Source organism: Cryptomeria japonica, chromosome 3 (assembly GCF_030272615.1).
Source record: "Cryptomeria japonica chromosome 3, Sugi_1.0, whole genome shotgun sequence".
Classification (NCBI taxonomy): domain Eukaryota; kingdom Viridiplantae; phylum Streptophyta; class Pinopsida; order Cupressales; family Cupressaceae; genus Cryptomeria; species Cryptomeria japonica.
Window position 1 is genome coordinate 477137154 of NC_081407.1, and position 144179 is coordinate 477281332.

Here is a 144179-nt window from a genome sequence, read left to right on the forward strand (position 1 = left end):
GATTTTTCTGAGGTCTGTGATTGGATATTTGTAGGCTTTCCATATGACTTAGGTGAAAGTGGAAAATTATGCAAATAATATTTTCCTATTCCTTCATCATTTAATTTGAGCTTTTTCTCAAAGGTTTTCCATAACTTTTCTTGAATCTCTTTGGTAGGATATACTGATTCTCTGTTATGTGGAACTCTTGTATCTTGTGTTGGCTTCAGATTATTGCAATATTGGCTAGAGTCTGCAATTATAGTGACCTCTTGTCCTTCATGAGGAAATTTTACACATTGATGATATGTAGAAGGAACTACTTGTATGTTGTGAATCCACGACCTACCCAAAAGAATGTTATAAGAGAGGTTCAAATCTAAAACCTGACATAATGTATTCCTTTCCACATGTCCTATTTTGATTGGTAACACCATAGTTCCTTTAGAAGAATGCTCTGCTTCATCATAAGCCTTAATATTTATTTTCTTCTTTGGATCTACTACATTTTCTAAATATCCCAAAGCTTTTATTAAACTTAATGCATAAATGTTTAAGCCTGCTCCACCATCTATGAGTACGCGTTTGACACGAGTTTTATTAATGGTGACTTCAACATGTAAGGGAGCATTGTGAGGATGTTGCAAGGACGAGTCATCATTTTCAGAAAATGATAAGCAATTAGGGGCTATAAGGTGTCCCACCATGTTTTGGAACTGATCCACATCCAAGTCTTTTGAAACTGTTGTTTCTACTAAAGCTTTTTCCAAAATTTCCTTATGCATAGGTGAAACTTTGAGAAGTTCCAAAATTGATATTTGAGCGGGTATTCTCTGTAATTGCTCTACCAAATTGTATTGTTGTGAAGTGGATGTTGAGTCTTTTGTTATACCCAGAAAGGTGACCTTCGCTTTGCTTCTCATAATGACATTGATTGTCTCTGAAGGTGTGTTGTCTTTAACAATGATGACATTTACCACATCATCATATGTATAAGTGTAGTTCACTTTGGCTTTTCCTTTGTCATCTTTTAATTATGATTGTTCACCTTTGTCATAATTCAGAAGTGGAGTTTTGAAAACTATGTGTGATTCGTTTGTCATATGGCTATCCACTGTGATAGTTCCATTATCGATTAGATCTTCGATAAGGTGTTTCAATCTCTGACAATCTTTTGTTTGGTGTCCTTTATTCTGATGGTAATTACAAAAATGATCGTCATTCCACCAATTAGGCTTGACTTGTGGTTCATAACTTCTTGCTTCTGGTAAAACAATCAGTTTGTTTGCAAGAAGAGTTTTCAAAGCTGATTCCAATGGTTCTCCAATGTTTGTGAATTTCCCGCGAGGATTGGAGAAGAAAGACTTGGATTTATTGCTTTCTTGATTGTTATTGTTTGGGATTTGACTTGATAGATTAAAGATTGCTTGTTGTTTTGTAGCACTATTGTCATCATTTCCTCCATTGATGGCATTCCTATTCTTTGACCAGAACTTGGGTTTGTCATTGTTGCCATTGTTGTTGTTTTTGTTGTTGTAAGAATTATTTTAAAGTTTTAGCTCTCCTTTCTTTACCATCGCGCTTTCTATTTTCAGACCATTCTCAATCATCTTGGCGAAGGAGGGAGGACATTGCATTTTTAGTCGATAACTCAATTCACTGAAAAAGATTATCAAAGAATATGTCCATCTTTTCTTGATCAGGTACATCTCTTGAATACCTATTAAACATCCATTTCCATCGTTGCAAGAAGATCATAAAAGTTTCACCATTCTTTTGTTTAACATTGCATAAATCCGACATTGTTATCTCGTTCCTTACATTGTAGGAGTATTGTGAAATAAATCTATTCACGAGTTCTTCAAAAGATTTGATTCTAGATGGTAATCTTGAAAACCATTCCATTGATTGTCCATTTAAACTCCTAGGAAAAAGACGCATTAGGTAAGTTTTGTCGTGTGCAAATTCCATACTCATAGTACAAAACTCCCTAATGTGATCCTGAGGATCTGATTTTCCATAGTATTTGTCATATTTAGGGATCTCGCAATGTTGTGGAGATGGTATCATATTCAAATTTTTATCGCAAGGATATGGGCAAATATCTTCCAATGAATACTTTTTGGAGCTTGTTCCATTTTGCATATCTTGTATCTATTGTTGTAGAGTTTGCATCTGTTGAGTGAGGTTTAACAATAAATTATCCATATAGTTTCTCCTTATTTATTCGTAAGTTCTTTTATCACTACGCTCTCTTCTAGTGTCATAATGTTCTTTTCTTGTCTCTTCATGAATTTCTTTGCTTACATCTTCGTTATTTGGATCATCTGTGTTTTGGGTGTTACTTGCCTCCGCATCTTGTTTCAAGTTTTCCATGTTAAAGACTTGTGGCAATTTAGCTCCTGATTTTGCCAACATCAAAAGATATTTCTCTTTTTTCTTTGCCAATTTTTTTTCCATTAGTCTATCAAATTTGAAATATTGCTCAAGGTCTCTAATGGTGTTATTGACCGCTTCTTCATCAACAACGATATACCCAAAAATTTGTAACATCGGATTATCTTCTTCCTCCGTTTGTTTTTGTTGTTTTCTAAGTTGTTCGTATTGAGCTCTAGTCCAAACCGGCATGTGATTGTTTCAAAAAAATTTAAGTTTCCAAATGACAAGTCAATAGGTGATTATTGGTTTAGGAAGATATGCTTTGTTGATTTTACCACTATTGTTTGTTCGTTGTGATAAAGTGTCTCTTTGTTGAAAAGCACGTCCTTGCAAAATTTCTCCATCAAACTCTATCCTGCAGCCACATAAATAGTGACGAAAACGGTGTAGGAATGTCCCGTGTTTTAATAAGATCTTGCAATTGATATACAACAATCTTATTCTTTTCTAAGTAGCTTTATAACTGGGTTTTCTTTTCTTAAGGCAATACTTAAAAGTCATATAAGCATCTAATAGTTTACAACTTTGCTTGATTCCAAAGTTTGTGCAATTCTTATTTTGATATGACCTAGGTTCAAAATAGGAAAGATGTATCCAAGATAATGAACACAAGAGGAATTGATCAAGCTTCGTGATAAAGGATTCGATATATCCTGATGAGAAGCTTGACAATGATGTTGATTTTTTTGCACTTAAAATGTTTGAATCAATAGCTTGTTGAATGTTTGTGCTTATGGAAACCTTTCAGAAATAACTTGTTGGGTTACTGACCCCGTTATTGAACTAGTTTGAAAATGTGTGATAGTTTAGAGACAAATCTACTCAAGAGGTGTTTTGATACTGATGTTGAAATTTTGGTTTGATATGCTTTTTAGATGTGAAAAAGCCTTTGTGCTAACTCTTGTGGTAAAGAATGTGAACTTATGGGATAAAAGCACTATTTTGTTGCTTGAAAGCGCTATTCTGATTATGTTTCAAGGATTTTTCTCAAATCTTTCAGCAAGTTGTTGGATTTTTGTTCATTTTTAGATGATGATTTTCTTCAATTTTTGACCATTTTGAACATGTCATAGACATAGAAGACACAATGTTTTTGAAAAATAAAATGCATAAGCAAGTACAAATCCCATGATAGGCTGAGACAATAATTGTTGAATCTCACGTGGGGTTTCCCCCGAGGCTACGCTATTCAAAGCAGATATTTAGATGCTTGACCCCACTGGCTCCACCCTCGAAACTCACTTCTCTGGGGCAGCCAAGCACCAATTTCCATGAAAACTCTCCATGGAAAAATTTATATCTCTACTAAGAACCATACGTGTGTGACCCTCTTCAGAGGTTCGACCTCCTGCGCCAACAATTAGAAGGATTTTGGCAACTAGTACATGTGGTTTTTAATAAAGGCTTTCAATCATGTGACCATACATGTGGCACTTTCAGCTCTATAAATATAGAAGGTAGGTGTTGTCAGAACTCACACAGGCGTGAATCTGTATTACAAATACGTTAAATTTATTTTTTGCGAGAATTAGACAGGATATTAGAAAGAATATGCAAAGCTCTGAGCCCCATAGTGGGCGCCAAAATGTGTCGACTTGAATTTCATCATCAGAATACTACCTGCAACATGTTAGTTTCACAAAATACAAAGGAAATGCTACAGGAAATCCAAACTCAACCAATGAAACTACATGAAATTGATATTAAAATAAAAACACAATTTTTACCTTCATGATTTAAGTCTCATTGTGTCCTAACTCCACTGTTCTTGGTTGCAGATGGTGTGCTCTCAAACAAGCACTAGTAGCTTCCAAGATGGCATATGAAGAATGGATTTATAACTGATAGTTAACCGATACTATGATATGCAATGCTAAATGATTATGCTATTTGCTTCAAGATTAAAACTCACAGATGCATAAGTTTTCACAAATGATTAGCTTGAAAAATCACTTGAAGACTAACTATTTCTCAACTCAAACTCTTGATTTTATAGACTTTGAGAGGATAAGATGATGTGGCCTGGATCAACGGTCATGATCAGATCTGCAGATTTGGATGGCTATGAGAAAAGGTGAAGGTTGAGAGAAAGGGGGAAGAAGAAGACAAGTGTCACTCATCTCACCTTGATTGGGTTGCTGACTGAGGGAATCTAGGGATGGTTGGAGAAGATTTAGGCATGGGAGGACAAGTGGACTCAAGTCCTTCTTAAGATGTAGGGATGTTGGAGAGAACATAGAAGAAAATTTAAGAAATATGTGTACGTACATAATATTTCATTAAATTTAGAGGTTGGAGATAAATGATGAATTAATATTTAAGAAATATTAATATCTTTAGCCACGTGATTGATGAGTTGGCAAAGGAAAGATGAAGTGGAGATAGAAGAATGAGTTGGAAAAGAGTTTAAATAATTAAGAATTATTTAATATTTGAGACTATAGGATAGAAGAATAATCATTAAATATTAAATATTCGAATGATTGGAGGAAATAATTAAATATTTTGATATTTAATTAATTGATCAGAAGAATAATTAAATATTAGATATTTAATTAATTAGAGGAATAGGATAGATGAATTAATTAATAAAATATTTCAATTAAATTAATTAATAGAAAGACACAAAATGAATTAAATAAATTAATCTTTTTATAATAGAAGAATAAATATTAAATAAATATAAAATATTTATTTAATCGCACATAGCCATTTTTATGTGTAAGCACTAACCATTGTGGCATCCTCCACTTTACCACCTGCACTCTTGATCTCACCAACTATGTCTTTTATCCTCTGACCATATTGTTGGATATTCTCACCTTCAGCCATCCGCATGTCATCAAACTTTCCTCTTAGACTCTCTTCCTTGGCAATCTTCACATGTTCATCACCGCTATAAATCTCTTCAAGTTTCTTCCATACCTCATATGCAGTCTCCAGACCATGGACATCTACGTACTCTGCATCAGACAAAGAACTGATAATAGCCTCCAGTGCTTGATTTTTTCTTGTTGCTCTTTCTTCTGATCCTTAGTCATAATCCCACTAGGTGCAACGTATTGAGTACCAACATGATCCCAGTAGTTATTTCCAATACTCTTGATATAAATTTTCATTCTATCATTCCATATCCTATAGTTCTCTCTATTAAACTTCAAACCTTCCTTCTTCACCATGTTCCACGAGATCTTTACCTCAAGCTGTTAGGCTTAGACCTTAGAGGACTTGAGATTCTCTGATACTAATTGATGGTATGATGAAAGAACAAGGATCCGGTCAACTACTGAGGGGGGGTGAATCAGTAGATAGAAAAATTGATAATAACTTCACCAATCTCAAAATCAACCTCTCAAAGTAAACTGAGAACTATCAATGCAATATCACTGTCAAGATTAAAACTATCAAGTTAAACTGGTTGACTGTTACAACAGATTAACAGTAAACAACTTGAAACTCACAAACATCCAAATACTTTTACTGACATAAGTAAAACTTCATTTCATATTGTTGTTGGTTATCATAACTTATCAAAGTGGGTTAAATAGTTAAGCAAATCAACCATAGAAAACATAACCACAAAAATATTCACCGCTTGACAAATAATTTTTGACGTGGACACCCAAATGGGAAAAACCACGACGAGATGAGACTCACAAGATAACTATCTGAACTTTTCTAAAGTTCGCCTTGTTAGGAGCCAAGCCTGTTAAAGCTTTTACAAAAAGTCTCGTTAAGAACAAATCCTATTAGGAACCACCTGGTTAGGGGATTTACTATAATGCCTTGTTAGAAGCAATACCCTGTGAGGAGTAACCTTTGTAAAGGATTTAGAATCCAAGCTAATGGATCACCTTGTTAGAGGATTTGAATAACACCAAGCCTGTTAGAGCTTACCCGGTTAGGGGATTTTACTCCTGTAATTGTTAAAAAATAACAGGAGTTTGCTGAAATGTTTGAATAACACTACACTTGCTTGTTCAGATCCTTTTCATGCTCTTATCTGCCTTTACTCAAACTGTAGATACATCATTTGGTTCGGCAACCACACACTCAACAAAAACTTTTCCAACTCTAAAACTAAACAACTCATCGACCTTATAAAAAAATCAACTAGGTCGGTAACACAACAAAAACCAAATCCACATAGAGATTACAAACAAGTCGGTTCAAGTATGATTGTTGGATTACATAACAATCTCTACACATCATTCAAGAAATCCTTGACTGCTCCTTGATCACCGCTTCATTGAGCTCAGTAACTCATCACGTGCTTTGCATTACATGCAATATACTTTCTCATTCCCAAGACAAAAAATGTTACCTCAACGCGCCAAAAACACTTTGAAACTCTCTTCATACGATATGCATAGGTGTCATAATCATTACCGCTCATCATCATATCATAAACCAATATAACCAATTCACCAAACTTAATCAATTAGGGTTTATCAAATCAACAGGTAGGGTTTACTGGTTCACTCCACAAATTTACCTACCGGTTACAGTTTCTTTTCACTAGCTCTTCTTACCGGTTATAGAACAACATTATAACAATATCATTACCAGTTAATTGACATCAATGACAACATAACATTTCATTAATGCAATCTTCATGCAAATTCCAACATAGGTATGAAAATATATTTATACATGATCTTGATAGTGTGATATGTGATGAGCGAATTGTGTATTTCTGATAGTGCGAAGATTAGAGAAGTTGAGAGATGAAGTCTTTGTAATGTTGTGATGTTCTGAAGTGGATCTTATCAGACACATAAGGTGATATACTGAGATCATTTGTACTTGTTAACTCTCTAACAGTTGCAGCAAGAAAATCCTCTTACAAGGTCACTCCTAATAGGGTGCAGTCAGATGCTAACAGTTCTGATCATTAAATCCTCTTACCAGGTGACACATTAACTTGTGTTTGCAAATCCCAATAACTTGGGTAGCTCCTAGCAGGGCTGGTCCTAACAGGCCTTATTGTATAACTCTTAACCGGGCTTAAACACTTTTAAGAGGGTATGCCCCTAACTGAGTGTTGTAGACCTTAACCGATCAGATCTCTATACTATAGATAGTGGATCTTGTGGGTACTAACTCCCACCGTGGTTTTTCCCATTTGGGTTTTCCACGTATAAACTCTTGTGTCATGTGGTTTATGCTTTGTGTGGTGATTGCATATTTGGTGTTATTTCTTACATGTCTATTGAATTTTAAATTAGCGAAATTGATATTCAATTTTTTATTGTTTTTACTATCACTAATTCACCCCCCCCCCCCCTCTCAGTGCCTTATAAGTTCATCATATGTATGAATAGTGATGCATGTAGTCACACACAGACACATATATACGTAAATACTCACACACACACAAACACACATATAGTCACAGACATGTATATACGCAAATATATTTCAATATATAAATGTATGCATATGTATTTGACTTATATGTAATCACATGTGTGTGTGTGTGTGTGTGTGTGTGTGCGTGCGTGCGTATACATATAAATATGTGTGTGTGTGTTTGTAAAGGTATTAATACATAATTGAAGCCCATTAGATATGTGGACCCCATATAAAGGTATTCATACATATACAACCCATATATATGTGGACCCCATATGTTGATAGGAGGAGCCAACTCAATTGTATACATGGCGAAGGGTGAAAGATGACAACCACCTCGTATACAATTGTGCATGTATTAATTGTATATGCATGGCAATTGCGAAGGGTGAAAGCTAGCAACCACCTCCTATAAAATTGTGCATGTATTAATTGTATACGCATGACAATTAGGAAGAGTGAAAGCTGACAGCTACCACCTATAAAATTGTGCATGTATTAATTGTACACACATGACAATTGAGAAAGGGTGAAAGGTGGCAACCATCTCCTATACAATTTTGCATGCATTAATTGTATATGCATGACAATTGTGAAGGGACACAATTAGTAATTGGTCAATAAATGAAACAAGACAACGAGAGAGAATTAAAAAACAATGAAGTTTCTATTTAATGTATTGGTGTGATATAGTTTCAGTTATTTAAAAAAAACATTCCCTGCATATATCCAGAAGGTTTGTATACGTGTGTAGTGTTTGCAGAAGACATGGAAGCCACCTTCACCCTTTACACAACGAAACAACAACTGGCCTTTAGGGGCAAGATCATCGATAGAAGGTTGAAGGCCGTATTCAAGTTTGGGGATGGAAAATTTCTTCGGTACTTGAAATTGTTTCTGGGAGACTATTTCATGAACAAAGATCACCATTACAATACAAATACGGACATCGTGGTAGCTTGGGCTATGCAGGTTGGGAAAAGTTCACAGAAAGTTAAATGGTTGTTGAAAGAAATTGTGGACGATGAATGGCTGCTCAATCTCGATGAACTTGTCATAATGGCTATTCCAGGGCTAGGGTTTGAAGTTCCTAAGAAAGAACCGAGTCATGGGGTTCCTAAAATTTTCCTTTTCATTCGATGGGAAGTGGGGGCGGACCGCAAGGCAGGTGTTGAAACCACACTCAGATGGACGATGCTGGAGATGTGGCTCATTGACAGGAAGAAGGCAGATGAAGGAACGTCGGGTGTACAGGTGAGGCGGGAGGTGAGGGAACGTTAGGAGGTGCAGGTGAGGTGAGAGGTGAGGGAACGTTGAGAGGTGTAGGTGAGATGACAAGAGAGGGAACGTAGGGAGGTGCAGGTGAGGCAAGAGTTGTAGATGACATTGGTTATTGGTACGAAGTACCAAAGGTTCCTGTGAACTTCGACAACGACGAAGACTACGTCCCCTCGCCCAAGCAAAAGAAGCGAATGCGAGACTCAATGAATATGTGTGCATGTGTGACACATTTTTGGTAAGTGACGAGTTGAGACATTATCTCCTTTTATTCCTACAACTCATAAGTTTTTGTCATGTTTTAATTTATATAATGGGATGGTAATGATGTATTAAAGTTTGACTATATGCATTTCAGATGTTAACTGAACCCATTAAATCATGTTTTGTCTTTGCTAGTCATTCTTGTTGCCATGCCAGTTATTCCTGTAGCCATGTGATTTGTTCCTTTTACTATTGGGATTTTCATAGGTGATATCATATGTGAAATGAATAAGTGTTATGATTAATTAAAATAGATATGTATATGCTTGTATGTTCTCTCTTTTCAATTGCAAGAATAAATGAGATGCTGCAAAGAGGGTTGTCCTATCATGTCGAGAAGGCAGTTTGAGATATTTAAGGGGCGACTAAAAGTTCAAATCAACAAAGAGGATAATGGACGTTAGGAATGACAAAGGAGTAGCAGGGCACACAAGACTCATTTATGTCTGACTTTAGCGAGCATCAATCTTGTAATACCGCCATGCTATATTCTTGGTTGTGGCTTGGTGTAGATCCACATTTTTAGTGGCTTAACTCTGACTGTTCTCCTCCATGAATGTTATCCACCTCTTCTCATTGGTGTGATCTTAATTGTAGGAAGTTGTTGTAATTTTCTTTTAAATAAGTGTCTCTGCCTCTTCTCCGAGGTTAGAAGGAAAGAGAGGGACAAAGAGTAGAAGTTTTAGAAATAAAAGTTGCAGAGTGTTTTAGTCTTCTTTCATTCTGAATGATGTATGGACTTTTGAAAAGCAATGAATAAAGTTATGTTATTCTGAGCACTTAGAGTTATTTTGGAAGCTTGGATACAATCATCTAAGGGGGGCCACTTGGTAAGTGTTCTTGTGCCTTTCTTAAATTTAGCTTTCCTTTTCTGTTGCAGTAGACATCCAGGCATTGACTATTCCTGCAGCCACTGGAAACATATCCATTGACTATTCCTGCAGCCAAAGCAAACAAAGTAATTCCTGTTTGATAGCTCTGGGCTTAGTTAGAATTTCTTTAAGTGAGTTTTATCTTAATACAGAGTTTTCTAGTAGCTATTCAGTTGTTTTAATTCTTGCTTGCTTATCCCAAATAGGTTTTAGTTGCTGTAGTAATGCAGGATAGCTATCACAAGAACTTAGTGCATATATAATGTAGACCCATTTCAAGTAATACGTCCCTGGGTTGACAATCAAATGAACTTCAGTTATGGAGATAGTAACTTCACAGAGTGAATGTCCAAACTTCGGGTTAAGACTTTAACTATAGTTATTATTCCTATTGGTGGAACAAACATTTTTGGCGCCGTTGTCGGGGATGGTGTCAAACTAAGAACCTGTTATGGTTATTATCTTTTCAGTTTTCAGTTTAGTTGTTTTTGATAGTCCAATTTGTCTAAAGTAATTCTTATGAATCTGCATGCATAGGCGAAGAAGAGATTCTCAAGGTAGATTCCTTCCCAACCGTCCTAATCATATAATACTCAATCCATATGACCCCCCAGATGTAAATGCTTTTGCTGCAATATATCAAATTCCCAAAAAATTGAACCTTTGTGAATTTGAACTTCCTGAGAATAGCCTCCATTTTCTCTTTGGACCTCCTCAAGAGGAACTTCATTTAGTGAATTCTCCCCAAAGCCCAATGTAAGGAAATCCACCCCCTGGTGGGAATAACTCACCTCCACTCGTGGCACCAACATTTGAGTTCCCTATTTCTGATCAACATGATAATGCTAATCTCAAGAACATTCTAGCTTCTTCCCTCCCTATATTCTATGGATTAGTAACACAGGACCTAGACACATTTTTTGTTTGAGTTTGATGTCCTCTGTAGGAGTTTTGATTATACTATAGATGCCCATAGATTCAAAATATTCCCTGCCACTTTGAAATAATCATCTTTAAGATGGTTTATGAGTCTAGGGAGTAGCACAATCACTACATGGGATGAGATGAAACGATTGTTTCTCACAAAATACAAGGATTACTATAGAAGCACTGACCACCATGGGGATGATGTTTTTAGAATGACATAGAAAGAAGATGAGATTCTAGAAGATTATCTGGAGAGGTTTCTATTCAGTGTCAAAAAGTCCAAGCATAACACTCTAAATGAAGAGTCTCTTAAGCTGATATTCTTGAGAGGAATCAGTGATGAATGCACAGATGCGTTGGATCTTATGGGAGGAGGTGATATAACACAATCAACATGGAATGACATTGGACAAATTTGTCAGAAGTATTTCGGATTTGCTTCTAAAAAGAGTAGGCGTTTCAAGCCAGGAGTTTCTTCATCTACATCTGGTAATGGAGTTTCTAGAATGGAACTTAGCTATTTGTTGAAGGATTTTAAGGAGGATATCATAAACAATATGGCTACTCAAGTGGACACACTTTCAGCTAAAAAGAAGCACGAGGAAGCTGATACAGTTCTTGCAGAATTTAGCCCCTATTGTAGACAAAGGAAAAGAGACTGAAGATGTAAAATGGTTGCAAATATTGAAGCTCTTGATTTCAAGACAATACAAGGTGATGATGAACAAGTTTTCTATGTTTCTCAAAAGGCCAAATTTTCCAAAACAAGGTATGCCTCCCGATCCACTTTCTTTTTCTGGTTATAGTGGAAATCCCTATGCACCAAATAATCAATGGTAATCTCCATATGCTCAAAATTTTGGTAGTTATCCAAATTGGTATGGTCCTCAAGGCCAAGGGTAGCATTTTTCCAATCAGACTCCACAGTGGCAACAACCACAAGGAAACTGGTCTCCACCTTAGGGACCATGGCAGCAATTTCAAGGAAATTGGCAACCTGCTCCTCGATGGAGGGGGAGTCAGCCATGGAAACATCAGTCGTCTGGATATCAACAACCTATGCAGTAGCTACAAGTACCTGCAATAATGCCTCCTCTTGCAACCACTACTATCCCACCTAAACCCACATACTTGCCCACTCAACCAATGCCGAATCCTAATAGCAAATCTCAGCAACAACGAGAAGTTTATTCAGCTAATCCTAATCAATACCCAACCTATTCTCTATCTATAAGTGATAATCACCTCAGATCTAGGACAACTTTGCCTAACCTGTCCCCACCAGTTATAACTGAGATACCAAAAGAATAAAAAATCTCTAGTCCAACAATTTTAATACCTCAAAATCAACAAATACCTCCATTTACTCAGAGGTTGCAAGCAAAAGAGATTATTCTAGAATAGGAACAAAGTTTTGATATTATAGATCAGTTGAAGCATGTATGTGTTAAAATTCCATTGTTACAAGCTATTAAGGATGTCCTTGTGTATAGTAAGGCACTTAGGGAAGCATGTCTAAAGAAACCTGGTAGAAAGAAAAAAGATCCACAAATAGTGCATGTAATGGGTCATTTGGCTAATATCATGTTAGGAAAAGTTTCAATTCTTAGGTATGATGTTCCCAGTAGCCCTGCTGTGAATATAGTCATCAATAACACTCAGATAAAGAATGCTTTGATAGATTTGCGAGCAGCCATTAATGTCATGACAAGAGATGTTATGCAACGACTTGAAATAACTAGTCTCAGACCTACACCTACAGTTCTACAACTTGTTGACAGTTCCACAGTTTGACCTGATGGTATGATTGAAGATATAGTTGTTGCTTTAGATTCTTGGGAATACCCTGCAAACTTTATGATCCTGTCTCCTAAAGCCCCATTGGGAGGATATCCAGTGATTTTGGGAAGACCTTGGCTTTCTACAACTGATGCATATATTGGATGTCGGTCAGGGGATATGACTATCTCAGATGGAACTACTACCAAAACTCTAGCTCTGTATTCTCCTGCTCAGCCCCAATTTGATTAGCAACAAGTTGTTTGGCCTAACTTGGGAGAATAATTTGAAGAAAGAGTTGACTCTGTCAATCACCTTGCGATGATTAATAGAGGATCATTCATCCGACTTCATGATGATGACTCAGTTCTCTATAAAATTCTGACAAATGAGTTAAGACAAGAGCAACAGTCACAAGAGTTAGTATCAAATATTTCAGAATCAGATTTTCCTGCAACCACTGACATACTGCATACTCTGTTGTTGCAGGCAGTCTACACTTCTCATTTTAGATTGATCTTACTATCAAAGTGGAAGTCGATTCAAACAAATATGTGAATATCAATAGCAAACCCACAAAAACCCAAAGTGTAGCACTTGTGGACTTGCTCAAATGTCATCAACATGCTTTTACATGGGATTACAAGTAAATGCATGGAATTGATCCTACAGTTTGTACCCATCGTATCTACATAAAAGAGGACTGTAGACCACTTAGACAACCACAAAGAAGAATCAATCTTGCATTAAGAGAAATAGTTAAAGAATAATTGCAAAAAATATTAAATGCTGGATTTATCTATCCTATTTTGGATAGTCAATGAGTGTCACCTTTAGTGATAGTTCCCAAGAAATGATGAAAATGGCGAGCATGTGTGGATTATAGAGCTTTGTACTTGGAAACCATAAAATATCATTTTCCATTACCATTTGTGGATCAGGTATTAGATTCCTTGCCAGGGAAACAATACTTCTCATTTCTTGATGGGTTCAGTGGCTACAACCAGATTCAAATTGCCCCAAAGGATCAAGAAAAGACTACATTTACTTGTCCTTGGGGAACATATGCATATTTTGTTCTTCCTTTTGGATTATGTAATGCTCCAGCTACATTTCCAAGAGTAGTGATAAACATATTTTCAGATATTTCCTAAGACAACATGGAAATCCATTTTGCCATTTTTTCACATCTATTTAGAAATCTGTCTTTTCATATTTTATGCCATTTTCAAAACATATGAAAAATTCTATCTATTAGTATTCTTTGGTAAATTGTGCAATTTTCCCTCAATTTACATTTTTGCCAATTTTACACAATGAGTTTTTTACTATTCCTATATATCATCATGGTATTCACACTCTGTTGGCACTTTTGCCATTTTTATGACTTAACAAAACTTTGGTTCCATAATGGTCTATTGTGCGAATTGCATCTAATTGGCACTTGTGCCAAATTTAACTTATGAAAAAATTGCCTCTCTTATTGTTAGTGGTGTCAAGCATGCCCATTTGGAAACTTGCCAAAATTTAGGTGAATTTCTTTAGGCATCTCAATGGTTAGTCGTGAGAGTCATGTTATTATTAGAGTATTTAATTTTATTTTATTTTGATCGATAACCAGGATATTATATTGCTTAAAAAAGGAAAGATTACATCCAAAAAACTGTTAAACAACCTACCACTACATGGGGTCTCGCCCCTACAAAACCAACAGAACCCGAAATAGACACCGGACCTACAAGTCCTACCACTACAAAAAACCAACCATACATTCGCACATCCCCCAAAAAACTCGACAGACCCAAGGGACCTGTCTAACGAAACCATCCCAAGGCCTCTTCCCTTGAGAAATTCGGAATACCCTGGCAGGGGCCTGCTACATGCGTCTCCCTCCGTCCACCTGGCATTGTTCCCCGGCCTGCCACCACGAAGTGAACTGCGCTCCAACACCTTCACCTGCTTCTAAGGAATCTGATGGTGAATCAGTGGTCGCCCATCCTCGCCCAAAGGAGCTTCTGACCTAATTGGGGTCTTCTTCCCAGGAATCTTCGCTCTCTCAGCCGGTCCCAATTCTCGCACAAAATGTACTACATCCCTCCACCCCTTCCTTGCGTCCTCGAGCTGAATTTCTACAGGTCGAGAAGTCAACCAAATCACGAACGGCTGCAGCCCCCCCTTTTCCACGCCAATCCTCCGCCATGGTTCTTGCAGCATCTTCAACCCTTCTCCAACAATTGCTCGAGCCACCACATCATCCAAACCGCCCGACCATTTTGGTCTAAGCACCAAGGTCTAAGCATAAATGATTGATCAATCAAGCATAAATGATTTTACAACCTATGGTTCAGAATTTGACGAGGCATTGAAGAACCTGAAGAAAGTTTTGCAGCGGTGTGAAGGCTACAATTTATCATTGAATAGTGAAAAGTGCTTCATGATGATGCAGGAAGGTATAGTTCTCGGTCATCATTTCTCTATAAATGGAATACAAGTTGACCCAATAAAAATAGAAGTCATTCAAAATATCCCTACACCGATAAAGCAAAAAGATGTCGGGAGTTTTCTTGGTCATGCTAGATATTATAGGAGGTTTATCAAAGATTTCAGCAAAATTGCAGGTCCTTTATATTCTCTTTTGACCAAGGATATGGAATTTAATTGGACCTTCTCATGCAATGAAGCTTTATTGAAGCTCAAACAAGCATTGACCCAAGCACCAGTTCTTAAGGGTCCAAATTGGTCCTTACCATTTCATATTCATACAGATGCATCAGATTATGCCATAGGAGCAGTTTTGGGACAAAAGATTGACAATTTGGAGAGTGCAATTTATTATATCAGCAAGAACATGCAGGGGCCTGAGTTTAATTACACTGTCACTGAAAAAGAAATTTTAGCAGTTATATATGCACTCAACAAATTCAGGCATTATATAACATGATATCTGATATTTGTGCATATTGATCATACCGCAATCAGATATCTCATGAATAAACCTTCAATTACAAGAAGTTTGGCTCGCTGGTTACTATTGATGCAGGAATTTGATATTACAGTTGTTGATAAACCAGGAAAGTCCAATGTGGTTGCAGATTATCTTTCTAGGCTTCAATTGCAGGATGATCATGCAGCCATAGATGATGCTTTTCTAGATGAACATTTGTTCCTTATAAAAGCACACACTCCCTGGTATGTTGATATTGCCAATTATTTAGCTGCTAATAAAATGTCAATTCATTTCTCTCATAGAGAAAGAAAATTGTTAGTTGATAAAAGCTTTAACTTCTCATGGATTGCTGATTGTTTATTTTATACTGGACCTGACTAAGCCATGAGAAGATGTGTTAGAGAGGATGAAACATATGATATCTTTCATGCATGCCATGATGAGCCACGTGGAGGACATTTTGCTACTAAAAAAAATCACTTAAAATATTGGACACAATATATTATTGGCCAAAATTATATAAGGATGCAACACAATACACCATGAAATGTGATAGATGCCAGCGCATGGATAGGCCTACTAGATCTGATGAAATGCCATTATATCCACATATATTAGTTGCACCGTTTAATAAATGGGGATTAGATTTTGTTGGACCAGTTGATCCTCCTTCCAATGGAAAATCTTATATTCTGGTATGTACTGATTATGTCACCAAATTGGTGGAAGCACTAGCTATGACACATGCAAGAGATAATAAAGTGGTTGAATTTCTCTATAAAGAAATATTTACCAGGTATGGAGTTCCAAGAGAGATTGTTTCAGACCAAGGACCACAGTTTACTTCCATATTGATTGCAACATTGGTTAATGAATACAATATCAGGCACATAAAGTCTACCTCGTATCATCCACAAGAAAATGGTCAAGTAGAAGTCACAAATAGGGATCTAGAAGCCATTCTTACTAAAACAATAGCTGTCCATAAAAAAGATTAGTCTCAAAGACTTCCTGAAGCCATTTGGGCATACAGAAAAACATGGAAAACACTAATTGGTTTTACACCTTTTGAAATGGTATATGGAAAAACAACAATGATACCTATTGAGTTTGAACACAAAACTCTGAGAACAACTCTACAATTGAATATGACACTTTTTGAAGCATAAAGAGACTGTATTCATCAATTAAATGCTTTGGATGAGCTGTGAAAGATGGTTGTCCAACAAACACAACTTATTCAAAATCAGAGAGCTAAGTGGCATGATAAGTACATAAAGGAGAAGAAATTTCAAGCAGGTGACTGGGCGTTGTTGTATGATTCTAGATATAAGGATACCATGGGAAAGTTGTAGACAAGATGGTTAGGTTGATATGAGATAGAAGAAATTTTAAAAAATGGAGCAGTTTGCTTGACCACTATTAATCCAGTCCAATTCAAGCTTTTAGTAAATGGTCATCGACTACGCCTGTATCATAAGCCTGCAACCAAAGAACAGTTCTTGCAGCAATTCACTGGTCAAGATCAAATATCAGTTCCTGCAGCAACTGGTGAAGTTCCTACAGCAAATGGAGAAGTTCCTTCAGCAACCGAAGAAGTTCCTACAACAACTGAAGGAAACATTAAGGGCGCGGTTCCTACAGCTTCTACAGGGAACGTTCCTAACACTCAATAAATTCTTCAAGCATCATTTCATAAAGATATTTTCATGTCTTATGGAAATATTATTCTCCAGTAATAATTTTTCCATCCACGTCATCCCACTTCATTTCTTTGTCTATCATTTCATTCATGTCACATCATTTCATTTCATCCTTCTTTTTATCTAACCGTTTCATGCAACATTTATTGGCACGACTGCATGTATGTACATAGCTTATTTTTTATTAATTATGCATTTATTATTTTACTATGATTATTGCCTATTTCAGATCTGTGTACACTTCCCTTTGTCCTTTCCACATGTGTGGACACGTGTCATAATAAGTTGGGGGGGTGTTTTATGGTCCGGTTTCCAAGTTATGTAATTATCTATCCTTGTCAATAACTTTATTTGATTTGCCTACTATCATTCTTTTTAATGAGACGTTCTTTGGTACGAGTGAGCAATGCATTCTGCCGCCGAAACTGAAAGCAAGTAAGGAATTTTCAAGCAAATATTTTCAATTCTGCAGATTACTTCAAGCCCTCATTCTTTGCTGCAGAAATTATTTTGTGAGCTGAAATAGTCATTGGGTGGAGATCCTATCCACCATGAACCTGTAATCCATGACACATTGCTGCAGGATACCCTATGTGAACATTATTTCCGTATGCATGGGTGGATTGATTATTTTCTGAAAATAATTGATTTCAATGAGGAAATTTCTTTTGAGTTCATGCATACATTCAATGAAGGAGAACCCTTTGTCAAAGGATTGAGAGTTATTGCTACAGAACAACGAATAATTGAAGTTACTGGGTTGCTACAGGAAAGAGAGTTGTTTCCTGAATCTAAGGATGCAAGAAGTGCTAGGGCAAAATTTACACACCCGCAAATGGACCTCTGACGGTGGACAAACAGGGAACCAAACGGGTATCTCTTCCAGCAGAATGGCCCCAGGTGGCATTATATATAATGAAATACATTACCTGCGATGGAAGGTATTCAAATTTACATTCGGTCTATTTCAAATTGCTTAGTCATTTACGACATGGTCGAAGGGTAAATGTTCCAAATTTTCTATACCACCTTATTTCCATAAGTGCCAAAGAAACACGAAAGGGTGGAAATTGTTCTTTCAGTCATCATGGTTTGATAAAATTGTTAGTAGAACGTTCTCTTAGGGATTTTTCTCAAATGGCATGGGGGGTATTTGAAGATATATTGTAATTTAGGGTTGAAGATGCTCATGTTGTAGAGGAATTAGCAGTGCAAGAGGAAGACATAGGATAGCCCTCGTCTCCTAGAATTTTTGTAGGAAATGAACCTCTTGTTGCCAAAGAAGCTTTGACTGTTGCAAAGGATGTGGTGGTTGAAACAAACATTGAGCAACCCTCCACTCATTTCCAAAAAGGAGCGACATCTTTTAAAAGGAAAGGGAAAGAAGTAGAGACAATTGATGCAGAAGGAGAAAATATGGTGTAGCCTCAAGCAACGCAAGTTTCTCCTGCAGCCAAAAGGCGAAAGTCGAAGGGAAATTCTCCTGCAGCAACGCCTCTAGTAGAAACCGTTCCTGTAGCTACTCCAAAAGTTTATGCAAGAAGGACTCGATAAAGTACACAGAAAGTTCGACCAAAAGGGGATGTAGTGGAGGTCATTTCAATACAAACATCAGAAGAATAACATGGGAGTCCAACAAAGGTTAAATTCCAAGAAGAACATGGCGCCGACAGACTTTCAAATCTAGCATATGTGGTAGAACAATTTGAAGAACTTGTTGAATAAATTCCACGCCCTAAGGTAACAACTAATAGACCTCCATCATCTCTCACTGTTTTGTCTATTGCATTAACATTTTATAGGCAGTGGGAGATAGAGAGGGCTAGGTTACATGGAATTATTGATAAGAAACAAAGGGAAATTGAAAAGAGGGATAATCATATTGCATAATTGGAAGCTAAAGTTGACACAATTACGAGTATGGTCCCTAAATTAATACAATGTAGGGCTCCTCCATGGGTTTATGCTTTGCATCTAAAAGAGCGGTATTTAAGTTTTAAGCTAAACCACATTAGTAGAGATCTTAGTCCTTCTTTAGACACCCCAAAAGAATTTTATGATGCTTATCGGACCTCTCCAATAACTGTTAAAAATTTATTGTGTGAATTCTATTTGCATAACTATGTTGTGACTTCTGATAACGAGTGGAATCCCTTGTTATACATTGGTGACATCCACATAAAAACATTAATATCATGGGTGCAAAATGAAATTAGGATGGGGACTCAGGCCAAAGCATATAAAAATCTGGAATTTGATTGTCCATTGCCACTCAGGGTTGAAGCCAAGGACCCGCGACTTCTTTATTATGATTGGCATACATTATTAGCAAGGCCTGATGTAAGAAACCAAGTGTTACCAATGAGGGAGGAAATATTCCAGGCATATGAACACTTGATTGAAAATGAAAGTGCAACTGCAGTTGATTGTCTGATTCAGTGTTGGAATAATCTGCCAGAGGACTTAAAATAGGGTGAACCTCATTCATTGCAGAATTTTCATGCAACTATACATAGAGCCCCTAAATACATCCATTTGGGTAGGGTGAAAAGCAATGACTGGCTACCCTTGATCTTCCAGCCCCTATCCTTATGTGGCCATTGATGGGATGCAAGGTTACAGGCAAATCCTATGAGGCAGCCACAAAAGAAGCCAGATGGGCCAGGCTAGAAAAGATGAAGGGATTTTATTGGAATTTGGCTATAGAAAGGATAGGACAGGGAACTATTGGCGACTTGCGAATTAGTGCCCGAATCAGAAACTTTCCTCTTGCTGGAGGATCAACAAGACACTAAGTTGGGGGGCATGATGAGCTGAGATATTAGCTCCTTTTATTCCTAGAACTCATAAGTTTTTGTCATGTTTTAATTTGTATAATGGGATGGTAATGATGTATTAGAGTTTGACTATATGCACTTCAGATGTTAACTGAACCCATTAAATCATGTTTTGCCTTTGCCAGTTATTCTTGTTGCCATGCCAGTTATTCTTGTAACCATGTCATTTGTTCTTGTTGCCATACGGATTGTCATAGGTGATATCATATGTGAAATGAATAAATGTTGTGATTAATTAATATATATATATATATATATATATATATATATATATATATATATATATATATATATATATATATATATATATATATATATATATATGCTTGTATGTTCTCTTTTTTTAATTGTAGGAATAAAGGAGATGCTGTGGAGAGGGTTGTCCTGCATGTCGAGAAGGCAGTTTGAGATATTCAAGGGGCGACTAAAAGTTCAAATCAGCGAAAAGGATAATGGGCGCGAAGAACGAAAAAAGAGTAGCAGGGCACACAAGACTCATTTATGTCTGACTTTAGTGAGCATCAATCTTGTAATACTGCCACGCTATATTTTTGCCTGTGGTTTGGTGTAGATCCACGTTTTTAGTGGCTTAACTCCGACTGTTCTCCTTCATGAATGTTATTTGCCTCTTCTCATCGGCCTGATCTTAATTGTAGGAAGTTGCTGTAATTTTCTTTTAAATAAGTGTCTCTACCTCTTCTCCGAGGTTAGAAGGAAAGAGAGGGACAAAGACTAGAAGATTTAGAAATAAAAGTTGCAGAGTGTTTTAGTCTTCTTTCATTCTGAATGATGTATCGACTTTTGAAAAGCAATGAATAAAAAGTTGTGTTATTCTGAGCACTTAGAGTTATTTTGGAAGCTTGGATACACTCATCTAAGGGGGCCCACTTGGTGAGTGTTCCCGTGCCTTTGTTAAATTTAGCTTTCCTTTTCTGCTGCAGTAGATGTCCAGGCATTGACTGTTCCTACAACCACTGGAAACAGATCCATTGACTGTTCCTGCAGCTAAAGCAAACAGAGTAATTCCTGTTTGACAACTCTGGGCTTAGTTAGCATTTCTTTAAGTGAGTTTTATGTTAATGCAGAGTTTTCCTGTAGCTATTCAGTTGTTTTAATTCTTGTTTGCTTATCCTAAATAGATTTTAGTTGTTGTAGTAATGCAGTATAGCTATCGCAGGAACTTAGTGCATATATAATGCAGACCCATTTCAAGTAATACGTCCTTGGGTTGACAATCAAATGAACTTCAGTTATGGAGATAGTAACTTCACAAAGTGAATGTCCAAACTTTGGGTTGAGATTTTAACTATAGTTATTATTCCTATTGGTGGAGCAAACAGTAAGCATTATATTTGTCAATGTTTTTTAATTTAAAAGTAATACAATACGTAAATTTTAGTGAGAATGGTTGTTGGGAATGCCTATCAATACTTGGGAATGGTTTGTGGGAATGCTTGGGAATGGTTTATGGAAATGCTTCGAAATGTGTCGGATTAAACGTTATAGCATATACAGTTCTTAAAGGAGAAAATGTTAAATTACAGTGTGATGTAGAAAAATATGTATGGTAACAAGAACAATACCCGTGTGTTTTTGATGAATCTGGTCGACTGTTGTGCGTGTTTGCTACTCCGTGTTTTTTTCTTTATGTTTTTCTCTTGCACTGTATTTCTTTCAAATTCGGCTCTTGTAATGAGATGAGAATTTATGTTTTATACATGGATTGCGTGGTTTCCCCCTTTTTAATGTGTTGTTTCGAATTTGAAATTTGAATTTGCATTGTTTGTCCATTGAATTTGCAGAAGTAATTCATTTAAGCTTGATTTGATTGTTTTTGGCTGGAATTTGGCGGCCTTACACGGTTTTTGCCGTGGTTGCAGGTGGGAGTTGGTGTGAAGAGACGTGAAGGAGACGGGACGGGCTGTACATAGGTGACAGAGTGTTGGGTACTATGCCAGGGGAAGGAGGTGTCACAGAGTAGACGTGGACCCAAACCAGCCAAAATGTGCTGTGTGAGGGGTTGCGGTTGGGTCCACGCGTGCCGTGTTGGCCATATTAATATTTATGTTATGCTTGTTTTATTGGTGGCTGAGGCCGCATTATAGAAACTTGTTCATGTTTAAAAGTTTGACAATGACATATTTTTTTGTTAGAGGGGCCCACCCTTTGGCATGGTGGCACGTGAAAGTGCCCACGTTGACATGTGTTTAATTCAAAAGACTATGTTTTAATATTTTTAAATGTTATGCAATGTTTGATGTTTTTTTGGTAATGGATACATGTATGGCCCAAAAGATGTTATATTTAAGTTGAATATTTATGCAGTTTTTGTGGTAATGCTTTTGGTGTGCAATTACGCAAGTTTTACGGGGTAAGACGGTCATGTGTGGGACCCATGGTGCACATGTAATATATCACCTTTTAGACCCCGGGGACGCATTGGCTACTCTCCCCTATGTTTTAAAGAACATTGTGACCCGCGACTAAAAGCAGAGTTGTAGTACAATCGCTGTAGTCTTTTTCAGCCATTCGTTCGCTAAGACACAGTCCAAACAAGAGAAAAGGAAAGAGCAGAGAGAGGGAGAGAAGAAAAAAAAAGAAGCGCCATGAAAAGGATTTATATCTATGGTGATTATTAGAGCGTGAAGGAGAATTTGGCATGGCTGAGCTGGAGCAGCCAATAAAGAAGCGCAAGCGCTACGATGTCAACGATGTCGCGGTATCAGTCGCCAGCGGGAAAGTGCAGACTCAGGAGGCAAGTGCTTTGCCTTCGGAGGAGGACAAGGCCAGAAAGAGGAAAAACAGAGATGAAATAGGCCACTTATACAATTCTTACAGAAGGATTAAGTACTGCGTCTCGCAGAAGGATGCGCGCCTCAAGCCTGACCTAGAACAGGCGTTTTTAGCCATGCTCACTGCTTCAACTGGTAACTACCCGTGGAGCTGCTTTTTCAATTTTATTTTTGTGTTGAATGTTTAATTTGCAAAATTATCCATGCCCAGTAACCTTGGGCTCAGATCAGGCGACCTAGATGTATTTGTTTTTGGTGAAAGCTACCGAAGGCTGGACTAGCATCCAACTTGGTCTTGTTGCCTGCGCTGCGCCGACTGAGTTCGATAAGGAATCATACACAACTATCTATTATCTCTACTTCAAATTTCAGCGTAGGGCTCTGCTAGGCGTTGCCCATTTTGACGTGCCATGCCAAGCCAGTTGAATGTGCTAATTTCCCTTATTTCTACTCTCTATCATTTCTCATAGGAATTCAAACATGAGGTTACGCTATAAAACCCCTTAGATATGCTTTATCAAAACTACATGAGTTCATTCCTCAACTGAGTTTGAAGCGTTATTTTAATGAATTTCAACAATTAAATATTTCTCCGAGGTTTTGAACGTGGTGATGTTTAATGAAGCTCTCGTAATTTACGACATGAACTTATTCCTCATTCTCCAGTCATGTGTTTGTGATGCGCCTCACTATGCAAGTTTGATACCATATTTAACTCAATTCCAACACTTAATCTTATCTAGGAATTCCACAGTCATGTAATTGCTGAGCTTACACGCCAACCAAGTTGGAAGTGTTATTCTATCTTCTTTTAACATTGTATCACGTCTCCTAGTTTTGAACCCGGTGATGTGCTGCGAAATCCCAAGAGTTGGCCACATGAGCTCATTCCGTAATCTCATGCATTCTGATACATTACACTGTGCGAGTTAGATGGATTGTTTTACTCGATCTCAACACTTTATCACATCTTGTAGAGATGTCAGCCTTGGGCTCTATCATAAAATCCTCGATGCATCATCCATTGTCTTGTTAATGTAGCAACTAATTGGTTGGCTTCAATCTTTGGTTTTTCTTTAACAAAATAGACTATATCTTCTTGCAAGTAGTATATTTCATACAACATATCCTTTTGCTGTTGAAGAATAACATCTTCATAATGTTTGTCATCAACAGGTACAACATCAGGAGAAATGTTAGCAAATCACTATAATCACAAGTGCACTTGCTCAACTGGCTTGGGCTTGTTAGTTTCATTTTCCAGATTTGAAATCTCTTTTCAATATTCAACTAATTGTTTTTGTGCAAAGTCTTTATACTCCTCCATATTGCACAATGCATTTGATATAGACACACCGTTGGATACATAAAAAAATGGATTCCACTGTCATGATCCTTTATGCTGACAAGAAGTATCCTGAGATTATGAAGAAGCACAAGATGACTTTTGTGTGCAAGACCTGTTGATTTGATGATTTTTGTCTTTAGTGTCTTTCTCATTTCCATGGATGTCTTTTGAGTCCTACAAAGGCTTAGAGTTGTCCCAAGATTAGTAAAAGATGAGAACAATTGAAGGAAGACTAATAGCGACCCTTAGGCACCTACTCAAGGAGTGTGTATAAAATTACAACACAACTTTTGACCTCAAAAGTGTGTCCAACACAGGGAGTAAACCTAAAAAATGAGTGGCTATACTCAAAATTTGGACAGGATGGCCAAGATACAATATTTTGACATTTCCAGGGAATCAATGGTGTATAAAGCCTGATGAGAATCGCAATTCTAAAGAGAGCAAAGAAAATTATACAATATTTAACAGTAAAAGTCAACAGAAATCTCTTTGAGTCTAGTTTTGTATGAAGCAGAAATTATAAAAAATATACCAGTATGAAAAAGTTAGAGAAGGAACTGTTCATAGAGTTATTATCTGACCTAACCCTGTCTTTGGAAATGACCAAAATCATCTAATATGAAAGAACAAGCAGAGCCTTAAGAATGCAGACATGGTCCATAAAGCTTGGAATAACAGCAAAAAGCTTCATTAACGTTCTTTGATGAATAGAAACACCAAAAGAATTGATTTTGACTATTGATGAACAATCATTTACTCAAGACTCAAAATCTGTTCTATACTTTGCTGCAACAAGCTCCAGGCTGAGTTGCTCCATTAAAGCCCACGTTGTTTCCTGCATGTATGAGTTTAGATCTGTTTGCACCAAATCAAATCCAAGCCATCAAATAATACATTCAATCACTCTATATTACATCTAATTTTAAAATAATAAAACCAAGGAATTTTTTAGTGGACATAAGTTACTATATAGCTATTTTTTCATTTCTACAACCCAAATTTCTCTACATTGAGATCTTTTAATAGTGTCCAATTTCCTCATATTTAATAGATTTTTTCCTAATCTCGAAACAAAATCACCTCAAGTTAGAATTTTTAATTCTTTAAGATGGACACATATCAGACTATTTGTATATAAAAGTTTGGGCATCAATCTCCCTAGTTTATTAGAAGCTTCCTTTTTTAATACTTGCCGTGTTTCAACATCTATGTTTAACAATTAGGTATTGATAGGAAATTTGGTTTTTGAATCACCATGAAAGTTAAATATTAATAAAAAATTAGTCACTAAATTACAAAAAAAATTCGTACAAGGATAAAATCTTACCATCCACTTAAAAATTTGGTTTACAATATAAAAAAAATTGCCTAGGATATCATGCTTTTTTGTAGTGGATTCACCAGGGTTTATATAAAAATTTCAAGTGGTCATTTCTTAAAGTATACCCTGAACTAAACCTCACTAAATCTTGTGCATTTCACACAATTGGCAGCAATAATCAAGCATTGCTAAAATTACATGTGCAACAACATATTGAGCACTTGAGGCTAAATGTAGAGGAACTCCGAGCGCCACAGTCACTTGGGGCCATGAGGTGTCAAGTCAAGTCGGAATTCAATGTGCTGGAAGATTTCATTTTTATGTTGCTCTTGTACAAAGTATGGAGCTGCAAGTCTAACCGGATCTGAAAATGGCAAGTGAGGTATTGACTATTTGAGGCCACTATTACCTGCTCGAATTCAATAAAGCAAATGGCTTCTAGTAAACAACACATGCAAGGGAGTACATTTTGGCAAAAGGAAGAACATTTCCCAATGTTATCAGTTTCTGAAGATATGTCCATCGTGGGCTCCCTAGTTAAAAAATGTAAAGATAATAAGGCTAGACATTTTGCAAAAGTAGCTCTTTGCTTATCATGTTGTCTGAGTCCACACTAAATTATTTGTAATGCTTTTGCAAGTTCATGGCCTCGGTTAGCCCCCATAGATTCACAGTCAAGCAATTTATCATATATTTATTATTTGTACAAAGAACTGCAGAACATCTACATTTAATGTATCAAAAATGCTTCAAACTATCTTGAGGCTATGATGGGGCATCTAAGACATTGAGGAATTGCCAAATCCAGTTGATGAGAAATCCCTGATCCATTTACAGCCACAAGCATTTCAGCTTTCGTGACTTGCATTGTTATTCAATAATTTTTGTTGTTATCAGTTATGGCATAATTGGAACATGAACAATTTGGTCAAAACATGAAGGTGATTGTTTCCGCTCCTTATCACCTTATCACCAGCAAATGAAAGGTGTAAATGAATTAAAGATCCACTGAAGCTCTTATACCATGTAGGATTTTATAATCTTTTCAAACGAGTAACTGATCTCACCGTCAATATAACTTACATCCAACTCTTGTTCAATGCAGGTAACACAATGAAGTTTTTGATGCTTTACCAATTCACTCCATAGTCTTATTCATTTAGTTATGTCTAGTGACTATTTGAGTGTAGGACTTAGTTATAAAACCCCTGATGCTTCACCATGTGAACTCATTTACAAAGTGAGTGGGATGTGGTATTTTATTTAATTTCAACAATTTATCACATATCTTTGGTTTTAAACCCAGGGCCATGTTGTGAACCCCCAAACGCTTTACCATATGAATTCTTTCCATGGCCTCATGCATTTTGGTACCTACTTGTAAACACTTAATCATTTCTAGTGTGGATTGGAACCAAGTTATTCGCACAGAAATTCTCTATGCTTTACCAGTTGAAATCATCCCATGGTCTTGTTTATTCCCAATGCTTTACTGCATGAACTCATACCATGGTCTCCAACATTGTGTCATGCTGCATCGGCAAGTTGGATACACATTTTACTGTATTTCAAACACTTAATCATGCCTGCTGTGGATTTGAATCTAGGGTTCTACAATGAAAGCTTTCTTGCTTTAACAGTCGAGTTCATCCCACATTACTATTCATTAAGTCCAGCGAATAATTGAACGTAGGGCTTTAGCTATGAAGTCCCTAATGCTTTACCATATTAGCTCATCCACAATGTGTTGAATGTGGTATGTACACCAAAGTAACCTACAGTGACAGCAAGGGGTGGATTATAATTGCATGAGCATGCTCACAAAAACCCAAAACATCAAAACCCTTGGCAGCCAACATAAATTTAAATTAAGATGTAAATATAAAAAGGATTACCTTTACTATATTTTGAAACGATCCCAAATGGATGGATGCTATCAGAAGAGCAGATGCACAGCAGTAACATTGGAGCCCACTGTAATGATTTTGCTCATTTTCACTTATTTATTATTTAAAGCAGCTTCTCTGAAAAACATATTAATTTTCTTTCAAATATCTTTCAACAGACTGCAGCGCAATGACCTTTTCTCCTGAGTTTTTTTCACACTGAGATAGTGATGCCAGTGTATGCTTTTAGCAGACCTTGTTGAATAACAATGTTTACTCATGAAAATGTATTAGAGATAGAGAGAGAGAGAGAGAGCTGTCAGTGATTATGAGCCCTAAATCTGCCGTGAGATAGTTAATCTGTAAGGGAAAATGATTTTTTGGGTCTCTTCTGTTAATGGCTTCTATTCCTTCCGCATCTGTTTAAACCAAAGAAACATTAATCGTTTGGGGAATTAATCGGCAAAACAAAAGTATAAGATTTTTTGAAAAAATCGGGAAAAAATCGGGAAAAAATCGGATTTACAAAAAAACATAAAAAATTGCAAAAAAGCAATCGAAAACTATTTTTTTATATGTTTAAGGGCATCTCCATAGCATAGAGATATTGTAGGCAAATAAAATAGACACTTCAACACATGAATTGTAGAAAATAGATTTTCATTTTTTATATTCATATCGCGTATTACATTGCACAAAACATAACACAACATAAATAATATCTAGATGGTGATAGATGTCAAAATGTTGATTACAATATAGTTTGTGTCTTTGTACAAAGTCAACCTATAAACTAAGTACAAAATTTCAAAAAAATCAACACAAGCTGCCATAGATCTCGGGAGGATAAACAAAACATTTTTTGTTGTTTTTAGAGGTTGAGGCATATGAATATGTAGTCTTCCAATGTTTCATCTAAAATGAGATTTGTACACCTTTTTATTTGTTCAAGTTGAAGATACTTTAAGCTCTATGTTGCATATTTGAATCCCATTGAGCATTTTTGGTTCTCTGTGAACATTTCTTTCTTTCTTTTTTTCTTGATTAAGAAAAGATCACTTTGTGTAGTATGAAGCAAGGGGACGCTTATCTATGATTCTATGTAACAATTACAATGATGATGGTTTTGCCTATATTCAACTATTAAGATACAAGGACTTAATTTTTGTTGTCCTCAATAATAAAAGGAAGTAATAATGTGCTATTGCTTACTTGTATTGAAATATATATAGGATGAACATTAGATGGATAGGCATAGTTCCTTTTTAGTATGATAAGGGTCTCAATGAATGGGTTCTCCATTTAATAAGCAACGTTATGTATTATTCCTCGTAAGCATTTATTCATAACAACAAATTTTAATACACTAAATTTTGATAGAAAAAAATATAAAAAACTGAATAATACTTCTGTGAAATGTATTTGGTGAAAAAATAAGCAACCAACCGAATGTCAACACCCCCCCACCCAATGTCACAAAGTTCGAGTTTGAGTTTGTGTTAGGCAACCATTAAATTCGAACGAAATTCAACAAAGGGAAAAAGTTTGAAAGAAAATTCATGATTAAATTCACCTTTATAAATTTGATTTTTTTAAATATAAGTAATAAATCAATAAAAATAAAAGACCATTATATTAAATTTGAATACAATATAATATAATATATTTAAAAATTTAATTCAATTATTATTAATAGATATACTAAATTTTAAATGTTAAATAATGAATATATTATAATTAAAATCTAATTTAAATATTTTAAAATATTTAATTTTAATACATTATAATAAATTTATAAAAGTTATAACATGATATATTTAAAAATTTAATTAAATTATTATTAATAGATATATTAAATTTTAAATGTTAAATAATAAATATATTATAATTAAAATCTAATTTAAATATATGTTATAATAAATTTTTAAAAGATATAATATAGTATATTTAAAAATTTAATTCGATTATTATTAATAGATATATTAAATTTTAAACGTTAAACAATAAATATATTATAATTGAAATCTATTTAAATATTTAAAAATATTAAGTTTTAATACATTATAAGAAATTTTAAAATTAAATAACAAATAGACATGTTTTAAATATAAAATATGAAAATATAAATTTTATTAGAAAAAGCAAAAATTTAAACTAAAAATAAAAAATCGAAATATTAAAACTATAGCAGCATGACATACAAACCCTAAAATTTAAGATCGAAATATTAAAATTTCAATATGGGCATTACCCTTCTTTGACCCGAGGCATATCACGAGTTCGAGATTCAGCAGACCAACTCACGATTTCTTCTCGACGGGGCTATCCGCTGTGCGTGTGTTTTCTTCTCCTCGAACTTGGAAGAAACCAAAGAAAATACCAATACTTTCCGTCGTTTTCGCTTTGTTTAGGGTTATGCTTTTTTCTGCGTTTTTTCCGCGTTTAAATCGGGTTTTTTTTGCGTTTTTCTGGCGATTTTTTTTTGGAAAAATCGTTGACCTAGGGTTGACTGATTATATCCGATTTTTTGGGGGAAAAAATCGGCAAACTCCCCGACTCCCGATTAATCGGGTATAATCACGATTTTTTGCAGATGTTTGTTTCACTGGTTTAAACCATCTGGTGTCCCTGAGGGTTCACCAGTGGGTGATCTATTGTATGCTACACTGTTCAATTTATGTTCATTACAGGAAATTGTGAGCACAACATGTAAAACATTTTTTCTCATCATCTGCCAACATGGAATGGAATGGCATTGACAAAGAAGAATATGTCAACATCTGCCTCATTCTTCAATTGCACATTGAATCAATCTGTTAGCAGCTTTGGAGTATCACTAGTCATCCTACATTTTCCCTTAGACTCTGCTGCCCTTGAACTAGAAGAAACTGGAATATGGGCATGTGGCCTTTGCAACGTAGTAGAACTCTTGTGACCCCTCGCCTTTAGCGGCAAAGAAGCACATGTAGGTTCATTTTTTTCAATACCACCCCATAATTTAGTTATCTCAGCCCTATATCTGAGGTTTTATGTCAAATTTTCACATACTTCTGTTTGCCTCATATATGAAGGAGCTGGGCATTAACTCTACTAATGCTGCCCTGAAATTCAAGCTTACAGAAGTGTCACTTTCACAACCTAGTGGACCCAAATGCATCAGACTTTGTTTGTAACTTAGCTGCAATTTGTTTTAAAGGGGACTTAGGATTGAAGGGACCCTTAGCATATTTTTGTAGTTTTTTGGAAGGGCAACTAACATTTTCACTCCCAATGGATCTAGTGGCTTCACCCCTATCTGTTTTTGTACTTTCATCAGATGCATACGGATTTAGTTTCAACTTCTTCAACCTTTCGAGGTTTGACCTCATCCTCATTCATGTTGTGAGAACTCATAGTGACACTGCAATAAACAATATAAAATATTATAATTCTATATTTTGAAAATCAAAATCCAAATCATGCATATTGCAAGGGATTAGGACACGAGGATTTGTTTTTTGTTTACTTAAAGTTGCATGAAGCACAAGAGTAGAGGATGCACAAACATGAATCCTTGTTCTTAACCTTTATCAAATAAGATTTCACTTTCGTTTTTCTTATTTCAGGTCGCACAAAGCGTAGAAGCAGAGGATACACAAAGTTAAAATCCTAATTTGACAAAAAATGAACATGACAAATAAAATATTGCTGTTATAAAATTCAATAAATTAAAATTGAATAATTGTTCATTTGTAGAACAAAAATAATGAATTTAAAGTGAAATTTGCAACAATGTACATTGTAAACCACTAAGTTAATCTTTACATTTATCAACTAAAATTAGTAATAACTAATTAGTTATTAAATTGAACAATGACAAACAAAATTTAACAAAAACAGTCATGAAGGAAACCTACCTTGAGACTTGCATAATGCTTTGAATCCGTTGATTCAATGGTGAATTGATGTCAATCTTCCTCTCACTATTCCTCAATCCTAATGCCTTCATTTGCATTTTTTTTTCACTTTCACAACTTCTCGTTGCAACTTTCAACTTTATCGTTAAAATTTTAGTGCGAGTTGCAATGAGACTTAGGTGCCTATTTGTAAGATTTTTGTGAGTGTTTACGGCTTGGGTGTGAGGGCCTATGACACATTTCAATTTTTTTTGATTAAGAAAAAATAATGTTTTGTGGCTTTCCATTGTGGGTGATGCATGGGTGTCTTTGGGATGTTTGGGAGACTCCTAGGAGTCCCCTAGACGTCTCGGGTTTGTTAGATGTCTTTAACAAAGGAGGACATTCCAAAAATGCCCTAAAAACTTGGACGACGATGGTGGGACAGTGGGGGGACATCCCCTCCACAAGTCCTCATGCCTTGGGGTCATCCCCATCTCATAAACATGGGGATTTGGGAGTGATGCATCCCCATGGAACACTATAAATATCACTATATGAAGCTTGCAATAATTACAAATTTGTATTCAATTCACTAAATTCCTTACACACCCTCAAGTAGTGTGAACAATAATTTCAGCAACAAGCTGGCAATCTAAGTGCTAGTAGCACTTATTTATAAGTGTTCACAGAACTTTGCATATTCATGCAGTGAATTGTTTCTCATATTTTGCTTGACAATGAAATTTATTGAAAATAAATTAAAAAATAATTCAACTAAAGTTTTTGTTAGAATTTTATTGAATGCAAGCCAAGCAATCTCTGAATACCAAATCATCCAAAATTGCTTATCACAAAAGCTGGAAATCTATGAACGACATTAAGCTAATAATAAATTATGATATTGCTATTATTGAAAATAAATACAAAAATAACTCAACTAAAGTTTTTGTTGGAATTAAATTGGTTGCAAGCCAAGCAATATCATAATTTGACTTGTCGTGGAATATATCTCCTACTTAATAATAAATTCTTTAAAATAAAACATTTTAGGAGTGGGCCTATCAATAGCATACTTCTATGAATATTTGTAGCAAAAAATAGCTAGTCAGAGAACTCCATTGGCCTCTTTGGTATTGTTGCCTTTTGATATTCTTGAAACAATAAAATTGCCTTCTTGGCTTCTATTTCCTACATCCATTTTGCTACCTTTTGCCTTCTAGTTAGAAATTACCAGTGTTCCACGGAAACGCGTTTCCCCCTCCCCAAGCCCAAGCCCCCCTCGTCTCTGAAACCCGTCCTTGCAACTTTTTCCCTTTGCCCCCCCGCCTCCCCGTCCCCAACGACCGTGGAACACTGGAAATTACAGTTTCTCACCCTCCATGCCATTTTGCCATTTTTTCACATCTATTTAGAAATCTGTCTTTTCATATTTTATGCCATTTTCAAAACATATGAAAAATTCTGTCTATTAGTATTCTTTGGTAAATTGTGCAATTTTCCCTCAATTTAAATTTTTGCCAATTTTACACAATGAGTTTTTTACTATTCCTATATATCATCATGGTATTCACACTCTGTTGGCACTTTTGCCATTTTTATGACTTAACAAAACTTTGGTTCCATAATGGTCTATTGTGCGAATTGCATCTAATTGGCATTTGTGCTAAATTTAACTTATGAAAAAATTGCCTCTCTTATTGTTAGTGGTGTCAAGCATGCCCATTTGGAAACTTGCCAAAATTTAGGTGAATTTCTTTAGGCATCTCAATGGTTAGTCGTGAGAGTCATGTTATTATTAGAGTATTTAATTTTTTTTTTTTTTGATCGATAACCAGGATATTATATTGCTTAAAAAAGGAAAGATTACATCCAAAAAACTGTTAAACAGCCTACCACTACATGGGGTCTCGCCCCTACAAAACCAACAGAACCCGAAATAGACACCGGACCTACAAGTCCTACCACTACAAAAAACCAACCATACATTCGCACATCCCCCACAACACCTGACAGACCCAAGGGACCTGTCTAATGAAACCATCCCAAGGCCTCTTCCCTTGAGAAATTCGGAATACCCTGGCAGGGGCCTGCTACATGCGTCTCCCTCCGTCCACCTGGCATTGTTCTCGGCCTGCCACCACGAAGTGAACTGCGCTCCAACACCTTCACCTGCTTCTAAGGAATCTGATGGCGAATCAGTGGTCGCCCATCCTCGCCCAAAGGAGCTTCCGACCTAATTGGGGTCTTCTTCCCAGGAATCTTCGCTCTCTCAGCCTGTCCCAATTCTCGCACAAAATGTACTACATCCCTCCACCCCTTCCTTGCGTCCTCGAGCTGAATTTCTACAGGTCGAGAAGTCAACCAAATCACGAACGGCTGCAGCCCCCCCTTTTCCACGCCAATCCTCCGCCATGGTTCTTGCAGCATCTTCAACCCTTCTCCAACAATTGCTCAAGCCACCACATCATCCAAACCCCCCGACCATTTTGGTCTAAGCACCAAGGTCGCCACCTGCTGAACCTCCTTCGTTGACCTTCCCACCGACAAGGCCAACGCAACGAACAACGACGAGATGTCTAGGTTAGTTTGTGGATGGCAATCAGGCTCCACAAATTTCTCCCAACCATCAACCGCACTGCCCTCCAAAACACCTCCCCATCCACCTTGAAGACATTCGACACTCTGTTACTCGAAATCGGGCCGCGGAATGCTGGCATCTGACCGTTAGTCGACAGGGAAAAATTGGCCTCCATTCTGCCTCGCCTCCTCACCAATACTTGCACACACTATCAAAGCCAAAACTAGCAACTTCGAAATACCAGGGAACCAAAAACCAAGGCCTTAAAAAAGCTAGCGTCATCACAAGACATAATTACTCCACACGTAGCGCATCAAACCACGCATCATCACCAGATCCGCTCACCGATTGTCTCCATCATCACTCCATCGCTGCCATAGCCACTTGCAACAAAATCGTAGATCACAATCCACAAGGGACATTACTTCCCACAAATCCAGTGTCAAAATCAAACCACACTAGTCTCAAAAACCACTCGGGTTCTCTTCCCACATTTTAAGCAATTCAACCAAATTCATGAGAACATACATTTCGTAAGTCCTCAAATAAACTAAAGTTGTTATCCAATGGACCATTTGCTCCCACATTCGAAAGCTTGCCAGCCTCTATGTTTGCTTCCCTGAGAACATGAGACACCTTAAAATCTTCGAACCCACAAAGAAGAAGTTTCATTCTTCTAATGTGTTTATCCAGATGCCACGCCTCCATGCGACCTCTAGCTATCCCGTTCACCACAATCTGAGAGTCCCCCTCCAGATGGAGTTTCTTCACTCCCAATTTCTTCGCCATAAGAATGGCTTCTAAAGCCGCTTGACACTCAGCTTCATTGTTCGAACCATCCACCAATCTTTTAGCCCCAATGGCTAGAATGTTGCCACAATTGCCCCGGGCTATGACCCCAGCACTAGAGACCCCTGGATTTCCCCTTGAAGCGCCATCAAAATTGACCTTAGTCCAACCCTTATCCGGCGGATCCCACTCCTGCCTTACTTCACCCATCCTCTGAGGATTAGCCCTCAAAAGCCCATTAGCAGGCCTAGAGTATTTAATTATTATTTAATGGTTATTTAGTTGTATTTAGTTTAGTTTGCTTGTATTAGGTAGTTTCTAATTCAGTCCTTTGTTTATGATTGTTTCTTTTAGAAACATTGTCTAGTAATTTCCTATTTTTAGCTTCGTCTTCATTAATCTATCATGCAATTACCATTTCATGGTATCATAGTGGGATTAGTTTTAAAAATTTTTCTTTAAATTTTTTTTTTTGAACAAAATCTTTCAAATGTTCTTTTTCAGTCTGTGAAAAATGAAAATTCTGGAAAAATCGTGGAATTTCAGTTGCAAATCTGCAGGGTTTATTTCTGGAGATTGTTTTTTGAAAGTTTTTTAGAAATGCGATCTGCCTGGTTTTTTTTTCGTTTGTGTGTGATCTGGGTTTTGCCGCCCACATCGTGTCTGTTCCGTGCTGAAGATCGTGTCAGATTTACAGCCCGTGACTGGTTTTTTCTTCAGCTCCGCAATGGAAAGTTTTCTCTACACACCGTGAGTGTAAAATGCACTGCGACAGATCACATTTCTGTGCGACCTGGACGTTATTTTTGTGCGCTTTCTCTTCCACCTGACGTTTTCTTAGCAGCCGCATTTCAGTTATTTGGGCACTTTTGCCTTTTTTTTTTCCATTTTTCCCTTGCTGCAAAATTGCACATTCAAACCCTTTGCCACTTTTCTTCTTCTAGGTGTAACTTTCTTGTTTGAGCTTCAATTTTACATTGTGGCCTTCATTGTTGGTTACAAGATAAACTTGGTTATAATTTGAAATAAACAAAATTGAACACGAGACATGAGAGTTTCACAAGGCTAAATAGGGGGAAATAAACAAAAGTGAGCAACGACTTAGTAGGGAAAATTTAGTTCAATGATGCCTCGAGTGTTGTTCTCTATGTTGTGTTTAATTTTTGATTTGCTTGTCTCCTCTCCAACTTAACTAATCCATTCTCAATGCTCGCCTTGGCTAATAGCAAACTACAATTTTGACCTAAGTTACTTCAATTTGGCATCGTACTCCTCAACACTTTCTCTTGCCTATTGCTTAACTTTTCTTGTACCCAAAATATTTAGCTTGTTAATTTTTGGAAATTGAAAATCATTGAAAGAACCTTGCTACAACTACTTGTAGCTATTGCAACTCTAGCTTGGGTCAAACTTGTAGTGCTTTTAAATTGTTCTTGATATGGAGGTTTAGGGATTCACCTCTCCATTATGTCATTAGGAGTAGGTCTATATAAAAAAGACAATTATCATTGTAAGGGATGTGAAGAGTATGTAATGTATTTGGGATCTCTTGGAGATAGAGCATAGAGTGGCATCTTCTATAAGAAGTATTATATGGTGTTACCATACCTTAGGGTTTATTCTATTTCTGTATATATTGGATATTAGGGGATATTGACCTCAATACACTTATGTTATGTGTGGTCTCTCATCTGCATTATCTTATTGCCATTATTATATGTGTGGACCTTATCATTTGTGTCTCTCTTATCCTTTACAAGGCCTCATGATTCTAATTGTCAACCTAACACCCTTTAAAATTAACTTAGGCTCAGTTGTCCTTAGTTTCTCTCATTCATCATGAATCGTTAGTGGTCAATGATTGCTCACATGAAATGATAGAGTTAGACCCTTGTCTAGTTGCATGGCTAGAGCTATTTAGATATAAATGTACTTCTACCCTAGGTGTGCAAGCTCCATCAATGGAGTCATTCCTGGCATCATAGCAAAGGGAATGCATACACAAAAAAATCACACAAAACACATAGGAAACTTCTCTATTCATGCTGATCTACATCGTCACATCAACTCTCCCTTGCTTGAATAGGCCCAAACCCATTTGTACAAAGGAGCGTTTATGTATGTTTGTTTTCATCAAAACTTCATATTCCACTAACTTATGTTAAGCCCAACCTACACATACAATCAATATCCCTTAACTTTTAACAATGAAACCAATGCCTCTACATATAGGTTCACTCCCAATCGATGATACATTCTTCGAGTGACGAGTTGAGGAGAAGAAATAGATCAGTTAGCTTTAGACTGAAGAGCTGGCTGAGGAGTGTTGATTGACCTGAACTCCTTAAAAGGAAAGTGTACCGCCATATGGAGTAGAGCGCCACATGGAGTAGAGGGAAGAAATGTTTTGTTAGGCTTCCAGAGCAGAGGATTTATGGTTGCTAGGCTAAGATTAGGAAATGGAGGAAAGGTACAACCGCTTGGGGCTGCATTTAATAGTTGGTTCATCCTTATCGTTGGCGAATAGTCTATGTACTCCCCCATAATAGTGCTGTAGGCAATTGCCAATGATAGTGCCGGGAGAACCTTAGTCCCCCACTGCCTACTTAATCAGTAAACTAATCTGTGAATTAATAAGCCTGCTAGAATAATTAATTTAATTCAATATCCCTTAACTTTTAACAATGAAATCAATGCCTCTATATATAGGTCCACTCCCAAGTGATGATACATTCTTCAAGTGACGTGTCTCCTCATATCACCACATGTTCATTTTGTCTCTTAGTGACACCCATCCTAGTCCTATATGTATTAGTATATTACATCAACTTACATTTTATATTACCCATTTTAATAGTTGTGATTTCTTGTAAAATCCCTTACTGAGATCTAACTGTAATGGAATGTTTACGACCAGAATGTGCAGAAAGGTGCTAATTAATTTAACCAGTGGGTTGTTGAAGTGCCTATGAATTAGTATAACACATAAAGCAAATTAACCTTCATACTCTGTAATTCAACATTGTTTAGATTGGACAGTAATAATACACTTTCAAGATTTAGAATTGCATTGATTGAACCGTCACTATATTTAATATTATTTGGTTTAAGCATTTCTGGGTGCACCTGTTAATTCGCAGTAACTCTCACGGAGCAAACAATCAATAGTGAGTTGCACCCCCCCCTTCGTCACGGTAACTGCGGATGGTTCACTCTTATCACACGAACAGTATTATATTCTCAGAATGTGCCTCATGTCCATGGCGCGCAAGGTGGAAGTTTTGGCTCCCCTGCAATCTGATGCAATCATACCCCGTCACGGTATTGGCATGTGCTGACTGGGTCTGCTGCCGTGTGACACTTCAAATGTTTGCTTAACCCGACGGAACTTTACAATGTATGTTAACCCGACTTCCGTCTCCACTTTACTGCTTACGCCGCCTCCTTCTTCCGACCTGATCACACGGTGCTCTGTAAATGATTGGCACTTACAATTTCTGCGGCAACGGGGTTCGTATTCTGTAGAGTCTCAGATACGACACACGGGGATGATGGGTAGCCTGTACGTGGTATTGCTCGTATCTAACACCAATGCCTCAGCCTTTCCTTTGATCAATGTGTAGAATATACACGTCTCGGCAATCTCATTCGAATGTTCATGCTAATATTCCACCCCTCGTTTCAACGTTTCAATTCCAGTAGGCCAGTATTTGTCTGGCGAAAGGAATTCTTTCTTCATGTGTTGATATCACGCAGATAGTCAACTGTCACCTTCTCCAAGTCTGGCTTTTATCAAAACTCCTATATATCTTGGGTCATCCTTTTATTATCAACAATCGGTTAAGAATCCCGTAATAGTTAGGATCAATTACGGTGTTTAAACAAATACATGTAATTAAAATACATTCTTGAAAATATTAATTATTTATATAAATGAATGGGAAGACTTATATAAAATAATTAATATATTTTTATACTCTTGTTAATTATTTATTAGGGGACATGACATTTCTAACCCATCAGACCTCCCTATATGTTACATTTATTGGTACATTTTTTGTGCCAACAAAGAGGCTTGATTTATATACCTTGTGACATTGATGGGTGATACATTTGCCATAACTTGTGCTGAACCCTCCAATGGTGTATGGTTGTGGATGAGGCATCAGTGGTAGGTTTAAGATTTAACTTCTTTACGAGAAATCATGTTCCTCTCTCTCCTTTTATGAACATTAAAGTGTATAGGTTGTTCAATAACCCACATTTGGGAATGTTACAATCTTCTTACTTATTTTGGACCTGAATCAGGAAAAGAGAATGGCACTTGATTCACAATTTGTGATCTATCACCTTTGTGTCTGCCATTGCTTTGTTAGAACTGATTCACTGAATTTTTCTAGTTGTACAAGTAGGGCCTTTTGAGTATGGCATTTCCTGGTAAAGTAATCAGCAGAATTGTGTATGTTGTGCTATATGCTAGTCATAGATTGCTTATGTTTCTCTGTAGTTGGCACATCTTTCATTTGGGAATGACCCAAAATACTTTTTTATTGTTACTTTGTGTTGGACTTGCTCCTTCCATTAATTCCCTATCATGTAACTTGTCAGAGGACTTGGAATGGTTATTCACAGTTTTATGTTTGGCTTTTGATTTATATTTGCAAGCATGCTTATATGCTTTTGATTAGAAAGAGATATGGAGGAAATTTGTGATAGTTTCAAGCCTGACCCATACCTCAAATTGAGATTTCACTTTGTTTTGTACATGAGTTGTCTAAAAACATTCCAGGTATCTACAAAGGTAAATATTATGCATGCAGTTTGTTGGGTCTCAAATCAACAGATTGGATAGGTTCTAAGGAAATGCCAACTCCTATGCTCAAACCCTCCAATTGACTTGGCCAACTTATAGAGTGAACCTATTTGGTTACTAACTCTCTCACTTTAGGCTCTGCAGGACCTAGGCGGTTATACCTACTCACTAGTTGTTCCTTCAACTAATGCTTTTTATAGCAGATTTAGTGTCTTGATCTGACTTCCTCCTATCTAAGAATGGCATAAGCTCCTAGGATGGAGATATAGCAGATGAGTTCAAGATTGTTGTTGTAGAAGCTATTTGATCTTTGTGCTTGAAATATATATATATATACACTATTGCTAATTTATTCTAGAATTCCTACTCAGCTACTCCTATTACTTTTAATGTGAAAGTATGAATTGATGAGTTGTATTTTATAGATGACCAGTGCCTTTCTTTGCTGTTTGGGCTACAGAGTCTTTATATCTCTTTAGGACTTATTGTGTAAACTTATGAGACAGTTTTTAAACCCACCCCCTCTCGATGAGTCTGTCAGTTACTGTTTCTTATGAGCTCTACTTCAATGTCTATATTGTAAACCGCCTGAATGAATTTAACTCTAACCTTAAGAGACCATCCAAGGAAGAAATACAAGGAACAATTACAATTCGCAAGTAAATCTTTTTGATCCAAATCTACAATATGAAACACAAAATTTTACTGGAAGAACACAAATAACCTTATCTCCTTTAGATAATATCATAAGCAACTGCCTGCAGAAAAATGCAGTAATCTGCAACACATATGCAAAGGAAAAACAATTGATTGTATTATATATATTCGCCAAAATAGTACAGTGGTAAGCATGAGGCTATAATCTACTTCTTTCTCTAATTCCCCTCCATATTACAAAAGTTTCCTTATTTATATGAGGCTATACATTGTCACCAAGCGTCGTGGATTTTCAGCATATAACTATTAATTAGCACCCTTGTTAACAAACTGGTAGATAAACAAGTTCAACACTCCTATGTGCTCGATATGCTTATCATCTTTATACATCACAATATCATTGTTTAATATCCTCATGTCATTTTCTGTCTTTTAGGCTTTTCTTTTGCGGCGATAAGTTCCTTTCCCTTTCTGGTCTTACTAGCCTTAGATGATGATTCCATTCGAATTTAAGAAAGAGGTCTGTGTGTAAACAACTTACTTGAAATCATTGAGTTTTATCTGTGAATTCGCCCAATTTCTACTTCTAGTTCGTCGCCTATGAATTCCTCAATGCTGTGTCTTTTGATGTTGATCTATTACTTATGGCGCATTTAATCAGTTAGAAGTGGCGGTCTGGACAACGGTCACTTGGGCACACGTTTGAATTTAATGGCGATGTGACCTTGCCTGAGATTCGTTTCTGATTTTCGCGGCAATCAATAACCATTTCGATGAGAATATATCTTTCGATCATTAATTTCTTTAGTCCATCGATCTCTTTGTTTCTATCGACAACACTTTTATTTCGAATATCACTTCGATCAAGTATTTCCTTCGTTCATCGAAATATTGTATTCGGTCACTATGGCTGTCTCCTCACCGATACCTATCTGATATCCATCGAGTTTTTATGTCGAAGAAACCTTGGGCTTCGGTGACCTCCTTTATTTTTCCACCGAAATACCTCTTCCATCGATATCACTATGCCCCGTCGATGAATGGATCTATTGTCTCACCGAAGCCTTTCTTTATCCTCTCTTGTCGTCTTCCACCAATAAAGTTGTATCGGCGAAACAACGCATATTGGAGACATGCCTTTTAGCCTCCTCGAAACCTATTTCCTCATCGATTTCTTTTGTCGATGGGATTACTGTCTTCGATGAGCCCTTTCTGAAGTTCATCTGCGTTGCCCTTCTTCAATGGCCCTTCTATATCGATGAGACATCATTGGGTCTCATCGATAATGAGAGTATACATTATCACCAAGCGTTGTGGCTTTTCAACATATAACCGTTAACTAACACTTTTGTTTCGAACATTACTTCGACTAAGTATTTTCTCCCTTCATCGAAATGCTGCATTCGGTCATTATTGCCGCCTCCTCATTGATATATATCTGATGTCCATCGGGTTTCATGTCGAAGAAACCTTGGGCTTCGGTAACTTCCTTTATCCTTCCATCGAAACACTTTTTCTGTCGACATTACTACATTCCTTCGATGAATGGGTCTATTGTTTCATCGAGGCCATCTTTCTTTTGATTTGCTTCCACTACCATCTTTCATCGATGAACTCATTAGTTATCTTCCTCGATAAAGTTGCATCGGTAAAACCACACATATCGATAACATGCCTTTTAGCCTCCTCGAAACTCATATTCTTATTGATATCTTTTATCGATGTAGCTTCCTTTTGTTTGATCGATATCATTCTTTCGATAAGAACGCTTCTTTCGGTAAGTTTCCTTCATGTTGCGCCGATGGTATTATTTCCTCAGAAGCCTTTTCCCGTCGATGAAAACCGTCTCTGCTTTCTTCGATATCCTCTTTCGGTGGAATCATTGCTTTCGATGAGTCCTTTTTAGAGTTCATCGGTGTTCCCTTTGCTTCGATACCCTTTTTATATCGATGAGACATCGCTGGGTCTCATCGATACTATTTGAATTTTGGATATTTCAATAGAATGCTATTAGACTTGTTTGATAACTTATGGGTTATTACGGTATCAATGAAATGATGATTTCTTCCAAAGATAGATGGCTTCTATGATTTAATTTCTCAAATCAAGATATTTTACTTAATTCAGATTTGATGCTCAACACAGTTATTGCACTATTACTTTATACATATGGAAGCTTTTAGAAGGGCTAACATGATTTTTTCTGAGTCAGAAAATGAATTCATTTTCAACTAAAAGCATATTAGGTTTAACTAGCTATTTAGAGCATTATCAGCTAATTTGCCTTCAAATATAGCAATATCTAAATTTATCTTTATCTCATACAATGTTTGGCCTTAAAACCACTTACTGGCTGATGGGTCAAAAGCTGTACTCATGGTAGAAGTTGATAAAAGAATCAATTATCTTGCTTTTTTCTTGTGCATACTGCTGCTCTGTTTCATCTCTGTCATTGCAATGCATTTTCGATCATATTTTGAAACATATATGAAGTTGGCTTCTTTGGAATGGATTTGTTTACCATCTGCTAGGGACGTGGAGTGTGATTGGGAAGGTGAGATATAGAGTTATGTGTTTCAAAACCAAGCTTTTTATAGTCAGATCTCATGTGAGTGGGCATACAAATTTAGAGAAGGATTCAAATAAGAAACTCTAATACCAGAATTATGTTAGTGGAGATATGCTTTGATATCATTGATCCAGGGCCTATTAGACCTAGGGGACAGCATTATAAAACAGGTATCATGGATCTAGGGCCTATTAGACCCAGGGGACGACAAGCTAAAACAGAGTCCAAAGTGTTTTTTTTTGATAGCTAAACATTAATTTTATTAATAATAAAAGATAGTTACATTGATAATTACAATACGGAATAGGGCTTAGCCTTGGAATCCGACCACCCAAAAATACCAGCAAAAATAGGAACCAGTACAGCTCCCGTCCCAGAAGAGCCCTAAAATATATTCGATTCATTCAAACAACAAACCACTGCATCAACAGAGTTACTATATCAAAATCCAGCCATTACAGCAAATGATCAATCATATTGAGCACACGGCTGACCAAAAACCTACCAACGAATAGAATCAAGTGTGCCAAAAACCGCCACCAACCTCGATCATGTCATGCCATCACACCAGAGCTGCCACCCACTCCGCCACCTTCAGCTACACTGGAACCCGAAACCCCGGCCACACCGCCATCTGATGCGCCATTTCTCGTCAATATCTTGTTCTCTTTAGCCTTAGTCGACCGGGAGGACGACCACGGCATGACTTGGGAGCTTGAACCAGCTTGATCCTCCACCATTTGCACCTCCCTCCTCTTTCAATTCTCCATGGTGTGGACGAAATTTTTCAATTCTGCCCCCCCAATCAATGCAGCTGCTCTCCGCACCTCTCGGTCCTGATTTGCGCTCCATAAAAAGAACAGATGCAACAGAGGAATGAAATCTCCATCATTAATTCAGTCTCCTCCCGGTGCAACAAACCCTTCACCAGCGCAATAGACACCAGAGACACCAACCCCAGACACCACTTAGCTTCAACACAAATTGCTACCAGCCATAACACCTCATCCTTCAGGCAAAGTTAAAGACATCAGGCTGCAAACATGGAAGCAACAATATCGAGTCTCAAGTGTTATGTGTGGAATGTGGAAATGATTAGGAAGTGATGGAATGCAACAATATCGAGTCCCATGAATCTGAGACAAGAAAATTTTCAAAGTCAATAGAGCAGCATGTAAGAATTGTCATGCAAGATTGTATCATACAAACACCCTGTTCTGTGCAATGATAGGAGAGATTGTTGTGCTGATCAAACACCCTTTTTGTTAATGCATATTCCAAAAATAGCTATGTTACATTAATATACAAGAAAAGCAAATGAAGTGGCATCTTGACAGTCACAAGAAATGCCATTGCTTGCGTTTAGTCAGGTCATTTTCTCTGTTATTTTATTTTCTGTATGTGCTGCAAAACAGATGTGCTGAAAAGGGTTAACACTGCTGGAGCTGTGTGCTATTGAATATGGAGAGTTAGGACTTAAAAGTATGATTATGTGTGTTCTTGAATTTGTTGGTGAAGATGGCATTTGGTACAGAGCACCATTGTCTTATTGTTACTAGATCACTGGATGAAACAAAAGAGCTGGTTGTAAAGATGGCCAGTGGCACAGAGCACTCCCATCATGCTGTTACTACGTCACTGGACAAAATAAAAGTTTTCAACACACTGCTGTAATGAATACACACTAGTCATCAGTTTCAATATGCTTATTTTATGAGATTAAGTTGAGCTTGGCATCATTTTATAATTTATATTGCTGGACATTTTGCATGGCTCTAGCCTCTAATCATCTAGTTTTGGTTTGAATTGTGATTGGTTTATGTGTTCATTAATGGTACAGTTTGACAACAGTTTTTATTTTATTTCTAGCCATGCATATAAAGCAAACAGATGTGTTTTAATTTATGAAATTCATTGCATCTTGCAGGGTGTGCAAGTGTTCAACGGCTTGCTGCTGAGTTTATTCCTAGATATGCTTTACATTGCCCAACTGCTCTTGAAGCTGCTTGCAGAGTAACAATGCAAATTGGTGACTGGAGTTCCTCTGTAGCACTGCATGGAGAAGATGCTGAAGGTATAGCATTTGAAACAGCAAAAGCCTGCTTTTGTGGGCTGGTAGATATTTCATGTGCTGCTAAATCTGTGGCTTCAAACACATCACTGGTTGGTGGTATCTGTTCAGTGGTTTTCCAAAGTATACTATCTTATTTAATTCGTTGGCTTGATGGCAAGGGGATCTACAAATTTGAAAATGTTGAAATTGAAAAGCTACTGGGGTCTAATGAATGCTTTTCTGACATAAAACAGAAATTAATTCAGGGAAACAATCAACTGGGGGAGAAAATATCGAAAATTGTTTCTTTGAGTCTTGTTAGGATTTTTGTTTGTTGTCCAGAAACAATGCTAGCGGCCTGTTTTGAACTGTTAGAGTCAAAAGATATGGAGAAACGCAAAGAGGGGCATTGTTTTTTGAGGCAAATTATGTGTGGAAATAGTGCAAAAGATACTAATATTCAATCACTGAGGCAATCTGAGGTGGTGTCTCCGTCCTCAAATTCTGTAGAAGATGGATTGAATTCAATGGAGAATGTTGAAAAGAAGCAAGTTTCAGATAATAGCTCTGAATGCGACAGTCTTGCAAAGAACCCAAGTGTTATTTCAGATGTGAGTTTGATTGCAAAGGTAAGCGGTCCTAATTACAATATATTATCTATATAGATAGAGATTCATAGCATGCATATTAGGCTCTTTTAATATTACTACTCTCATAAATGGATGATGTGCCAGTATCCAAAAACCAGATTGATGAATAATTGGATGATTGTGAAGACGTAAAACGTTCTAAATTCAATTATAAAACGAAATACTCTTTATTCTTAAATAAACTCATAATTCCTTTAATAAGTCTATTTTCTTCCATAATTCCATTCTTAGCTCTAAATGATCATTCTTTTGATATCATAACATGCACGAGATTTCTATAAAGAGATAAAGATTCTTTATTCAATAGGAAATGTAAGTAGTATTTCACTCATATCTACATACATTACTTAGGACTTTCCAATGCCTTAAGTTCCTATAACAAGAAAAAAAAAACATAAAGTAAAGGATGAGATGCATCCATTGATCTTCAATCCAAAATCATCATCAATGCAATCTTTAGCATGAAGAAGAGGACAAGATTTAGGTGCTTTTTCCACCCAACCTTGAGGCTTACACTTCCCCGAAATTCTTGGTCCTTCAAGAATACCCGACCCTGCACGAATTGCTTAGCAAAAAGAATTCGATAGACAAGATGGAACTGGTGCGTGCCTAGAATGATACATCCATTTTCAATTTTCTAATTCCATTAAGAAACAAGCAAGATCAATCAAGGACATGGTAGAGAGCATAAATAAATCCATCTATTTCAATGGTCAATAAGCTACTCGAGTAAAATGCCATGCATAGCAATAAAAGATAGTTTGGAAAAGCAAACTATTCTCTCTATGATTCCATATTCGGCACCCGTGCCAGAAGGTAATCTTTCCAACACACAAGCATATCTAGCTTTTCTATATTTATATGAAATCAGAACAAAGTACGTGGAAGACAATCTTTCTTTTCTCAATTCTAGCTTCCTATTCTTCACATGATAAAATTATAATATTTAAAGAAAACAATCTTTCGTTAAATAGATATATAAGAAACAATCTTTCGTTTACAACCAATTTCATCTAATAAGAAAACAATTTTTTGCTTCTATCTCTTCTTTTAAATCAAGAATTAAAAACACGAAGGTGTAACACATGTATCTTTACATAAAAATTGAATAAACAATGAGTACACATTCTTTTATTCATTTATCATAACATTTAAATAGCGTAATCATTGACTTGCATTCTATTTCTTATGGTTTCGAATTTCCACGTTTAGATTGCCTAAGTTCCCTATCTTTCCACGTGTTTTGGTTTGTCTACCTCTTTCCTCGAATAACATATTAGTTTGATACTATCATGTGGTTTTTTCATGATTTATGAATTCAACTAACTGATTTTAGTAATTTGCCATAAGAGCATTTAACATATTGGATCCGGCTCCTTGTATTGTTATTGTTGTTTCGTCCTCCCCATCGGTTGTCTCTGTAGCCTCTCGATGTTGCATTGTCGTTCACCTGGGAGCTGCCGGTACCGGCCAATGTAGTTGGTTGTTCCTACGTAAGCAATACTTGTTGGTTTCGTGTTTTCATGTTGTAGGGGCATTCCCTGGTGGGATGCCCCATCAACTAGCATATATCACAATAGGCCTTCTTTGGGCAGGAGCCTTTCGTGTGGCCGTCTGTCTTACATTCCGTGCACCAAAGCTCCCCTTCGTCGGTCTTGCTCGGACCTCCCTTCATAACCTTCAGCTCTTTCATCATCCTTAGCATGTCCTTCTGCATGGCTTGCACCTTTTTGCCGGACTCGCCATCGTTGCTGCTTCCCTCAGAAGAGTCATCATCCTCAGACGAGCTATCCTTCTTCTTTTTCTTCTTGGATGTTTTGGTCTCGCTCTTGAGATCCATCGCTCTATTATATGCATCTTCGTACGAGGTTGGTGGAACAATTTTCATCTTCTTCCGGAGGGAGTGTTTCAGTCCCTCCACGAACCATCTCTTTTTCAACCCATCCACTGTTCGACTTTTTATTTTCCCCAACAGTTCCTTGAGCCGCCAACTATAGGCTCGGACCGTCTCGTTCTTGTTCTGCTTTGTGCCATAGATTTCGGCTACTATTTCATTGTCTCTAAGGAGGCAGAACTCTATCTCGAACTCCTTCAGGTTGGGCCATGTGCCGACTTTGGTCTTATCCATATCGGAGTACCAGTCGATGGCCACTCCCCTTAAGGTTGTTGGAAATTGTGTTAACCCATTCGTCTTGGTCAATAACACCGTTCGCTGACCATATAGTTTCGCAAGTGCGGCAATGGCTGACGGGATCTTCCTTCCCGTCGCCGTTGAACTTCGGCAACTTCTGCTTACTTGCCATCCCACCGCTGGGTCTCGCTCCTCTGGTGCCTTGTGTGCTTGTACCTGGCGATCCTTCGCCTCCGCCTCCTGCGCCTGACCCTACACTCGTGGGTCCTCCAGAGAAGGTTGCTGACCCCGAACCAAACAAATTGCCTTCCGTACGGTACCCTTGTGCTCCCTCGACACCTTCGGTCATACCGTCACCTTCGGTCGTCTACGTCCGGTTGGTTGTCTCCCTTCGGTTGTCCTCCGAAATGGACAAGTTCTTTAGTAGGTCTTTGGTAGCGTCGATCAGGTCTAGACTTCGGCTTGTTTGTTCCACCAACTCTTCGTGACTTCTTACCCTATGGTGGTATTCTGGCTAACTGTAGAGTTCTCCTTCGGCACCCTCCGTGACTCCTAGGTTCCCTTCGGGCAACCCTATGATAGTGTAGAGAGTATAATTCTCTCCGTCTATCTCTGCCTCTGCAACCTCCGTGACACCTCTTGGGTTCTCTTTGAGCAACCCCTCGGTCGATTGTCCCTCGGCAAGCTGCCTTAGCCTACGCCTTCATTCTATCTGTTGTCTGAGATTCAACGCTCTTTGTGCCACTTCCCATTTGTCACTTTGTATCTTTTTATTTTTGTCCTTATTTAGTATATTGGGCATAAATCACTTCCGTACATAGCAAGCACACACCATGTACACACAAAAAAAAAACTTTTTTTTATTTTCCCTTTCGGCCACAATTTATGTCAACATTGTGCTAGGATTATTACAAGGTCAATTTCCCCTTCGCCTCTTGCCATCATGCTCTGCGTCCCAACGACGATTGTTTTCTTCGTACTGTCGGAGGACCTGTTGGCGTTGCTCCTCACGGGCAATCTCCTCTAGGCGGGTTCGCTGTGCTAGTGATGCCTGTGCAAGCAACCGGGGGAGGTGGTTCATCAACCGATTCACAGTGCGGTCCACACGACACTTGTTGGGACATCAGCCTCAGTGGCCTCTTTTCGGACGTAGGTCTCGATGGCCACCTGAGCAGGATTGAGAATTCCCTCGTTGCAGTGTCCTCTCTGTCATAGAGTTCCGTTTGTGCGTGGTTGGCCTCTGGGTGAATCTCACCGACGGTTAGGCCCATCGTGTCCGTACGCCATTCGCTCCTTCCTTTCCCGAGTATGTCTAGGCAACGGCGCCAGATGTTTGCCTCCTACGGGTAAACAATTAAACGCAGAAAGTAAATGCACATAACATAATGGAAATATATTAAAGGACCAATTTCTGTATTAATTCAACAGTCCATGTACATCAAGTGCTTATAACATCGCACCTAGATACGACCATCATGATGCTACTTCGAAGGAAAGGTATGCAATATATAATACCCGAAGGGGTGCGACCAACAATCGCATCCAACTGCCCTTCGGGAAGACTAAATGACTGCCGTAACCCATAATTACCGACGACAACATAACATAATACGACAACATAACATAATGATTATTCCCAACAACACATTTAGCACTAAGGTAAGTTAAGGGATTGCATTGCTTGACGATAAATGCTTTTATTGATACTTAAATATGATAGAATGAAAAAAGAATAAAAGCGTTATGTGGGATCATTCTTCTTGGTTGCTATATGTGCTTTATTTTTTCGATCATGGAATCCATGCCTTCATATATTTCTTTCAAACACGGTCAGTACATATCAATGAACTTGATCATACTCATGTTGGGCTCGGTGAAATTCAATATGTAATTCGCACAAGCTTACCAATCATCATCCAAAACCAATAATATGACCTTTTGGGCCATCTCTGGATTTGCCTACCTCCATACACTCCAAAGATTGGTAATGACTATGATGCTCAATGCCTCTTGCACTTTCACAAATTGTCTCAAGATGATTATGTGTGATGCGAATCAAATCTAAGTAACCTAATGTAGTGTAAAAAAAAGTAATGAAAATTTTATTGTAAACTTAAGGTAAATTTAAAAATTATTAATGTTTCATAAACTTATTTCCAACAGCTTCAACTTGGAGGACTTGAAGATGGCTTGTGATGTATGATGGTTTGTTAGGAACATTTGAATGTCCTCACCCTCAGTATACATTTCTTTCACCCACTCTCTCTTTGTTCCAATCTTCTATATCACCAAGTTGAGGGAGTGGACAATACATGGTGTCCAAAGAATGTGTCTATATGTTGGCTCAACCAATAAAATTGTTGCCTTCTTAAATTTAGCTTTGTCTTTTATGACTTTGACAATGTTTTCAACACCCACCATCTTTATCAAGTCTATGAAGATCCTGGCAATGAAGTTTGAATCTTTCACTTGCTCCTCACTATTAGATGTCTTAAAAAATGTTGCCCCTTTAGGGCAGGTTGCAGTGACATTAACTAAAATCCCTTTTTTGCAGTCTTTCCATCCATAAAAAATGATTGACATTCTTGTTTCGGCCCATGAATTATTGATCGGCTACAACAATTTCACCACAAAATGTTTCTTTTTTCCTACGTTCTACTAAGTTTTCAAGGGAGGGGGATGCGTTTTGGGGATGGGATCTATGTAAATTTTAAAAATATAGGGAAATTTCAAACATTCATATGATAACATTGATAAAGCATTCATCATATTGACTTATACATTATAGTATCCTTAAAACATAACAATAGAATTCACATGAGAGTTGAACAAATTACATACAAATGAGAAATCGTGTGACTAACAGATCTTCCTACCATGTTAGCAAAAATATTTTGTGGTATTGACTTAGTAAACCAAAAGATAGAGATTTTTTCAATTAATCATGAAACTAAAAAGCATTGAAGTTTTTAGAAAAATGGAGTACAAATGCCATTTTCTAAATTGTTGCAAAAGAAATGAAAAAAAACATTGCATTGCTTTTTTTTAGACACCTCCAATGCATCTCGGGACAACCGATCGTCCCCACTTTGCCCCCTGCCATCTCATTGTTTCAGAAACATTTCCAAGGCGAATTTTGGGATGGCTGGGAAATGTCCCCGAGCTGTCCCCCGTCCTCGAGACATCCCTGGTGCAGGGACATGAGCAAAAAATCCTAGGGATGTGTTCTTGTGTACCCCTGCTTTTTTGCCAATAAGCTGGTCCACACTTTTCATGCCTAGGACTTGTGAACTTTTAGTGTATATTAATTATAGTGACTATGTTCTTCCAAGATGGTGATCTCATTAGGTTGAAAGAAAACCCATTAGCATAAATGCAATCTTCAATGTGCTCATCTATTGTGTTGCTCATTCATTCTGAAATGCACTATCTAATGGGCATATTTTATGGGAAAGTGGGGATTTTGTATTCTTGGGAAGATTGTGTTGCAATGAATGGATTTGGGGCAGCTGCTATTGGAGAAGTAAAAAAGATGGCCTTATAGGTGGTTTGCATGATCGGTATACATTTCTCTCTGTCAAAATATTCACTTCTTTTTGTTCCCTTATATATGGGAGAATTTGTTCCTTGGCAACCTCTATTTATTTGGACAAAAGCCAAAACCTTGGGTGGCCATAACACATAGGTGAGTTTTCATTTGACTGTATGAGCCCTTGTACTCATTATTGCACAAACTGCATTGCCAAAGAAATCTCCACCTCCTAAAAATTGTGCAATCATTGTCACATGTCTTCAAAGAAAGACCTCTCTGTCATTTGGCACACTGAAATTGAATAGAAGCATCTATTATGAACAGTAATAAAGCCTATACATATATGTTTTGAAAAAAGATGATGAAAATCAGAAAAATGTTAACATAGAAAAGTTGAAAAAAGAAATGAAAAATCCTACAATATAATTGAAAAATTAATTGCTCAAATAATCAATGTATTAACAAAGGAGAGGAAGGCTCCTTAAATTGAGATTACAAGATGGTGTTCTAAAAAGTACAAACCGTTTAACTAAAGCTAAAAAGCTAACTATGCCTTTTAATAAAAGAAGCAATAGTTAAGCTAAATATTAAACGAACTTAATTGACCATTAATAGAACAACTGAACATAGTTGAATTAATATAATTAAGTATTCTAATACCCTTCCTTAATGGTCATTGTATCAATTAACTACCCTATGAAGAAACTGCAGGTCTTTTGATCACAAATGCAAAGAACACTCTGCTGTTGCGGAGACCCTCCTAGGATCTGCCAAGTGTTAATGATCAAGATTACTAGAATCCATCCAACTTGATGTGGGGTAACCAAATTGAAACCTGAAACCACGATTTCGAGGAAAAATTGACAAATCCTCCCAAAATTGAAGTTATAAATCATCATTTTTTGTGGAAAAAAATGGTAAAGACCCTAAACAGGTTCAAAACCTTGAGAGGTCATGGCAAAACCCCAGACATCATGCGGTAAAACATTACTCCTTGATTTTTGAGGAAAAACAATCAAGCAAAACCCAATTGAATAATTTTTGTGGAAAAAATTAATAAAACCCATAAATAATTTTTTTTAAGGAAAAAAAATTATATATAAAAAAACCTTGATACCCTAGCCGTGGGTATATAACACAAAAAATCCTAGCCGCCGCTGGAATACAAAAGCTGCAGGTCGAAAAAAACGTGAAGGGTTGTCGCACAAACCCCAACAAACCCACTATTTTTTGAAAATTGCAAAAAAAATTGTGCAAATAGAAAGTATTGCGGCTACAAAAAATGCAAGAAACTCGAAAAGGAAGAGTGGTGTCTTAAGAAAACGTGGACCATTGTGAAATCCAGAAAAAATCGCGAAACACAGAGACCACGAGCCAGAATACGAGGAAAAAAGAAACCCTTCTTGGTAGAACAAAAATATGCCGCTAGAAACCCGCGCCGCCACGTCCTCAAAACACAAACAGACACGCGAAGAATGGATGCCCATGAACTTCGCAGAAATATTTTCCTCAAAAAAACCCTCAAAAATCAGAACCAAGCGATGCTGATTTTTTTTTTCTAGAAACCTTAAATGTCATGGGAAAAAAAACAGAAGACCTACGAAAACGCCTCAGAATGAACAACACTCCTCACGAAAAGCACTAATGATTTTTTTAATCTCGAAAAAATTTCTGGAAAGAATTCCAGGTAGGAGGCTCAAAATTTTATTAAAAAATTTGCCAAATCCTAAAAAAGTCCATCGATTTGCTTTGATACCATGAAAAATTAATTGCTCAAGTAATCGATGTATTAACAAAGGAGATGAAGGCTCCTTAAATAGAGATTACAAGATGGTATTCTAAAAAGAACAAACTATTTAACTGAAGCTAAAAAGCTAAAAAGCAAAAACACTGAAAAGCTAACTATGCCTTCTAATAAGAAAAGCAATAATTAAGCTAAATATTGAACGAATTAAACAAACTTAAATGACCATTGATAGAACAACTAAACATAGTTGATTAAATATAATTAAATATTCTAATAATAACCCTATTATACAATTAAACAAAGTTAAGCTAAATATTAAACGAATTAAACTAACTTAAATGACCATTGATAGAACAACTAAACATAGTTGACTAAATATAATTAAATATTCTAATAATAACCCTATTATACAATTTACATTAAAAATGAAGAACAAATAAAAAATAATTATTTGTTTTAAAAGTTACAAATAATTATTGCTTAAAATATACTTACCTTTGACGGGTGAATCTCCTTGCTGCAAGCTACCTGATCTATTGACACTTATGAAATGTTCTTCACACCTTTGCAATCCTTGACCACTCAAAAGTCCAGCATCCTTTGCTCTTGATAAAAGTAAATTTAGGTAAGTTAGAATGAAAGGTAAGTTATATTTATGTTTAAGACTTTGATTTTACTTTTTAAGGTTTAAGTTTTGTGTTCTAGGGTTTTTAATTAAAAAATGTTTTTGTCTTCAAAGGCCATTTGCCCTGTGTGCCAACCTGGCTTCACCCACACCCAGCTGGTACCTGTGGTGATCCCTTAGGAACTGAGTCTTGGACCTGGACCTGTTCAAGATAGGTACAGGTACAGGGGCTGAGACAGGCATACCCAGAAACTTGGGGCATAAATAAAAATCAGATGATGAATAATAGGCTATTCAAGATTACATTGTCTTGCTTATTTAAAGAGCGTCTATACTTGATATATAACTATTATAAATGGCTCTTCCATTATCAGGAATTGAGGACAAATGCTTCCTTCTGTTACATAATGTATATCTAGGATGAAATAATGGTGAGTTACAAAGACATCAAACAACCATTTCTCCATCTCAAAAATCTAGCTTCCTTGCATTTATTTTCAGCTTGTGACATATAGTGCTTGATGTTATATCATCCGTTAAATGCGCTTAATCTGTTAAAAATGATTTTATGATGCTTGATATATTCAGGTGAGTAATTTCAAAATAAAAATTGTCAATAACTACTTTCCTGAAACTTCTTCTCCTAGCCATAAGAGATTGCAGAAGCTTGAAACCTTTAAGTGCTAATTTCATTTTGGAAATATCTAGGAGGAAATAATAGCCAGTAACAAAGACATCAAACAACCATTTCTCCATCTCAAAAATCTAGCTTCCTTTCATTTATTTTAAGCTTGTGACATATAGTGCTTAATGCTATATCATCTGTTAAATGACTCTTAATCCGTAAAAAATAATTTAATAATGCTTGATATATTCAGGTGAGTAATTTCAAGATAAAAATCGTCAATATCTACTTTACTGAAACTTTTTCTCCTAGCCATTATAGATTGCAGAAGCCTGAAACCTCTAAGAGCTGATTTCCTGTTTAAATTCATATTGGAAATATTCAATTCCTAAGTTGCTTTTTTTTGCCACGTACATGGGTCATCTATTTAAAGTCCCCATCCCAAAATTTAAAAGATTTTACATGTTGTTTAGATTTGATATGCAATGAGAAAAGAAACCTTACAGATCAAAGAATGTTTGATTTTTTAGATCACAAAATAGATTTAAATCACAAGTAACGCAAAAACTTTAACAACAAAAAGGGATGTCTAGACACAAATAAAACTTACAGTCAGGGACCTGACAGAGTGTCAAAAAGATCCCTGCCTATGTTGCAGGTCTTTGAGGAACAAATCATGAGTACAGAGTTTAGTTTAAATCTCCACATTTATTTCAGTACTCGAGCAGCCGGTAGGACTAGAGACCTTTAAGGAAGGATTTGAGACAAAGTATGAACACCTAAGCAATCTCTTGTAGCTCTCCAAGTCTTGTATGAAGCTCTCAGCCTTTAGCTGAATGGATTGCATCTTCTCCCCGCTTTATCTCAGCCATGTTTTAATCGATTCTGTTACTCATGATTTTTTGGATTTTTAGCTTTACTCTTTGATTTCAACTGGATTCCTTTTTAGTCCATATTCTTTCCAATTGGGCCCAGATTTAGGTCACTTTGTTTACTTGTTGCCTTTGGGGGTGCTGTCAAAAGGTTTAAAATTTCCATATAGCTAGAATTGGAAGCAATTCTTTAATTCTTATTCTTCAGGTGACTTCCCCTCCCAACATTGATATGAGCATTCTACTATATTGTTTGAACTTTGAAGGTTGAAGATGACTTTACATATTTTGAGGGATGGTTTTGAAAAAGTATTGCATTTTCATCAACAGTTCAGAATACAACTTTCAAATTATAAGGTTTAGAATGATAATGAGATTTGTCAGTTTTTTGGCAACCCTGACTGTTTCAGCAGAGCACAAGATGCCAACTGGACTAACAACTATATTTCAGATGAAAATGCCATCTTCAGACCAGAATTCCTGTGAGAGTCAAGGACAAATGGGCGAGGGCTGAAAATAAATCAACAACCACAGGAAGGGGAATGGTAGCACAAAAAGACATTAAAACTTGGAGGGATATTACCTAAAGTTGAGATGGATTCAAAGTTCTATGATGGGAACTCTAATCACCTAAGTTACCGGTTCTCCTGAAAATGCACCAGGTCCGGGTCCTGGTTCGTGCTCGGTCTTGGTTCGGCCCGGGTTCGACCTGGGTTCCACCCGGGTCCTTCCCAAGTGGCCGGGTTCCCTGTGAACCCGGACCCACAGGGAACCCGGCCACTTGGGAAGGACCCGGGTGGATCCAAGGTCGAACCCGGGAGGACTCGGGTGAACCTAGGAGGACCCGCGTGAACCAAGGCCCGTGGGTTCCCAAAAACGGGACCCACGGGTCAAAAAAAAATAAAAAAAGACTCTTTAAATGTTTTATAATAATAAAACCCTAATTCGCCCCTTTATGACTTTTTAAAAAAGACTTGAAACTTGAATATTATCTTTTTTGCAAATTATGAATATGATATTAGACTTTAGTTATTAGTTTACTGATTACATTTGCGATATATGAATATTTATTGGCATTGGCAATTATGGATTTATGATTTATGATTTATGATTTATGTATGGAAAGTCACATTGTATATTTTATTTTTGTATGGATTGTATATATTGAACATATATATAATATATGTGTATATATATATATATATACGGACGAACCCGTACCCAAGAATTTTTTTTTTGCCGAATCCGCGAATCCGAACCCGAATCGGTAACTTAGCTTATCACTGATCTAGCCTTTTATTGAGAATCCCTATGGAGATTAAGGAAACACCTTGTATGTTCATCTCAAAATGGAAACCCTAATTGGGCATTAATTCCCAAAGGCCAGCTACGTAAAATGCATTCCAGAAAACTCAACTGAAGCTGAAAAACTTGGTCAGCAGCAACAAGATCCTAGGGACTCAAAGGTGTTAGCCAATTCCATCATACAACTTTTAACTAAACCATAGTTTTGGCACTTTGGAATCCGCCATTTCAGAGGATATAGGAATGTCAACACTCAAAGCATATTTGGCATGTATACATATTCACTTACATGAATATATCATAACTCTTAACACTCTGATTTATCATCGTATAAATGTAGGGGAAAAACACTATTGTCCATGGAAATAAAAAAACGTATTACTAAAGGATATTAAGGCCATTCAGTACTTTACAAGCAAATCTGCCAACATATTTGACTCCCTATATAAGTACTTGACGGATATATTCGTAAAAGAGGTTGAAAAAGTGAATGTCCTAAATGACTTGTTTTATCATCCATACTGGGCATCTGCCTTCAACAATAGTGTTTATAACCAATTTGGAGTCACCTTATTCTCTTCCAAAATCAATCCAGTTGACTTGAAATATATCTTCAGCTTTGATCAAGTTATTTTTCAGTTTCCTTATCCCTTTGCAAAAGAAGAGTATCTATGTCCTGACTTCCAGCTGGCCTGGGTTCCCTTTGGTAGTGATGCAATGAAAACGGAGATTAGTGGAAAATCAATATGAGATCATCTAAATAACACGCTCAACCATAAACATAATGAACTCGAACCCTTTCAAAACACATCAAGAAAGATTAACAACGCAAGGGGTGGGTTAGGAAATAAACAAAATGAAACATGAATATTACTTCCCCATGATGCTCCCTATGCCATGGCTCTTCCTTGTCCTCCTCCTCTCCAAGATCCTGCTGCTATTTGAGTATGCTCTCAGTTTGAGCACTAGCACAATGGGATGCCAAATGGAGGATGGAATATGGCCGATTATGTCAACTGTTGAATGAGGATGCAAATGAAGTATTAGAGGCTAAATAGCAATTCCAACAAGTGGAAAAACTAAAGCATAATACAAAGGGCTTCCTACAAAACATTCAAATTCTAATTAGAGTAATAATAGCATGTATTGTGTTTGTGTCAACAATGAAGGAATGAGCCCTATTTATAGAGGAAATGGGCAATTGAAGGGTTGAGATTCAATTGATTGAGGAAGGGTTAGGATTGCTTGAGGAAGTGGTGATCCTCAATCCATGTGCTGCCCTTCAAGCCAAATCACATGTTGACAAGTGTCAACAAGGGAAGGCTTGAGAAGAGAGGGACAAAGCATTAAATGCTTGAGGAGACATGATGGTTACAATGGGTGGTTAGATTAAGGTTAGGTTAATGGATAAAGCTTTTATTCAAGGGGTAAAGGAATGTGCAAGGGTTAATGGGTTAGATTGGTCAAAGCCTTTAAGGCTTGAGGGGACTTGAGGGTTAACATGGATGGTTGGGTTAATGGATAAGTCTCTAACCAAGGGTTGGGGGAATGTGCAAGGGTTAAAGGTGAGTTAGGTTTGTCAAAGCATTAAATGATTGAAGAGACTTTAGGGTTACCATGGATGGTTGGGTTAATGGATAAGTCTCTAACCAAGGGTCAAAGGTGGGTTAGTTTGGTCAAAGACCCATGTGGGTTAACTTGTTGAAGGGAGAAGGCATTTAAGGCTTTGTAAGAGCCTTAAATGTTTTGAGAAGTGACTCGTCTCTAATCCCTTAGTTTAGTAATGTGCAAACACTTAGAGGGTTATTAGGCTAATAATAGGGGTTTAGACATGACTAGGAGAAGGGTTAGTGTGCAACTTGCATTTTCTAGAAAGTGCAAGTGGGTGAGGGATTTGGCTTGAAGGTTCAACAAGGGAAGGCTTGAGAAGAGATGATCGTTCTGTTCTTTTAGTGCTTATCTGTTACATAGCAAATTTTTTCTAATTTCAAAAGTAGTGTTGCTTCTCATGAGTCATAAACTTGAACCTGCAGTCCTAGGACAGTTAGCGTTTAAAATGGAACCCTGTTTAGAGATCAGTAGAAGAAATTTTCATGCTCAATTTGATGAATTTGATTCAGATGCTTGCAGTACTTAAGTGGATGTTGATGCTCCGGTGGAAATTGAACCATTTCTATTAGTTGGCCCACATTTTAAGTGGATCTTGATAAACTTTTTAGGGTCTTATGAATAGTTTGATGAGCTTGATTGATCATTCTGAAATGGCAGCTATTTTTTTCCATTCTATAAATGGTGATGTCCAATTCCTAATTTATTGATTTTTAAAATTATCTTGTGAAAGCAACCAATTTTGTATGAAAGGCAAATTGAACCATTTCAAATAGTTGGCCTGCATATAAAGTGGATCTTGATAAACTTAGTAGGGTCATTTTTTGTGAATAGTTTGATGAGCTCGGGTAATCTTTCTGAAACAGAAGCAATTTTCTCCATAATTTTTTTGCATTGTTTAAATGGTGATGTCTTTTCCCTAAATATTGGTTCTTTAAAATTAATCTTGTGAAAGCAACCAGCCATCCCATTGAATAGTAGGGAGAGAAAGGCAATGTTAATTTTTAACAACAATCTGATAAATCTGTATTCTTGAAGCATTAACATTTTCTGTGTGTATATCTATCATTCCAGGTAATCCATAAAAATCCTTCTTTAAGAAGTTGGTTGGCATCTAGGTTTAACAGGTTTTGTAAATCTGCAAATCCAGAAGCTGTATCTGAGGCCTTACCAAGACTTAAAGAGCTCCTTGAGTCTTTCCCAGTAATAATAAACAGGAATACACAAGAGGATAGCGAGGCTGGTGAGTCTGATGAGGAAACAAGACATGTTGAATATAAAACAAAACATATGTCTATTGGCTTTAGCAGGCTCAGTGACTCCTCAGGTATATCTAGTTGGTGCAGTGGCAAAGCTGTGAATGCTGGAATAAGTAACACACACATGGATAGCCAGCCATCTGATGAAGATAGAGATTCTGTAAATAGAGATATGGAGAAGAATATAAAGATAAGCCGCTCGGTTAGCTCTCAAATGAGTGATTGTAAAGTTGTGAAGGATAACTCATCTCATGAATATCGAAGTTCTCTGGCTCGTGGAGATGATAATCGAAGCCGAAACCAAGAAGGAGATTATCGTAGTCGACACCAAGAAATGGATTTTAACACTGGGAGTGTTGGCAGGGGGTTTACTGTAGAAGATCCACCAAATCAAAGAATGGCTTTTAGCAATAGTTCTAGGGTAATTGAACTGAAGGAAAATGGTACAAGGAACATGGGAAGACATATGGTTCCAGATGATAAACATCACTGCTTAAGTAACGAGTATGTCGGTGCTGTGTCTAGAAAAGACACTAATGGAACTGTTACTTTAGCATCACTGCCTAAGCAACCCACAGTTTCAAAATCCCATTCTCCTCCCATCCGTGGAAAAATTGCCTGGTATTCGGATGGTGACCCTGCTGCAATGGATGTCTTTGCTGCTTCAAAGCAACTATGGGTTGGCTCACTTGGGAAAGATGTCACAGATTCATTGCTTAAACTGCAGTTTGAAAAGTTTGGCCTTGTGGAGCAGGTTTCATTATTTTGTGCATTGGATTTTGGATTGGTAGAGTATAGAAATATCAGGGATGCAATTAAAGCTCGGGAAGGCTTGCAGGGAACTTCACCTTGGGGGTCTCCTCTTCGTGTAAAATTTTTAGATGTAGGATTGGGCAGTCGAGGGGCTATTGGTGGAGTTGCTGTGGGTGCCAGCTGTCATGTCTATATAGGGAAAGTACCAAATCAGAGGGTCAAAGATGAGCTTTTGAAAGAAGTGAATTCTACAGGAGTTTCACACAGTGTTACAGATCTTGTTAGTGCTAGTGCCCTCCTAATGGAATTTGATGCTCCTGAGGAAGCAGCTGCTGTGATGGCCCATATCAGACATTGCCGCAGAGAAGGTGGAATGTCTGTTACATCATCTAAATCTTTTCCGGCTAGCTCAAGTACAAAGGAAGGACACAGCATTGGCACTCGTCATCTTTGGGTTGGTCGCTTAGATGCATCAGTCTCAGAAGAAGAATTCATTAATGCTTTTTCACAGGTTGGTGAGCTCACAGGATGGAAGTTTGTTTGGTCAAGTTCTATATGTTTTATTGATTTTTTGTCATCAGAAGCCGCTGCAATTGCCAAGTCTCGTTTACATGGTATGAGATTTGGAAGCCAAAATATAATTGTCGATTTCAAACACAATAATAGTAGAACTGGGTCAAGTAGTCAGTTAGGATCACCTCCTGCCAAGGTTAACACAACTCCATCATTATCATCATTGCTTTCATCATTGTGTAAGAAGTACAACATAAATTCAAGCTCAGTTTGTTTGACCAATTCAAGATCAAGAATTGGGCGAGCTAATGTTAGCAGAGAAGGAGCAGAGAGAGTACCTACAAATACTCTTTGGATAGGGTTACCTGATGCTGCATTTAACTTTATGAATGAAACTGAGCTGAGGACACTTTTCAATTTGGCAGCTGGAAGTGCAGGCATAGTAACCAAAGTTAAAAGTGCGAGAACAACTAGGGGGCCATGTCGGTTTGTTGAATTTGATAGCATAGAGGCTGCAGCTGCAGCTCTTAAAAGTATATCTGGGCGACTGGGCTCAGGCATTCAGATAGAATTCAGGTTTTTAACCGATCCAATTTTGCTCAGAAGCATATATATGTTGAAGTTAATTCTGGTCTATAGACATTATCTGATGCTTGGAGCTTTTAGAGAATGCATTTAAAAATATTTTACTCTGTTAGAATGATGGCTGCTGTCAATTAGGAATTTAGGACTCACATTTCACAAATAAAAAGAAATTGCTTGGTTAGTTTTGTTTGTATGTGGTATGGAAAACAGAATCTGATGTGAATGTATGTATTCTTTTGCTATTCATAATTGTTTTATTCTTCATTACTTTTATACAGAATATGGTTATAACATGTAACAGATTTTCGAGACATTTGCACCTTTTTAAACTGGTAGACTATATCAAGGTACAGTTTGATCTTCTTCCTTTAAGTAAATGGTGGGGTCTTTCTGAAAATTGCACTGGATGAGATTCTCTGTCTCTATCTATCTATTTGTTTCTCTCTGTCAATTTTTGTCTGCCTGTCTTTGTCTCTGTCTCTGTCTATTCATCTCTTTGTCTCTCTCTGTCTCTATCTCTGTCTCCATCTAATTCTGTCTATATCTATTAATGTACCTATCTATCTGTCTTTTTGTTTCTGTTTGTCTGTCTCTCCATCTGTTTGTCTGTTTTACTCCACTGCCAAAAAAATGCAAAATATAAATTTTAAAACTACAATCAATAATTTGTGTGCCAATCTTTTGCATGACCAAGTTGAGGGATTAGATGGCGCATGGTTTCCAAACATATATGTCTGTATGTGCCCTCCCCTATTAAACTATCTGCCTGCAATTTTTAGGCTGTAATTATGACTTGGACAACTTTTTTAGGGTCCACCATCTCAATGGAGTCCATGAGGATCTTGGTAATGAAGTTTCTGTCCTTCACTTGCACCTCACGAGTAGTTACAAAAACATCTCCCCTTTAGGGCACATTACAATGACATCAATTAGTGGTCTATTTTTTCAATCCTTCTATCCATTAGAAATGACGGATGCTCTTATTTTGGGCCATGCACCTTTGATTGCCCTCAATGCTACCTCTATGGAGGATTTTTCTTTGGCCGATAAGGTGTTACATACCTTTTCATACCTAAAACTAGTGTGATCAGCAAGTATATTAGCAATTGCCGTCAACATTTCCGGGCAATATGGTGATTTGATAAGGTTGAAAGGAAGCCCATTGTTATAAATGTAACGAGCAATGCTTTAGTTTGCAACCTCCCTTGACTTATTTTTGAAGATCTTCTCCAATGGGCCTCTTTTATGGGAAACAAAGGGATATTGTCTTCTTGCGAAGACAATAATGTCATCAAAGGATGTGAGCCAGCCAATGTTGTAAAGTCAGTAGAGGCTTGTGTGATCCTTTTTAAGATAAAGTATGTGTTTTTCTAGTGTTTCTGAGGGCCTACACTGGCCTTTTAAGATCAGTCATCATGAGATACCCTTTTTACAGTCAATGCATTTACCATTGTGAAGTTATCTCAATTGGAAATTCACCCAATGGCATCCAACCAAAAGCAAAAGGAAAGAGCAGTTTATGGTGCTCCAGGAATTTCCCTCCTGTTGGTTGGGATGTTGAGATCTCGGGCCCTTGTTTATATTTCAGCTTACAAGTTTTAGTTATAGATACTTTATTTTGATAAACATTTATGACTTGTAATTTTGAGTTCCATTCTGACGCTTTTCTGTCAGTCATGTACATTGGCATAATTTCTCTGTTTCTTTTTCTCTAATTGATAATCCCATAAGCAGAAGAAATTTTATTGTTTGCATCATAAATAACAGTTTGGAATGTAATGTGAGTTTTTCATATGGTGTGTTTGGTGGGCTGCACACTTTAAAGTCAAGATTTTTCAAGTTTTTGCAAGGAGGATGCCCAAGTATTCTCTCTTTCTTTGATTATTCTTCCCTCATTTTTCCTATTATTGTAATGTTCTTCAGCTAGTCATGCTAGTGATGGTAAGCTAAGTCACAGGATACGGCGATTTTCATGGATGAGGTTCGAATTTAATCGAATTTCAAACTTCTATAAAAAAAAATCGAATTTAATCGAATTTCCTCTATAAAGCACTGCTATCTGCCTCTAAACACAACTCAGCTGGTCGTGGGTATTCTTTGTATATGCTTTGCATCTATTGGGTCATGGGTGTCTGCAACTGCTGGGTTGCCCTCGGATTTTCTCCAACAAGGGTTGCTATTCTGATAATTTATTAGAAGTATACATATATTTAAAAATAAACAAAATTATAGAAGGCGAATTTTATCTGAATTTTTTTTCGAATTTTTCCCTTGTCGAATTTCATCCGAATTACATGGCTGTCGAATTTGAATTCGAATTCGAACCTTGTGACTTAGATGGTAAGGGTCACCTGGAGAGAGGTGTTTGCCATGGGGAAGCTTGCAAAGTGATCTATAATTGCACAACTTAGAGCTACTGAAAGCTTGACAAAGATGCTTGAATATAACTGTTGCTGATTCAACATATATTCAATTGAAACACAACATTCATTGCCCAAAAAATGTTTTAAAATGTGCTGTTTGGAAAAATATCTCTCTGTTGCTGTATGAAAACAAAAATCAGATGCAAAGGAAACAGAGCACACTGGTATTTATGTGGCAAAAACCTTTTGTGGGAAAAAATACCATGGGAAAAACATGCAATTTTATTTCTTCAAAAGAAATAAAAAATGCATGATGAGCTACAAAGTCTCTTTCTTCTTTTGAGCATATAATCACTTCTCCACTCTTCACTAAATAGTGTTTCTTCAAGTTTCGAGGACATCAAAACTTTTCTGAGTTTTTGGGATGGCTATTAAAGTAATTTAATTTATAAAAATTAATATTTGTACTTTTTTTAATACAAAGAAAGAAAAAATAACTAAAAATAATTCAAACAAAATAATGAAGCTGAAATTTGAAAAGGAAGTATTAGGGGTCAGAAGTCAAAAGTTTGTGGGCATCTCATTTTACTTTGAAGCCTATTCAAAAATTAAGTAATCCTACCTTAAATTTTTAAAATATTAAAAATTACGAAGAACTTATATTCTTAGAAGTTTCCTATTTGCCTTACGTAGGCACCTAAAGGTGCTACAGCTAATTTATTTTTGCCACTCATCTTTCATATATATTTGTGTTTAGATTGTTTACCAAACCTCACTCCTTTGCACTTTTAATGTCTCTTATGTGTTTGAAAATGTTTCTCTTACAACCTTCATCCCATATGTTACGAACTTAAAAAAGAAAGAAAGAGCAAAACGTTAATGACAAAATTTCCTATAAACATTTAGGTAGGCAGTGCATGGGTATGTTGTAGATGTTGAAAGAATCGTCAGGTGGAGCAAATTTTGATATCTTGCACAACTGATATGCAAAAAAATATCTCATTAAATAGAAAAGTAGGTGTATCCCTTTTTAGTAAAGAGACTGGTATTTTAACAACTCTGAAGTACTAAACAAGTATAAACAGCCTATAATGTGCTATTTTAAAGATCTTTTGCATGTTAAAGGTAAAATTTCAAACTGTTGCATGGCAATTTAAGAACAATAGTTACTTATGTTGGGCTGATAAGTTTAGTTTCACTCCGAAAAACTTGACACAGGTAAGTTGATGGAATATTTTTGAAATCTCCACTGTCAATTGCATTGATATCCCTTTGTCATACCCTACCACAGAGATTAGGAACACATACTTTTTATTGTGAAGTAACATACTACAGAGAGAGTTTTAAAGCAATTTGCACGCCATCAAATCTTCTTGAACTAAATCTTTTGTTCCAGTCCCTTGGTGTTGAATTCTTTGAGTAGCTTCGATGCCTTTTGTATCCAAAGAAGTTTCTTTGAAATAGACTTTCACTTCAAGGTAAATTTGAAGCAGCAGTACAAATTGTATGGTTTCCATCTTTCTGTTCCATTCATGTTGCACTGTATTGAGCCCGTGTTGCGGGAAATGTTTATCATAGCCACAGAATATCCCAAATTATACTTTGAGAGCTGTAGACATGGGAGACACCTTTTTGGTGGGGATGCCCTACAATATATGATATTAAATGGGGTTGGGGGGACGTCCTTTCTCTGCCTTTCTATATTCAAAATGTCCTGGACATATGCCTAGGCCTTGAGAACATGTCCTTGGGAACATTGGTATTAAAAATTTAAATCCTTGTTCTCAGCTTCAACTTCTAGGAGTATCCAATACATCCTCAGTTGTAGAAGAATGCTTGTTTATCAACATCATAATATCGATTTACTTCTTCCTATTTGTTTTCATGGCTGTTTTAGATTCCTGTGTTCACTTTCTCATTGTGTTGGGTGCCATTTGCCTCTTCAGCTTCCTGTTTTTTTGAAGAAAAATGCCATGAGGATATCTCTGCAACTTGGGGACGAATTTCCACTGGCTGCAGGTCTGTTTCTGTTGGTTATTAGGCAGATTCTTCTGGTCAAGGTGTAGGAGTAATTTGAATTTTCAAATGGATGTCTGCCAGTGGAGAAGGAGAACATGGGCTGCCTAGTTGCTCTTTATCAAACTTCAAGTTATTCCAGCATCAACTGGAGCAGTTATTGCCTTAACACTAGGATGGCCTGCTTTATGAGGGATATTTGTGTCATTCCTTATCCTTTCTCACTGCAAGTGAATAAAAAATCATCATGACATCTCTGACTTTAAGGAGCGCTTCTTGCCATGCAGTACATATTTGTATCAAGTTTTATGTTCCCATTTTGCCATTTGGGCATGGAAATTGTAGCGAATGGTCTATCGCCATTAGCAATCCGCTAGTTGTTCAACACCATTCTAGCCAATCTTTATTTTAACTTACTCGGATGACATGTTGGCCTCATGAATGAGAATGCCAGTCCATCGTAGATGGTGCCTCCACATTTTGGGAGGGTTTTGGACCCTCAAAAGTTGATGTATTGAGAAGATGAGAACTTTTGTGTCCCATGTCACATTGCTTAGTGAAGGCAATCACTTCGCTGTTCCTTTCTAATGAATATGGTAGCTTTAGTGCACTTAATTTGAATATGCAAGTCTATCAAGCATAGTTTGAAATCTCAGACTCGGACTCAACTTGGCAGCCCAAAATTTTGACTTGGACTTGGGACTCGGCACAGACTTCATGGAAAACGCGGCCCAAAAAAAAAACTATTAATTACACACAAAAAAAAAGAAATCAATGCATTTAGAGAACATAAAGTCTAATTTGACTATCAATTTGTAATAATTAAAACATTATTCTTGTCATATGACACTCAAACTCTCAAAATTTGAAATTTTGGTTGCTACATTTATTATGTGCAGGTGGTAGAAGAGTCCAGGATCAAGACTCTGGAGTCTTGGAGCACTCCACCAGACTCAGCTCGCGAGTCCTGGTCGACTCGCCTTGGCTGCCCTGAGGACCCATGACTTGGGCGAGTGCTGCTGTGAACTCAGCAAGTCTTGAAACTATGCTATCAAGTACCCACTTCGGTAGTTTGTGAGGGACAATTGTGGTTCCAAGGACCTGCATAACAAATACAGTTATCCTGTAGAAACCAGTCCTCTTAATTGTGGCCAATCTTTGTGCCTTCTTTTAGTGCTTGGGGCTTGAGGAATTCCTAGAACACCTTAGACAATGCTAGTCTTATGTGCCCTAACCTCTTCAATATGGGAGTAACATAGATGTACTAATAATACAGTCATTGGAGTAGGGGGAGTTTTTATCAGGGTTGATAGCCCACGATTGAACAGGGCTCACAAATCTTGGTGGCACTTCGTTTGATTTAATCTTTACCCAATAGCATCTTCCATTCCCCTGAAAACATGTGCAGTACGATGTGGCATAATAAAGAGTACTGTCTGAAGGTTATAACTTATAATAGACCCATGTTTAGTAATTAGTAATTACACATATATCATGCTATCTATTTGCTAGAAGCTGGCTTCAATCCAATAGCCTTGTTGAGTTGGGGATGTTGAATATTAGAGGCCAACATGATTACCCCTTTTTGCATCTTCTGTTGTATTTCAAATTCTAAGATCCTGATTTAATCCTTTATAGCTGCCCTTGTAAATAACCTTCAAATATCATAATATGTTTGTGCCAAAATATTCAAGCTTATTGTCTGAAATGGGCTCTAACTTCTTAAATGGTATGGCAACTGCTTGATCCTATGGATTTATCTGTCCTTGTAAAATTCAGTGGCTAGGGTTTGCAGACTTTTTTTTGATGCATTTGGGTTCAAATGGAATATGTTTTGGATCAAATAAAAATCCCTATTCGTAATGGACAATTTGTTTCCGTCAACATTTGTGACACTTCTTGGTATGAGGTCATACATTTTGCATACCCACTTCACCATCTCAGGACTTACAAGGCAATTTGGTACAGTTAGCTTTCCCAAGTAATATTTCCATGCATTGCAGAGAGAGATACCTTTAGAAGGTTTCTTGAAGAACCTAAACAGATCCTAGCCATTTTTGAAAGTCATGGTGTCCCTCATGCGTGCCTTTGAATCTTCAAGGTGATCAGGCAGGATTTTTTTCCTAGATGGTTTCTTAAATTTTTTGTTCACTTATGTAAGTAAATTAGTTAGGTCTTGAGTAGAGCTATGCTTGGAAGATATTGTGATAGGTAGGGAACAACTGCGAAGAACTAAGTTCTTTTGATTTATAAGGTATTGGGACGCTAATGGGATTTTAAACACAAGGCTTTGGAAAGTGAACATAGGAATTCCCTGAGAATAATTTTTCCTCAATATTTTACAGTTCAAAACCTTAACTGATTTAATGGAGAAACTAAACATGAAAAAGGCATACAAGTAGGGTATAGGGACCTAGAAAATGCACTCTCCGTGGGAATAGGTGCTCCAAGAGTTTCTTCAAAATTGATGATTTCTGGAAGTTGGCTCGAAAACACCTTAGCATGAGTGCCTTTTGAATGTGGCAGACTCAATTTTGCAATAGCTTGGTTGTGGCCTGATCTCTTTGAACAAATTTGCAACTACTGCTTTTCTATGAATTCTATGGTTTTAAAACAAACAACTGAAGGTTAGGGCACATTGAAAATGCTGAGCAATATCTCTATGGCTTGCAATGTGATTTTTACGATGATTTAAACTCTTAGACATATACAGGGTTTATTAATGGAGTCACTTGTGTACATAGAGTGAGCCATGGCGGCTAAATATTTTAAAGGTAGGTTATAACATAGTCGTTGATTGCCAAATTATTAGAAAGATCAACAGTGTGTTGCATTCACTGAGTGCATAGCTGAGTGACATCACCACTCGACAATGTGAAAGAATGATGGATTGCTATTTGGAGTTGCCACATAGCTTAGTTCGTAAGTGGAAAAAAAGCGCAAGCTTTTACTTCTAGACTGAGAGCACTTCTAATAGTGATATATAGCCAATGACTTGGTGAGTGTGGAATTGGATATAGCTTAGGGTTATAGAACAGACATTTGACTTTGGATTCTAGAATGAACAACAAATGCCATGTGGCTCAATATTGTATAGCGGTGACTGTAAAGGCAATGATTAAGTTGACCTGCCAATGTAAAGGAGTGTTGTGCTACAATCAGAGGCTACCACATGTCTGGGATTAAAAAAATGGCTTAGACTTGGCCTTGACTTAATTATAGACAACATAGGCTTGCAAAGACATATTGAGGTTTTAAAAGATTTTAAAGGATGCCACATGGTCCTTTCTTTTAGTGGATAAACATTTTGGGTGCTAACTCAAAAGTAGTTTGGACCAACATGGGCAGGACACATAATTCAATGTAGTGACATTGAATGTCAATAGTGATGGCAACACATAGCAGCAAGTGGGGCTATTACTGGGATTGCCCCCTTTGTGATATATCATATAAAGCAAGCATAACAACGACCAGTTTTGTTGGTTACTTGTTATATAGAAAAGGTATGACATTACTATTGAATACCAACACCAAATGATAGTGAATGCGCATAGATGGAGTTTAATCAAGACTAATTGCGTTAACAAGACATAACACAGGCTTAGTGCACATTGGCAAGTGAAGGGGCATCTGGATGGCACGACTTTGCAATATGGAGGAGTGTTTGTGATGGCTGGTTGTTGGAGGAGAAATACACACAAGGAATTTCACTTGAGAATGGATAACCAGGAGTAATAAGTCAATGACAAATCATAACAAAAGTGCAATGAAATTAATATCCAAGCAAGATTTTAGAAGGGTTTACAAGCAGTGGAAACATGACACCAAACTTGATAATCCCAACAAATAGCACAAAAAAAATCCATTAGTGTTACTTGTAAAGGCCAACGCTTTGCGCCCTGTTCCCTCATCCCACACCCAACGCTTGATACTTAGCAATTTAGCATTAAACACAAAGGCAAATTATTAAGTTAAAATCTCAAAGTGAAGGTAATTGGTGAGAACAAGGGTCAAAACAAAGGCAAAAAAGGAACCTTTAGATGGGTGTCTTAGATTTCTTTTTTCAAATTAAAAATATATATTAATAGTTATATTTTAAATAATTATTTGTATTAATATATTTATGATTTTAATTTTATTATATTTATAATATAAAATATTTTTTTCAACTTTTATAATTTTTATTTTAAATTTAATTAATACATATATAAATAAATAAAATGTACAGATTTATACTATCCAAATTTAATTAGCCGATAGGCATATTGCGTGAGGTTTTCACTAAAACCTGTCTCACGCCTGAAATCCATCTGGTATCCAGTAAAGTAGATCGGAAATCCATGTTAAAGTCTTTTTCTCCTGAAAATACTCTTCAACCATCCGCACACAGTCTTCCGTGGGACACGCCATCAGCCGGAAATGTTCACGCCATCAAATCTTATCCTCCAAAATCAAATCGTATCGTACAAAATCAAATCATATCCTTCGAAATCAAATCGTGTCTATAAAATCTTGCCCTTAAATGGGTATCCCCTGTAGCCTGCTTCTTTGTGTCTGTCATCAAAATATCTTCAGTCTATTTTTTTTATCCACCGCCATTGAATGATTGGAAACATATCATAGCTTCTGATATTCATTTCCTACACCATGTCCATTGTATCCAACCTGTTCCATTGTATTTCTGCTGCAAAGTCCCCTCACTTCTTTCTTCTATGTACAGCTATTCTCAAACGATTTCTGCAGACCATCTTCCATGGAAGACTGTGTTCTCATCCCTAGCTTGTTGGAAGAGGAATCAAGCCAACTTTTCATAGTATTTTCAATAATTCCATACTTCATCCTTGAATATCCCAAAACAGAATAACCAGCATTTTTGACAGAATCCCTTCTCCAAATCACAGCTACTTTTTTAACAATATCAGCAGTAGAATCATAAAACTCTGCCTCTAGACAATACACTGTTGTGCAAAGAAGGTGGCAAGAGACCAGGACTACCTGAGCTCAATAGAACGACTGAAGCAACGAGCAAAACAAATCCAAATAACAGAGAAGTTCTCAACCACCAAGAACCCTGTTTATCTTCTTCTTCGTCCTCCTCATCAGAGTCCTCTCCAGTTTCCTCCACTTCTACCGGAGCATTCTTCTTGGAGTAAAACTTTAGACCACGATTCCAAGCGTTTTGCTCAGGATTTCCAACTAATTCCACTTTTACTTGTAAATCCTCATGGGTTCCTCCATGATCTAAATCATCAGAAGATATGCTACTGGTATCCATTCGTTTAGCCAGGGATTCATTCTCCTTAGTCTCAGTAACCCGGCTCTTAGGAGGAATTTCAGACTTTTTTTGATCAGAATTTCCAACTGATACCAATTTTACTTGTAATTCCTTATGGATTTCTCTATGATCTAAAACTGCAAAAGATTTAGTCTCAGTAACCCAGCTCTCAGGAGGAGTTTCAAATTTGTTTTCAAATTTGTTTTGTTCAGAATTTTGAACTGATACCAATTTTACTTGTAATCCCTTATGGGTTTCTCTATGATCTAAATCTTCAGAAGATATGCCGACAACATCCATTCGTTTACCCAAGGATTCAATCTCCTTAGTCTCAGCAACCCCACTTTCAAGAGTTTCAGATTGAAGAAATCACATTTTCCAAACCTCTCTTCATCTTCCATTATCTAAATGTTTATTTGACAAATGCTATTGAAGAGGTCTCAGACGTCTCATATGAAGGCGATAGTTTGTTACAAGGCTTTATAAACTTTCAAGCCAGTTAATTGGTAGGTGTAATAACAAATTACACAACCTTTGACAGCATTCTCCTCACCTGAGCAAAAATGAGAGCTTTGGAGCTAGGTATGAACGTCCATCAATGTCAAAAAGAATGCAGCAAATTTGTCTGATGTTGTAGTTGCAAATTGCACTGCAGGATGTATATGCAAAAACGGAAGCATATGCAGGAGACTCGAAGAAATGTTATCTCAATGATTGCAGGATTTGCACAAATTAGCTTTGTTGAAAAGGCTTTAGACTTTTTCAACCAAATTGGTAGGCGTAAGACGAAAAAATCACAACCTTGCCAAAGTCCTTCCAGTACATATGGAAGCAAGGTTTGAATATCCATCGCAGCATAATAGGTGTAAAACAAAAATGTTTCCTGAAGGCTAAAATGTATTTCCTTAATATGAGAAGATCAATGATAAGATGTGAACTTTTGTTATTTTCTTGCATTCTAAAAGAGGAATTTTAAGGAAGGTTTGTATGCATTTGTTATAAATTATTCTATTATATATCAAGACTAAAAATATATTTATTTTTTAATGATCTATATTTTTATTAGATGTGAAAAAACTTATTAAAATATATATATATATGTGAATGTTATATTTTTTATTAAATTAAAAAGAAATTTATTAGTATATTAGACATGTTTTTAAATTACAGAGTGGTTTTGGATTGAACTAAATTATGACTATAAAAGACTTCAACCAATTTGAATTTTCATAATAGAGTTTGAATTCAAATAGACATCTTAAAACTTTCACAAATTTTCTATATGTATGTATGCATGCATACATATATATACTTCCATGAACTATCACATAGCAAGATAGCAATGATTATTTATATAATCTACAAAGTAAAAGTAAACCTACAATATTGATATTCTAAACATAAAAGATGTAATTTAATTGCACCATATTTTAAATATTGCATTAATTAAATTGTACTCTCTATTTTAAACCACCTAATTTACCTTTTTACATAGAGGCGGGCTTTGATAATTACAATTACTTTCTATGGAACCAAGATGACCAAAAACTATCACATAGCAAGATAGTAATGATTATTTATATAATCTACAAAGTAAAAGTAAACCTACAATATTGATATTCTATACATAAAAGATGTAATTTAATTGCACCATATTTTAAATATTGCATTAATTAAATTGTACTCTCTATTTTAAACCACCTAATTTACCTTTTTACATAGAGGCGGGCTTTGATAATTACAATTACCTACTATGGAACCAAGATGACCAAAAACTATACATATAACACCCATATCTCAAGGTAATTGCAGACAAATACCATGCTATCTATGGCATGAACAATTGCTATACGTAAATCCCAAGGACTAACACTTGAAAAATAAGAATTAATATTGGCAATAGAAAATTACAAAACAATTGTCTAGAGTTGAATCAATCAAGGGGCTATGCAAACCAATTAGGTTACACAACTATCAAGGAAAATGAGGATTCAAGAATAAATTTACTCTCATTATAATAAGTTATGGTACATGATTTTTAATACAATATTTTGTAGATATATTTTTAATATATTTTTTAATATCATATTCATACAATGCACTAGATGGAATTTTCTCATGTTACTAAGGATATATTTTCTTACTTATAATTAATTTTCTGAACACTTTTGTTTTCTACACTATTACCTTTAACATAAGTCCAACCATGCACTTTTGATATAGGCACACTAGATTCTTGTTTCACTGTGTAGGTACACGAAAGATAAAAAAGACAAAAACTCTTTCCAAACTCATTCCATACAAGAAAAGGGGATCCATCAACTACAAAATATTCACAATTGAAAATGTTACAAACATTTCCTTCATATAAATATAAGCATTAATTGTTGATTTATTCCTTGTATATATTTTTTCTAATGTAATTTGGACCAAACGTGTTATTTATATTTGCTAAGTTATTATGTTCTCTTAATATAATCAAGCCAATACAATTCTTTGTAGACTCATTTCATACAAAGAAAGGGAATTCAAAGTTGTAAAGTCAAACTCGGCAATGTTTGCTAATGCCCTCTTGTCAAGTACTTAAACATTGGTGTTTGTATTGTTAGAATCTTTTACCAATGTTCTATGTTAATTCTTGCTTGGGATATGATTTTTCAACTCCCTCCTCTTCTTTTAAATAAGAACAAGAAATGAATCTTTTATGTATTAAATAGGCAGATTTTGTAGAAAAATATTATGACCCATCCAAAGAAGAAATATTTTTATAATGAGATGAGCCAAGACCACTCTCCTACGGTTGTTACTTCAATCCATCTCCATGTGTAATCATAATCTTCTAGTTTATGGCATATGTGTGCATGAAAAGTTCCATTTATACTTAATAGTTGAAATGGATAGTCTTATACACAATGCTCCATGAGTGATAGATTCCGGTTTAAGAGAAAAATAATATCAATGGTAGAGAAACTTGGTAGCACTGTTGAGGTATTATGTCATGCAAGTATGGCTTGATAGAGGAACTATCCACACTCTAGGTCATGAGCTTGGAAGAAGAAATTCCGAACAATGATTGTTGAAACCATGTGAATGATTTTGTTGTAGATAATGAATATTTCCATAATAGCATATTTATGGTTTGCAAACATTTATGTGAATAATCTCTCTAAATGGGTCTAACGATGTTGAATTTATAAAATAGATGGATGACCAAAGTTTAGTAAACTTCTTTTGAAACATGGTATTTCATAAGCACTACATATACGACATCGTATATAAGTAAAAAATCTTAAATAACTCATGACTTTCCATAAAAATGGAGCATTCATTCAAACATGTAGCTCTATACTCTACAACATATTCACTATGTGTTTATGTTTATGTTTCTTTGTGGAATCATTTGAATACAAAGCTTGATAACTAATCATCATAACAACACAAGGAAGAAAAAAAAAAACTCAATTTGACAATGCAATGATTACCCTTTGTAATAGTTAATAAAATAATCGCAAGCAACTCTCTAAAAATTGACATAAATGCAAGGATCTCTGTAAATATTCCTTGGTTGCTAAGTATATGCATATGTAAGCACCACAACCCCTACCAACCAGTTGGTATGCTCACTCAAGACCAAGAAAATGTCACAAAGATATTATAAGGTACTCCATTTGAAATCTACATGTCGATCTATAGCCCTTTACAATGTAGATTCCTCAAATATAGGAGCAAATTACTCTGATAGATGTCTCTTCCATATCACTTTTTTTTAAAGTATATTGAAACAAAAATGTGCCAATTATATGTATGGACCATGTCTTATTGTATAGCATTTGAAAATTATAAGATATTATATATTCACTACAATCATTATATAGGCACTTTCACTTCTTTTAATATTATATCTTATAATGACTATTCGTATTTTCTATCATGCAAACTCTTAGATATTTTAGGGATTTATAACCTTGATTTTATTCATTTACATAGCTTTTGTCTCATTTGTTTACCTGAAATTGAATGTAGATTGCACATGAGTACAATTATTTGCTAGGATTGGTTTCAATAATACTACATCATCAAGTCCATAACCATGGTCATCTTCATTCTTTGTCTCCATGATATTGAATTATATAAACAAGTCTAGGAATAAGGTGTTATTCCTTATAAAATCAACATAACCATTGCCCCTTCATTACAATGTTGGTGTAAAATTCATAAAGAACCTAAAATCAAGATTGTATTTCAAATTTATATACACAAAAAATAGAGTTGTACATAAGATATTGTAAATTAAATTAATGTATCTTCTATGCACATATAAAATTATCCTTCCTTATATGTTAATTTATATAATTCTCTATTGGCATAACCCTTGCACCTCCTTCCGGTGTATTTCAAATTTATATACACAAAAAATAGAGTTGTACATAAGATATTGTAAATTAAATTAATGTATCTTCTATGCACATATAAAATTATCCTTCCTTATATATTAATTTATATAATTCTCTATTGGCATAACCCTTGCACCTCCTTCCGGTGCAAGTGCTAGTTATATTTTCTTTCTGAATTTTATTTGTTGGTGAATGTGTTTTCCAATTTTTCCGTTGCTGATATTGAATACAAACATGAACCTTATGACATAGATGCAAACTATATCTGTTGTACAGAGTGAATCTTTTTATCTATAGGAAAAAATCTCTCGACGTTTCTTCTAGAAACCAATAATCACTCACAAATCTGCTGAAGTAAATCAAGTGGAGATGTGATTTTTGCTGCACAATCTTGAAATCCTGAGGAAAGGGGGGTTTACTCCTTTCTGCACTGTGGTTTGTTGGAGGGCAAAATATGTTTCTGGATCACTCCATGAAAGCAATTGTTTTTAATCAGAAGATAGATTGCTGTATATTTTTTTGTTGTTTACAAATCACTCCATATTTGACAGGCTGAATAAATGAGACTAGATGTTTTGAGTGGTAAAATATCTACTATCAGGCTGGGAGGTCTTTCTGAGACTAAAGCTGGTTGACAACCCGCTTTAACAACCATGATAAATTCTGTTCTCAGATTAGATGCAGACCGTATTACTTGTACCTAGTTTGTTTTCTCCATTCTACCAGTAGACAACAAGAAAACAATTTGTGACATGAGTATTGTTAGAACTTTGAAAGGGGTTTCCTGTATCTATTTTGGCACCCGACAGAAGTTTCACTTTAAAAGAAGGTTCAAGTAGCGTATAAATAAACTGAAATTAAGATATATAATCTATTGTTAGTTTGTTTTCCGTTTCCCATAATGTGCATTTTGCTAAATACTATTAGACTGTATTGACTTGTCTCTTAAAATTCTCTTTCTTGAATAAAATTTTTCCACCTCATCTCCACTCCTTTAGCATATGTGAATCCTGCCAGAGTTCCTATTTTTTCTTGGATATTCTTGTTATGGCACCATTTTCCTGACAATTGTAGCACTTGTTTTTCTGTAGATAACAAGTCTTGTGGCCTTTCAGATGAACTTGCTTCTTTTCCTTGCATATCATGCGAAAGCATGCAGGAGCTTATACTTGTGTCACAGTTGCCATCTTCACTATTCCTCTCTTTAAATGTGTGGTTACATATGCCTTATTCAAATTACTTGACAACCTTCCTAGTCACTATTATATCGATCAAATTTTAATAGCTCCTTTAATTGTCAATTGACAAATCAGAAAGTTATTTTTTTGTGAATTTGCTATAGCTCCTTGCTTTAAATGTCAATTGACAAATCAGAAAAGTTATTTTTTTGTGAATTTGCTATCTTTTTTAATGCTTTTATCTCATTTGGGATAGGGTTGCTCATTGAAGCAATTACCTAAAATGACCATGTAATTATACATATATTCTGATAATAATCTAGCTGTAGTTTGTATATTGTTCAGAAATATGCTGTTTTCTAAACATTACTGATTTCTTTGCAGTAATTCTGCAATTTCATTGCAGCAGACTGAGCATCCACATAGCCATATGCAGACAAATTCATCTCACTTTCAATCACCTCTTGATGATCTTCGACGAAGCTGGGATGATCCATTCACAAAAAGATGGGAACAAAACTTTGATGAATTACATTCCCCTAATTTAGAGCAGGATGACGTAGATACCACAGAGGCTTTCCCTCCTGGTTGGGGCATCACAAATGGAAGAGATATGCCAGAGGATGAAAATAGAAAGGATGAGAGCATGGACATTTATGAACATCATGTGGGCAGTGATGCCACTGCAAGAATTGATGTTTCTTTAGGGACAATGGCCTGCTCAAGTGGTTATCTGAACAACAGCTCACTTGGAGATGTAACAGAAAGTCCGGGTGTTTCGCAGGGTAGTGGCCATCCTTGGCTTTGTGGCACATCTGTGAGCGATCAACAAGTTTCAGTAGCAGGAAGTTTGTCTTGCCCTCCCATTTTACCACAGGGACCAACCCTTACACTACTGCCACCTGTTAAAACCACTCCTTATATCAATGTAGATCATGTAACACTGAACACATCATGGACTGGACACGGTTTGCTTTCTTCATCACCTGCAGATCAAGTATCACCTGCAACTGCTCCATTGGCACCAATCAATCTTCCAGTAAATGCTTGTGGTCCTCCTCTCCTACCTTCTCCTGTGACTCCCCTTGGTCGTGTGTCCGGAGGCACAGTGCAACATTTTGAACACATGAACCCTCTTCCACCGCTACCTCCTGTATCTCCACCTCCCCCTCTCCCAAGTGATACCCCACCTCCTCCTCCACCACCACCTCCACCGCCACCTCTATCTCAACCCCCTTCAGTTCCACCTCCACCAAGTTCTCCCCCACCTCCTCCACCTCCACCTCCTCCTGAACCTGTGGTGTGTCGTTGGCAGGGCCCTTTATGCAAAAGTGGTGTACGACTCTGTACAGTATTGGCACACAGAGAAGATTCGAGTGCCTGCAATTATATAAATCTTATGCCTGAGCCTACAGAGTAATTCCAAATGCACTATGTCACATGACTTTTGTACTGTCAACTCTGTTAAATGCTTTAATTTTTAATCTTTAAGCAACCTGTTTTGTGAACTCCTCGAGTCAAAATAAAATATGACATAATTGAAAATTGCACTGCAGATGGCCTGATAAGCTGGATGTAACAAAGCGGACAGACTTCAGATCTGTGAAATGTACTTTCCATAATACTCCATCAAACAAGGTAAACTTTCTAGGAGCCCTCAAATGCTTTCTATAATGTAATGAAACTTGCATCCAAGTTTGGCTTTTAGTTTCTGGTATCATGCTCTTCTCTTGAGATTAAGAAATACACTTTTCACTGTCACAACTCATATATCCATCTGGGGGAAATGAGGAACAATTGAGATAAACAAGCTAGAGTTATCCTTCTTTCTTTATTTGTGTTGATCTCTTGTGATCCTCCCTGTATATGTTTGCAAATTGTTTTGCGAGACTAGTTCCCCCTCTTAAATCCGGGAGGAGAGTCAAACCTGAGACCGATGGGGAGCAAACCCACCGTCCAAGCCATCTCACCTACCCGTTCGGGTTATGTTTGCATATTGGTTGTGTATGACAAGATGGTTAAAATTATAAACTAGAAATAGCAATGCCTTATAAGATGCCAATGGATATTCCTGTTTTTTATTGTTATTGAAGTGCTTATGTTATCAGGTAAAAGTTGACGACCGGGAATTTTATTAAGAATATAATAGTTTGCCAATCTTTTTATTTTTCTTATTAAAATAGAATAATGAAAGCAAATGCAATATGATGATTTGATGTGAAAATAATTAACTGGTGGCTCTAATTTCAGAAGTGTAGAAATTTGGCCTATTTACAGTGACTAGCCTATGAAATTTTCCATCTTTGTTGCAACGGATGCATTACAGACTCACGTTGCTATCATAGGTGGCCGTACTTTTGAGCGCCCTTAATCTACTCTAGTCATTTGTTTACACCATTTCTATATTTTATTCTATCTGAAATGTTGGTAATGACTCATAAGCTTACTTTCTACTCTGGGTAGACAATTCTTGTGCCCAGATCCCTTCATCTTCTATTTGTACTTTTTCTCTCTATTATGTTCTTTGAATGTATTGAGTGAATAGTATGCATTTTGCTGTGTTTGCATGCATGCATTTTGTAATATATCTTTATATCTGCTCTTGAGATGTTGTGACGTTTTCACACATCGCCCCATTGCAAATGGGGACCCATGTTTTTTGCTTTTTTAGGGTTTGTTCTTTAGGTCTTTAGGGTTTTGTTAGCTAGCCTTTGCATTTTGAGTATCGCCCGGGGATCACATGGATAAGCAAGTCCGGCTTGAGTGAGGTCCTGATCCTGAAATTTGGCTAAGTCTGGAATGTCCTGATCCTGAATTTGACTAAGTCTGGAAACTGAAAAACTTCCAAAAACTAGATTTTGCGATATAACTCCTGGAGGTCTGAAACCACTCTCAAACATCCTGAAAGTATATATGGAATATAACTTAAAGTATAAGTGTCTTCTTTCTTATACTTAAATGTTATATTCCATAAAATTTATCCTGATAGAGAGTTCGAAAAGTCAAATTTCGCTCGTGTCCTTCTCCAAGGGTCCAGAGCGAAAAGCGCTCCTGTCCCTCTCCAAGGGACCAAGGCGAATCGCTCGTGTCCCTCACCAAGGGACCAGAGCGAAAATGCTTAGTTAAGCCATTCCTGACCTTGTTTGGACGAATCGAGACATCAAAGGCATGGTGAAGGACGAAATGAGCATGATAGAGCATCCAGACTTGATCAAAAACAACGAAATGATGAAGTTTTTGCCTAGAGGGTCAAATTCGCTCCTGTCCCTCACTGAAGGACCAGAGCGAAATTCTTCATAAGGTACGATCTGGGCAAAGATCAAGCAAGTTTTATGTTTGAAGGTAAGAAAGGAGATGAATGGAACCCGTTGAAGACAAATTGAAGACTATGAAACACCAACAAAGGACCTAAATGCCTAAGTTCGCTCCTGTCCCCCAGGAAGGGACCAGAGCGATTCTTGTTTTAGATGATTTTCTTGCCCAATTTGAATCAATCCCAGGGCATGGATGAATGAAAGGAGGTACAACGGATCCGTTGAAGATAATTTGCGAAGATGATAAAGTGAGATGAAGCCCACAAGAGCAAAATCGCTCCTGTCCCTCTCCAAGGGACCAGGGCGATATGATGATTATATTGCCTCTTCTTCAAATTCAAATCACTCCAAGGCGAAGAACAAGGTGCCAAGGACGTTTCGAAGCATCTTCATCAAGCACAAAGTTACAAGGATCGCCACATTGAGAGATTTGCTCCAAAATATCCTAATTCGCTCCTGTCCCTCAGGAAGGGACCAGAGCGAAAATTGCATAAAGGCATAGATTTCGAAAGTTAAACAAGCATCAAGCCACCAAGAGGAATCAAGGGACGTCATTTCACGCATTGAAGGTAATGGCAAGTTGAAGAACGCAAGAACAAACTCAAAACCTTGAAGTTCGCTCCTGTCCCTCAGGAAGGGACCAGAGCGATATTGATTATATTGGCCAAATCTCTCAAAAATCACGTAAGGTCAAGGTTTTGCAAGGTCGTAAAGGGTCCAAGACATGATTAAAAGATGATATTCAAAGGCTTCAAACGTTAAACAATCATCAAATTGAACAAAGAAGCTATATCGCTCCTGTCCCTCTCCAAGGGACCAGGGCGATTTGTATGGGATCCTTCATTTTCCTTCAAATTCATGTCAAGTCAAGGTTTTTCGAGATCATACAAGGTTGAAGGTGTCTTTTGAAGATGATATACAAAAGTTTGGAACGTCCAAATGTTATCAATCAAGCTAAGGAGTCTATATCGCTCCTGTCCTTTGGACAAGGACCAAAGCGATTTTTATTAAAACACTTATGTTCCGTCAAAACCAAGACAAGGCAAAGATAGGCATGGTCAAGGACGTCCTTTGGAAGACAATGAACGAAGAACAAAGATCAAAGTTTGCAAATTTAAGCCAGGACACTAGGATCGCTCCTGTCCCTCAGGAAGGGACCAGGGCGATATTTGCCAAAACACTTATAATCCTTCGAAAATTATGTTAAAACAAAGTTGCAAAGGGTTTGAGACGTCTTTTGAAAGGTTGAAAGGTGATGAACGAAGAAGTTAAAATCAAGAATGAAGAGTTGCAAGCTAGAAGACAAGGATCGCTCCTGTCCCTCTCCAAGGGACCAGGGCGATGATCCTCCAAACATTGAATTTGCCTTGTGAAAGTCAAGTAAGACAAGCATGGAGTAAAGGAACAATGTTATTATTCACCTTATGATGGAGATTTGAGATCGAGAATGCAAGGATCAAGACCAAATTGATGGATCGCTCCTGTCCCTCAGTCAGGGACCAGGGCGATGAGGTACGTATCTTTCCATCTTCAAAATATTTTGGCGTTCAAACACATTTTTGAATTTATTTAAATGCTAGAAAATTCGATAAGATTGAAAATTTAATTAAAAATATCATTTAAATATTGCATTTAAATATTAATTAATTTTTGCCTTGTAAAAAAAAAAAATCGAAGTTTATTAATTAAAAACGATGGCAAATTAATTAATTATTATAGAGCGCTTGGTATTTTATTGTTTTATGAAGGTCGGCCTTTCTTATTTATTAAAAAATCGTTTATAATTGCTTTATTTTTACAAAAGTCGGCCTAAATAATGATGAGAGGTAAGCACTTATAAAGGGGGTGGTGAAGATTGTTATTTTCACATTATCATTTTCATCTCTTACATGCGATTTGAGGAAGACAAAGGAGAAATGCGATTTGGAGTATACAAAGCAAAGTGGTGCGAACTTGTCAAGTGCGTCGGAGATCACGCCAAGATTATCCAAGGTGGTGCGAATCTAAAGTTTTATATTGTGCGAATTTGAAGAAGATATTGGAGATCACGTCAAGGACATACCAAAGGTGGCGAAATTGCTATTTTGAAGAAAAGATCACGTTGAACACATCTAATATCAATTTTGCCTAGGCGATTTCATTCATTTTGCATTCTAGAGTTAGTTCTCTAGTGAGGTATGGCGATTTGGTTTTATTGTTTCGAATTTTGATCGTCATTGCCTTAAGCTTGAATTTTGAGTTTTGAATCCTTAGCTCAATCGTTTTTAGGAAATGATTAATAAAGGACTTATCATTAAGTTTCCTAAAATTTGCTCTCTAATTTATGTTATGTATTGCAAAATCATGTTATTAATTTTGAAATGTTGTGTAGGCATCAAATGGAGATCTCATCAAGGAAAATCAAGCCGGATCAAGGACGGTCTTCGCCAGGACGATCAAGTAAGGACATGGGCAACCTCTTTCAATCTAGCGTTCCAAGGCGATGTACATCATCATCCTGCACATCAAGGACACAGGGAGTTAGGACAAGAGTTAATTAAAGATAGCCTCTCAACGACATCAATTGAATATCTAGCAAGCTACAAGTGTCAGATGAGGTGGCATCCCAGTCATCACTCCTCCAGTCAGCGTGGTCCACCTCAGCATGTCCAGATTCAATGTACTTAACTCATGGAAGGTGGCACAAACTCCGATGTACCTACCCCGGCTATCCATTGGTCGACTTTTCTAGAAGGGACATGTGTCCAAGCAATACAATTTTGTCATTGGTCAAGCATTAAATGTTATGTAATGGTTGTAACAAACCCTAATTAGGGTTTTCATTGTAAAATCTTGGCCATTGATCTTGAATTGATCTAAGCCATCAAATTGTATTGTGGGCACTATATAAGCCCAGGCATTTCATTTGTAAAGGCTAATTAGCAATAAGTTAGAGATAGCATGTAAATAGTTGGAAGAGTTAGAATATAGTTGATAGAATAGCAATTAGAGTAGAATAGGAGGACAAGGCAAGAAATTGTTGCCATTGATTGTAAACAAACTCCATTTTCATTGAAGTAATGGTGAAGTGTGTCGTTTCTTGCAATTTGCATGGTTTCTTGTTGAGTCTTCAATCTTAGATGGTAGATGATTAGATGAATGGAGGAAATGTGATTGATTGATGGTGGAATTCGTATATCCATACTACTAGCAGTTTGTTGATTGCAGACTTGCCTTGTGTAGTCAACTGGAATCGTTCAGCTTAAGCTCAATTTCAATTTGTCGCTTCTTCATTGATATGCATCAACTTGGATGGTGTCTATGCCTGCGGTGATAATTTGAACATCATAAAGCTCCCCTTAGAAGATCGCACTAGCCTTGTGTAGATGTTCCATTGATGTCAAAACAAGATCTAGTTAGAGTTTCATCAAAAATCAAGTCATTGCTCCTACATTCTTAGTATTAGGATTAGATCCTCTCTTCGCCCTTATCCTTTTTTCATTTTTTTTCAAATCCAAGTTAGTCAGAGCCTGTGTCCAGCAAAGCAGATCGGAAGTTCAATCATCACATGTAAGTCCCCTTGTGATCCCAGCAAATCACATCATACCACTGGAGCTTGTCCACACGTAGAGACCCTACATCAAAGAACCTTGGAGTCTTCCTAATTGATCCTTTATGCGAATCTTCAGCAGTTAGAGACTATTTTCTCAAGAGAGGATAAGATGCCTATTGGTATTTTATTCTGTGTATGATGGTGTATAAAATACACGTCAACAGGTTTGTTGGTTGTCACTGTGTATGCAGGTACAGTTTAGGTGGTCTATAGCAATGGATATAGTTTTTTATTTTGGAGTTTTAAACAATTGAAGAGATTTGTTGGATATAGATGTTTCAGCTTCATTCTGTTTTAGTAAAGAGAGCAAGTTCATCCAAATACGGTTTTTGTTCTTTGCAGAAAAAGTACTGTTTCAATGTTGGATTTATGTCCTTGTAGCCTGGTTGTCACCCATTTGGTGCAATACGGGGTTCTTGCAACACATTATATATAATTATATTTTTCAGTTATATAGACTTGAGCTCGACCTTTATGCATAAATGATGATCCTTTTTAATCTTATATTCTTTTAACTCTTATTGTGATTTTGCAACAAGATCTATGTTTACTTGACACAAATACCGTATTGTAGAGCTCTCAAATTATTTCATGCTTTAAACCATTAACTGCTAGCCTGATTGCAATGTATCTGATGTTATGTTTTCAGTTCATCAGCAACTTTATCTTTATAACCATGATAATAGAGGCTAGGAAGTGTGCAAAGCATTGGTATTCGTCTTTTTTATTTTATCTTTTTTCATTCTTTAATTTTCATTGTTAGAATCAACATGCTAAATGTGATGCAAGGACACTGTTTGAGATGTATTAGAGGAACATGTTGAATGGTCTTCTTCAAGAGGGAAGTAAATTTCTTATAATTTCTTGGTTAGTGTCCAATCAGTTTTGGCTTGTGACTTGAGTTTAGTATTTAGGATTAATGAACAAGGTGTTAGGATAAGGTGACGTTAACCTTGCAATCCTAAGTGATTTTCATGAGTCTCCATGATCCTCGGAAGTTGTTAGAGCACCTAAGGACATGGGGGTTAAAAGTATGTATATATATTTATCTATGACAATTGTAATTGCATTAATAGAGGTGGATCCCGTCATTGGTGGTGGTTACAAAGCTTAAGGCGGAATATTCCTTCTAGATATCCATTTTGTAGATGGGACCACTTAGACTTGCATGTCTGTGCATGTTATCATAAGTGTGTTGCCAAGGTTTGCATATTGTGCATGTTAGCCATCAAAGCTGTTGGTGAGTAATGGAGCAGTGGCAGTTGACCAACTTTGATTGGCTGTGGTTTGGGCACCCATGTGAAGGCCATGTGATCATTAATTATCTATCTTACCCCGAGTTTCCGGGATGGGGGCGGCAGGGGACGAGTTTCCAGGACGACAATTTTTTTTGCTAATTTTGGGGACGGTGGGGGGATGGCTATATAAAATATAGGGAAAATTTAAAATATATAGGGAAATTTAAATTTCATTTGAAAAATAGATAAAGCATGTATATATACATTATATTCATATGAAAACATGGATAAAGCAGCTATATGTACATTATAGAACCTTAAAATACCACATCTGTGTTCATAATTCATTGTCAATACTCAATATGCATTCATAATTCAGAATTCATTGTCAATATGCCAGCACTTGTTTGGTTTGCTGAAAATTTGATTGCTCTACTTAAACAGTTATTGTTGGAAATAATTGTTTTTATCGCCCGTATTACATATCCTTCACTTTTAAATATATGAATATCATATGGTAAGAGATGAAATATTTATATCACTCCCTTTTAAAGTTATAAATATATCATATAGTCAAACATGATATATGGCCTGATATGAAACATAAATATTCATCGTTGCCTTATTTTAATAATTTATCGCAGTCTTGATCTTCAGATTATATGAAATTTTAATATAAGGCAACGATAGTATGAATTATCACATAGTGAAGACTTATATTAATAATTTAATATCATTGCCTTTTAAATTTTTAATAATTGGAACGATTTAGGGCAAATAATTTGGCGCCGCCTTGGTGTACGTTTTATCATATACCGAACATTAGAATAAAATATCCAAGGATACTCTATCCTCTCTTGAACAAAATCACTACTTGTGCCAAGATTGCGAGAAAGACCACAAGGCGACTCCAAGGTCTATATGTGCGAACGGGCGACTTTGTGTTGGATAGCTACCTTGATTATGTATGCTGAAATGCAAGGGGGACTTACGCTTGGCTCGTTCAATTCACAATGGAGATTTATCGTTTGAGTTTTGGATCATGTCTTTCAAGAAAACTAAAAAAGAGATAAGGGTTTAGAAATTCTAATCTATTCCTAAGAATTCAAGAGACGGTAAAGACTGGGTGAAACTAATAACAACACTTTGTTTCGCCACACTTAGGACAACTACACAAAGCATGTGCAATCTTCTAAGGTTGTGCTCAGGATTTTCACACTTGTGAATAATACCAACAATTGAACAATATTACTCAAAGTAGAAACTAAGTATCCACATCAAAGCTCAGGCTAACTTTACACATTGAATGAAAATCATCCATCCAAAGAAAGTATGAGCAAAGTTTCACCAATCTAAACTATCAAATCCTTCATTCATCTAACAACTTGAAATAAAATCTAAACTATGATGAGGGATAAGAACCATGCAAACTCCAAAATAAGGGAAGTAATCACCATCAATTTGAACAATGTATTACTTATTACTTTGGCAATCATAAGCAACAATTACTTATCTTAACATGTTTTGCAACATGCTCCCATGATTTACAAATGAGGGGTGAGCTCAATTTATAGGCTTCCCAATTACAATTCAATGGCTAGGATTGATTTCAAATCAATGGTCGAGATTACAAATTAAAACCCTTATTAGGGTTTGTTACAACTAACTACCCCTCGACCAATGGGAAAATTACATTTGAGGACACTTGTCCTAATTGCTAAATATAAACCAATAGTAAAATAGAAGGTCGTTGCATTGTGAGGTGTGCCTTCTAGAAGCGTCTGGATAAGTCAAGTTCATTGAACCTGGACGTGTTGACTTGGAACAATCTGATTGTTGAATGTCCTCCTTGAATTCTCCAATTTGTGCCGAAAAATTGCCTAAGTATGGAAATTTGTTTGGAATAGTTCTCTTGCCACTGTTTGATCTTGATTGGGAGCTTGTCTTTGACTCTTCAAGAGATGAAATCCTTCAAGAAGTCTGAAATTTCTTTCTATATTTTTTGCCAAGTCTGAAGACTTTTCTTTCTTGATGCTTGGAAACTCTTTCAAATTCCTAGGATTTTGGAGAAGAATTCCCTTGTGCCTTCGCCACAATGAAGGAAATTGGAGCTTTTTCTGTGAAGTATTTCCCATACTCAGCCAAATTTTGGCTAGTCAATTTTATTTTGTGACACCTTCATGTGGATTCTCCAACACCTAGCCAAGATTTTGACCTTTTCTATGCTTGGACACACTTCGCTTGTGGATTTGCCTTCAATTTTGGATTTGGCTTGTGCTGAGTAGAACAAACTCCGCCCTTGGACAAGGATTTTATTCGTCTCCTCTTTATTTTCCTCTTTGTTCTTCTTCTTTCTTCCTGTTTCCTCTCCAACACTTGGTCCAAATTTGATTCTTTTGGCTGTGGAAAATTCCACACAGCCATTTTTCATGTGTCCCAACTTTTATTTTCCAACCCGTTTGTTTGTTTGACCCTTGATTGCATGTGCTACTTTGTCAAATTTGTTTTTCCCTTTAGCCATTTTCTCTATTTGGCATGGCAAATCAATTGTCTTCATGCCTTATCCTTGAGCCATAGGCAAAGTTCCATTTATGCCTAGTCAACCTGTGTTTTATGCAAATTTACCTTAGCAAATTTAATTTTCTTTTGACTTTGGATAGGCACATGTTTGGACGTGCATCTTAACTTCTTTCCATGTGTATTGCTTTTCTTCTTTGCAACCTTGTCCTCATGGCGGACTTGGAGTCTTTTATGCCAAGTTGGACTTGGCCAATGTTTTGCCAACTTCAATTTCTCCTAGGTGGACTCTTGACATCCTTGGACATGCTTTACCTCTTGTCTTCATGGCTGACATTGATGTGGACAAGACATGGTGGATTTGGAGAGTCTCATGCCATCTTCCATCTAGCTAGGGCAGAGTTTGAAGGTGTCTTGACATGTCAAGAAGAGGGTGGAGTTCACATGTTCTTGGACACGTGTTTGGAGGCTGCTTGCTTTATTCCATCATGTCTTTGCCAAAACCTTTTTATCTCATGGGCGGACTTCAAGGAAGTTTAGCCATCTAAACAATGTTTGTCATGCTTTTTCAAAACTAGACAAGGCGGATTTTGGAGTTTGTTGGATGTGCCTTAGGAGGGCGGAGTTGGAAGTTAAATTTCCATATTTGAGCTGCTGGGTGGACCTTGCTCTTCATTGGCCAAGGCGGAGTCGGTAAGTGTTTAGACTTGTCTTGATCTTCATCCTTCCAAAGTGGACTTTGTCTTGTGTTGGAACTTCTTCATAGGGTGGAGTTGGAGAGTGCTAGACCAAGGGCGGACTTGAACTTACCTTAGACATGGCAGACTTTGCCAACCTTTTGCCATTCCTCTCTTGCCTAAGTTGGACTTTTTATCATGATGGACAGTGCTGAGAAGGCGGACTTGGAGGTTCATTAGACAATCTTCCAATCTTACTTCTTGTGTGGACTTTACCCTTGGTTCAGACATGGCGGACTTGGAGACCTCCTTGCCAAGGCGGACTTGGCACATGCTTGGACATCTTTTCCATGGTGGAGTTCAAGGTTGTTTGGACAATATTCTTTTCAAATTTATCTTGCTTTACCTTGCTTGTTTTTTTTTTCCTTTGTCCCACTTCCAAAACCTTTGCTTTTATTCCTTGGTGGACTTTGGCTCTCATTGGACAAGGCAGACATGGAAGCATATTAGACAAGGCAGAGTTTATGAGTGTTAAGCCAAGGTAGGGCGAAGTTAGATCCTTATGCGCCATGTTTGCTTAGCGGGCTTGGCTTAGTGCTTGCCATGTGCGGACTTTGATCACATTGGATATGCTTTTGCTTGTGCTATTCTTACCTTGCTTTGTCATACTTTTTAAAGTGCCTTGGCGGAGTTGGAAGATCATTGGACAAGTCTGCTTGTCTGGCTTTTCCCATGGGTGGATTTGGACAGCATTGTGCCAACCTTTCTCAAGGCTAGGCGGAATTGGAAGATGCTTGGACAATCTTCCATGAGCTAGGTGGACATAGAGCTTTGGTAGCCATCTACACCCTGGGCGGACTTTGCCAATGTCCTGCCATGTTCTCCCTTGCTTGAGCGGATTTGGATCTCCCCTGGTCATGGCAAACTTTGATCTTCTTCAGCCAACTTACTTTGCCTTGAGCGAATTTTGAGGTTTTCAAGCCACTTTTCTTCCAAACACCTTCATGCAGACTGCTATGTCCATATCTGACTTGCCATGTTTATATTTGGATTATCTGGAACAAAACCCTAATTAGGGTTTTCACCTTGCTTTTTTCACTTGGAGACATAATTTTTAAATTCTGACAACATGGGCATTGATGATATGGCTTGAGGATCAAAACCCTAATCCCATAAAAAAGCAAAAAAAACATAACCTTGCATTTTGCACTTAGAAGCAAAATTTTTTCAAATTTGAAGACATGGGCATTGACCAAATGACTTGAGGAACAAAACCCTAATCCTACTTTCAAAAAAGCAGAAAAAGCAAAAAGCAAGCCAAAAAAGCTGCTTCCCAGAATGTGTCCAAAGTGCCAAAAACAAAACTTTCTAAATTTAGAAAAAAGCAAAAAAGCAAAAATTTCTAAAAATAGAAATTTGTCAGAAACGACCCAAAGCAATTGCGATCCTTGTCTTTTAGACCTTCTAAAGACTTGGACAATGTTCAAACATTGATCTGACCATGAATTCTCTATTTGGGTCAGGGTGATTTATCAAAAACTCTAACTTCTCATTGTAAACAGACTGGTGATTAGCAGTTGCAATGCCAAAGCAAACCCTTAAAAAGCAAAAACAGGGGTCCCCCATTTGCAATGGGGTGATGTGTGAAAAAGGTCACAACATGCCCACGTTAGAAATTTATTAATATTTAAATATGACATTTTTTTAATGTTTTTAATTGGCCCTAGCCATGGGGACGTCCAACTGTCCCCGGGATGGATTGGGGACGTCCTAGCCGTCCCCCTCTGTCCCTCGAACGTATGGACGTCCCCCTCTATCGGGGCAAACATCCCCTCGTTTCCCAGACGTTCCCAACAAATTCCCACATTTTGGGGACGGGGGGAAACGTCCCCTGGCCATCCCCAAGTCCTCGAAACGTCCCTGGGATTGGGGTGGGGATTTTTTAGGCCGAGGATGCGTCCCTGGGTTATGTGGTTAATTATTTTTTTACTACATTTATAGGATTTCTTGGAGGTGGTGTATGGTTTTCTAGGTGGTTTATTCTTCTGGTTTTGAGATACTACAATGGTACTCTCATCCTAGTTTTTCTATAAATTGAGACTTGTGTTTATAGAAGTTATTTTGCAGGTTGTTGAAGTAACAAAAATCCAAGAAAGTTGTATTGGTGTAAGCTCATTTGAAGTTTTATACAAGCTTTGGATCTTTTTGGCTGTGGATTTTTTTCTGAAAAGGTTTCTCCATCTAAATCGTGTGTCATTTGTATTTGATGTTCTACCTACTATCGCTGATTTGTTCAATCACTTTAATATCATATTGGGTAATCTTTGATAAGTAAATATATTTCAGATTTTCATCACTTTGTGAAAGTTTATTGCAGTAGTTTCACCTTATATTTTCAACATTTGATATCAGATCTAATTGTTCTGTTGAGAGAGGGATGCCTTCCTTTTAAGTGTTGAAAGTTTCTTGGCTGTAGTGGGAGTTTTTGCATTGTGGGTTTTGTAGATTTGTGAGAAACCTTGGCTTTTACTTCCCTTCTCTATATGAGAATTTCAATAGATTTGGGTATGAGATGTGGAAGTTGTAGATGGAAGATCTCCTAGAAGAAAGAGATCAGTGATTGGCGATTTCTAATGAAAATAAACCATTCAGAATGTGTAATGAAGATTGGTTGAAACTTGACAAGAAAACATGAGGAACCATATGGTTGTGTCTTGCAAATTTCATCCTCTTGAATGTTTCCGAGGAAGTTGCTGCATACAAGTTGTGGAAGAGGATAGATGATATTTACCAAACCAGAAGTCTTACTAATAAGTTGTATCTTAAAAGATGGTTATATTCTTAAAAAATGAAGGATGGTGATTTTGTTGCAAATCATTTGAATGCTTTAAATTTGGTTTTTAGTCAGCTTGTTTTTGTATGTGTTTACATTAGAAGAGGAAGATAAATGCATCTTATTACTTTGTTCTTTACTTGAATCTTAGGAAAATCTAATTGTTGCTATTAGGGGTAGTGGTGTAGAGCCAAATATGGATAGCCTCATTGCTACCCTTCTCTTAGAAGAAAGTCCATGAATGTTGGCTCCGAAGATGCCTTGCATATGTGGAGGTGGTCCAAAGAGAAAGGAGGTCCTAAAGGGGACAAGAAGGATTAGTTAAAAGGACTTTCTAAAATCCTTGGGAAAAGCAGAGGGAGCATGTGAAGAAGTTAGAACAAGAAAAAGAGTGCGAATTTCTCCACAAATTTTTTTTCAGATGACGATGATAAGGATGCTTTGTTAGTTTCAGCTAACATTATTAGTAATAATGCTTGGCTTATTTATTCAGATTGCTCGTATCATGTGCCTCCTCAGAAGGAGTGGTTTTCTACATATTCAACTTATGACGGAGGAGAAGTTTTATTTGGTGATAACAACACTAAGTAGATAGTTCGTAAGGGAAAGATAAAGTTGTGTTTTAGTGATGAAAGAGTTAAAACTCTTGATGATGTTTTGTATATTCTAGGACTTGCAAAAAATTTACCTTTTGTACCTAAGTTGAATGATTCCTGAAATGCATGTGACATTTGAGAGTTCCGGTTGCAGGTTAGTAAGAGGGAATTTGGTGGTTGCTAAAAGATCTTGAATTGGGACTTTGCTTAGGCTTAATGCCTCCACTTTTTTGTAATTTTGCCAATATGACCAACATTGAAAATGCATGTATGTTGTGGCACCATAGATTGGGTCACATAAGTGAAAAAGGTCTTAGGACTATTCTTAATAAAAAGTTGGTTGATGGTCTTTTTGATTTTGTTTTTGGTAAAAATGAATTTTGTGAGCATTGTGTGTTTGGAAAACAAAATAGATCACCATTTGTTGTTGGAACTAATAAAGCAAAGATGTTATTAGAGATCATTCATTTGGATGTGTTTGGACTAGTGGATGTTGGTTCTTTTGGAAAATCTCGATATCATGTTACTTCATTGATGATGTCTCAAGATACACTTGGATTTATTTTATGCACATTAAATTTGAGGTTTCCACTAATTATAAAAATTTAAAGCTTTGCGGAGAAACAAGCAAATTATAAGGGTATTAAGATTTGACAATGGCGGTGAATATTGTTCTAGGGAATTTGATGAGTTCTGTAAGCATGGAGGTATTTTCGATAGAAGACTATTCAAATTTCATACAACCCAACAAAATGGGGTAGCTGAAAGAATGAACTGAACCTTACTGGAAACTTCTAGGAGTATGTTGAGTGGTGTGAAGCTCAATAGATGCTTTTGGGCAAAAGCTATTAGTACTAGTTGTTATTTGATTAATAGATCTCCTTGTTCAGCTCTTGTTGATAAAACTCCTTATGAAGTGTGGATAGATGGAAAACGTTTTGTTTCATAGTTAAGGGTCTTTGGTTGTGAGGCTTATGTTCAGATGCCTCAAGAAAAAGTGATCTAAACTAGATCTAAAAGCTCAAAAATGCATCTTCATTGGTTACAATGAGAATGTAAAAGGTTATAAGCTCGAAATTCTTGAACTCATAAAATGATTTATTCTAGAGATGTGCTTTTCGAGGAGTTCAAAGCTTATTCAGTTGAAGAACAACCAAAGGAGAAAGAAAAGACTAAAATATTGCACTTCAAGACAAAATTAGAAAAGCAAGAAGATGAACATGTGAAAGAACAATCAGATGGATTAGAGGATGGAGACAAAGAAGAGGGTTTAGATAGTTTAAATGATGTGCAAGATGAACGTACAAAAGAAGATGCAACACCCATTGCTCCCACATTGAGAAGGTCCACAAGACAACGAATTATAGTGTATTTGTTTTGTTAAGTACTAATGATGAACCTAGATCATGTGAAAGAACAATCAGATGGATTAGAGGATGGAGACGGAGAAGAGGATTTAGATAGTTTAAATGATGTGCAAGATGAACATACAAAAGAAGATGTAACACCCATCGCTCCCACATTGACAAGGTCCACAAGACAACGAATTATAGTGTATTTGTTTTGTTAAGTACTAATTATGAACCTAGATCATGTAGGGAGGTTCTCTTTGGGGGATAACAAGTCTTGAATGCAAGCCATGCAGGAGGAGATGATGGCTTTGAATAGTTTATTACTTGGGATCTTGTTATTTTGTCTAAAGAAAGAAAGTCCACTGGATGCAAATGGGTATTTGAAAAGAAATTTGGTGTAGATAGTTAGTTAGAGTGGTTACTGGTTGCCAAGGGTTACTCCTAGAGAGAGGGAGTTGATTTTGGTGAAATTTTCTCTCTTGATGTTTAGTTATCTTCTATTAGATCCTTTCTATCCATTGTTGCCGCTTGTGATTTTGAAATTGAGCAAATGGATGTTAAAATTGCTTTCTTGCATGGGGATATTGAGGAGATTTGTATGCGATAGCCTATTGGTTTTGTTGTGAATGGAAAAGAACACTTGGTTTGCAGGTTAAAATGGTCATTGTATGATCTAAAATTGTCACCTAGGATGTGGTACTAGAAGTTTGATGCCTTTGCATTGATGTTGGGTTTTGTTAGGAGTGAGGCTGATCATTGTGTTGATATTAAGATTATTGATTATTGTCTTGTATGTTGATGACATGTTTATAGTAATAGCAAGCTGATGATTAAGGAGCTCAAGATTTAACTTTTTGACATATTTGATATGGACTTGGGGGCTGCTAAATATATTTTTGGGATGGAGATCAATAAGGATCAAGTATACAAAAAAAAATTGGTTATGTCAGAGGAAGTATGTTGATACCATGTTTTGAAGATTTGATATGTAAGACCTTAAGCTTGTAAGAATTCCATTGCCGGTTGGTACTAAACTTAGTTTAGACATGTGTCCTAATTCTGATAATGATTTTGGAGAAATGCCTAAGGTTTCTTTTGATTGTGCTATTGGTAGTTTGATGTATGTAATGGTTTGCACTAGACTGGATATTGCTCAAATGGTAAGAGTTTTGAGCAGGTTTATGTCTATCCTTGGTAGATAGCATTGGACTTTTGTTAAAAATGTGTTTAGATATTTCTGAGGAACTTCTAATTATAGGCTGGTTTATCATGATACTGATGATTTGGTTAAGTCATTGAATGTATAGGGTTTTGTTGATGCAATTTGGGCATGTGACTTGGATAACTGAAGACCCACTAGTGGCTATGTTTTTTCTCTGTTTGGAGGTGTAGTTTGTTGGATAGTAAAGGACAGCCTACAGTTGCTTTGTCCACATCAAAAGAAGAGCATGTGGTTGCTAGACATGCCTCTAAGGAGGCGGTATGGTCATAGAGACTTGGTATAGGTATTTGTTTTAATTGTAGGATTGTGAGGATTGGAAGTGACAGTTATAGTGTCATATGTTTGGCCAAAAGTTATATGTATCATGCTTGTATGAAGCATGTTGATGTTTTATTATCACTTTGTGTAAGAAATGGTTGAGAGTGGTAGGGTCTTGTTAGAGAAAGTTGACACCTAGGATAATGTTGCAGATTCTCTCAAGAAGTCATTAACCACGTATAAGTTCTCTTGGTGCAAGAAGACTAGGATAAGGTGATATTAACTATGCTATCCTAAGTGATTTTCATGTTTCTCCATGATCCTTGGAAGGTGTACCTGGACACCTAAGGACATGAGGGATACAAATATTTAATATTTACTTATAAATATTTTTGATTGGATTCATGTAGGTGGATTTAGTCATCAATGGCAGTTACAAAGCTTAATGGCAAAATATTCCTTCTAGGTGCTCATTTTGGAGATGGGACCCACTTAGATTTGCATGTTTGTGCATGTTGCATATGTTTTGTATGTTATCTTGAGTGGGGCGCCAAGGTTTGCATATTGTGCATGTTAGTTGTCGAAGCCTTTGGTGAGTAATGGAGCAATGGCAGTTGACCAACTCTAATTGGCTGTGGGTTGTGTGCCCATATGAAGGCCATGTGATCATTAATTATTTTTTACTAAGTTTAGAGGATTTCCTAGGAGTGGGACAAATGGATTTTGAAGGGTGGTTTATTCCTCTTGTTTTAATATAGTAAAAGATAAGTTGTTCTAAAGGTTGTTGAAGTAACAAAGTTTGTTGGAATTCCAAGAGAGAAGTTGTATTGATGTAAACTCATTTGAAGTTTGATACAAGCTTTGAATCTTTTTGGGTGTGGTGTTGTTTTTTTCTAAGTTACCGGTTCGGGTTCGAAGAACCCGGTACGCCGGTACGGCAAAATTTTGAAAAGGGGTTTGGGTTTGTTTGGGTTCGTTAGTACAAAACATGTAAATTATATATATATGCAGCGTATAAGCATGAATTAAGATTAGCATGTCACATAGCATCATATAAACAACAAAACCAACATAAACTTGTAATCATAGCATCATGATCATACCATAACAGCATCATATACATCAAGTTTAATATCAAAATGATAAAATATTCAAGTATCATTGTTTCAACTTTCAACAATTTAAAGTTTGATCATCAAATGGATTCTCTAATGGGGGTTTGGGGCAACGCCCCCAACGGGGTCAAGGGGCCCCGCCCCTTGCGGGGGTCTGGGGGCAGTGCCCCCAGTGGGGTCAAGGGGCAGAGCCCCTTGCGGGGTCGAGGGGCAGTGCCCCTCGCAGGGTCCCGGGGCAGCATGGCGTGCATCAATTTTCTGCTTTTTTAAGACGTCAGGAAGAAGGCAAAAGAAGTCAAAATTCTGATCAAGGTGCATTCTCCCATACGGGAATTGTGTTTTCTGACTTGTTCTTTTGTACAGACTTGTGCTTCTCTCTTGGTTGTACGATGCATAGGTGTGTGGCTTGAGACATAGGGTCATTTTAATTTTTTATGTGGTGGAATTCAAAAAAAAAAAAAATTTGCAAAAAAAAAATCCATTTTTGGGCTGTCAGACCTATGGGTTTGACTTGGGTCCTCTTGGGTTCGACCCTGGGTCCTCTTGGGTTCGCCCTGGTTCGAACCAGGCCTGTGAACCACTAACCCTGTCCGAACCACAGGTGAACCGGACCCGAACCCCGAACCTGGACCGTACCGGACCAGTACTGGGGGGCTAGGGGGCCGAACCCAGTAACTCGGGTTTTTTTGAAAGGGCTTGTCCTTGTAAATTTTGTGTCACTTGTGTTCAATATCAGATTTGGTATGAATCTTGAGGGCAAAATGAAGAATGATTCCAATGTTACATTGAAATGAATGTATGAATATGTTGCAAATGCATATTCATACATTCATTTCATAGCTGCAAATGTATATTCATACATTCACTTCAATGTAACACTGGAATCATTCTTCATTTTGCCCTCAAGATTCAACATCAAATTTTAAATTTTGTTTTCAAATCTGTTAAAATAGGCTAAAACTAGGTGCTTATTGAATTTATTTTCATTTTCATTTTGTGAAATGTAGTGTCACAATGAGCTCTCATGACATGAGTGAGGATGAGATAGAAATGGAATATTATCTAAATCCAATCAAAAGATTTAATTCTTTTCACAAATCAGCACAAAATTTATTTTGATCTCGAATATTGGGGGCAAACTGCCCAAGTTTTTATTATTCAGTGAAAATTTGCATAGAAATATAAATTATTTGTTTAACCCTTTTAGCAGGCAAACTGTAAAACTCTAAGGAATAAGGCCTGCTATATACATTGCCATCAATTTTACCAGTAGCACCAGACAACAGAGGTCCAGTAAATATGATAGTCTATTTGATTTGCAAATATCACGACCTGCACATATTGCTGCACTAAAGTATGACAATCAATTCCAAGTTTGCAACAGCTTTCCATATCAATTAATCACTAATAAATTGATTCTGAAATCCAAGGACTCCAACACACAGGGCAGCAATAACAGTTTGCAATTAATTGGCTGATTGCTGCACTAAATCTGCAATTAAGGTGATATAAGAGTCACTGGAACCCTGCAAATAAGGTTCTGTTTAAGCTGCCTAACACCTGTAAATAAGGTGCTGTATGAACTGCCTAAACCTTTCCACAATGGTGCTAATAGAAGCCGCCCAATAAATCTGCTGTTCCACAAGTTTGGAGCCTTTCTAATTTTCTAGAAGCTTAAGTCAACTTTGAACAAGTGGTCTCTACAGAATTACAGTTTGGCCATATGCAAGCAGCCTTCAAAATGCTCCGATCATTGGCCCTATGCAAGCAGCCATATAAGAGATAGCTCAGAATAATTTCACTGTGAATTTCGTTTGCCTGTCAATACGAAGCTCCAGTGCATCTCTGAATGAAATCACCCCAGGTCTGAATCAAGTGTTTTTGTCCACTAATCTAGTGGTGGAAATTAGGGGGTTTCCATCCTTTGATCTCCTCAATGACAAGGGTATTTGTCCCTGGATTGTGTGTTGAATGCAAAGCTCAGACAATAAGTATAGACCGGAGAATAATCAACATGCCTTCCTTTGATCGTTTGCCTTGCTTATATAAACACTTTGGCTCCTCTTTTCTTCCTCTAAAAGATGCCTTTTCAATTCTCCATTTATTCTTTTAATATCTTTGGCAAAAATAAATAATACCTCACTTTTAATATCAATAGTATCAAGCATCAATTTGTCTCATATCAGGATCTCTACTTTAGATGGACTGTTTTTATTGCAGATTTATCTGGAGGTATATCCAAGAACCCATTTACCAAGGGAAGATTCAGCGAAGTTCTTTGCCTTGTGGTAGCTAAATTGGCTCTATAATGGAATAAGGATGGTTCATGGTGCATTTGTATTAACTAAAATGCTCTCAAATTGATCACCTTTAGAGAACATATATCCTCTTTACTCATTTTGATGATTTATTGAATCACCTCCAATATGCACAATATTTCACAATTATTGACATGAAATGTGGTTAACACCAAGTCATAGATAAAGGAAGGCTTGCATGAGTGGTTGGTATACCGTTTGGTATAATCAACACCCAAACTTCAGGCATCTTATAAATGGCATATTAGGAAATCCACATTCAAAATAAGTTTTGGGAAGAGCAGATGTCCATGTTTAAAAGGTCACATGCTATGCAATCACATATCACAAGCCAACTTAAGCAAGTGTACAGATTTAATACTTAAGCTACATTATCGAAAGTATCAAAATCATCACAGACTATCTTGTTCCTTGCAGTTTCATAGATTGCAAAGGCTTGCAAATTTATATCGTTTCCTTGTGCTGGGCTTCTCACAGCTCATGTCAGATGAAACAGATTATTCTTGTTGGGACATCATTCCAATGAACTATTGAACAACGATGTACAGTTGAAGAGATCAAAGTATAACTTTGTTTTGCACCTGTCGTTGCAATGCTTGATATTGATAAACCCTTTAAAATCAAGATCAAAACATCTGACTACATGGTGCAGTTGTCACATACTATAAATGCCATGTTACATACCACTCTGAAACATTCAATGATATATTTTAGAGGTATTCCATTTATGAGAAAGAACTGTGCCATCATTCATCTGTGAGGATGCTGTCCCTTAGTTAAGGAGAATGCCATTCAATCTGATCACGAGCACAATTCATTCATATATCAAGCTAAAGAATGTGAGACATATGAAGAAGATTAAATCTCAACTTGACACAGCATTTAATCTTTGTTAAAACTTTTGGAATTATTGTCATACAGATTGTTTATATAGTCGCGTGCAATCCTTTATTCAATTCTTCACACCTCAAAGACAATATCTGAACTAGACCGATAGGTTTCATGACCCTGATCAGGTCATGATGAATACCATAACAGTATTCACTGTCATTGATGAGAGTTTAAGAACACAGTCATTATTATGTGAACATGTTGAATAGTGACCAAACAGGGAGTATGTATGACAAACCAAGTCATTATTATACTATGTTGAGCTTTGGACAGCAAATAGTATTAAAGTAATTAATATCATAATGCAACGATCACAATATATATTTGCGGTGATCTTCCATCAAGATGGCGAGTTCCCTTCATAAAGAATGGTGATTAATCTTCAATAAACAGCAACTTATGATAATGTGGAGATCTTATTAATGATAGCGATTTGTTTAAAAGATGAAAGTCAGTGATTTGTATTTACCAACAAAGACAGCAAACAATTTAAGGAGATAACCATTCAGAAAACAGCAATGAGAATAATTAATAGTTAGTATAAATAAAACACTAAATCAGCAATTAATATACTGAAAAGATGGCTGACTTTTCTAATGATACAAAGCAGCCATTGTAGTCAAAGGTGGCAGTTTGTTTAACAAAAGGTAATTACATATGGCAGCAAAGAGACGCGACCTGTTTTGGGATGTGTCCATCTGATTGAAGGGTGACGACCATAAGGAAATTGTCTCTCTTTAGGAAGCTATAAGATCATATTGAGAATGGGAATAAAAAAGGGGGTAAAAAGCAAGAGATCTGCAGTCTCACTGTTAATAAATTAGACAGCAGTTGACATACTGGTCGATATTTTGGTATGAAGTATAATGCAGGGCATTCTAATTGACTGAATTGTTATATATCTTCCATTTGTTAGGAAGTAGAATATTACATAGATAACATATTGCTACTGTTATATATATTTCTATATATTGTTATTCTTGCTATGATTTTGCCTATGCATAATAGAATAGACATAATGATTCCCTTAAAGTTCTCATCCAATTGGCCATCCCATTTTGGAGGAGAGAAAGTGCTTATGAGGAATGCAAGTAGCTAGGAAGCCATTCTAGTAGAGATGCCCCGAGTGGGGCTGGGAGGCCGAATGACTGTGGTCATTCCATGCTCTTGGGCTGGATGGAATGGCTCGAGGCGCCTTGTATGGGTAGAACCTTTAAGGAATCCAACATGTATATTATAATGATTAAGACAATGTCTCTAACCATAGTAGGAATGATCGATTTTATATCTAACATGATTGAGGCCTCTCAATTGGGATCTAATTGGTAAATGATATCTGTATTTCATTCCTTATTATACTTGGGATTGTGATTTTAGGGCCAAAACTAGGGCATCGGAAAAGGGGACATTACAGTAGGGATACACAGTATTGCTTCTTATGTTCAACATTATAATCATATGTATTATTAAACCCTGACTAAAGAGAATAGAAGAGCTGTTGTTTCTATACCTTGTTTCCAATCAATTTGTAATGGCACTTCCATTCCTTATCATATTTAACTGCATGTCCATTCACAACCTGTAGGTTTAATAGATCAGTCAGTTAGCTAGTCATGAAATTCCTCGATGCAACTTTTGGTGTTGGATATGCATTGGTGTGGATTGTTCTTTTTGTGTTATTATGTGCACAAGTGAAAGCTGTATAGATATTAAGTTGGGCATATGCTGCTGGTTGTTGGGTGGTATATCTTGTATACAAACTCCAATACTATCCCTTTATAGTAACAGTACAAGAAAGCTTCTGTTAAACTGAAGGTCATGTATGCTACAGGAGGGAAACATACATGTAAAAGAAAGTGAAGGCATATGCCATGGAAATTTTTTTATTCCTATTCTAAATACATATTTGCATTAAAGCATGATGATGTACAAGCCGTTAGAATGTTGGGAGAGTTACTTTTTGTAGTCAGAGTGTGTGTTGTATTTCTGTAGTTTTTTCACTGAATTGTATCCTGTATTTCCACCTTGATTTGGTTTCTTTGTAAGCAACAGGGACATCATGGTTTTTGGTGCATGTTGGGTCTGAATTCAAAACACTGATAAAAATTCATCAATGCTTGTGGTTTTCTATTAATTCTTTGCTAGATAATGATTTTGTTGTAATTGTAACTTTCAATACAAATGATTATTTTTGTTGTCATTTGATTGATTGCAGAGGGAGGTCTGTCGGCTTGTCCCATCCATTGGAGATGACAATAGTAAAGGGGTACAAATACTTTCTCACATTAAATATGTGCATTCATTACAATGTTCAGTCTTTACCTCTATGTTTCTTTTTCTCAATCAAATTCTTTAAGGCCTAGATGTTTGTTTTTGGATTGAAAAGATGTGAACAATTTAACACATTGAAATGGATTCAAGGTCTGCACGTTAGTTTTATCTGCTTGTATTTTACAGTTCTTAATAGCAGAATATATAATTCTAATTTCTGTAGGCACTATCTCGGAAATGCTATGTAATATAGCCTTTAGGTGAAAACAGGTTCACACTTGAATAATTATTTAGAATTCCTTTCTGTAGCTGTTAGGAATCTCTAACATTAGGTTTAACTCGAAAAAGATCTGTGCAGTAATCTTCAGTGAATATCTTAAAATTGAACCTTTTCGAGAGAATTTGAAGAGAATTATCTTGATTAGTTGTCTATTTGTGATGTGTGCAATATAACTGACAAGAAAGTCTTGATGACATTGTATGGTAACATAGCCTGCATGTGAAAATGTTTATGAACATAATAACATGCAGTACCTGCTTGTGACAGAGCAGATAATATATAAAGATGTATAGTATTCAGAACTTGTCATTGAGTTCATTTACAAGATTCTTCTAATAATTTGTAGCCTCCTTTTGCTTTCTATTGGACCTAATCATTTGTTACTGTGCACTTGGAAAGCTGAAATAAAAAGATTTTTGTTTTTAGTGAACTGTTATCAAAGCATTGAACTGTAACAAGTCATTCTCTGTTGGCAATTATAGGAATTGGTTTGTTCTCATTTGCTATGTTGGTGGCAAACGGTGGTTAGCAATACATGTATTCTATATAAACAATGGATATCTAATGTATGTGCTCCCATATAAAGCAATATTAGTATGCATTCTTCAGATCTTCTGTGCTGTTTGAAGAAAGGAAATTATTAAAGTCCAGATATTCAGTTGACCTATGAGTTTTCTGGGAATTAATGTCTGCCAGTTCTGATAAGGAATTGTGTATTTGTGGAGTTTTTTTTGCAGTTTCAAGAATTTATCACATATTTGAAGCAGCGGGAATGTGCTGGAGTTGTGAAAATTCCTGAGGGAAAATCGATTTGGTCACGGATACTCTTTATTCTGCCATATTCTGTTGAGGCATGTGAAATGTTGGCAATCACACCTTTCCATAACGAAAATCTGATTGGCTTGCTGCTGGCCAAGGAAACAAGTTTTGATTGGATATGATGTAACATGGACTTTGTAATGGCTGTTGGAAAAATACAGCTAAATATTATGTACTGCCCAACTTTCTGTTAACTATGTATATACCTTGGTTTTTAAGTTCAGTGTAGCCATGAGGTGAGGGACTATTATAAATTTCTTATTACTAGGGGATGTTCTTCCCTCCATTCTAGTAGAATTATCAAGTGCTTTGCATCTCTCTATCTGAAGATATCAGAGAACGGTGAAACTTAACTTTTAGAGCACCTAAATACAGCGCCCTCATGTAGAGCTCAACTCGGAATAACAATTTCATTGCCTCTGATCCAGCTAACATTTTTATTTGTTTGCTAGAGGTTTACACTAAGCGTGTTTCCATTATTTCTTGCAATTAACTAGTGCAAGATTTTGTAATATTGGTCTTATTTTCTAAGGTGTCATAAGAAGAATTCTCATTTATATTCTCCTCGGTGTTTAGTTGATTTGGTTTGATTTCTTGTCAAATTATTGTATTAAACAATGCAGTTTTCCTTTAAATTTTAAAACTGATTTTGTGTGGTGTTTTAAAACTGCGCTTAGAATTTCTTGGTGTTTCCTCTCTATTTGAATATTTCTCTATGGCTGAATTCTGCATATACATAAAAAAGAATCAAATTTGCCTGGATCTCGCATTCCCTTAAAACAAATAAGAAAAAAAGGATCTTCTAGGGAGGATCCTAATTCTTCAACAAATTTGAGCTTTTATAAAACATTTGGCCTTGATATTTAACCCAACGGAGGATATCTTGAGTGTAGTCCCTCTTTAGGTTCAATTGCCCCCTTTCACCCAACAAATATTGGTAAGATCACACATTAAAAGAAAGCTTCGTTGATATATCTAATATATCACGGTTTGGGGGCAGGAGAATATATCTTGATTGTAGTCCCTGTTTGGGTTCGATTGCCCCTTCTCGCCAAAAATTATTGGCAAGATACACATTTCAAAAGACAGCTACTTTGATATTCTAATATATCACAGTTTTGGGACAGGAGCATATTATCTTCCTTAGGGAGGACCCAAAACCTAGGAGTTATAATATACATCTGCAAATGTATCAACTTGGACCTGGATGAGCCACCTCTTGACAGAATAATTCTAGATTTGTACAAGATACAATGGGAACAACCTTTGGACTTTGAGAATATTACTCTCTATCATCAGATCTGTAACGAGCATGGTTGATTAATAGGACCCTGCTTGTCAATGCCAAATCAGCAATACACTGTTTTACTAAAACAAGCTACGAACAAGCTCCATATCCAACTTGCATGTAGTCCCATGTATATCATGTATAAGAAGGCCAAAACTAACACCAAATCACGAGAACAAATTCAATGAAGCATATGCCAGGAGAATTGAAGAGAACCAGCCTTAAATTCACTGGTACACAATAAATCCAAAGCAAAACAAAGAGGATGCATTTTGAATATGGAAAAAATGAAATTAAATCTCAACACCACAAAATCAGATGAAAGACAAGAAATTTATTTTCAAGGCCCAACCAAACCCCAAATGCCAAAGGCACGCAAAGGTGTAACTTGGCTACATCCTCCGCAAAACCAGGTAGGAAAGGGGACAATAAGAACCCAGCAGCACAAACAGAAATTTTGCAATATAATTAAGGAGCAACATGTTGGGATTGCAAATTATAGTGTTTAGGTTTGTGTCTTGCCTTTAAAATTCTAGAAAAACCCTAAGCCTTAGTGTTTAGTGCTCAAGTGTTTTAATTTGAAATTGACTTGTAATAGCTGGTGACTAAATCTCTTAAGACATGACTAAGGGATGTCTTGTTGTTGCCTTAACCAGCCCCATGCTTAGAATCTTTTGTTTTCTTGGTTGGCTCAAATTCTACAAGTCTTTTGTTCCTTTTAATCGTGCCCCTTGCACCCTCACATCATTCCTACTAATGTTTGTTTAGCCCTTGCAGGCACACGGGGTGAGTCCTTACGACCACCGTTATGTGTTTCATCTAAGCTTAAAGCATCCCCCAAGCCCCCACGAGGGCTACCCTAAAAATGCCTTAGCCCTTGTGGGTTGGTGGGGCGATATGCTAGATAATTGTTGCTACCTCGCGGTCCCACAATATTGGTTTAGTTAACAAGGACAATTTAGGAATGGTTTGAAATGAAGTCTTGAGTATATGGTGATAAACATGGGATAATATGAGGTAGCATGGTGATCATAAAGATGACAAAAGACCTCATAGCAGTCACAACAAGCGAGTACAATTAGGCTTAAAATCACATGTAAAATCCATGGATAAGGTGGTGGTAAAGATTAATCATACATAGTGATATGAAGACATGCATGGCACATGTCAAGGAAATAGCCATGCTTTGACAATTATTCCACAATCTATGCACCAAGTAAACACAAGTCATAGTCATGAAGGCATGAACATAAAACCTTGTTGACAGTCTACATCCATGTTCACCAAAGGTCTAAGATGGTAAATACAAAAACACAAATGGGTAATTGTAGTGCTATGATTGTCCTTGTGAAGGGCAATGCCAAGATGGAGGGTGACATAATGGTGGGATTTAATTCCCCGAATAATGGTTGTGGTGTATAGGGGTCAACTAGGTTTATACTTGAGCTAGACATTACATCATCAAATTTCCTCTGAATGGCTTAAATAATCACAATAAAATTGACCAGTTCTTCCATATTTGGAATAGTAATGCAAATGCCACCTGGAATGGTGACTCCAACCATTGCCCTCTCACAAGAAAGATCAAAATCCGGTAGATGGTCATTGCATAAAAGGATATTTTATCTTTGCAACCTACTATTATTGCTGTCCATACTCAAAGTTTGGGGCAACCATTTCTTGTACAAGGCAAGGTGATTGACATTGTAAACTGTAGAACACAATCTTACTATTGAGAGGGAGAGGGAGTGGGGGGTGAAGGGAGGTAGTGGGCAAGGAGAATTGTTACATCCCACTTGTGCCCTAGTTGTTTCTATGCTACATTTACGCCATGTTATTTGTGCCCTAGTTGTTTATGCTATATTTACGCAATGTTATTCGTGCCCTAGATGTTTCATGTTATTATTGAGTGATGTTATTTGTGCTCAGCACAATGAAATGATGATTCACAACTTTTACTTTGATGTTTTAATATTAAACATGATGAAATAAAAAATGTTTTACTTTTGTTAATGATATTGCGATGTCAAAGTTATGACATGTTTATAGGCTAATTTTTGAGTTGGCCAAGTGTGTGCAGGAGATCGTCGTCCTCTGAGAAGGGAGGGGAAGTATCGTTAGGTTGGGAGGAAATGTAAGAGGAACTCATGCCATCTGAAACCCTAACCGTGACTTTAGTTGAGTTGATGTGTTAACCTTGTTACCAATAACTAGTAAAAGTCAGGGAATCCTATTTTTGGCCCGAGCAGATGTTTAGGGTTTTGCTAATCCAGTCTCATAATTGGTTTTTTTAAATTATCATCATCATTATTATTATTTTATTAATACAATAATATATATATATATATATATATATATATATATATATATATATATATATATATATATATATATATATATATCGTTCAAAACAGTTCCTAAAAAAAAATTACATATACAACATAAAATATATATATAAAAAATATAATAAAAAAAAAAGATTCATGAAAGCACGGGGATGGGGGAGCCGAGCGCTCAACCCCACCCCCCGCCACCACTGTGGGTAACCACAGTGAGCGGCTCTATATATATATATATCTCTGTGTGTGTGTGTGTGTGTGTGTGTGTGTGTGAGCTTTTTTTTTTGATCGATGATAAGAGTTTATTATTATTATTAAAGATAAAAGATTTACATCCTTGCAAGCTAACAATCTATCCAAAACCACAAACCACCCACCCTCAAAAACCAATCGAGCAACTGACTAAAACCACTAGACAAACCACCCTACCAAAACCACTTAAACCATTGTTCTGAGCTCCAAAAAAAACGCTCAAAAAACCATTTTTTTGTCTATCTGAGCTATGAAAACATCAAAACAACCTACCATACTACACAGTTTGTGATGAAAGAAGAAAACCCAGGGTTTAACCCTAGGAAATGCAGTAGAAGTAACAAAATGTCTAAACATGTCTACCCATGGCAATCTCAAGCTTGAATGGCTGCCACTTTCCTCTTTCTTGTTTGTCTTGCACTGGATTCTACCAAGCCTGCTTGCTCCTTCGCCCTTTGCAGCTCAGCCTCCGCCTCCATTAGCTATACGAAACCTTCAATGCCTCCCATCCCCATCGAGCCACCTCTCTGCAACAGGGTTTGAAAGGGCCTTCCGGCCACCTTACAAAGGCAATGCACTTCTCAAACACTTCATGATTCACATTTTTGATTCCCTCCTGAACATCGAATCCAACACCAGGGACTGTCCATTCCAAGATTGACTCCATGCCATCCAAGTAGTCTGCATGTACAATTGCGGTCATGACTCCTCTCACAATCTCCATCGAGTCGGCCAAATCCAGCCTCCACACCATTACAAGGGAGTAGACATCCATGTTTGTTCGATACCTATGTCTTAAGTCACCAAACGAATCGCCCAAAATCAATTGCACATATTTAATCAACCTCTCATCCTTCCATACCATCTTCTTTCTGTCATAGAGCTGAGGAAAGGGCATAACTGTTTTATTGACTTAAGCATGAAATTCGCCTCAATTACTCTGCATTAGCACCACCTCACGCCTTCTTTCTTAGGCTCTTTCCTTCCACGTTTCCTCCACAAAAACATCGAGGAAGGAAAGTAAATGATTTCTCCCATCTACCAACTCACAAACACAATACATCCTTAATTGCACTATACTTATTCTGTAGTGTCACCCTAGAAAAGAGGCCATATGCCAAGGCCACTGCATTTAAGTTAGCAACAAGTGCGACCTCCTCAGTACCTCAAGCAATAAAAACTCATAAAGTCAGTTGCCAACTAAGCCGACCAAAGTACTTCCTCATCAGCTCTACCCCACCACCTCATTACAAAGGGGTCCAACTCACATGCCACATTGGACAAAAGGTCCGCCACCCCTTTCCTTGCTCTCCTAATATATGGAATTTGAAAATCTTGAAACGCATTTAACTTTGAGCAAATAATTGAAATGAATTTACTAATTCGTCAACATGGAGAGGAACCCTTCGAAATTGCTTCAACTATAATTTTAGAGTCTCTTTCTAAACATAACTTTTGAATTTTAAGGTCACCAGCCAACTCGACCACAAGTAGTACTGCTTGTGCCTTCACCTCATTGTTATTACCATCTTGCAATCTATGAGCTCCTTTAATTAAAACCTTTCCTTCCGCATCACAAGCCACACATCCGACACCTCAGATACCTAGGTTGCCTCTCAGAACCCCATAAAAATTTACTTTGACCCATCCTTGCTCCGACTTGACCCAAATACTATCTGAAATCCCTCCACCACTAGGATTGACCCTAGAAAAACCATGAACAGGCCTGGTATATGAACTTGTATGGTAGATGCATGCAATAAATATGTGTACGGATATATATATCCATTAACAACCTTCTAACGTAATGATATAGTTATAAAACTATATTGACCAATCTTTTTATTATGGTCTTTCTCTAATGCAATCTTCGGGTGCTAAGATTCATGTATGAATCTAATATGTTCCTTAAGCACCATTTATATACACTCATACTTATTGAGTGACGCCTAATTGAAAGATTATTACAATCTTAATGAAACCTGGCTTGGGTTTAAAAAGCCATTAGTTTGAGTGATTTGTTTAATGAATATAAAAGGTGATATATTATTATTTGGTTACCCTAGTTTAGTCGATAGACTTGTATTGAACCACCATAGTGGCAAGGCATAAAACTCGACATGCCTTTCATTTTGTTTTGAAATTCATTCAAATTGAAATGCATGGAACCACTTAATGGTGAATATAGTGAAGTCTTGTTTGCAATGTAGAAAAATAATTCCTTACACTTTTTGGAAAATGGTTTTACGTTTTGGAAAATAAAAAAAGAGTTGCTCTACATATTATAGTTTCCGAACTTTCTTTTAAGAAGCCTCTCAAAACAAGAATTTCAAGGGAAATTTCAAGTATAGCTGGAACTGTTGGTAAGAAGTATTCACTGTGGAAGCAAAGAAAGATCTACAGTGTAGAAAGGCTGTACAGAGAGCCATCGAATTAATTCTTCTCCAAAATATCAGGTCATGTTCTCAATTCTTGGAACAACTATGATATATTTTCTTTGCTTCACATGTTGGCATATTCAAATTGGAAGAATTCTGCGTATGGAATTTAGGAAGTTCTTTCCATTACTTTTAAAGAACTTCAACGATTGAAGACAATGCGAGGTATTTTTTTTTATCTGTCAAGCCATAGCTTAGAGCAAAGCTAAGCGCCTTTCATGAACCACCTTATTTAATAAGGTTTCTTTGTTTCAGTGGTTCTTTTAAGAAGATTAATGAGCTGGTTCGTTAAAGAATATATAGAAACTTATTGGAATTTTAAGTACGTAGTATGAGAACTTAACTATAAAGGAATTTCATATATATTCCAGCGCATGACTTCAAAAGTAATATTCTAGATATTCTGCTCTGTTCTTTTAGATAGGTTAGTATTGGCAAGATAGCCATGTGAGGTAGAGTTTAATAATTTGGAAAGATGGTCTGTTCCTTTAAAAGAATCTTTTGGAAACAATTACACTTCCGCATGAAGAAGACTAAATGGGCAACCACAATTATCTTATGCACTGTGTAAACATAAATGTTTATGTATGAACCAATACTCAGAGAAGAGTTAGCTTATTCACGAGCATAGTGCAATTTAGCTCAAATACTAAGGATAACTGAAGGATGGTCTCTCTTTAGTCTTCTTACATGTTTAAGTGTTTAAGCATATGCAGTATAAAGTTCTAGAGAAATTGAAAGAATTTTGTCTTATCTTTTATACAAACAACAAGCTGCGTATTTAAACTAATTCACGAATAAGGCTTTCAAACCTTAGGGTAAGGCAGAATACCGGCCTAAATATATATAATCAAGCTAAGGCCATTCAATAAAAAATATTGTTTATTATTTATTCATGTAACCAACATGTGTCGATATTGGTACTAGGAGTTGAAATAGTGGTCATTCTTTATCTAAGTTTTTTTTATTAAAAAAATAAAAATAAAAGTGAACCTATGTTTTGGAACCTTAAGTTGCAATCGAGTAGGGTGGAACTTGACTTTGCGCTTTGACTGCGACTATTTGAAAACCTTTGGCCAAGGTGACGCTCAATACAAGAGCGTCAGTCTGTTCATTAGTCTAGATATACACCCCAGTCAAAGGTCATACTAGTTAGTGGTATCCTTGATTGTACGACTGACTAGGGAACTATGTAGGATTATACACCAGTCTCAGATGGCATGAGTTTAACTTCCCGTTACCTCTTTGCAAACGGCCGGGCCAATCCAGTTGGATACGATATGGAGGATTAGTTAGTCCGTGGTTGGGCGAAAAAGCGCCTTGATGATACTTTCAGAGCTCTTCAAAATATATGGTTATGTTATATAAAGATTAGAATGAGCATCTGGAAAATGTAACCTCTAAACCTCTCTACTCTTTCAATTCGGAATGATAGAACTTTCATTTGTATCAATTATTTTGCTTGTAAAATAGTAATCTATTCAATTTCTAATGTTCTGTTTGCATTCAAGATTCTGTTAAGTGTAATATTATAATTGCAAAAAAAACAATTTCAAGTTTCTTTTTCTTTCTGTTCAAAAGTTGTAATTTATTTTGTGTAAATTTCTGCATGTTTCATATGGTATCAGAGCATCGGGTTCGACACTGAACCTAGGGCTCACCATAACAACAACAACTTAGGATAGATAACTGAAACTAAGCATTTTGATATCCCGGGCAGGAAGAGCTCATGACTGCTTCTGATAGTAGCTCTTAGATAGAGCTTTACATTATATATATTGTAAAAATAATTTTGGAATTTCTTAGTGTTACCTCATTATCTGTTTTGAACCAAATAATGTGCATTTAATTTTGTTTCCCTTTTTGGTTTAATCCATCTTTAATCATACCCCTTTTGTTCCTTATGTTTCGCCTTTTCTGTCCCATTGAACCTATCGGTTGAACCTGCGAATCGGTTCAAGGTTCAAGGTTCAATCAGTCCTCTTGCGTGGGTCGCAACTTTGTAATATTATTTAATGAGCAAGTGTGAATGTGTTAAGTCAGTCTTGAAATTTGAACCATTTGCAAATCGATTCAAGGTTCAAGATTCAAAATCTCCCTTTATGTTTGTTAAAGGTCTTTGCTCGTTCCCGGTGTTGTGTCGAGCCACAAGTTGAGAGTTCTTTGTTTTTCCTCGAGTTGAACTTGATCGATTGAACTCCTTGCAAGTTGGTTCAAAGTTCAAAAGTTCATTCTAAGTTTGGCCCCGAGGACATTATTAACACTAAAGGTGGCGCGACAAAAAGAATATTCTTAGCATCTTATAATTTAAAATTCTAAATTTGGAAAGAAATCATGAAAACATAATCCGTTTGTGCGGAGTTGATGTGTAATTAAGAAAGTTGTCAGGTTCCTATCAAATCATTGGTTATCTCACACGTTCGAATGAATCATTAAGAGGCGTTTGTAGCTGATACTCAGCTGTTTCCCGTTTCTTAACATGTGAATTCTTAAAATTGTTAGAGTAGTAGCTACTATTGTTGAAGGAGCCAAAGATGCCAAAGGTAATTTCAGCTCCATTCTTCCGAGGGTTTCACAAATTTCATGGTGGTAACAGGTGACTTTTGATAATTTCCCTCCGTTATGTTATTAGGTCAGAAGGTCAGTCAGTGTAGGAGAAATCTTTTGTTTTGGAATAGAATTCTGTCCTGTTTAGGAATTGTTTGATAAATGTAAAAGTGGCCACAATGAGGCCGACTCTTCCAAAACTTGGTCACGCATCATGCCTGGTTAGTATACTTCCACAGTTGAGCGACACCTCTTTGGCCCAAGCTGACTTGGGAGATTTCTTAGAGAGAGCTAAAAACCCTGGGGTAGGTTCAATGATGGAGAGGATAGTTAGAAGTGGCCTAATTGAAGCTGCTGCTTTTCCAACTGCTGCTCCTTGTCCAGATTTAGTAATAGCATGCATGAAGAGATATGATGCTGATAGCAGGTGCATTAGAACCAACAATGGTGAGCTGTTAGTGGAGATTAACAAAGAGACAATAATGGTTGCAATGGGAATCCCTCATAAGGATCCGTACGAAGACTGGTCAATTGGGACCTCATATGCATTTTTCTCTAAGAAGAAAAGCACATATCGAAGCGTTATTGCAAGGAATTGGCTTCTGAAGGTTCAAAAAGAGGGGTCTCGATTACCTGAACCTCTTACCAGAGAACATTTCATCACAAAGGTGTGAGATATTGTCATATTGTTAAACAGACTTAAAGGGAACTCACACTCTTTCTATTGGGAGGATTGGATGTACTTCTATATTCAGGTGTTATTAGCTGGTGAGAAATACCTTGACTGGGCTTAGGTTGTCGCTGAAAGGCTCCATGAGGGTTTGAGCAACTTTGTTGGAATGTCTAGCTTCTACATGTCCTCATATTTATTCTATATATTGGCTTGCACTAGAGACTTGCAAGGATTGCATAATGAGCCTTGGGTAGACGACATGAAGGTTTATGAGTATTACCCTTACCTGCAACAATAGAAATATGCAGAGCATTTCACTAGATGGAATGATGTTTTTGCAGGAAGGCTTGCCTTTGAGTTGCAAGGAGATATTAATAAAAGAATGTTAGCCGAAGCCATGGAGCTGATTAGCATATATGGAAGCTATTTCATTTAGTTTCCCAGATTTTCTTATATCCGAGTGGGTGGTTTTTAAGGTGAACCATTCAAACTACCCAGATATGCCTTTGACAGTTATGTGCTTATTGAAGTAAGCAGACAATTGACTCACATTGACAAAAGGTTAGGGACAAAGGGTAAATCCAGAGTTGTTTTCCAATTGAACTTGGTTATTACAGTTGTAAATCTGTATCTGATGCCTTGAAACTAGAATTAGAGTTCAAGAAAATGAATTTACAGCCTTACATTGCCAGGCGAAAGTTTGACAACAGGGGATATGTTGTACAAAATTTGAATGTGGATGACCATTTCTTCCATGAACCTCAGTTAGAAGATTATTGAGAAAATTGTGGCGATGAATTTGAAGTGAGGAGGAGATTATGGTCAAGGTTCACTTTACAACAGGTTATTACTATGAAGTTGCCCATTAATGTGTCTGGTGTACAAGAAGAAGACGAGGAAGATGTCTTGGATCCCGAATTCAATGAGAGGGTTCAAGGACAACCAATTCCTGAAATTGATTTGGATAGAAGAGAAGAAGAAAACATTCAAGACAAGTCCTTCAGTGTCATAAGAAGAACAAAAAAATGGCTAAGGGATCGATAGTTTAAAAAGGAGTCAATCTCAACTCCCCATGAATTAACAGTTGGTCCAATGTTACAACTCAGATTCCTACTTCCTCCTCTAACAAGATTGTTGATATTGCAGGTGACACAAGGCCAATTATTGGAGAGGTTCAATCCAGAAGATCAAAGAGGTCTCCACTGAGTTCTTTAGCAGTTCGAATTACTCGCTCAAGAATGAAAAAGAAGAATAGAGAACCAATGGTGAATCAAATTGTCATGGACTTGGATGCAGGTGAAGAAACTGAAGTGACAATGGATCAACAAGTGTTGAGTAACCCTCCAGTGCAGGATATGGATGTAGTTAAGGAACCTGAAGAAGATCCAAACCTAATGAGCACTATGACTATTGTCAACCCCCTGATGCTCAGACACCTCCGCTGCCTAAAGAAACTTCCAATACTTCCCGATGGCTAGGAGCTTCGATTGGGAAGAAACGCAACATTGTTCCTATTACAATTCCCATGGAGGATATGGTAAGCAAGTGCCTTGGGAAAATATATAAACCCAAGAAGCTCAAAGCACAGGCAATGATGGAAGTCGATGATGAAACAGGTCATTGGATAGCTGAAGTAGCTAAGCCCATCTCAGATAGAGATCCAGAAAAGGCCATTGAGGATGATTTTACTTTGGAGAAAATTGATCTGGGAGTTGCTTCAAGGGTTGTAGATGCTAAACATATGGAATCCTCCACAAAGAGGATGATATCCAAGTCTTGGAAAGATGAGAAGGACAAAAAGGAGCTGAAACAGGTTGTCACCCAGATGGCAGAGTACATCAACACCATACATCATCTGAGCCCTCAACCCCTGTCATAGATGACATTGTCCTTTGACCCCAAATCACCAGTGAATCAGAAACTGTTAGATCAAGTCTAGAGGAGCCACATGATAGCTGAAGTATTCGATGAGTGGCTTGATTCTATAGTACAATAGGGTACGAACTACATTGCCACCTTGGTCAAAGTATATGAGAACGCCATAACTGTGAGCAAAGAGTTAGAACTGGAAGCTATTGCATGGGAAAAGGAAATAACCAAATGGGTAGCGGTCTTGGCACATATGAATGATGTGTAGAAATTTGGCGTTATGAAATTTCTAACTGAGAAGCTTGTAGAAAACCTGGATGACAACATGCTACATGTGTCAAAAAATAATGTCGAATGGAGAAATTCTATTATTAAGAAAGGTCATGAAGAATCTGCCAAATTACTAAAAGGATTAAAGGAACTGATTGATACAATGCAGAAGGGTCTAAAATGCATTGATATACAACTCTTGAAGGAGGATGGACAGACAATTGAACCTGCGACAGATATAGCCAAGATCTTCAAAGAAATAGTACAACTTGTTAAAGAGACAAAGTCTCTAACCACAAATGACTTTTCTAAGGTGGCAAGGATAGAATCGATGCTAACAGTCTGCTTTGATCACTTGGAAGCACATAAAGCAAAAGTTATGCAGGTGAACATGGACAAGGAAGTTTGGAAGTAGCGCATCCTACACATTGGACTCTCGCACTATCAGGTTATCCTGAATTTCCCAACAGCGCATCTGGAATGGCGAAATGTGTGTAGTGCCGCAACAAAGTAGGACAAATCAACAACCACTTCTTCCACGATGGAGTCCTGACCGGCTTATGGATGAGCTGCCATCCTATTTACGACCTCTGTTTATTTAAGTTTTAGAAAGTTCAAAACAAACAATTTCTTTTAACTCTAGAGTAGAGTTTAAAAGTTTAGGGTTATTTTCAAACAAACTATTGGCTTGGGGGCTATAAATGTAATTTTAAGAAAGCTTTGTTTAAGGTCCGAAAAACTTTGATTTAGAGGAACAAACTTAATTTTCTTTGGATTTTTGGTTTAGATATTTCTGGTAATTGAATGAAATGATATTTTGATACGATCTTTCAAATCTGTGTGTTTGAAAGATTAGCAATCTCTGTTGGGATGTGTGCTTATGTGTGAAATATGCTATTTCCTTATCAGTTCTTTCTTAGTTTGTGAATTCATTGATTTTCTTCTTTTAAAAGGTGTTTCATTGTTGTTTAAATGGTTCCGATCCCCCTTGTCCTGTGAGGCATGAGAGAGAATCGATCAACATTTATGCTACTTTGAGTATTTTGGGTGGAATAAGTTGTATATTGAATGGATATGTGCAGGAGTAAAGTCTGTGAGCTTTACACTTATAAATAAATATTTTGTAGTATTCTTTTGTGTTGATAAATGAATGCTAAAGCCTTTCTCGCTTTCTGGTGAAAAGTGTGTTTGTTTTAGAGTTATTTGCATAAAAAATTATTGAAAATCTTATGAGGAGCTGCACTCTTATGCAGAGGATGAACCTAAATTCGATTCACCCAATTGTTGGTTCATTTTCTTTTTCATGAAGGGTATGCACGGGTCAACATTTTAAAGAATATATTAAAATTGAAGAAATGGCCAATCTGTTAACCAACACTTAGCATTAATAAATAAATCAAGTTTGGGTTGTGTAAAATCTATGCTTCAGTTTCATGCTTATAATTGATGAAATTAGATAGAAACTAAAACTGAATATTTCTGGAAACAATAGGTTAATAAAAAACATTAGTATGTCTCAAAACCAGGAAGGTGGAGGAGAATCCAGAACCCCAGAAACTCCAATTGATAAGTTAGACAGACTTATCTGTATGGTAGAAAACACTCAAGATAGACTCCAAGTTTTGGAGCAGAGGAGAGGTAGTCATACCGAAACCCACAGTGAAAATTATGAGTCTTAGTCTAGAGATAGGAATACACACTCGTAAGAGTGGGTTCTAGGGAACTCAATCCCACAACCATAACCAAAAATATAAACAGATAGTGGGAGCCATATCTGATGACATGAAAAAGGTAAAGCCTCCTTACTATGATGGGTCCAAAGGAGGACATGCCATTGAAGCATGGTTTACTAGCATGGAGAAAAACTTTGAAATTAGGGACTATACAAAAAACATGAGGGCTGTTTGGGGAGCTTATCAACTAACCAGAGAGGTTGCCGGTTGGTGGAAAAAACAAGAAGACCAAACTCGGTCTAAGATCGGACAACAAAACCTAGAATAAGTTTGTGGAATTTTTTAGGAAAAGATGGTTGCCTTAGCTATTCTTGAAGCAATAATTGATAGATTTCCAGGACTTGAGACAAGGGGAACTCTCTATCCATGTTTACTGGGAAAAGTTCACCCGCTTATTAAAATATGTACCTCATTTTCAAGTAGACAAGAAATACAAAATCAAGAAATTTATCATGGGCCTGAATAACCGAATAGGAGGTTCAGTGGATGTCCTAGCTCCAACAACTATGGATGAAGCCTATGAAAAGGCTGTCAGGCAGGAACAAAAACTTTGCAAGGACGATTCAATAAGAGACACAAACAAAAAGAAGAGCAATTGGACACAATCTTCTCAGACCTTTAAGAGGAAATAGGATAAGTATGGATCAAACAATAAGAACAATAAAGGTTACAAAGGAGGCCAACAAGATTACTGGGGAGTTTGAAAGGGGTTTAATAAACCTAGAAGAGACAGTGGGGGAAACAACAATAAAATAGAAAAGAAAAGACTGCGAAGGGGTTTTTATACTTGTGGTGGTGAACGCTAAGCCGACTAGTGCCCAACTAAACAAAAAGGAGAGAAACACCATAGGAATCCACTACCATCTCAACAGACAACTTTCTAGTAGAGAATTCATGCAACAATTGATATAATCGACAAGCAGAGTATCAGTTTACTCTAGTGGAAACCCCAGGTACATTATATCTTATTTCTATTACAATACTCATAGATATAGGAGCCACTAAAAATATTATTTCACCTAAGTTGCTTAGTAAGCTTCCTAAGAGAGTTCGCTTTATGGCTAACTCTTGGTCTGTAGAGTATGCAAACTAGTCAAGAGCCCGAATAGAGCAATGCCTGTTTGGGGCAAGGGTAGATTTTCTAAACTTCACCATTGAAGTCAACCTATTTGTAGCACCTATAGGCACCTATGATGTCATTCTAGGAATGAAGTGGTTAGGGAAACACAAGGCCAGGGTCAATTACTTTGACAAGTCAGTTGAATGTCTAGATGATTTTGGTAATAAGGCATTCCTTCAAGGAATCCAACGAGAAGTTAGATTGCGGCAACTTTTTGCCATGCAATTAAGACAGAGTGAAAGGAAAGACTGTCGAGTGTTCGTAGTAAAAATGGAGGAAATTAGTGACTTAAAGGATGTTAAGTATCGGGATGACATGATGATGTATGTGAACTATGATCATCATGAAGAAGAATTTAGTGAAAGTGGGAAACCAGAAGTGTATTTTGAAGAAAGTATCCCTATCTTTGAGACTATCAAGATGTGTTTCTGGAAGAACTACCCGATTTGCAACCAAAAAGGATATTTGATTTCTCTATCGAATTGGTACGAGGGGTAACTCTAGTATCTAAGGTTCCCTATCGTATGACAGCAGTTGAGTTGATGGAGTTAAAGGCACAACTTTAGGAGCTTCTAAATAAAGGATTAATAAGACCTAGTGTGTTGCCATGGGGGGCACTAGTGATCTTCGTCAAGAAGAAAGATGGGATTCTTTGACTTTGAATTGATTACAGGATGTTGAATAAGATGACAATCTAGAACAAATATTCTCTACCCCGCATTGATGATTTATTCGATCAAATGCATGGAGCAACTATTTTGTCTAAGATTGATCTGTAATCAGGATACCATTAGCTGATATTGAGAGATGAGGATATCCATAAGATCGCCTTTAGAACTCGTTATGGGAATTACAAGTTCACTATTTTACCATTTTGGGTCACCAATGCCTCGACTACTTTCATGAATTTAATGAATAACATATTTCACGACTGCCTTGACAAGTTCGTCTTGGTATTCTTTGATGACATCCTAATATATTATAGAAATGAGGGAGAACACCTTCAGCACTTGCAAATTGTTTTACAACGCTTGTGAGAAAACAAGTTGTATGGGAAACTATCTAAATGTACTTTCTTTTAGAAAGAAGTGAAATACTTAGGGCATATAATTTCAGCCAAGGGGATAGCAATAGATTTGGCTAAGATTAAAGCAATTTCTGAATGGCCAACTCCTAGAAATGTACTTGAAGTAAGAAGTTTCATGGGTTAAGCAGGATATTACATAAAATTTGTAATGAAATTCTCATGTATAGCATATCCCATTACATCATTGCAGAGGAAGGAAAAGAGATTTGAGTGGTCAGAAAAGTGTCAGGCAACTTTTGAGTTACTCAAAGAGAAGTTGACCATGACACCAATCCTAAAGGTGCCAGATCCCTGAGGCCATTTCATGGTATTGACTAATGGTTCAAGGGAAGGATTGGGCGAAGTCCTCATGCAAAACAAACAGGTTATAATATATGAGTCTTGGAAGCTTAAAAAATATGAGAAAAATTATGCATTGTGTGATCTAGAACTTGCGACAATAGTTCATGCCCTACAAATGTGGCATCACTATTTGCTAGGTAAACCATTCAAGCTTTGGTTAGATCACCAGGGGTTGAAATGCATCTTGAATCAACCCAATCTCAATGCACGACAAAGACAATGGTTAGAAATAATCTTCGATTATGATTTTGAGATCAACTACACCAAGGTTAAAGAAAACCGGGTGGCAAACGCTTTGAGTCATCGACAACATATTAGTGCCATTACTGCAGTGCATACTAATTTTAGAAACCGTGTCCTCCAGTTGTTAGGAGGGGATATATATTACCAATAGGTAAAATAAGCCCTACAACTTGACCCCAAAGATCCAAAGTATGAAGGTTTCTGGATTGAAACCAATGGACTATTGAGATACCAAGGCATGATGTATATACTCGATTCTTTCAAATTAAAGAATTTAGTATGGAAAGAAGTACACTCAACACCCTACTCTAGACATCCTGGAGTTACTAAACTCCTAGCTGACATCAAACCCTTGTATTTCTGGAAAGGGATTAAAAAGGATGTCACAAGATTTTTGGCTAGTTATTTTGAATGTCAGCGAGTTAAAGATGAACATCAGTATCCAGTAGGGTTGTTACAACCCGATGTTGTACCTTATTGGAAATGACAGATAATCAGCATGAACCTTGTCTAAGGATTGCATATGTTCATGAACAAGCATAATGCCATTCTGATCATGGTTGAAAGATTAACCAAAGTAGTTCACTTTATTTTAGGAAATCTAATAGATGGGGTGCCTGCCATTGCCTATAAATTTGTGCAAGAGATATTTCGGTTACATGGAGTACCATAGAAAATAATTTCAGATAGGGATGCCAGAATGACTTCCATATTTTGGCAAACTTTATTTGCAACCTTAGGGACATAGTTGAATATTAGCTCAACATATCACCCATAAACAAATGGCCAGACAGAAAGAGTCAATCAGGTGTTAGAGGACCTTTTGAGAATGTACTGTATGGATCAACAATACAAGTGGGAAGATTATATTCACTTGGTTGAATTTTCCTACAACAATTCCTACCAGTCATCCATTAAGATGACACCCTTTGAAGCACTATACGGAAGGAGGTGTAGAACTCCTATTAGCTGGGATAAGCTAGAAGATAGGATAACCCTTGATCCAGAAATGCTTTCAGAAATGGAAGAGCAAGTGAGGCTGATCAGAAAAAGATTAGAAGAAGCTAGTGATAAAAAAAAAGCTATGAAAATGCAAAGTGTACTCCCAAACAATTTGAGGTGGGAGAGAAAGTGCTTCTATGGGTAAAACCTAACAAAAGTGCTATAAAATTTGGGAAGTTTTCCAAACTGGCACCACAATATGTAGGACCCTTTGAAGTCTTGGAGATCATCAACTTAGTCGCCTACAAATTTCCTCTTCCACCAACTCTTGCTCGGTTGCATAATGTATTTCATGTATCTTACCTAAAAAAATGTTTCCGAGTTTACACATATGATTGATTGGAACTCCTTGCAAGTACAAGACCTAGGGGTGGTCATGATCAAGTCAGTCAAGGTGATTGAGGTACGCAACCATCTCTTACATAACAAAGAAGTCACTCAATGAAAGCTCCAATGGGATCAATACTCTGAGGATAGTGCCACCTGGGAATATTATATTGAGATCCATCAACGATTCCCTCATTTGTTTAATGTTTTGAATAGTTGAACTTGTTCCTTTTAATGTTGGATAAACAATGTTAATTTCATGTTTGTTTTAAAATGTCACTTTAAATCATCAAGGATGATGATTCACAAGGAGAAGTATATGTTACATCCCACTTGTGTCCTAGTTGTTTTTATGCTATGGGTATGTGCAGGATCATGGTGTGCCAAAACAGGCCCTTAAGTGGGAATGAAATTTCAGAAAATCAGAGTTATGCAACTTGACATGAAAATTTAAATAAGTTGTTAACATTATTTTTAAATTATATAAGAAGAGAATCTATAGAAAATTGAATGTAGTTTCTAAGCTACTAGTTGTTTTTTGAAAAAAAAAATCCTATTTAATGAAAATTTCAAATTTCAATGCAGTGGTACTAAAATTTCAGGAAAAAGATAAGAAGTAGACATATGTCTGACCACCTTAATCACAATCAAATAATAATATTTTTTTATAATATTTATAATATAAGTATTAGACTCATGTCCAGATGTGACACATATTTTTTTATAAAGTAAATAATTATTTATGAATTTTTTACTACATCTTTTCAGAAATTTAGAAACTCCTACGTTTGACCACCTTAACTTGGTCAAAACCTTATGAAATTTAATTTTTTAAAAATCTTCCCTATAGTAGACAAAGCATTAGGATGTGATGCATGTTTCGGATTCAAAAAATTTTATACCGTTTGAAAGTTATGAGTGTTTTTCAATCAGTCTATCAATCAGGACTATTGTCAAAATTCAATTAGAAAATAAATAATAATTATTTATTAAAGTCGAAATAAGACAAGCTTTGTATTGTTGGAAAGCTGAGAACTTCCTTAAAAAACCCTTTTCATTTTATCAATTTTGGCTACAAAAAAAGTCGTTAGCCACCAATGTAAAGTCTGGAAAATCAAGAAATACTGAAAAACACATTTTTCAGTTGACTTTCCAGGCTTGTCACTTCCAAGCCAAATCCCAAAGCATTCCCGAGCCAAAATTTGAAATTTGTACAACAAAAATCGGATATCCAATTTTAATAAGTAAATTCACTAACTAAATTTGCACATAATTAATCTATTGTTTATTAATATATTAATATATAATATTTTAATATATTAATTTATAAATAAATTAGTATATGATATTAGGGAGAGAGAGAGAGAGAGAGAGAGAGAGAGAGAGAGAGAGAGAGAGAGAGAGATTATGGGTCCTATGGTGTCCTAAGGGGTCATATTGTGTCCTACGACCCCTTAGGACACCATATAACCCCTTAAGACACCAAATTGTGTCGTTATGGGTCATATTATATTTTAAGGGGTCATATTGTGTCATATGACCCCTTTAAGACACCATATGACCCCTTAGGACACAATATGACCCTTTACGACTCTATACGGTGTTGTTACGGGTCATGTGACCCCTTATGACACCATATGGTGTCTTTAGGGGTCATATGGTTTCCTAAGGGGTCATGGGACACCATATGACCCGTAAGGACAACATACGACCCCTTAGGACACCATATTGGGTCATTATGGGTCCTATGGTGTCCTAAGGGGTCATAATGTGTCCTACGACCCCTTAGGATACCATATGACCCTTTAAGACACCAAATTGTGTCGTTATGGGCCATATTGTGTCCCAAAGGGTCATGGGACACCATATGACCCCTAAGGACAACATACAACCCGTTATGACACCATATTGGGTCGTTATGAGTCATATGGTGTCCTAAGGGGTCATATTGCATCCTACGACCCTTTAGGACACCATATGACCCCTTGAGACAACAAATTGTGTCGTTATGGGTCATATTGTGTCCTAAGGGGTCATGGGACACTATTTGATTCCTAAGGACAACATACGACCCCTTATGACACCATATTGGGTCGTTATGAGTCATATGGTGTCCATAGGGGTCATATTGTGTCCTACGACCCCGTAGGACACCATATGACCCCTTAAGACACCAAATTCTATCGTTAGGGGTCATATGGTGTCCTAATGGGTCATGGGACACCATATGACCCCTAAGGATAACATACGACCCCTTATGACACCATATTGGGTCATTATGAGCCATATGGTGTTCTAAGGGGTCATATTGTGTCCTACAACCCCTTAGGACACTATATGACCCCTTAAGACACCAAATTTTGTCGTTATGGGTCATATTGTTTCCTAAGGGGTCACGGGGCACCATATGATCCCTAAGGACAACATACGACCCCTTATGACACCATACTAGGTCGTTATAAATCATATGGTGTCCATAATGGTCATATTATGTCCTACGACTCCTTAGGACACCTAAGGACCCCTTAAGACATGATATTGAGTCGTTATGGGTCCTATGGTGTCCTAAGGGGTCATATTGTGTCCTACGACCCTTTAGGACACCATATGACCCATTAAGACACCAAATTGTGTCGTTATGGGTCATATTGTTTCCTAAGGGGTCATGGGACACCATATGACCCCTAAGGACAACATACGACCCCTTATGACACAATATTGGGTCGTTATGAGTCATATGGTGTCCATAGGGGTCATATTGTGTCCTACGACTCCTTAGGACACCATATGACCCCTTAAGCCACCAAATTGTGTCGTTAGGGGTCATATGGTGTCCGAATGGGTCATGGGACACCATATGACCCCTAAGGACAACATGCAACCCCTTATGACACCATATTGGGTCTTTATGGGTCCTATGGTGTTCTAAGGGGTCATATTGTGTTCTACGACCCCTTAGGACACCATATGACCCCTTAAGACACCAAATTGTGTTGTTATGGTTCATATTGTTTCCTAAGGGGTCATGAGACACTGTATGACCCCTAGGGACAACATACGACCCCTTATGACACCATATTGGGTCGTTATGGGTCATATTGTTTCCTAAGGGGTCATATTGTTTCATATGACCCCTTTAGGACACTATATGACCCCTTACGACACAATATGACCCTTTACACCTCTATACAATGTCGTTATGGGTCATATGACCCCTTATGACACCATATGGTGTCGTTAGGGGTCATATAGTGTCCTAAGGGGTCATGGGACATCATATGACCCCTAAGGACAACATACGACCCCTTATGACACCATATTGGGTCGTTATGAGTCATATGGTGTCCATAGGGGTCATATTGTGTCCTTCGATCCCTTAGGACACTATATGACCCCTTAAGACACCAAATTGTGTCCTTAGGGGTCATATGGGGTCCTAATGGGTCATGGGATACCATATGACCCCTAGGACAACATACGACCTCTTATGACACCATATTGGGTTGTTATGGGTCCTATGGTGTCTTAAGGGGTCATATTGTGTCCTATGACCCCTTAGGACACCATATGACCTCTTAAGACACCAAATTGTGTCGTTATGGGTCATATTGTGTCCTAAGGAGTCATGGGACACCGTATGACCCCTGGGGACAACATACGACCCCTTATGACACCATATTGGGTCGCTATGGGTCCTATGGTGTTCTAAGGGGTCATATTGTGTCCTACGACCTCTTAGGACACCATATGACCCCTTAAGGCACCAAATTGTGTCGTTATGGGTCATATTGTGTCCTAAGGGGTCATGGGACAACATATGACCCCTAGGGACAACATATGACCCCTTATGACACCATATTGGGTCGTTATGACTCATATGGTGTCCATAGGGGTCATATTATGTCCTATAACCCCTTAGGACACCATATGACCCCTTAAGACACCATATTGGGTCATTATGGGTCCTATGGTTTCTTAAGGAGTCATATTGTGTCCTACGACCCCTTAGGACACCATATGACCCCTTAAGACAGCCAATTGTGTCGTTATGGGTCATATTGTGTCCTAAGGGGTCATGGGACACCATATGACCCCTAAGGACAATATACGAACCCTTATGACACCATATTGGGTTGTTATGAGTCATATGGTGTCCATAGGGGTTGTATTGTGTCCTACAACCCCTTAGGACACCATATGACCCCTTAAGACACCAAATTATGTCGTTAGGGGTCATATGGTGTCTTAATGGGTCATGGGACACCATATGACCCCTTAGGACACCATATGACCCCGTAAGACACCATATTGGGTCGTTATGTGTCGTATGGTGTCCTAAGGGGTCATATTGTGTCCTTTGACCCCTTAAGACACCAAATTGTGTTGTTATGGGTCATATTATGTCCTAAGGGGTCATGGGATACCATATGACCCCTAAGGACAACATACGACCCCTTATGACACCATATTGGGTCGTTATGAGTCATATGATGTTCATAGGGGTCATATTGTATCCTACGACCCCTTAGAACACCATATGACCCCTTAAGACACCATATTGGGTCGTTATGGATCCTATAATGTCCTAAGGGGTCATATTGTGTCCTACCACCCCTTAGGACACCATAGGACCCCTTAAGACACCAAATTATGTTTTTATGGGTTATATTGTGTCTTAAGGGGTCATGGGACACCATATGACCCCTAAGGACAACATACGATCCCTTATGACACCATATTGGGTCGTTATGAGTCATATGGTGTCCATAGGGGTCATATTGTGTCCTACGACCCCTTAGGACACCATATGACCCCTTAAGACACCAAATTGTGTCGTTAGGGGTCATATGGTGTCCTAATGGGTCATGGGACACCATATGACCCCTTAGGACACCATATGACCCCTTAAGACACCATATTGGGTTGTTATGGGTCCTATAGTGTCTTAAGGGGTCATATTGTGTCCTACGACCCCTTAGGACACCACATGACCCCTTAAAGAACCACATTGTGTCGTTATGGGTCATATTGTGTCCTAAGGGGTCATGTGACATTATATGACCCCTAAGGACAACATACAAACCCTTATGACACCATATTGGGTTGTTATGAGTCATATGGTGTCCATAGGGGTCATATTGTGTCCTATGACCCCTTAGTACACCATATGACCCTTTAAGACACCAAATTGTGTCGTTAGGGGTCGTATGGTATCCTAATGGGTCATGGGACACCATATAACCCCTAAGGACAACATACAACCCCTTATGACACCGTATTGGGTCGTTATGAGTCATATGGTGTCCTAAGGGGTCATATTGTGTCTTACGACCCCTTAGGACACCATATGACCCCTTAAGACACCAAATTGTGTCATTATGGGTCATATTGTGTCCTAAGGGGTCATGGGACACTATATGACCCCTAAGGACAACATATGACCCCTTAGAACACCATATGACCCCTCCCCTAAGGGGTCATATTGTGTCCTAAGGGGTCTCTCTCTCTCTCTCTCTCTCTCTCTCTCTCTCTCTCTCCCCTGATCTCTATTTGTTTGCCTGTTTGTCTCTGTTTGTCTCTGTCTTTGTCTCTGTCTCTGTCTCTGTCTCTATCTCTATCTCTATCTGTGTGTCTGTTTGTCTGTCTCTCTCTGTCTGTCTGTGTGTCTGTCTGTGTGTCTGTCTGTCTGTCTGTCTCTGTCTCTGTCTCCCTCTCCCATAATCTCTCTCTAAAATATGAGTAATAAAATCGGATATCTGATTTCTGTCACTGCCATTAATGTGGCAGCAGTAAAAAAAAAGGCAGCAACAAAAATTTTTTTTGGGACCACAAATTTATACATTAAAATCGGATATCCGATATAATCCGATATCTGATTTTTGTAAATAAAAAAGAGCCTTGTGGGCCATTTTGTGGATTCCAATGGCCCACAGTCTTCACATTCTATTTTTTGTCGATGATCATGGGTTTTCAGACAGGTTGAGACAAACTTGTGCTTTTGAGAGATTCTTAAAGTCAAATCTTACGTTGTCAATAATTTAGGAGCATCTTTGTGGAGGTAAATGGGGAGTAGTAGTCGTCGGAAGGCTAAACGCAAAAGAAAACTTTCAAATGACCAAATTGAAGTGTATAGAGAAAGAGATAGAGAAGGTCATAGGAGGAGAAGACAAGGTATGTTAAATATTGCTAATGTTACTTCAAGTGAAGAGGAAATTGAATTTCAAAATGTTGAACAAGTTATTGAAAATGAAAATGTAGATTTTGAAAGTAAAATTTTTGGATATGTTGAAAGTGATAATGAAAATGCTCAACATGACGTGAGAATGGAAAGTGAAAATTTGGGAGTTGACAATGAAGGTGTCCATAATTTTGGTGTAAATATGAAATTTTTTGACATTGGAGGTGAAGATGTAGAAAATTTTGACATAGGAGGTGAACATGTGTAAAATTTTGACATTGGAGGTGAAAATGTGGAAAAATTTGACATTGAAGGTGGAATTGCTCAACCAAGTGAACAATATATAACACCTAATTACTTTAGAAATGAAGACCCTCTCATGGATGAAAGACAAATTCCAAATCCAAGACTTTCAAGAACCCCAAAATGGTTACTTGAAATTATTGAGAACATTATTACGAATCTTGAAGGTAAGAGGTCAACAAGAACCGTTTGGTTGTGGGCTACACAACTTTTCGACCAAAATTTTAGCAATAAGACATTGATCGAGCAATGCCAACTCTTTGTTCAATTTCTAAAGATGATAAAGATGAGACCGTTGCTAAACAAATTGAAGATTCATATGAACAAGAAGATGGAGAGAAATTTTATTATTTCCAAAAATCTATTTGACGCTCTTAATTCTATTGGAAAGAATACCAAAGAAAGAGATAAGAGAGCCGCTCAAAGAGTGATTACAACCTCCTTAGTAAGACATCAATTGAGGAAGGCTCATCAAATGAGACAAACTTGTGTTGATTTGAACATAAATCGTAAAGCTTTGGATAGAGCACTTGCACGAAGACAAAGACTTGATGATCCACTTCAACATGATACATGGGCTTTTGGTGGGAGGCTTCCACGTGTTGATAGAAAGTTGACTGACAATGTGAAGGAGGAGATTCGACAATTTTGGCACTCTAATTCTAGAGTGTCACCCAATGTAAAGGACGTTTTGAAATTAAGAATCGACAACCAAGACTGCACACCACATCCCAAACATTTCTTGGAATCAAGCCAAACAATGTTGTACAATTTTTTTTGTGAAGTACATCCAACTTTGCAAATATCACAAAGGGCCTTTGAATATTTGAAGCCATTTTATTGTGTTCCTCTTAAGATTTGTAATACTTGTTGTTGCAAGTACCATGTGGAGTTTTCGATGTACCATGAATTTTTATGCCATATTCGTTCTACGATGCATACTAATGAGATGTTGCAGAAGTGTGGTGCAATTCTATTTCTGAGATCATCAAGAGACTTGCAAGAGCTATTTTTATGCCCTAAAGATGATGGCTTCTATTTCTATAGAAATGATTGTTTGAATGAGAAGTGCTCAGAATGTGGTGGGTTGTCAAAGTTTGTTTCATGTTTTCATGAGGGCAACGAACACGAGTTTGGAAAGAATTATGTTGAGAAAAAAAGATATGAGACAATGAAATATACTTTGAAGAGTGGAGGTGAAGGTTCTAGATGCAAATTAGTCTTAAGAGAAGTGAGTGTTGCTGATTTTATTTTGGATTTTAAGGAAAATATTTTCTACAAGTATGCAAGGCACACCCATAGGTCTCAGTGGTTGGATCAACAGTTCAGGATGTGTAAGAACTCTTTCCTGATTGGCACTATTGTATCAGTGGTTGATTTTGCAGAGAACTATACATTGCAACCACAAAATGAGGTACAGTCTCAGTATTACAATTCAATCCAGATTGCTATTTTTGTTCACATTACATATAGACAGGCTCCTGATAGTATAGAAGAGGACAAGAAGATAATCAGGGAGTATCATTTTTATATGAGTGATGATAGATCACACTCCTCCGAGTATGTGCAACATTATTTCGAGAATTTTTTTGAGTTCTTGCATGAGAAAGATATTGCAATTGATCGACATATCATATGGTCAGATAACTGTACAGGTCAATTCAAGAATGCCCATATGTTTTATTGGTTGAGTAGAATGCATGTAGAGAGGTGTATACCTCATATTTGGTGTTTTTTGAGGCATGGCATGGGAAGGGGGAGCATGATGGAGCAGGTGCATGTTTGAAGAGATCTATAGTTAAGGAGAAATTGAGGATTTTAGGTAAAAATTTCTTTGATGCACGTTCTATTGTTGATTGGTGTAGTTCAACATTGTCACATGGAGGTACTCTTGATTCAACAGTGACCAAATTCTTTTGATTTGTTGAGGAGAGCACAGTGGGATACAGATTGGATTGTCAAACAATTAAATATTCTTCAAAGATGCATTCATTTCTCAGCTCAGATGCAAGTACATGGACCATTTGGACACGAGCGTTGGGTTCCTTTTGTCAGAGTTGTGGTCGGTGTGGTTGGGATCAGTGCGAGTCAAGTGAGTGGGTTGATACGTGGGTTCCCTAATATATAACTCCTTTATCTCAAACAATATCCTTGTCAAATGATGACATGGAAAGTTCACTTGAGTATGACCGTCTATCATATCTTGTACAACCAGGACATGTTTTTGCAGTTGTTGCACCACAAGGGAATGAAGAGAGATCAAAATATTGGTTGGCATGATGTGTACAGGGAAAACATAAGCTAACACAACCAATGACACATGATGATGGGTTCACATATCCTACAGGTTCAGTTGTTGTTGTGGGAACTTGGTTGCGAACATACATGATTAGAAAGAATGGCATACCCGCATTTGAAGACTATGAGATACACAAAACCATTCTAATGTATTCACACCTTATTATAGCTACAAATGTCAAGTTGTTGAAGCATTAAGAAAAATTGAAGACCAAAGAGATATGGGCAGTGACTACTGGTGATCATGAAGGAATACTGGATACTCTTAAGCAAAGAGATGACCATTCATGCATACTTGAGTAGTAGGTCTTTAATGGTGCCTTATTTTTTTATCATGCATTTCATTTCAAACAATGATCATTAAACCTTAATGTTCCAGTTTGTTACGTGTATATTAAGGATGTGTTCAAAATGTAGGTCTATTGATGAACGTGTTTTTTTGGCAACACGGTTTTTGCATGCACATAGCGGGTACACTCGATATAATTAGAAGGGACGTATTTTTGCAACAAGACTTATTATCATGCATTTGATGAGCTTTACAATTTTTTTTATTAGACAACACTATTTGACAATTTTTGATGATATAATTATCGCAAAACCTTTATTCTCATGTAGGTCTTTTTTAATGATATATAACAGTATCGCATTATGATTTTTGCGTCAACATAGTGGGTTCTCTTGATATAATTCGAAGGGACGTATTTTTATGGTATATAATCCCACCTTTTCATTTATTATCATGTATTTCAGTTGAAGTGATTATCATAAAGCCTTTATGTTCATCCATGCATTTTATGTGTAGACTAACAATTCTTAAAAATACAGGTTCATGCTAGATCATTCGCCATTGACTAGTTTACTCTTGGTGATGGTACATATTCCTTTGTGCATTAATGAGATTAAATTTTGTGCATAAACACTAAGTGAAGTGAATGTATTGCTATTTAGAAATGACCATATCTACCATCGTCTTCAACCATGCAAATAAATGCAGTGAGAAGGGCTTTAATCAACATGCGTCTTTCTTCAAAGTTATGCTTGTATACTTTGCAGAGAAACTGGTAAGTTTCGTAATTATACAATCTTGTACGTCTTAAAAATATTTCAAATGATCTATTTATAATTTGACAAAATAATTTGTATCGTGTTATAATTTTTTTCTTGTAGCACATTCATTCCGCATAGAAAGGTTGCTTATTTTGGTCTTCATTTATATGCAGGCATTGCTGTACGTAAGCTTTTCTCTTAGGACATGAGGATGTCTGATGCAGATGAAGTGGGATGTTGTATTTGTAGATGGATGTGAATTTATGTAACTTTTTTATGATGATATACAATGTCCATGAGCAAATTGGTTTAGTTACATTGATGATATACAAGGTATCTGTACATGAGTACATTGGTGTAGTTGTATTGATAATGAAAAAAAATCATGTTTGCATATCCCTTCATGGATGTCACATGAAAGTGTAATGGTAATTATGTGTATAAAATACATGGAAATATTGATGATCATTATGTGTCTGCAGTGTAATGCTTGTTTATCTATATTTTTCATTGAATGAGACTAACGATTTTTTTGCCAACTTTGCAAAAAATGCTACCCTAATAAAACCGTAGGGAAAATTGAAAAACCGAGATAGGATTTTGTAGGGACCCCTCTTGTGGACCCATAGGTTCAAACGGATCATTCACAGGTGCCATGGATTCCAGGTTAGGGCCCTTCAAAGTTTGACAATTTTTAGCACTTACGGTGCTCAAGGGACGACGCCGGTAGGGTATGACCCCAAGCGTTCGACTGAGTGGGGGGGGGGGGGAATAGGAGCATGCATAGGGTAATAATGCATATTTAGAAATGTCAGAGCCCATGGTTCATTATCACGACGAGCAGAACGAGAAATTGGCCACATGACAACATTCGATTGAATGAGTGACAATTTTTTCGCCAACCGAAAAAATGCCGCCCTAATAAAACCGTAGGGAAACTTGAAAAACTGAGATAGGATTTTGTAGGGACCCCTCTCATGGCTCCATAGGTTCAAATGGATCATTTGTAGGTACCACGGATTCTGAGTTAGGGCCCATCAAAGTTTGATAATTTTTAGCACTTAGGGTGCTCAAGGGACGACGCCGGTAGGGTATGACCTCGAGCGTTCGACCGAGTGGTGGGGGGGGGGGGGGGAATAGGAGAATGCATAGGGTAATAATGCCTAAATTGACATGTCAGAGCCCACAGTTCGTTATCACGATGAGAAGAACGAGAAATTAGCCACGCGACAACATTCGATTGAATGAGACTTACGATTTTTTTACCAATCGAAAAAATGCTGCCCTAATAAAATCGTATGGAAATTTGAAAAAATGAGATAGGCTTTGGGACCCCTCTAGTGGCCCCATAGGTTCAAATGGATCATTTACAGGTGCCACAGATTTCGATTTAGGGCCCGTCAAAGTTTGACAATTTTAGCACTTAAGGTGCTCAAGGGACGATGACGGTAGGGTATGACCCTGAGCGTTCGACCGAGTGGGGGGGGGCGGGGAAATAGGAGCATGCATAGGGTAATAATGCCTAACTGGACATGTCAAAGCCCACGGTTCTTTATCACGATGAGCAGAACGAGAAATTGGCCACACGACATGATTCGATTGGATGAGACTGATGATTTTTTTGCCAACTGAAAAAATGCTGCCCTAATAAAATCGCAGGGGAAATTGAAAAACCGAGATAGGATTTTGTAGGGACCCCTCTCGTGGCCCCGTAGTTTCAAATAGATCATTTGCAGGTGCCATATATTCTGAGTTAGGCCCCGTCAAAGTTTGACAATTTTAGCACTTAGGGTGCTCAAGGGACGACGCCGGTAGGGTATGACCCCAAGCGTTCGACTAAGTGGGGGAGAAAAATAGGAGCATGCATAGGGTAATAATGCCTAACTGGACATGTTAGAATCCATGGTTCGTTATCACGACGAGAAAAACAAGAAATTGGCCACGCGACAACATTCGATTGAATGAGACTGATGATTTTTTGCCAACTGAAATAATGCTGCCCTAATAAAACCGTAGGGAAAATTGAAAAAATGAGATAGGATTTTGTAGGGACCCCTTTCATGGACCCATAGGTTCAAACAGATCATTCGCAGGTGTCACGGATTCTGAGTTAGGGCCCGTCAAAGTTTGACAATTTTTAGCACTTAGGGTGCTCAAGGGACGACGTCGGTAGGGTATGACCCCGAGCGTTCGACCGAGTGGGGGGGAATAGGAGAATGCATAGGGTAATAATGAATTGTATTGTATTTCTCATTAAATTTATTGTATTGTATTGTTTATTAAATTAATTGTATTGTTCATTAAATGAATTGTATTGTATTGTTCATTAAATGAATTGTATTGTTCATTATACAAACAACACTTACGATGAAATGAAATGAATTGTATTGTTCATTAAATAACCATTATTAACCATTGTTAATTATTGGAATGAAGATTAAAGATTTCCATGATAACACCATGCACAAATGAGCAACAATTTATATGATCAAATATCAACTTCTGTATATATGAAAATGTCAAATGATTACAAGTGTATGTCCACACACAAATATGGCATAAACGCCAACTCGAACAAAATGCATGTCTATATACGTGAATGTATGTCCATATATAAAATATACATGCCAACTAGACATGTAATCATCCCAAAACTATCTATAGCATCCTAAGTTGTTGATGGATCATCAAAATTGATCCTCTTCAACGCATTGCTCGGTTCTGAAGGATCCTGCACAAGAAAAAACAAACCACGATTAAGATTAGTTATATTATATAACTCACATTCAAAAAGTTAACATAAAATTGAACTATAATTGAACTAAATTCTTGTTTACCTCGTCTCCACGTTTTCTCTTCGGGTTTGCAAGACTCTTGATGTATGTCTTCGGTAGAGGAGGTATGTTTTCAATATTTTCATACACAACCTACATATGTTCACAAACATGACATTGATACAAGTTAGCCTATAATTGTCACTGATAATAACAAATTATATCTACTAAACAAAAAATAAAATAAACACACATGTACTCGAGGCATCTCTTCTTCATCTTCATCTTCAGGTATACTGGGTGTAGTCAACAAGGATGTGAAGCCAAGAATTCTCTGTACATATACACAACAAGTATATGAAACTATCAATATATGTCTAGATGTGTATAATCACTATAAGTTATTTAAACTATTCATTCAATCATATTTGCATTCAATTACCTTTCCCTTGTCTCCAACTGCACTACCAGATCCTAAATCACACAGCCCCGCACTCGTGCTGCTTGTGCCCTACAAGAGTAAAATAAGATATACATGCAAGTTACTACATAATCTAATTAATACCAATATAAATGATGAGCATGTATGTACAATAAAATACAAACAACTACTTGTAATAATATATGTACCATCAAGCTATCAAGGCCAAATGAAATGGCCATGAAGGTGCCCTCCTGGATCTGTGTCAACTCCTCCTCGGTCATCAACTGTTAAATAGACCATGTAAATAAAAATTAGTACTTAATATTATCTAGATTATAAATATTCATTTAAAATATAGAATGAACTGTGAAAATACAAATCTTACCACTACATCATCAATGTATGATGAAGGTACCTCCTCGCCTCTAGCATGCGAGGACTCCCCAGGGTATCTTCCAGCCTATTTCATAACATCTGGTGCATCATGCGTCTCATGCACCTCATACTCTGCACTGTGCACAGGAGGATCAATAGGCTGTCCAACTGGACCCAAGCATACGTGCCCACACATGACACAACTATGGGGCACCCAAATGTGTGGAACCGAGGAGGACGTATTAGCGCCACCAGATGCACTACTACCATCAAAAGTAGGTTGAGCTACTGACCCAACTTGAGAAACTAAAAGGCTACTCAAAGAGTGAATAGCCGATATGGTCTGTGATGCCGCCTCACAAACGATATCTGGATGCTCCACTGGAGATGGGGGATCAATAGGAGGAGGGGGGACATATGGGCCCTAGACTACTCTGACTGCCCCAGGTCTATTTTGGGGCATACCTAAATCCACACCCTGGAAAGGTTGGATGTCAAAGTAGTTCACATGTTTTCCTAAAACAAACTCAGCATACAATTTTTTTATGAAGTAGAAAGGGACATCAAGATTGTTGTTGGGTGGTTTGTCGAAAACCATCCACCAATGATCCCAAATTTTTTTCACAATACCATCTGTAGACACCTAAAATTGTCCAGTCTAATTAAATAAATATTATTTATTTAATTATCTAAGCTTAATTCTTCTATTAATTAAATAAATCTTTATTTATTTAATTAATTCATTTATCCTCTTCTAGCCTTAGTTCTCATTTAAATAAATACTTTTATTTATTTAAATTATCCTTTTTCCTAAATTAAATAAATATTTTATTTATTTAATTATCCCACTTCCTCTATTAATTAAATAAATCTTTATTTATTTAATTAATTCATTAGCTTTTTCTACTTATGACACATGTCATTCATCTCTTAATTCATACACTACCTACCCCTTTCATTATTTTATTATTTCTTTTACCTACCCTCTAATCATAGCCGACCTCCTTTTACACCTCTCAATCTTATCCCTCCATTTCATATAGTGTCTTCTATATAAGGAGATGCTTCCTTCATTATCAAACCCCCCGTTGACTACTTGACTACACTACGCTTTTGACATATGCGATCCTACTTGCAACCACATTCCGTTCTTTGTTGAGCTCTTGTGCACATAAAATCTGAGAGCAAATACATCAAACAAGATCAATGGAGATAGGAATAATGGAGATCCAAACCCTATTGGACATGTGATGGTATAATCTTTGTGATTTCATTTGATTTGCATTGTCTTAGGTAATCTTCATATGTTATGGTGGATCTTTGTTGTTGTTAGGCTAGGGTTTTGTGGTTGAATTCATTTAGCCTTTCTATATCGTTATTATTGTTATCCATTTTCACCATAAACACCATCATTTGTGCACCATTTAATAGAAAGTTATGTTTTTTTGGGGTCTACAGGTTTACCAGTGTGGGGATTCACAAACAATGTGGCGATAGCGGCTTTGGATATCTCGAGATCCTTGATCTCCTTATAGGACAAGCCATCCGCATATTGTTCCCTCATAGAATCTCGGCACAAAAGAGCATCATTGTGCTCCTCAATGATGGTTTCCATACTCTTTATGATCGACGTGAGGGGATCAAACATTGGGTTTAGGCGAGGGATCATACGATAGACATCTGCAATCCCCCTCAATTGGTTCAAATTTTGTGCAATTAAATCCTGTATTGAGGGGGGGTTTGGAAAAGGAGAGTTTGATTGTTGCGGTTGTGGTTGATCAATGTTTTCACTGTTATCCCCCATTTTTAACCTAATTGAATGTAAACAATTGAATTTAGTTAACAAATTTGAACAATTTTGTATTTGATTTAAAAAAACCTTGTTTTCATGAAAAAAAACCATATATTCAATGAAAAAACAAATAAACATTAAAAAAAATACAAAAATTGAATGAAAATGATTGAAAACAATAAAAATCCTACCTTTTAATGTATTTTTTTAGCAAATTTGGGTCGAATAACCGGATATCGGATTCCAAAAAAATCGCGCAGTCCGTGGGTTAAAAATAACTCACGGGCTGTCACAGTCCAATTATATTATCTCAGAAAATCAGATATCCGATTTTTATACTTAAATTATTTTAAAATAATATTATATTATATAATAATATATTATATAATACGTATTATATAATATAATATATTATATTATATATTATATAATATGTATAATATAATAATATATTATATAATACGTATTATATAATATATAATATATTATTACATTATATATATATATTATATAATATAATAATATATTATATAATATAATAATATATTATATAATATAATAATATATTATATAATATAATAATATATTATATAATATAATATTTTATAATATAATATAATATTTTATAATATAATATTATATTTTATAATATAATATTTTATAATATAATACTATATTATATATTATGTATTATATAATATATAATATAATATAATAATATATTATATATTATATAATATGTAATATATAATATATTATTATATCACATTTTTTTTTGATTGGTAATTGGGCGAAGCTTGAATAGCTTTTGACTGGAGCTATGAACTAGTGGGGACATAGTAGGGGCCCCTATCCCCATTACATATCTTTGAATTATTATTATTATGTTTGATTAGATTGACCCCAAGACCTTCCCCATCCTATGGAAGGCCAAGAGTCACAGCTTAGAATTCCACTTCAGATGTCCCTATTGGGAATTGAACTTGGGTCTCCACAGTGAGAACCCAGTTTTTTAGCCAGTTAAGCTCAACCCCTTGGACATATTATTATATTACATTATATATTATATAATTTATTTTTTAATTTAAAGTTACTTATAAAAAACGGATATCCGATATCCGATTTGCTTAAGTGTTTACCATGCCAAGCAAAAAGTCAACATGGATTTTCGCATTTTTAGGCAAGTGGAGAAGGCTATTTTTTTCACATCGCCACTTTTTAACCCCCCATGATCCTGCACTAACCCCTACATTTATGCCATGTTATTTGTGCCCTAGTTGTTTATGCTATATTTATGCAATGCTATTCATGCCCTAGATGTTTCATATTATAATTGAGTGATGTTATTTATGCTCAGTACAATGAAATGATGGTTCACAACTTTTACATTGATGTTTTAATATTAAATATGACGACATAAAAAATATTTTACTTTTGTTAATGATATTGCGATGTCAAAGTTATGATAGGATTACAGGCTAACTATTTGAATTGTCCAAGAGTGTCCATGAGATCATTGAACTTCGAGAAAGGAGGAAAAGTATCATCAGGTCGGGAGGAAATGGAAGAGGAACTCATGCCATTTGAAACCCTAATTGTGAGTTTAGTTGAGTTGATGTATTATCCTTGTTACCAATAACCAATAAGAGTTAGGTAATCCTATTTTTGGTCTGAGCAGACATTTAGGGTTTTTCTAATCCAGTCTCAGAATTGGATTTCCTAAATTATCATCATTATTATTATTTTATTAATACAATAATTTATTTATAATTATAGCATTATACACACACACACACACATATACATACATACATACATACATATATATATTTATACATACATATATACATGTATATATATATATACACATACATATATACATACATATACATATATACATGTATATATATATATACATGTCTATATATATACATACATATATACATATATATACATGTATGTATATATACATGTATGTATATATACATGTATGTATATATATATGTATGTATATATATATGTATGTATATATGTATGTATATATGTATGTATACACACACACACACAGAGGCACACACACACACATATATATGAATGAACTTGTATAGGAGATGATTGATAGTATTTTTGCATGTGCAATCAGATTATTTCAAACTGAATTCTAAGCAGTTAATATTCTACAAAACACCTTTTCTTTTAGAAATCTGCAATTTCAAATACTCAAAACCCCGAATAATAATGTCAAATTATCATAGTCTGTTTTGTTCTCGTTTCCCAACCAGTAACTGTAATCGGATGTTGATCAAAATGATTGTAAAACATATAACAATTTTTTCTTGAATTAACCTAACAAGAAAAATGCAACTGTAAATATCGTAATAGATAATGATGTTACTCTCATACATATCATTAATTTCTGAAAATTGACACGAAATCTCTTACCAAATTTATTTTAATTTGATGATTCAAGAAATTGCTATCTTCAACACTTAATAAAATCTCATGTGTTTTTTGTTTTCTTCAACACTTCATTACTTCTTCGCACCACATAAATAAAGTTCTTTTTCCCATAAATAGAATAAATTTGAACTAACTAACTTCCCATTGGTTGAGGGACTTTCAACTACCTCTAACCAAATACAACTGCCAATAAAAAAAAAGTCTACCAAGTTTGGTTTTACTTAATGTCAAGTTTGAACTCTTCTATTTGATTGCTTTATGAAATGATAATAAAGAAGATTTTGCAAACATAGAACTATTCAAGGAGAAATAGTTATAACTAACTGATATATATCTATATTTAAGAATAACTCTTCTCTAGACATAGCTGATCGAAACATTTCTGTAGCATGTTCTAAAGATAAGAGACAAACCAACCAACCCCAAACTTGGACATAATTATTTTGCAGGTATCTAAATCAAGCATATTGAATATTTGTACTGCTGGTAACAATATTGTTATTATTATGAAATCACAGGTACTATATTAAAACACCGTTCACAACAACAATCAACTTCAATACAACTAAATCATCATCAAACCAATCAGAGGTTGTGCAATTTGACATCAATGACAAGTATGCCAACATGAACACTAGTGTAGAGGAAGGATAAATAAATGATATGATGTTAGACCTAAGATAGTAATAAAGTCTTCAAAGGGGGTGTTGGTTCCCAAATCAAAAATTCTTAAACCTTAAGGATTTAGCCACGTTCTTATCAATAGGTCCAAGGTTGGATTTGGCCAACAAACAAGATTCAGCCACTAAGACTGCAATCTTCTGCAGTTTTGGCTCTACAAGACCAAGGCGGGTAGAACTAAGAAATGCCTAAATAACTTACAACTGCCAACACACAAGGCATCATTGATTTGAATAGATATCCCAATGTGAATGTTCCTTGAGGAAAGTGTATGAAACTCATATTTGGCCACTATCCTGGCTTTTAAAATATCACTCAACACTTGGGATGAGTTTTCTACACTACTCCTACTCCTACAAACTAAAAATAAAAAAGATTTTGAACATACAATGATTCTAAAAATCTGAAAATAAAAATATAACCAATGTCTTCATCTAGTGGGCAACATAGTCAACTTTTAGTTTGCAGCTCATACTCAAATAGTTTGAACTATAAGCATTAAAATCTAAGTATTAATGCATTACATTAACACCCATTAGCTTTATTTTTCTTGCTATCATACTTAATGATTCTGCATGTGAAAGACATTACTCATCAACTCATACAAGCATTTTAATCTCTTCCTTGAAGAGAAGCAAAAACAAGATGAACACCAGAACTTGCAGGGACAACATAAATAACCCTTGATCATTCACTTCATAAATAAAGCTATTACATGTTGGAGACATTAACCATACAAACAAATACTCATTACATACATTGCTGATTACAACTATTTGAAGCATAAAACATTTACAAACTGAACAATATCTCTACCTGTCATTAAGCCTGCACTGTACATAGCTCTCTCATAGAGTAGAAAATATGGAGTAGCTAACTCCTGGGACTGACTTCTTAAACTAAAATAAACTAACTCTAGAATGAGAAGAGAATACCACAAAAAGATGCAAGGGAAAACCCTAAAATGCATCTCAATAGTCCACATATTTTTTGGAATTTTAAATTCCCCTCCTCAAGATCTGCACCTCATCTTCTTGGACTTGGCAAATTAAAAAATCTACACTTATCTCAATTAGCCGTCTTTAGTTTGTCATGAGCTCGTAGAAGATCTTTTAAAATATGGAAAAAAAATCTCCCGCAAGCAGGCTGTCAAAATCACCTTTCTGCACCTCTGCCAAAATCTGCTATTTTTAGCAAGCTATCTTTTCTGACTGAGTCCACTTTTGCATCTCTTTCCTCAAAACTAAAAGATTACCTCCTTAGCTGGAAGTGACTTGTTGTTTACATTTTCTCTCCAAAAATCTGCCCTTGAATAAAAATACTTTATTTGCTACATTTACCCCCTCCAAGTAAAAGTAATTTTCAGATTTAGTAAAAAAAATGTCCCCTTGTAGTCAATACCCAGGTGAAAATATTCTCCTCAAGTGAAAAATACCCGTGGGTAAAAGTTGTGTCACTTTTATCCAAAATATTTACTTCTGCATTCAAACCATCCATTATGTGATGCCATCCTCCTGGTAAAATAATGCACATAAGTAGAATGTGGATCCAGTGAATATTATTTCACTCCCTGCCTTTGACCAATTCTGGTGAAAATATGTCATTTGCAGCCTTTTGCTTGAGTGAAAATTACTAATCCACTAGAAATTAGAATATCTGAATGAAAACATAATTATCCAATCGCCTTTCACCTGCATACCCTATTTATATAGTGCATCTGTGGAAATTCCTTATCTCTAGTGAAATATGTTATCTGTTTCTTATACATTTTTATTGTGTAGGTACTTAATTTCGCCTTGGACCACACAATGTTTCCTTTAAACACCATCTTTAGTGTTGCACATTGTTGGGAAACAAATTTGTCACTGTGAATTCTCCTTCCAAATTGACCCTATTTGCCCAAAGAGCAGTGACAACCATTCCAATAGTTAGAGAGATTGCAATCAAACTTCAATCTTCCTTTGCATTTGAGAGGGGTATCTCCCTCGTATGATGGGGGTATTTTGGGATTTTTGTGTAATTTTAACCTGAAAGTACATAAAGGAGAAAACAATAAACTAAAAAGAAATAAAAGATAGAAACCCCAACAATAGACATACGAACATCAACTGAGATTTCTCAACATTTGCAACAAATTACAAGGGAAGTTAATAACATAATATGCTTAGCCATGAGATGACAATAAAGAAGAACGACAAATCTCAACATACGCAGATATAAGATACTACAACACATTCAAACTAAGATACCAAAGGTTGCTTGTGTATCATCACATCAATTGTAAAAATCACATATGCATAAAAAGACTACCAATTTGGCATACGAGAAATCAACAATGATAACACATGAATACATTTAGAATACATGAACTAAGATGTATTCTTCATTATCCTTTTGGAAATATACAAGTCTAAAATCCTTTCTATAAATAGTGCAAATGAAAATGTCATTACAAGTTTATCTTAGAATTTCAGCAAAGTTTCCCCTCTGTAAAAAAAAGTCCCCCCACAAATGAAAAAGCCTTGTATTTATAGGCTAACAATCCATAACTACTTAGAATAACCACTTCGGTTAGCTAGTTAGGATAACTACCCAGGTTAACCAGTCATAGTAACTACCTTTTTGGAGACAAGTTAGGATTTACCTAACTTTTACAAAAATTAAGCCAAAAGCTAACTTTTAGTTAGAAGTCACTTTTACAATAATACAACTTCAAATTTGTAACTTCGATGAAAACCCAAGTCATGAGTTATGTTGATGTACTTTTGCATCTTCATCTGCTTCATTTGTACTTGTCATCATCTTACTATCTAGCCATTTGAGATCACAAAACATATATATACATTTGAAAAGATTAGACAACTCCAAGGGGTTTTCAAAAGGATCATGCATTGTAGAATGTCCATAGGTTGGTTACCTTCATCATCGACATAAATCTATCATTCACTAACATCTCTCTTTCAAAGACACACTCCAATTACATCAACTAAACATCCTTTATTTCCGCCTTGCATGTTTGTTGATTGTCTTCAAAATATGTTTTCCATTGTAAGATATTCCAAAAGTTGCTCACGCTTCCTTGGAATTCCTTCGACACATAATGAGATGAGAAAAGATAAACACCTTCATTTGCATAGTTATCTCATATTCATCAATGCTTTCTTTGCATCTAGGCATACACATTGGGAGCTAGTGACAACATTTATCATGAGGGGTCTCATTACAAGACTCATACATTGGACATTTTGATTCATCATACAAAAATACCTTCTACTTTGCTCGATGAATTTTTCAATGTCCTTTCCCACTTTAGAAGAGATGAAATAATGCCATCCATCTGAAAAATTCATCTTTCTTTGAAACTACTTGACTTTTCTATCCGCATACTTTTTCAAACTTATGCAAAGTCCATGATGGTGAATCATCTTGTATCCCAACCTCCCTTGGCTAAGCCAATTTCCATTTATTCAAAGAACGCTCGATTTCTGGTTTTTGAGACAAGTCAATATACCCATCCTGTAAACAAAGTATACGGTGTGCGATGATTTTGAATGAAGTCTAGACCATCTTGGAAATAGATTAATCGACACACGATGATCATCATTTTATAAGAATATTTTGATGGGTTTATGCACAAAGATGGTGGTCAGAAAAGTGGACACCACCCAAAAAAAACTTGGAAAAACAAGCAGTGCATATGCGGTTTTAAAATTTCAAATTCCCGCGTACGCGCTTAGGTTTGTTCTTCCCGAACCTAGAAAAGGTAGCGCATACGCGCTTCTTTTAGGAAAATGAGCGCGTACGCGCTACTCCTAGGAAAATGAGTGTGTACGCGCTGCTTATAGGAAAATGAGCTTGTATGCGCTAATAATCCAAATAAAACCGCGTATGCAGTGCCTGGTAAATTTTTTTTTAATAAAAAAACTAGGTCTCATTTACCCATAAATCGCGTTTTTAACTTCGTTTTTTCCCCATTTTCTCACCTAAACCGCGAACGGGTTGCTAGATTTGTCCTCCAGGCTATGGATCAAGGTTAGTTTTTGCTTATTTTTGTCTTTCTTTCCGGTTTATGCAATTTGTTTTACATTTTGAATTTAATTTCATTAATTTTGATTAGGTTTTTTCATTTTTTGTTTGAAAAACCAAATTCTTCTAATCCAAAACAAGAACAACCAAATGCACCTCCTGAAAACCTACAAGAACAACCAAATGCACCTCCTGAAAACACACAAGAACAACCCCCAATTCATCCTTTTGACCGCACAGCCGAAACACAGGAAGAATTAATTAATCAGTTAGGACAAAATACGTCTAAAATCAATAGACTGATTGTAAAATTGAAAACTTCTGAACTTGACCATCATCAATCCCTCACCACTAGCCTAGAAACATTAGCTAGTGGTGCCATAGCTGTTTCCACAGAAATTAACAAATGGGGAAGCTTTAGGGATAGGTGTCGTCAGTTATATGCCAATGGGCTATCATACAATGGAGTAAAAAACAAAAATATTTCTAAACAACAAATATGTGCCCTTTTTGTTGATCCCAAAACTGGTCAGTCATTACCTCTTAATGCAAAGAGGTTTCCCATACATTGGTGTACCAATGCACAGATGAAGAATCTTTTTTGGCAGAGGTGGTGGATGGTCTTTGATGATCCACCTTGTAATAATTATGAGGTGCCATTATATTTTTTGAGAAAAATATATTGTGAGTTTGTGCTCAATGTGCGGCCAAACTATTTTGACATGAGAGAGTTTCATGGTAGAGGTGGTGGCTCTACCCAAGATAGACCTGGAGCTTGTAGGCGATTAGCTACGAAGAGTCGCCGCCCCCTAGCACCCAAACCCAAGGTGCATCAGGCTGTCCCATTAGAGCTGAAAGAGTCGATGGAGCTATAGACTCTTCAGGCGGCCACAACATTGACTGGTGCCATCATCCAGCATTGGACGTCATTAGCACACCCTATTGTATTGGATGATGAGTTGTTAGAGGGCGACATAGAGCCCATCGAGCATATGTGTGTCAGTTCCTCAAGGATATGCTCGGGGATAGTTGATGCAATTGGTGCAGATGGATACTCATATCATCTGTGCACGATTTGCGGTTGTAGATGTTAGGCTCACACGGTTTAGGATGTCGTGCTGACAGATGAGTTGATGGACATGGTGTTTGCCCACGAGCCACAGACACAGGTGTGTTGATTTGAATTCATAACATTTTATTTATCAGTCACTTTAAATTTGTAATTACATAAATGAATTTTCATTTATACATCGATTTAAATTGAGACAAATAATATGCATTTCAGGATGCAGCAGCGGTATCCCATACACCTCCCCCAGTTACCATAGCTGCAACTTCGATGCCTGAGGTATAAATTTTGTAACATTTTAAAATAGAATAGTACACTTTGAATTCAAAAAAATACAAGATATACTAACTATCTTTAATGCTTGGTCCAATTTCTGGTTTGTAGGTGTTGACAGGGGACGAAATGTCCCAGATTGATGACATCACACTCTCTGAATTCGATTTTGGCCTACAAGGCTATACGGTATCATATTTTGTACAACTCTTTTTATGTATTGTTTTGATGGAATATGCAAGTCATTTCATTTTAGATTTTTACAATTATGTTTAATTTATTATCTGTACTAATATCTCATGTTAATTTTGTGTTTTTAGGGTACCCCCTCCGCGTCTAGGGCTAATCCTAAGAAAAAGAATTCCTCGAAGACGCCAAAACGTGTGAAGAAGGTAATTGAACACATTTTTTAGTTGTACAATTGTTTGAAAATGTTGAAATCAAGTATTAGTTGGGGTTTGTAGATTGATTAGTGTTTTTTGTCTATTTTATATGTACAACGACCATTGAGCTTTGTGGATATGTTGAATGCACCTAATTCGCCCGTGGATCAAGAGAGGGCAGAGGTATGCATCTCTACTTTATTTTCTTGATTTCATGATTATATTCACGCGTACATGTGAACTTGTGATATATTATAATCTTATAATTTTTTCATACAGAAAATATCCATACCTATTTCGTCAATGGAGAACCCTCCTCCTTGCACTGGAGAAGCATCTCAAGATCTGGTACACTTTTGTTTGATATGTAAAATTAATTGTTTTCAACCTTCAATACTTATCATTATATTAATTGTATTTAATCTTTGTACATTTTTTGTATAGGTAATAGTGACAATTTCTACATCGATGGTGAGCCATCCTCAGTCCATTGGACAAGCATCTCAGGCACAAGTACGTCATTGTTCTCTATATTATAGCTTTTAAGTGTTTTTGATATATTTTGTTAGTACATTGTATTAATTGTACATTTAATCTATAATAGAATCCTTCGCGGTACGTCCATAACGTGGATCCATTTAAGTATGTCTTCAAGAAAACTCCTAAGAGTGACAAGGAGAGGAGAGCGAAGACATTAGCTCCTGGATCAGTCGATGAGGTAATCTACATTTCAATTGCAAAGGAATTAAAGTTAAATGCATAGTTATGTTGT

General features: G+C 36.6%; 1 protein-coding gene across 1 annotated transcript; it reads left to right on the top strand.

Annotated features, from left to right (window-relative positions):
• The first annotated feature begins 22824 nt into the window (after positions 1–22824).
• LOC131029573 (uncharacterized) lies at positions 22825–102353 on the top strand. Its single transcript, XM_057960081.2, has 7 exons — positions 22825–23307; positions 44942–45696; positions 59237–61263; positions 76883–77914; positions 78055–78136; positions 100637–100687; positions 101710–102353. Exons 1-7 carry the CDS (start codon positions 23040–23042, stop codon positions 101911–101913), a joined length of 4419 nt encoding a protein of 1472 aa, XP_057816064.1. The 5' UTR covers positions 22825–23039; the 3' UTR covers positions 101914–102353.
• Positions 102354–144179: the final 41826 nt, after the last annotated feature.

Excerpts from the sequence above, each read along its gene's own strand:
- LOC131029573 (XM_057960081.2), top strand. The coding sequence starts at position 23,040 with ATGGCTGAGCTGGAGCAGCCAATAAAGAAGCGCAAGCGCTACGATGTC. Across the intron at positions 23,308-44,941 it reads CATGCTCACTGCTTCAACTG|GGTGTGCAAGTGTTCAACGG; the intron begins GTAACTACCCGT and ends TGCATCTTGCAG. Across the intron at positions 78,137-100,636 it reads ATAATACTCCATCAAACAAG|AGGGAGGTCTGTCGGCTTGT; the intron begins GTAAACTTTCTA and ends GATTGATTGCAG.